This window comes from Nelumbo lutea, chromosome 2 (genome assembly GCF_056320005.1).
Source record: "Nelumbo lutea isolate HS-2025 chromosome 2, American lotus-T2T, whole genome shotgun sequence".
In the NCBI taxonomy this organism is placed as follows: domain Eukaryota; kingdom Viridiplantae; phylum Streptophyta; class Magnoliopsida; order Proteales; family Nelumbonaceae; genus Nelumbo; species Nelumbo lutea.
The window spans coordinates 65312910-65429751 of NC_142685.1; the positions used below are offsets into that span (position 1 = coordinate 65312910).

General features: G+C 37.3%; 3 protein-coding genes across 6 annotated transcripts; all 3 read right to left on the bottom strand.

The window, feature by feature from the left end:
- Positions 1–9317: 9317 nt before the first annotated feature.
- Positions 9318–11076, bottom strand: LOC148871255 (uncharacterized). The gene is made up of 2 exons (XM_088968056.1): positions 10851–11076; positions 9318–9900 (listed from the first exon to the last, which is right to left on the bottom strand). The coding sequence occupies exons 1-2, from the start codon at positions 10927–10929 to the stop codon at positions 9536–9538; spliced, it is 444 nt and encodes a 147-aa protein (XP_088824182.1). The 5' UTR covers positions 10930–11076; the 3' UTR covers positions 9318–9535.
- Positions 11077–19951: 8875 nt separating this feature from the next.
- Positions 19952–20877, bottom strand: LOC148871256 (uncharacterized). Its single transcript, XM_088967244.1, has 2 exons — positions 20735–20877; positions 19952–20438 (listed from the first exon to the last, which is right to left on the bottom strand). Exons 1-2 carry the CDS (start codon positions 20814–20816, stop codon positions 20047–20049), a joined length of 474 nt encoding a protein of 157 aa, XP_088823370.1. The 5' UTR covers positions 20817–20877; the 3' UTR covers positions 19952–20046.
- Positions 20878–36591: 15714 nt separating this feature from the next.
- Positions 36592–98455, bottom strand: LOC148871257 (uncharacterized). Of its 4 annotated transcripts, none has more exons than XM_088970329.1 (9): positions 97909–98455; positions 83381–83491; positions 81139–81386; positions 72294–72446; positions 71973–72129; positions 46873–47012; positions 46744–46779; positions 37325–38129; positions 36592–36980 (listed from the first exon to the last, which is right to left on the bottom strand). In XM_088970329.1, exons 2-9 carry the CDS (start codon positions 83454–83456, stop codon positions 36967–36969), a joined length of 1629 nt encoding a protein of 542 aa, XP_088826455.1. In that variant the 5' UTR covers positions 83457–83491; positions 97909–98455; the 3' UTR covers positions 36592–36966. The 4 variants fall into 4 exon arrangements, with proteins under 4 accessions (XP_088826455.1, XP_088826454.1, XP_088826453.1 ...); XM_088970328.1 differs by lacking the exon at positions 36592–36980 and adding an exon at positions 96282–96524 and having other exon boundaries at positions 37034–38129; positions 97909–98330; XM_088970327.1 differs by lacking the exon at positions 36592–36980 and having other exon boundaries at positions 37034–38129.
- Between the last annotated feature and the right edge of the window lie 18387 nt (positions 98456–116842).

A 116842-nucleotide genomic window follows, 5' to 3' on the forward strand; every position in this document is an offset into this window, starting at 1 on the left:
TTTTTGGCTGCTTTTTTATTTTTTAATTTGTGTTGGCAGAACGGACTATCCATTCAAACTAGATGGTCGAACCATTAACCAAAAAATTGATGGCTAGAACGGTTCATTTTTGGATCATTTTTTAAAACCAAGGTCAAACTCCTTGTCTAGTTCATCCAAAAAATGCTACCTCAAGAGTCTAGTATCCATGTGGGGTGGGTGTCGCGGAATTGAGCGATAGCGCCAAAGACCTGTAAAAGAAAAACAAAGCAGTATGATTGGAATGATTAGCCCAGAAAGGAAACAAGCACAACAGAAAACACCATAAAAGGATTGATTATATATTGGTTTTACTCAACTTTGGATGGATTCTGCCCATCTTCCCATGGCAATAAGTATTCCTAGTATAGATACCATTCGAAAGAAATAGCCTTGCTTCGTCTCAATCGGAAGAAGTATCCTCAGTGTTTGAACCTTGTTCTTGAGCAAAAATATCAGACTAAAAGGATTCTTTGAGAAAAGGGCAAAGGGAAAAGCTAGATAGCGAATGTCTGATAGTCTAGAACATTCCATTTCAAACAACTATAACAAATTCAAGAATTGTAGAAGTCTTCCAGCTAGCAATACATAGCCACATGTTTAATTTAGTTTCTCACTGTATCTATAAATATCGAACATTCCTAAATGAAATGTACTTTTCTCTTCTGCCATTCAGTTGTTCTTTTTGTTTACATGGTATCAGAGTGCAGGCTCTGTGTCCTTGTTCCTCCTTTCTCCTAAAAGGTATCGATCAGGGTGATGCAATCAAATTCACGTCTTTCGACTGCTGGAACTGGAACGGAGATAGATCCAAAATCGTCATTCTATCTTCATCCTTCAAAAAATCATGGTTCGATCCTTGTTTCATCTCCTCTCACTAGAGAAAATTTTCTGATGTGGCAAAGGGCCATGACAAATGCATTAATGGCAAAGAACAAGTACATCTTTGTTGATGGCTCTCTTCCACGACTAGCAAAGTCAACACTAGAAGAAAGAAATTGGTTTCAATTTAATGCAATGGCGATTTCTTGGTTGATTAACTCCATGACCAAGGAACTACATGAAAGCGTGGGATTTATTGAAACAACATCAGAAATCTGGCACGAATGGGAAGAACTCTATTCGCAAAATAACATCCCTCCCTTGCATCAATTGAAACAAGATCTAGCCATGCTCCAACAAAGTAATCTCTCTATAACTGGATATTTCACAAAGTTGAAGGCCCTGTGGGATGAACTTGGTTCTCTCACAACCCTTCCCAATTGGACTTGTGGCGGAGTCATGAAGCTTTTCATTGCTAGAAAGAGAAAAGGATAAGCTTCATCAGTTCTTGATGGGTCTCAACGACTCTTATAATGCCATAAGATCTTGTATTCTTGGTTCTGAACCACTCCCAAGTCTGAATAGAGCATTGCTTTGGTAACCCAAGAAGAATGTCATTTACTTAATGCTTCTCTTCGTGGGCCAATTGCACCAAAAGCAGCGGCATTGGCTACGGCATCAAAACCAACCACTACGCAATCAACAAATAGAAGTAAGTATTTTTGTGACCACTGAAAAAGCAAGGACACACTAGAGATCACTGTTATGAGTTGGTCGGCTACCCCAATATCAAAGATGAAACAAATTGTGGAATCAATCCAGATTTGGACAATATAATGGTCCACTACATGTGTGCAAATGCTGAATCACTAGCCACCACAAGCCCCTCACCAATTGCTGGTCTGAATTCTCATCAATACGCCCAGCTTCTTGCTCAACAAAGAATCAGACACATCCCCTACTGTGACCAATGTATCTGGTAAGCTATTTGGCTCACACCTTGATTGGATTATTGATAATGGAGCATTTGGTCATATGATCTCCACTCAGAATGCTTACAATAGCTCCTGTTCATTGGAAACCACTAAGTTAATTTACTTGCCAAATGGAACCATCACTTATGCAACTCAACATGGGACTGTGATTTTGGTCCTAAACTTCATATTCACAATGTGTTATATATGCCTCCCTTTCATTGCAACCTTATTTTAGTTAAAAGACTAACAAAAACAGCTCCAATGCACTGTTATTTTCTTTCCTTCCTTCTGTGTAATTCAGGACCCAGTCTCATGGACAATGATTGGGATGGGTTAGCTTGAAGGAGGTCTCTACCATATGAATTCTTTTACTACTACATGCACTGTTGCATCTACCATCTATTCAGAAATAGGGCGTAGGCGGCTTGGCCATGTGTCAAATAAGAGTTTAATACTCATTCCTGGTGCCCCCAAATACTGCTAGCTCCTTTTGTGATGCTTGTCATCAGGTGAAGCAAACTAGAATTCCCTTTCCCATCAGCACTATTCATGCTCAATTTCCCTTTCAACTAATTCACTATGACATCTGGGGAGGTTATCGTACACCTTTACATATAGAAGCTCACTAGTTTCTTACAATTGTCAATGATCATAGAAGATGTACATGAGTGTATTTTCTAAAATTCAAATTTGAAGCAATTTCTTCTTTGTTATCATTCTTTGCCATGGTTTCTTGTCAATATGGTTGCTATGTTCAGCAAATACGATCTGATAATGGTTTTGAATTTATTTGTGGAATACTCCAAGAATACTTCAACACTCAAGGGATCATCCATCAACGATCTTGTGTTGATACCCCCCAGCAAAATGGCATGGTTGAGCGAAAACATCACCATTTGTTAGAAGTTGCTCAAGCACTCAGATTTCAAGCCTCTCTTCCAGTTTCATTTTGGGGTGAATGTCTCCTCTCAGCAAATTACATCATCAACAGGCTTCCCACAGTAGTTCTCGATGGGAAAACCCCCCTCGAGGTACTATCAAAGACCCCACTATCATACAGTCATATGAGAGTATTTGGATATTTGTATTATGCCAAAATTCGACCTCAACCGCATGACAAATTTACAAGTCGAGTTGTCAAATGCGTATTTGTTAGGTACCCCCATGGACAAAAAGGTTATAGGGTATTTGATCTAGCCACCAGGGTTGTGTTTACTTCAAGGGATGTCATCTTCTATGAAGATCAATTCCCATATCAAAATATTTCTAACATCACTCTAGTCCTAGTTGTACCTATTCCAGCAATAGATACCATTACTGAACCCACAAATAATGCATCCATTGCAGTTGAAAATATTCTCCAGACAATCTCTCACAGTTCAGCCCTTGTAAATTTGCGGCTGCCCCCACCTCGACCGCAGCGCATTAGACAACAACTATCTGCTCTCCGAGATTATGAATGCCAACTTCCACCTTCTTTGTCCACCTAGGCCTCTACCACCTTACCCATGGAACCCACTTCTTACCATCAAGCTACCCTTGATCCCAAATGGCAACAAGCCATGAATGAAGAAATCAAAGCCTTAGAACGAAACAACACATGGTCTTTACTGCCACTGCTTGCTGGAAAAAGGGCCATAGGATTCAAATGGGTATACAAGATCAAACTTAAAGCTGATGGAACCATAGAACGCTACAAGGCCAAATTAGTAGCCAAAGGATATAACCAAGTCAAAGGGCAGGACTATCATGATACATTTTCTCTAGTAGCAAAACTAGTAATAATGTGTTGTTTACTTTCTGTTGTTGTTCTAAAGGTTAGGAATTACACCAACTTGATGTATATAATGCATTCATTCACCTGGATCTTTGTGAGGAGGTTTATATGCAAATACTTCAAGGCTTTGCAAAAGATGGTGATTCACGATTATGTTGACTACACAAATTATTATATGGCCTTAAACAAGCCTCTTGAATGTGGTTCGAGAATTTCAGCCAATCACTCACATATATTGGATTCATCCAATCTACAGCGGATTACTTTCTATTCCCTTGTGGAACAGACTCTTCCATTGTGGCGGCTGTTATTGTTTATATCAATGACCTAATCATCACTGGAAATGATCAAGTCAAAATATCTTCTCTTAAACAATATCTCAATGACCGCTTTCGTATTAAGGACCTTGGACATTTATCATATTTCTTGGGCATTGAGGTGATCATAACTAACTAGAATTTTTCTCAGTCAACACAAACATGCTCTTGACATCATCACAGAGACAAACATGTTGAATTGCAAGCCTTGTCTCTCCCCAATGGAGAAACAAAATCACCTTGTTGATGTATCCAACCCACTTTATTCTATCCAACTCAATATAGGCGGTTTGTGGGACGGCTGGTCTACTTAACTGACACTAGACTTGATTTGTGTTTTGTTGTTCATCGTCTCAACCAGTTCATGCAATCTCCATGTCAAGAACACTTTGAAGATGCCCTACAAGTTGTTCATTAGGATACTCCTCATTTTGGCATACTCCTTCCAGCCAAGAATGATTTCACGTTCAAATGCTTTTGTGGCTTAGATTGGGCTAGCTGTCCACTAACAAGAAGATCTACTTTTGGGTATATCACCTTGTTGGGCAGTTCTCCATTGTCATAGAAGACAAAGAAACAATCAACAATTTCTCAATCATCTACCGAAGCTGAATATTGAGTAATGACCGTCACCATTTCTGAATTACTGTGGCTTCAACAAGTTTTTTCAGACCTCTCTGTTCAGCTTTCCTCTCCCATACAACTACATTGTGACAGCAAGGCTGCCCTACACATTGCAGCGAATCCTGTTTTTCATGAGAGAACCAAGCATATCGACATTGATTGTCATTTCATAAGGGATGCATTCAATATTGGCACATTACCATGTTCCATATTCCCACTCATTCACAGCCTGCCAACATACTCACCAAGGCATTGAGTATCAAAAAAATTCAACAGCTAAAATCCAAGTTGGGCATCGTTTGTGTTGCTCAAGTGGGGGATGTTTGATAGTCTAGAACATCCCATTCCAAACGGCTGTAACAAATTCAAGAATTATAGAGGTCTAACTGTACACAGTCACATGTCGTGCTTAGAAGGACAGCATGATGTGAAGTGTTGCTTGATGACTGCTGAATTCCCTCAACTGAATTGCTTATGTTGATTATTGGTTAGTTCATCGAAACAAGAATTGCTTGATCAAACCCAACTCGTTTCTGCTATTTGGTGTGTTACTCTGTTCTTGTATATTAGTTGCTACATTCTCTCGTTATTAATTTAGTTGAGTTGATTTTACAAATAGTGCAGATATTGTTGTGAGAGATGCATCGCTTTTATTGTCGTTGGTAATGGCTCCAATTGTCGTTTGGATGATTCTAGATTTGAAGTTTGACTTCCTAGAGAGGATTGCACCCGATGTCTACAGAGTGGGAAGTAGTTACCGGTTCAATCGGTGAGGCGTGGAGTGCACTAGTGAAGGATTTTTTGGTGTTGAATTTGCTATTGGAAGAAGCAGCATCCGAACCTCTCCCTGGTCTCTTTAATACCCTTCATCCTCTCTTCCACCTGAAAATTCCTGAAGCCTTGTTCCCTTATCCGGCATTCCTCACGGACCCTAATAATCCTCCCTATCTGGAGCAGGATTTTCTGAGTTTATGGTCTGTAGCCACACCATCCCAATGGGCTGTTTTGTTTTCTTTACTTTGCTGAAAAACAATTTCGGTCCACAACAATACGCGTGCGGACCCATTTCTGTCCATATTGGCCACACAGTATGCATCCGTAGAGCTGCCTTTCCCCTCTTTGATGTTCATCGGCATCGGCATGAGCCCACCGGCCCCAGTATGCCACTTTCAGCTACATAATCTTTCTTTTCTATGAGAATGGATGCTTCAGCTGTCTGTGAGAACAGAGGCAGAGACTGAAAGGGAAAACGAAGAGGGAGCAGAGACGGGGATGGAAAACGGAGATGGAGGTGAAAACAGAGTACGAGATGGAAACGGAGACGGAGCAGCCATTTGCTTCCTATCTTTACCAGATTTCTCTGAGTTGGGTTTTATTTTGAAAAATCGAGCAACAGTTGAGGGCAAAGTTATCAACGGACAAAAATAGTAAGAATACTTTAAAAAGGTAGAGTTAAGTGGCGTTTGATAAATTATAAATCTGATGTTAAAAAGTTAAAAGGATTTTAAATTCCGAAAAGAGGCATAGATGATTTTTTATTTTTAGAGGATATAAATAGATAATGCTTGTATTGGATCAATTCTACACCATCTAAAATTGCTTTGTTTTATTATTTTAGCCATAGAACATGCTATTTTGTAATTGTGAATGCAATTAGCATTATTTTATATAAAATAACTTACCAAATTCAAAATAGTATTAAAATTATATAAAAATTTTAAAAAAGTAATTAATCACTAATAAAAAATATTAAAATGATTACAATTTAATAAAAACTAAAATAATCAATAAAAATTAATAATTAATAATTATAACTAACACAATAAAAAATAATTAAAATAATTAATCGCTAATAATAATAATTAATGTTTAATAAAAATATTTAAGATAATTAATAATTAATAATTAATAAAAATAATTTACAATTAATGATAATTATTATTAATACTGAATCGCCACTGTAGCAACTTGCAGTAGTAGAGAGAGAGAATGGATTCACGAGAGAGCGAAAAACACAAGTGCTATTCTTCCTTCCTGTCCCTAAGAGCGAAAACACAAGTGACTAGGTTTTATTTTGGGTTGGGGTTGAACAGGGGTAATTTCGATAATGCATCAGCTTTGAAACGTGTCTGAGTGCATTAAGAGTCGGCCCGTGCAATATGGTTTTCAGATCTAAAAATAAAATTTAGAATAGTTTTAAGAGGTGACACCAAATGGGTTTGAGGTCTGAAAACTTTTCAGACCTCAAAATGTCTGGAAAGTGCAATCAAATGTCACCTTAGTCAATTATTAACTAAGGGTAGTTTAAGATATTTAAACAAATATCTTCATCTACAAAATTGTCCTTTCAAGTAGGGGTGGCCACGAGCGGAGCTCTTCACAAGCTATTCGAACTTGACTCATTGAATAGCTACATAATAATAATAATAATAATAATTTATAGAAAATAATATATAATAATAACTAATTATTATAATTATTAATTTTTAAGTATCAAATAAACTTTTATATATATATTATTTTTATAAAACTTACAAGCTTTTAACTCGAGTCGAATTCAAGCTCAAAGTTCTAGCTATTCGAGCTCGGCTCAGTTCGAACCCACCCCTACTTTCAATGAATATAATAAGTCACTTCCACTTTTATTCCTCCATTTTGAAAAAAAATTGCCAATAGGGAAAAAGTGGCTTTTAAAAAGCTTATGCGATATGAAAATCTTCTGATCTATCACTAAAAATGACAGCATTTTAATGGAGTACTTAACCCAAACTAGAATTAATGAGTAATAAATAATACGTGAACCTGATCCCCCAACCAAAAAGAAAAGTATCAAATTTCCTCAATCAAATTCAAAATAATATTATATTTGAATTTAAATTTAAAGATAATGTCAGAAAGAAAGGTTTTAAAAATCCACCCTGAACTAAAACCGCTTTGGCCACGGTTTTCACGTAAGTGGTTTGACCATCCGGGTCTAATGGGTTGATGAATTAACTGTTTGGGATAATGGGTCGTTGACCAAATTATCAGTTTTTGATAGTTCTGTCATCAGATCGGATTCATCTAAATCCGAGTTAGATTCGACATGCTGACTCCGATCTGAAATCCGATTGGATTATGTGCAGGGAATCTGAGTTTGAAACTTGTCGAATTTTTTGGATTTCGGATTTTAATCCAATTCTAACTGAAGTCACCTATTTTAGCAGTTGAATGCACGGTTTTCAAAATTGTATCAGATTAGACGGTCGAACCAGAAAAACTGGGAATCGGTTAGGTGACTGGTTATGTTTTACCCTAAAATCGTTATTTTGCCAAAAACCGTTGATTTGGTCAATAAGCCGCTGACCCAAGTGGTCAACCGTTGAACTGTTCAATGGTTTTGGCCGCTTTTTTTATTTTTTATTTTTTATGGCAGAATGGGCCATCCGTTCAAACCAAATGGTTGGACCATTTGACCTGGGAACCAGACCCTTGATCGGTTTGTTGTTCGGTTCAGTTTTAAAAACTTTGGTTGAATGGTCACAATTGCTTAATGTAATATCATTAAAACAAAATCTATAATTAGTAATTTTTACACAAAAGTTTTGAAACAATTATTTAATCTGTAAAATTTAAATTTTTATTTCAAAAAATTTGAAAAAATTTATAATTTATTCAAAACAAATGAAAACCTATGGTCTAAAAGAAAATGGTACATGAAAGCTCTATGGTCGAGAAGAAAACCTAAGCAAGAAAAGAACGACGATGGTGAGAAAAGAATGGCAACGACAACTTGGTTGTTGTAGAGAGTAAGAGTTGAGAGAGAAGAGAATGGTAGCAACTTGGCAAATGGCAAGGCAAGTTAGGCGACGACAAGAGAGGAGAAGTGAGAAGAAAATGTCGATTGTTGAAGTATCGAGTGAGGGTTTAGGATTTTAGGGCTGGCCCACCGGGGGTTCGAGGAACAGATTTCCTCATTTACCCCTAAGAAATTTTATCTATTCCATTAACGTATAAAAGTATATATATAAAATATAATTATATTTATAAATATATTGGATTCGGATTTTTATCGGATCGGATGAGGATGAATCCGAGTTCGATCCGATTTTTAATCGGATTCTACTTCAGCCATCCGAATCCAATATTATCGGATCGAATTGCGGATTTACGGATATCATTGACAGGCTAGTTTTTGGCCAATGACCAGGTGAAGATGAAACAGAAGCGGTGTGAGCTGCTCGTCTAACTTCGATGGACAGACTGAATCAGGAATCTTCGTCTCCTCCCCACCACCACCAGACGAGTCCCTGAAAAGGTGGAGCTAAATTTGTTGGAGTCTGATCACCATCACAAGACAGCCTCCTCAACTCCCCCGAAGTCTCCCTGTTCTAAATCCATCGCCACCATCCTGAATCCTCGAGTCTATTACGTGTAAACAGGAACTTGGGTCCCTCAACAACTAATCTCTGATTAGAAACCCTTCCCCCCCAAAACTTCAATCATCAGTGATTTGGGAGTCTCAAACGGAGCGTGCTCCCAAACTATCAGCTGTAGAGACTCAACTTCTTTGTATAAGCTGCAATCTACAGAGGTTAAGAAATGTTTGAAGACAAAGTTCCCTTTAACGAATACTCCGAATAATAAATAATGAAGAAGTGTACATGGTGCAATCGAAAAGTAGAAAAAGTAGTTTTGTGTTTCTATAATTACTCTCTCTCTCATAAAGATATGCTTTTGGTTAATTTTATTATGTTTAATTTCTTCCTCTTCATATTCATAAATATAAAAATCTTGAACTTGTTTAAGGCAGAGAATACTTTATCAATTTCATTTAATAACAAGCAAATCATAAAATAAGAGGCTGTCAGCTGTTACAAACAGCCTCACAAGCAAGAAACTCTTAAGTACTCAGACACAAGTAGTAGTACAGCATAGTGAATTAAGTAATCCATCGCTGATAAGAGATGATGGACTACTCTCTTTGCTACAGTTGGTGTGTGTTGACAACTCGTAGATTTTTACATCTCACCGCCATGCAAATGTAAAAGAATTGAAGTGAATATGGCAGCAGCGCCCACTGTTGTTGAAAGCCCAATGTTGTGTCCATTAATGCGAGTAGCATCATTGTGATGGTTATTATTTCCATGGCGATTATTGTTGGCAGCTGCAGCACCAGAACCGGCTGCGGCTCCATACAACGGAATGAGTCCTGCGCCTGCTGGTAAGTCGTTTCCCCCATTTCCACTTCCCTCAGCCGCACCACCACCACTTCCTCCGCCAACCCCACGACCACCAGCACTTGCCAGTAAGAGGCGTGCATCATTTCCTTCCCAAGTTGACAACTTTCTGTGCAGACGTATATAATTGTCTTCCTGCCCATAAGCTACAAGAAAAACAAGGTTTCAATCCCAACCCAACAACAAAGAATTTCATTTGCCTTAGTAAAAAATGTAAATGTTTGGGACTTGGGAGAGTAAATGAAAATTGCACTCCCAAACTTTTTCACAAGTGCAATCAGGGCCCTACCAATGACGAACTCTATATATTCGAGGAAAAGCCTAACCGACCAACGAATCTTTCACCATGCTTGCACAGAGACTCCCCAAGTGTTACTTTTATCACCTCTGCTTAGTGTCTCCGAATCCTATAAAGCTAAGTAGCTAACCTCAAAATTTAATGTACTTGGCCAATTAGAAACAGTTACGTTAACTACCAGGCTAGTTGCTGATATGGTATACACGTGGTGTATTCCAGGAATCTTTTCCATCTTTTCCATCTTTTCGCAATGGCATAACTACAGTTTTTTGATGGGCCACTTTTCTATTCTTCCACGTAAGATACTGATCCTCTTAGCTTTTCTTTGCTTTGTCAAAGTGTAAAGTTAAGAAACCAGCATATGCCTAACGTTTGGAAGAGTACAAGCGAATGCAAAAGTGAAATGGTTGCAAAATTTTATCTGGTTCAGATTCCAACTGCAAGGAAAGAGACATATAGGGAGGGTTTTTGGCTGTTGCCTTTGTTGCTTGAGCTGATACATAGGCAGATTCATAAGTGTTCAATCTAAAAGCTTAAACTACTAAGTGAGGTCCTTGGTAAAAGAAATCATGATTTAATCTAAAAGCTTTTAGATGAGGTCTCAAAAAAGATTTTTATTCTAATAATAATTGTTCAAATTCATCACCAACTTAGCACATGGCTGTTGATGAATCAGAGGCTACAACTCAATTATCTTTAATTCATTAAGAACTTCACCTCTCTCAGATCTATCTCTTGGAACTTTAAACTTTGAACTCAAATGAAAGAGAAATTAAGAAAGGAAAATGATGAATATACCTGAAACCAATGTTGTGTGTAAAGAAGAGGGCATCATTAGACAAGAAACATATAGGCCGAGTATCAGTAACAATCCCATTTCTTTTGAGTTTTGCCTCTGCCCACACCTTGATTTGTTCACGCCGTTGTTACCAATATTTATACATGGTTTGTTGTTCCTCTGTCCCTTTCATCTCTCTCTCTACATCTTGGAATATGAAGTGGATTAATTGATTCTGCCAACCGCATCTGAGGAGTGTAACCATCTTTCGGTTAATGTCAAAAAAGTAAAGATGAGGATAAAAGTATCATTTGTTTGAGTAAGTTGCTGAAACCACCCCTCAAGTTTGATAATTGCAAATCACGTCTCTGGAATTTTTTTTTGACACAATTGTTTTAATTCTTTGTTAGAATTCTCTGATAAGAGACATAAAATGTTTAAAATATCTATGAAATTATTATTAAGGCTGGTTTCTGCTGAAAGAAAAAAAAATAAAAAAACATAAACTTTATGAACAACAAAAGAGAGGGTTTAAAATTATAATTTTACCTTTGAGCAATTGATATGAATACAAATTGGAAAATAAACATTTTAATAAAAAATAATTGCATGGGTATTTCAAATATTTTGTGCCTCTTGTTAAGTGATTCAAAGAGGAGGTTTAATTACAACTATTTCAGAAATGGTTAGAAACTTCAGGAAAGGTTTTAGAAATTTACCCTCTGTTTAATAATAATGGCCCACCCTTCGGGTGTGAAGTCTTTCAAATCCGGATACCACTTGGCTCCATCCTCAGTCTGGGTTCCATGTCTTTCAAATCAGGTTACCACTTGGCTTCATCCTCAGCTTGATCCAATACTTTAAGGACTTATCTCATTTTTGCAATTAAAAAATCAATGTTTATAAAGACATTATAACTGTAAAAACGAAATAAATCCTTAAAATAAAGAATGTCAAATGCAGCCTAAAAATTGTGTATATATGCTACACCAGTTCTGATTTTATCGATTAATCGGACAGTTAATCCATCTGACCCAAAAAATCCATTAGGCTCAGTTTGAAAGAAATACAAATACAAATATATACAATACAAATACATAAAAAATAATACAAAACACAAGATTTTGCACTCTGCATATTGGCATTTGTATACCTTTCAAATGGAGCCTTAAAACCGTTAGACCCAAAAAGGTCTCCAATCCAAACCTACTATTTAGAACTATCCAAGAAGAAAATCGGATTAATCTACTTAGGTACAGCAAAACCCTGGATCATTTCCTTTTATCTAAGGGGTAAAAAATTATCACCTTAATTTATTTATTAAGGTTTCTTTAAGGGATTCTCATTTGGCATGTGTGCAAACCAAAATTAGTTCGGCTCCAATTAACCTGGCCCAAATGCAATGCTATGTTTGTTGAGGGAATCGTAGTAAACAATAAGACTGCGTTTGGTTGCAGTGTAAATCTAAATTTACGAGGAGTTTTACATTGATTGACTTTTGAGAGTGTAAAAAGGAACCGGTATTTACATTCACCGTGTTTCTAATCGATGTAAAATATACGTTAGGACTTCTGCAAACGTTTGGAGAATACCCATCGATGTAAATCTCTACCCTTGCTTAAATAACAATGGTTGGGTTTGTTGGATCTGTATAGAGGATACAATGGAAAAACACTCTGCATTATCAAACTCTTATGTCTTCATACAACCTACAATAATTAAATTTGTAGATACCAAATCGAAACCCCACCAGGGAATTTAACCAAGAAGCCAACTAGCGTCGTCAATGAGACTATAGGCAACAAAATTTGCTATCAGAGAGGATACAGTCGATGGATAGGATTGAAACCCAAGTTAGGACTCATTTCAGCCCGGCCCGGTCAGGCCTGCACAAGCCTGGCCCGTGCTTGGGTATAAATATGCCATTGTTGGCTTTAAGATTTGAATCTGAAGGCACTCCACCATAGACCAAGACCTCGGCATATGGAGGACTCTTATTAGTGGCCAGCTTCAACGGGAGAAGCATCAAGGAACCCATGCTTGGGTAATTCCTAGAAAATCCATCAGGCCAGAGAAGAAGGGACGAAATGGTGAAGCAACAATGGAGAAGTAGTGACACCAGTGAAGTAGCTTCAATAGTGAGCTTCAGTGCACGATGGAGAAGCAACGATGCTGGCGAAGCAACTCCAACGGTGAGCTTTGATGCACGACAGAGAAGTAGCGACAGCGGCGAAGCAATGATGAAACTGTTGGATTTTAATCTCATAAGAGATTAAATCCAATGGGTTTGATTGGTCAATTACATGAGAAATTTCACCTGTACACTTGTTTAAAAATAAAATAAAATAAGTTTTTCTCTTACAAAAATCCAGTTTTGAACTTGTCCCACATTGGAAAATTCTAAGTTTTGTTTTCAATATTTCAATAGGAACTGATTTACACTCCTTAGAATTGGTAGAGGAGAGTATGGGGATTCGATACCACGCGCACGCATATGCGCACGTGTGTGTGGCGCAATGAAGCGCTTTAGAGGCGCACTTTGCTCGCACTTCGCACACACCGTGTGACTTGCGATGGGCGGCTCTGGTTTTGGTACGTTGATGACCGTTGATCACCATTGATTGTGACTTTTTAAACAGTCACAATGGTTGAAATTGTGACTGTTCAAGGTGCCTTCTCTAAACCAGCACCTACATTTTCCTCATACCTCTTCACAAGTTATTTAAGGAGCATGAATCAGACTCCAAAAACACAATTTCGAAATTCACCATCTCTCTCTCTCTCTCAGTCCGGTCTGCTATAGTCTCACAGAAGGTTTCTTTGGAGACTCTTCAACTTTGTTGGTTGCAGATTCTCGCCCAAGGCTCTGTTGTATCCTGGGAACGTATTTGCCTGTAACCCAACAACAAACTCAGTAAAACTGAGTGGGGGCAAATAACGTTCTAAAGACAGTGTCTTCAGACGCGCCTCAGAGCTTCTCCTCCTAAGTTGTAGTGACCCCATCTTCCCCAACAATTTTATAATGTTATTCTACAATGGAGGCGAAAGCAAGCATGATTTCGATCTAAATGATGAACCAAGATCTTGTTCGACTAGACCAGTTCGATGGAGCAAATTTCAGCCGATGGCAAGACAAGATGATCTTCTTTCTGACCACACTGAAGCTATACTATCTGTTGGACCCGAATCTGCAATCACTTCCTAAACCCACTGACAAAGACTCTGAGAAACTAAAGAAGGAAAGAACAAAACGGGAAGATGACTCACTTCTGTGCCGAGGACACATGCTGAATGCCTTATCAGACCGACTCTACAACTTCTACAAGGAACTTGCATCTCCAAAAAAAATCTGGAAGGCCCTGGAATTTAAATACAAGGTGCAAGAAGCAAGTACGAATAAGTATCTTATTGCAGAATACTTTGACTTTATCATGAACGACCATAAACCTATACTGGAGCAAGTTCATGAACTACAGGTGATAGTCAATAAAATTCGATCCCTTAACATCATCCTTCCTGAATCTTTCCAAGTGGGAGCAATCATTGCCAAACTTCCACCCTCCTGGAAGGATTACAGGAAGAAGCTTCTGCACAAGGCTAAAGAACTTACCTTGGAGCAAATTCAGCAACACCTTCGTATTGAAGAAGAGTCTCGAATTAGAGACAGTAGGGATAAGACCTTGACCGGTATGCTGAACTCTAAGGTAAATTTTGTAGAAAACGGATCGAAGAAGACTAACCCTGCATTACAAGTAAAGAAGAAGGATGGGAACTTCAAAAAGAGAAACAATAAGAAATGATCCTGCTATGTTTGTGGAAATAAGGGGCATTGTGCCCGAGTCTACCGATATTGGAAAGGCATAACCAAATCTACAAACATGGTAGAAGACAATCTCGTGGCCATGATTACTGAAGTCAACATGGCAGAATCGTCTTCTGGATGGTGGTTTGATTCAGGCGCCATAGTCCATGTTTGTAAGGACAAGTCCTTATTCAAGACATATGAAGAAGTGACTGATGGCCAGGAGGTACAGCTGGGAAACCAAACATGTGCCAAAGTTGCTGGAAGAGGCAATGTAGAGTTGAACTTCACCTCTTGAAAGACACTGACTCTCCTGAATGTTCTCCATATTCCTGACATTAGAAAGAATTTGGTCTTAGTAAATCTTGTTTGTAAGAGGGGATTCAAAGTTGTCTTTGAATCCGACAAACTTATCATATCCAAGAATGGGATGTTTGTTGGAAAGGGATATGGTTGTAATGAGATGTTCAAATTAAGTATTAATGAAGGAAAAGTTTCTGCTTATATTGTTGATTCTTTCTCTTTATGGCATGATAGATTAGCACACTTGAATTTTAAATCCATAAAGAACATGAGCAAACTAGGTATAATTGCTTACAGTAATGAATCAACTAGAAATGTGAAATATGTGTAAAATCTAAAATGGCTAAGAAACATTTCCTTAGTGTTGAGAGAAATTCTCAACTTCTAGAACTAATCCATTCTAACATCTGTGAACTCAATGGTGTATTAACTAGAGGAGGCAAGAAATACTTTATAACATTTATAGATGACTTTTCTAGGTACACCTATGTCTACCTTATGAGAACTAAGGATGAAGCCTTTGACATGTTTAAACTATATAAGACTGAAATTGAAAATCAATTAGAAAAGAAAATTAAAATCCTTAGAAGTGATAGGAGTGTTGAATACTTTAAAAATGAGTTTAATTCTTTCTGTGAAGAATTTGGAATAGTACATCAGTGTTCTGCTCCTTATACCCCTCAGCAGAATGGCCTGGATGAAAGAAAAAATAGAACACTTACAGAAATGATAAACTGCATATTATTAAAAGCTAATGCACCCTTAAACCTGTGGGGGGAAGCACTCCTAACAGCCTGCCATTTACATAACAGAATTGTTTATAGAATTAATAACAAATGCCCATATGAATTATGGATATGAAGAAAACCTACTTTAGCATATCTAAAAGTGTGGGGGTGCTTAGCATATTATAGAGTTCCAGATCCTAAAAGAACCAAATTAGGACTCAGAGCTAAGAAAAGTATGTTTGTTGGATATGCAGAACATAGAAAGGCCTATACGCTTCTAGACTTAGAGTCAAACATAATAATTGAAACTAGAGATGTTGAATTCTTTGAAAATAAACTGTGTTTTGAACCTGCAGAAAATGAATCCACAGAAAATGACAGAGAAACTCAGATCTCAATACATGTTGATAATAATGAGACTGAAAGAAGAAATGACACAACTATAACACCTACAATAGGACTTAGAAGAAGTCAAAGACAAAGAACAGAGAAACACTTAAGTTCAGATTTTATCTCTACTCAGTCAATTGTATTTTTGGTTGAGGCTGATAGAGAGAACATTTTAAATAAAATACCCATTGTCCTAAACATTGAAAATGATCCAAAAACCTATAGTGAGGCCATGACCTCTAGAGATGCTGCCTTTTGGAAGGAAGCTATAAATGATGAAATGGATTCAATAATGTCAAATAACACATGGGTACTAGTAGATCTGCCTCTAGGATCAAAACCAATAAAATGTAAATGGGTGTTTAGAAGAAAATACAACATTGATGGAACTGTGCAAACTTTTAAGGCTAGATTGGTAGCCAAAGGATTTAGTCAAAATGAAGGGATTAATTACTTTGACACCTATGCACCAGTGGCTAGAACAACTTCTATTAGAACACTTATAGCATTAGCATCCATTTATCACTTATCTGTTCACCAAATGGATGTTAAAACTGCTTTCTTAAATTGTGATTTAAATGAAGAGGTTTACATGGAACAACCAAAAGGATTTGTTCTTCTTGGAAACGAGAAGAAAGTCTGTAAACTGGTTAAATCACTATATGGATTAAAACAAACACCTAAACAGTGGCATGAGAAATTTGATTCTTGCATTCTAGCTTTTGGTTTTAAATATAATAGTGTTGATAGATGCATCTACTCAAAATTCACTAAAAATTATGGAGTAATTGTGTGTCTTTATGTGGATGATATGCTTATTGTGGGTACAAATATGGTTGGCATAAATGAAACTAAAAACTACTTATCCTCTATTTTCAAGATGAAAGATTTAGGAGAAGTAGATACCATCTTGGGAATAAAAGTTAAAAAGCATATTAGGGGCTATGCACTAAGCCAATCACATTATATTGAGAAAGTACTTGAGAAATTTAAGCATTTAGGTTTTAAAGAATATAGCACCCCATATGATTCTAGTATAAAACTAGTAGAAAATACTGGTAGAGCAATTGCACAACTTGAGTATGCTAGTGCAGTAGGGAGCTTGATGTATGCTATGCTTTGTATCAGACCTGATATTGCATTTGCAGTAAGTAAACTCAGTCGGTTTACAAGTAATCCCGGTGCAGAGCACTGGAAGGCAATTGGGAGAGTTCTTGGGTATCTCAAGAGAACCCTGGAACTTTGCTTGTTTTAGTGTGATTATCCAGTTGTACTAGAAGGGTACATTGATGCAAGTTGGATTACCGGTAATGGAGATAACAAGTCCACATCTGGATGGATTTTTGTCCTTGTTGGGGTGCGATCTCTTGGGCATCCAAGAGACAAACTTGTATATCTCACTCGACCGTGGAATCCGAATTCATAGCCTTAGCGGCTACTGGAAAAGAGGCTGAATGGATTAGGAATTTATTATTGGATATAAAACTTTGGCCTAGTCCTATGCCTCCAATTTTCATTTACTGTGATAGTGAGGCAACTCTGTCAAGGGCCTACAGTGGTACGTACAATGGTAAGTCCAGACATATAAGTCTGAGACATGAATTTGTTAGGCAACTGATTCAAGATGGAGTCATCACTATAACCTATGTGAGGTCAAGTAAAAACTTGGCTGATCCTCTTACCAAGGGTTTAGTCAGAGAATTGGTAAGAATGACAATCAAACAGATGGGATTAAAACCCTTTACTTAGTCACTTGTAATGGTAACCCAACCTGAATTGAAATGCCATCAGTATTGGGTTTAATGGGTAACAACAAGTTACAACAATGTGACTGTTAGCACTGACATTGAGAAATTTCCCATCACAACATAAACAGTGCTGTCCGTTATGATCAGAGGTTGAGATAAACTCTTAATGAAGTTCTGAAATGTGTCAAATAACGGAGCACATAGTGGAACTTCACCTATGTGAACATAGAAGTGGTACCGCTTCTCATGAGGGTTTGGGTTTGCTCTCGGGATTGTTCATGAAACCAGGAAAGAAACACATGGCCATAATAGTGTTGAGCAAAATTTGAAACTCTTGCAGAGACTGAACATTTTTATGTGTATAGGTGTCTCCGGTCTGTCTTGAGAGTAGTTGGTTTAAGGTCTTACCACCAATAATTTTGACAAAGCTCTGAGATAACTATACTAACAAAAGGTTTAAGTTGATAAACACCTTTTGTATGCATAACTGTGTCATAGTAGTTTGGATTGAGAGAGAACTATGTAATTGATCAATCAATGTGGGGGATTGTTGGATTTTAATCTCATAAGAGATTAAATCCAATGGGTTTGATTGGTCAATTACATGAGAAATTGCACCTGTACACTTTTAAAAAAAAAATAAAATAAGTTTTTCTCTTACAAAAACCTAGTTTTGAACTTGTCCCACATTGGAAAATTATAAGTTTTGTTTTCAATATTTCAATAGGAGCTGATTTACACTCCTTAGAATTAGTAGAGGAGAGTATGGGGATTCGATACCGCGCGCACGCATGTGTGCGCGTGTGTGTGGCGCAATGAGGCGCACTTTGCTCGCACTTCGCGCGCACCCGCGTGGCTTGCGATGGGCGACTCTGGTTTTGGTACGTTGATGACCGTTGATCACCATTGATGAGATCAACGGTCACGATTCGATCGGGTGTGATCAAGAGGCACCTACATCACTTGCTCACCACTCTCGAGGTCATGGCAGTCAAGGCCAAATGATGCAATGGGCTAAGACCTCGGCTTCAGCCAAAGAGAGTATTATAGTACCTTGTGGAGGCGTAGGATTGCGCCTTTGACAAAGGCCTCAGCTTTGGCCAAAGAGGGCGTCATACAGTGGCACGGAGGTGTCGACCTCGGCTGTTGAGAGCTTCCTTGGGTAACCTTATAGCGACTTTTTCCTCGTCGACTTTCTACCTCTTTGGAGAATCATGTTGAGCCAATAAAGGGGTGAGACCGTGCATGGCATGGTCTTTATTACTATTTTTACTAATTACTAAATATTTTTTTAATTATTTCATAGACTTTATTACTACTTTTATTATTATTTTAATTCTTCATAATTTATTTTTAATTTATAAATTTATACATACTTTCCAATTTTATTCTTATTTTAATAAATTATTTTTTTTATAAATTTTATTTGTTTTAATTATTAATTATTAAATATTTTAATAGTTTTAAGATATTAATTTGCTAATTATTAAATATTTTCTCATTGCTTCATGGACTTTATTACTATTTTCATTATTGTTTTAAATTTTAATTATTTATTTTTAATATATAAGTTTATATGAATTTTTCAATTTTATTCTTATTTTACTAAATTATTTTTTATTTTTATAATTTATTCATATTTTTAATATTATTTTTGAATTTAATAATTTAATTTTTATGAAATAGTGCAAATTGAAATCAAAATTAGTAAATAATTTGTTTTAGGGATAAAATAAAAAAATCAAGGCCCGAAGGTTCGATCCAATGCAAATAACCTTATCTATTCAGAAAAAAGCATTTTGCCTTCTAGACACTTTTAATATGTTTTTAACTTTCTAGGTTTTAGATTTTAGATTTATCAAGTATCATCTAAGTCTGTTTCTTCATCTTGATTTAAGCATCTCCATTCCAAGCTTCACGTTACCCCGTTCAGTTTGAGGAGCCTAATAGAGCTAGCTACTGCCATTGAAACTGACATGTACAAGATTAACTCTAGATAATATTCTGAGAATTATCTCTTTGTCATGTATCTTATCTAGAATTCTTCTTGTAACTTATCTTTGATATAACTCCTGTATATATTAAACACTGTACTCTCATAATTATCTTCAACTATTGCATTTTGTTCGATAGGGTATGAAGCAAAACTCTTAAGAAAAAGTGTGCGTACATCACCGTTATTAATTGGTCATTTTACATTTTTTGCATTCATATCTCCTGCTGCTTTGCTGACTCGATCAGATTTTCACATCCTGACACCATGTAAATGTAAAACAAGAGAGGCCGAGATTGCAGCCCCGAAAGCTGCAAGTCCGCAGTAGTTTTTATAGTTAGTAGCAGCTGAGATTTGACGGTTGCCATTCCGATTGCTGGCAGCTGTAACCCCCGCCGCTGCGTATAATGGAATTATTGCCGCCGTGGTTCCAGCTGCTGTGGAGCTGCTACCACCATTTGCCGTTGCAGCATATGATCCTCTCGCACTGCTACCTCCACCGGAACTACGACCGCGGCTGCCACTAGCACGAGCACCGGCAGAAGCTAGCCGATTGACCAACAAAAAACTGTAGCGTCCGTCTTCTTTTCCGGTTGGCATTCTTTCATTTACTTCATCCCCCTTGACGTGTTCCTGCAGAAGAGCTACAACATGCAAGAAAAAAAGGCTAGAGAGTGACTGGTAGAATCAAAAGTTGTTGCACCACCCATTGGCGGGTGTCGGCAGGAAAAAAAAAGCAAGAAAGAGTAAAGGAATTGATTGGTTTTCTTCGCTCTCTGTGTCTACAGAGATCGGCTCTACTCTAAGTCCAAGTAATTGGTGAAATAATTCACAGGAGAATCTCTAATGGCAACTTTAATTACCCAGTATTGATGCATCATGTCAAGGTTTGAAGTGTGAGCTTTCAACAAGCAAAAGAGAAAAGAATATCATCAGTTACCTGAAACTAGGGATCCTTCTGCTGGCAGACGTAGAAGGTTGAAGAAGAGCATCAGTAATAAGGCCATTTCTTTCCCTCCCATCTTCCTCAGTAAATTACTCCACGTCGTCTTTAATTTGTTGATATTTGTTTAGCACGTCTACCTATAGTAGAGAGAATCCAAATTCGCTAATGCTATGTTTGGTTTAAGAGAAATATAGAAAAGGAAGTAAGAAAATGAAAAAAACCTTTACAAACTTTATATTGGTTTATCTATTTTTTCCTTTCTTTTCCTACCTTTTCCTTCAAACCAAACATGACCTATTTATCTTTGAAAACGAAATCCAAATCCACGTGCTATACCGAAGGTATGTTGATGGCTTGAATGAGTTCAAATCAGGACACTGAATCCGGTCCGGATTTGAAATGAATACCATGGGCTGCCATCTTGAACATTTCTTGTCATACTAATGGGAATAAATTCCTCGTAATCTAGCCACTGGGCTCTTTCTACCTCACCAGCTCGATTTGCATCTTTGTTTCTGATGGCAAAAATTCTGAAAAACAGTTTTTGACAAACACCCTCCCAACACACCAATTTGTAAGGGTACAATCTTGGCGAAGTTTGAACAACAAAAAATACATGGAATGGCAAACATTTGGCCTGATGATACAAAACCATCTTTGGTTGTGCTCGTGTTTGATGTGGTTGTAGAACACAACCATCATTCTGTATATAACAAGGTTTTAAAAACCAACCTGCAATAGAAACCGTTCTGGTCTCACCAGTTTCCGGATTGACGGTTTGACCACCCAGTTTAAATGGATGGTTCATCTTAATATAAAAAATAAAAAATAAAGATGGTTCTCGGGCCCAGTGGTCTGACATCAGAGTCAACAAGGGTTCGTATGCAATTTTCATGTTATTCCTGGTTGTAAGTATGCAACATGGCAGCTATATGGTGTGTCTCAAACCAATATGACTTGCATCATTATGTCTGTGTTACTATATTATCAAATGTAGATAGTGAAAGTACATGTGCATATGAATCGTGCTCACGTATCATGGTTTCAAAAATGAACCACAAATAGACCAGTTTCTTTTGCATTGCGTGGTTCCAAAATAAAATTATCGTTTTTAAGAAAAAAGGAAAATAAAATTGATATGGTTCTAAAACATAATAGGCCTATTTTTTTAAGAAAAGGGAAATTGTCTAATACTCACCATAATTTTTTAACATTTCTCTTAAATTCATCATAACTTTTCAACTGAATAGAATAGATCAACGGTTCAACTACCAGATCAAACTGATCGCATGAACAATTCAAGGTGAAACGGAACTGATTGCCTGAATAGTTTTTAAGCCAAACGGTCCGACCATCCATATCGAAGATGATCCTAAAACCATGTAAAATAATATGAATTCATCGAGATTTTATGGTTTACTCAAACATAAACAATTCAAACCCTGGTCTTAGCTACAACCAACCAAAGACTTTTAGCAAGCTAATTGGCACCTGTCGACACATAAGACTTTCTTGCTGAATCATCACTTCATCAACCTTTCCTTTACATTTTCGCTTTTAATTATAGTAGGTTGTGTTCAGCTTGCTTACCGCTCCATCAACCTTTGACTTTTAACTTTTCTGCTCAAAGGATGATATAGAACAGCCTGAAATATTGACTAAGAATTCAATAAAGCAACCGTCGGAGATTTTGTCTAAACTAACTTTAGGGTTTTCATCATTATGCCTCTTCTTTCTTATTACTTGCAGTTAGATTAAATACTCTAATAGCATATGGTTTTATCGATCTATCACTGTGTCGTCGGATCAAAACATTTTTATTTAATTGATACGAAGTAAATTATTTTGCAAATTAAATGTATGATTAAAGCCCGTGATTATGTCCATTGGATATTGGATATTTGGATAATCTCACATGCTAGGATCCTGACTGTTCACTGGTTTTAACATACATTAAGAGGATCACCCTAGTTAAATGTGAATGATTTTGCTGATTGATGTATAAGTTTGTTTGTTTGTTTAGAAAGCAAAACCATGTTGCCAAATGCCTCCGAATTGAAAACATAAAGGAGACGTGCCGTCACTTCATAATTAATAAATCAAAGTCTTACACTCTTATCCCTTGCCATTCTTTACCTGCAATATGCTTTTATCATCCACCATGGAGCACCTTCTCAGGCAATCTTTTAAACGGTTGAATACACTGAATATGGACCAGTACTGTAAACAGTCATGGATTCGATACATATCTTTATGTCAACACTGAAGAGTCCAGTAACTAGCTCTCATGCATGGGTCCATCATCGTGTGTGTGGTGGGGTTGCAAAGGCAGATGATCAGTTCCTCTTAGCTTCGCTTCATTGGTTATTACTTTGTTTTTCATCTATCTTTCAACTTCGCTTTAATACATTGATTCCATTGGTCGTGAAGAGAAAGTAATCCTTTCTATATGATCTTCCGCCATTTCAGCAGCACCACTTTACAGAAATGTGCTGATCTGATCTCTGGTTTAAGTTGATAAACATCAAATTTGACGTTTTAGATAAAAATAATAATTTATATGGATCAACTCAAAATGTTTATTAAATATATCTAAGTGAAAAATCTCCTTAACTCGTAAATTTGTATTGATAATCTAACAGTACTACCAAACACCTGCACCACCAGTCCTAGCAGATATGCAGATTCGAATCCTATTATTACCACTTATCTCTATAAGTTGTTAAGGTGTACGTTTCTGCAGTTAGAGTGAGACTGCTCTGAACACCTGGATTACCTGTCTCTTATTGCTCTCGGCTTGTAGAGTGAGACAAGGCCCATCAATTCTGGGTCTTAGAAACAGGTATCCGACCTCTGTTCAAATGTTTCCTACTCGATTCACAAAACAATGAGTTCACTTTTGCTACATCAAGTCCTTTGAATTTATGTTGTGGCCTCACCAAGATGTCAGTTCATTTAATTTAATTCAAGGTGGGGCCACATCTGTAAATCAAAGGCTTTGACAGTGTCATAGAAAATGTGGTTTGCAATTGTAAACATGGATGGATCCAGTGGCCGATCCAAACTTCACTGAGCCTGCTCCATTTGTAGCCTAAAATTGGTTTGGGTTTATTTTCTACTACAACCATCCCTAACTAGTATTTTTTTCAACCATGACTGGAACTGGAAATGGCTAAGCAAAGCATGATATTCAGAAATTAAAAAAAGAAAAACGCCAATCTATCATCATATGCAGGATATATTTCGAAGCCTTTACACAAGTTGATCTCCATTTAGTTCTGGGTTGTTTCAGAAGCTATAATGAAATCATTAGTTTTCATCACATTTAATTTCATAAATCTATATAATATAGGATATATAGATTCATTTTAGGAACTCAAGAAATGAATTAATTCTTTAAGGTAATTAAATTACAGATACATTCTGTACTTAGAGGGTGGTAACACTTAATCCCCCAAACTTTGTTTTGTGAAAAAGACCCCCCCACCCACCCTTCCCTTGAACTTCAAATTCCAGCACTTCACCTCCGACTCACTAATGGGGTTGACAAAGAAAGAAAAATTGTTAAACTGTCAATTTGAGATTTTAAGGGCTGAAATTGATGAAACCAATGTGACATTCTCAAGACATCGATGAAACCAATCATTCTCCAGGTGTTCTCAAGATGAATTTTATTGAAGGAAAGTAAAGAGAAACATGTGACAGTTAGGATTTTAGAAAAACTAATTAAGTTAAAAAGATGCTTTCAAAAAATTAAGTTCAAATTAAAGACAAATGGTCTCATAAAATAAGGGTAGTTTGTGTTTTAGAAATACTTAACAGAATGGTAATGTGCTTGAATCCAAAAGTCCAGGGGGTCTTTTGGAAAGAGAGCAAATACAAACATGGACCACACAAATACAAGGATTAGAAATATTTGTATTTGCACTCTTCCCAAACTTAGCCTTTGGAAGAGTGCAAATTAATACAAACATGTTCAGTGCAAAACATTGGATACGGTATTTCTAAATGTAGATGCAAAACATTTCATTTTGTATTATTTTATATGTATTTGTACTGTATATTTTTGCATTTGTACTCCTTCCAAACTGAGCCTTAGGCTGTGTTTGGATGATGTGCAATTTTATTTGCACTAACAAATCCATGGGAGTGCAAATGTAGAAAATGCATATTCTTGTTTAATATTGTTTTGGATTTTATTTTATTCTGTTTCATGTCTTAATTTATTTCATTTGTGCTTTAATCAAACAAAATAAGCTAAAATTTGAAACAAAAATAGGTCAGATTTTATACTAGTATAAATTTCTCAAATCATTTGCTGCACTACAATAGTTTTGCATCAGTGGAAATTTATTTGCATTGCAACCAAACATAGCCTTAGGTGAAATTAGTTAACTACCTGTATCCTAGATTCCCAGTCGACCTAAATCCTGATCCACTTGGCTGTATAAAATTGGAGGATCTCAAGCTGAACCTTCTTGCCCATCTTTGTTCAGGTTTCACTGAAGCCATCCAACCTTAACGTTTTGGTGCCCATTTGGGAGGGCTTTCAGCCTTTCACGCAATGGCTTGTAGTTTTACAAGGTGGGCCTGCACAAAAAGCCTACAAGCTATGAAAATCCTCAAATATACTTTGATTAATTCAACCAGGAAATCGACTTTCCGATGAAGCTAGTTTTAGAGCTTCTTCAAGGCAGATCAGTGAAAATAGCATAATCAAAGCTGAAGCTCTCCCAAAAGGCCCTTGGTCTGATTTGAAAGCCGAAAGCCCATGCTCCAAGCATCCTAGCTGCTCAATGGAAGAACAGAGGCTAATTCCTCAAGAATACAATCTATTAGAGGTTTCATATATAAAGCCCTAACCCACCCACTATAGAACTCAATGATGAAGAAACCGAATCAATCAGACTGTGTGTTCGGAAACGATGCAAATGGAGTGTAAATCCCGGTTCAGGGTAAATTTGCACTCTGGTTCACTTTTGCCTGTGTTTGACAACATTACATTTATGCATTGACAAATGATAGATCAATGCATATTTACATTGATAATAAGATATAAAAGTGCATCAATAAAAAATAAGTAAATTTGCATTCAAGTGGGCTTTTGATAAAAAAAAAAAGCATAATCTTTATTGGAATTCATGTTTGCATCCATTACAGCTAAAAGCCTGTTTGGTAAGAAGGTAAATTTGTCAGTGCAAAACTAACCCAATTTTGCAATTTATATGAACCGTTTTACACTCTACATATTTGCATCATTTCCAAACGCAATCTCAATAAAAAATAGGGTAAATTACAAAGACCCCCCGGTCTGTGACAAAGACCCCTCGTACTTTGTTTTGCAACAAAGACCCCCTGTACTATGACCATGAGACATCGCTTGTTACAATATTTTTTAATCCCCATACTACCCTTATTAATTGTACAACATCGCTTGCTTCAGCTACAACGCTATCTTCCTCTCCAAAGCAGCTCGACAATCATCGCATTTAATATGTTCGTCATCCTGTAGATGAAGATGATCTCGAGAGTGACCTCGAGCTCCTTTCCTAGGTAGATTCATAATTATCTCTAGAAGCTCTCTCTGCTTCGCCTTAGAAGCAATGGATGTAGAGGATGGTTTCCTGTTGGAACGTTAAAGATGCATCGTCTGCAGAGATACTGCTCTGCGAGTCTGACGATGGTGGCACTATTGCCGAAATTGCAGGTAGTGTTGGACAAGCCATTCTTGAGGGCGTAGGAGGCCATAGACTGGATATCCTAGGGATTGTAACAGGGACCGCCTTGCTGTAGAGCCCTGCAACCGGTGCCTCCCGCTTTGCAAGCACAATCTAGCGCCATCTGCAAAGTTGAATCTTCGGCGTCGTTCTTCACTACGCGCCAGTACTTGGTTGCGCCAGAGCCACTACTGTCGGCCTTCGATTCGAAATTGGGGTTCGAAGGCGATGCGGACAAGAGGCACTGAAATGGGGTGGTAATGAGGATGAGGGAGATGAGAAGAGAAGTAGGAAATTGAAAGGCCGCAGCCATTGGAAGGGATCTTATGGCCAGCCAAAGAGTGTGGACTGTGAAGGAATAAAGGCATTTGACAAGGTTTTCTTCGATTTTTATATAAAGAGAGAGAGAGAGAGAGAGAGTGAGTAAATAGCCGGCCATTCGAAGAGTGACAGATCAGTTGAAGAAGCTCATGCCACGATTGAATCGATACTCAACTCTTCCTTCAACCAATGGCTAAGACTGAAGCCTTCTCAAACGGAGCTAGCCGCCAGCAACGATGGTTGGAGTGGAGGAAACAATACTGGCTCTTAGAAGTTTTCACACACTAAGAAAAAGGAACCCCAAAGACAGTGATCTCAGGTCTATCGTTGATGGAGATGCGTTTTTCTTTCTCTTGGTGGAATTGAAAATGATAATATTGAGATTTTCTTTTTATCTAATGGGGAAGGGGAAGGTGGCAGTTGGAGTCGCGGTGATTTGTGTTGTGACTATATGCGTAGCGGCAACGCTTATCGTGCGTCATCGGATGCGATGCTCAAGTCGTTGGGCCCGAGCGGTGGCCATAGTGAAGGAATTTGAAGAGAAGTGTGCAATGCCGATTGGGAAGCTCAGACAAGTGGCTGATGCCATGACCATTGAGATGCATGCTGGCCTTGCTTCTAAGGGAGGGAGCAAGCTCAAGATGCTTATCAGCTATGTCGACAATTTCCCTACAGGGTACAAAATCCCTCTTTTTTTGTTTTGTATTATTGATTTTGCTTCGTGGACTTAATTCTGGTTGTGTTGTGGTTTTGCATTTTCCAGTTATTGTTGTCGATCTTTTCTTTTCTACAAATTTTAATTAGTTTTGGAGACGTATTGATTAAAAGCGGTGAGTGCTTCTAAAGCAAACGATCTTCAATCGATCTTCCATTGTTTTAGTATGCTCAATATTTTCTGTTTGTAAGTCTATATAATGCCCAGTTTGGTTTTACTTTTTTTTTGGGGTAAATTACAAAACCCCCCCCTAGAATGTTCAAGGGTAGGCTTAATCACACTAAGCAAAGCGTCCATGTTGAGAGGGATGAGTAATTTCATCTTCGTCATGTACTCTTATGCTCTCGCCACTCTCCTCCTCCACCTTTTCCTACTTCCCCCATTTTCTTTTGCTTGGTAATTATGCGGCAGGGCAGAGAATTTAAAACCTACATTGTTTCAAAGTTAGGACCAAAATCAGATCTCTTACAACAAGAAAATCAGAAGAGAAGAGAAGAATGAGAGTTGGGTCTAACAGGTGACTTTCTAGGTCTGACGAGAGACTTTCTGGGTCTAGCAAGTGATTGTGCAGGGCAGAAAATTTAAATTGGTTTTCTCCATCCTTTCATTTCGGAGAGTTGGAAGAGAGAAAGAATGAGAGAAGACAGTGAGTCAGTGAGGGAGAGGAAAAGAAGAGAAAAGGGAAAATAATAGGTTAAATAGGTTTTAAGAGAAAAATGGCAAAAAAAAAAGAAAATAAAATAAGTTAAATGGGGTAATTTGGTAATTTAACACATTCCGTCATTTAACTTAACGGTCAAGAGGGGTATTTGTCTCATGGCCATAGGACAGGGGGTCTTTGTCGCAAAACAAAGTACAGAGGGGACTTTGTCACAGACCCCAATATATAGTACAGAGGGTCTTTATAATTTACCCTAAAAAATAATAAAAATGGCTACTTCTATCAACATGGGGGGTTGTTTCATTTTGGATAACCAACTTACAGATAGATTTAATCTATGAATCCACATGGCCCTCACTAAGAAATCAAGGCTATTGTGGAAAATGTGAAGGCACTTGCAGCAGCAATTGCACCGGCAATAGAAGTGCAGCCACTCGTACTCACATTGTTTGTTTTGTTGTTGTGGTGGAGATTTCTAAAGCCAACTACAGGAAGAAATCCCACGAACCCACCACGACCACCACCACTGCCACGGCCGCCGCCACCGGTGCTGCTCCCATGACTATTTCCACCACCATGAAGACGGCCTCCTAGCTTCTCTAGTAGCACTTCATTAATTTGAACAAACTACAGTCAGTACGTAGTGTTCAGATAACATTAATTAAAGACTCCAGAACAAGAAGGATATATACCTGAACCAGTCTTCTTGAGTGATGATTCAGATGTACAAGAAAGCAAGCATGACAAAAGCAGTAGAAGAACTGTTGCTGTCTTAATTCTCATTTCCCTTTCCAGAGGCTGCATATACATAAATGCTTGGTATAGATCAAATTCAATATTTTTTTTTATTGAAAAAAAAAAGAAAAAAAGATTTCTTCACATCAATATTTTTATTTGGTTCTGTATATATACTAATATTACAGTGTTGCGTTATATTTGGGAAGAGTGCAAATTCAAATATGTACAGTGCAAAACACTTCCCCAAACTGAGCCTCAAGTCCAAGGTTTCCCACAATATTTCATCAAAATATAATTAGAATTTATCTCTAAACCGGCATCATCATAATTAATATTAATATGCAAATCTGAACCAGGAATGTTCTAGTCTGAGTTAACCCGGAGAGTCGAACCATCCGAGTTGACTCATAAGAAGTACCAAGGTTTTCAGTACGTCGGAACATTTATGCGAATCCGGATTGATTCTTGATCACCACACTGCGCTTCAGAAGTACGTATCTGAATCGTTTTCGAATCGGCTTCTTCACCCGCATATGCAAAACGGGTTCTGTGCGACCCGAACATTTTAACAAAGAATGAAAGTTATTTATTGCCGGTTGGAAAATCATTAGAAGAAAACAAAAATGCAGATTATAAAATCGGATTATTATTGAGAATAATACGTGCAAAGTGATGTAGAAAAGGGGCTCTGCAGACAGAAGGCAGTCTAGTCTGCTGCACTCTGTCTCAATCAACAGAACAAAAAAAAAACCACGATCAAAGAGACTGAGACGTTCTATGATCTGGGTACAAAAAAAAAGATCAAAAGGAAATGCAAAGTAAAGGCTTTCTTACTCTATGAATCCAGGGACGTTCTATGCTCTGCAATGTACGAAGCGAGTTATTTTTTTCAATGAATCCAACTGAGTTGTTATATGGTGTGGGAAGATTGCACCTTCACCGGTTTTGTTAGAGCTATTTTCTCTCAAAAATAAATAAAAAAAATTAACAAAAATATCACAAAAAAATGAGGAAACTCACAACCTATTAAAAAGGCTTAAGAGCAGTTGCTATTTGGATTCGATTAGATTTAGATTAGATGGAATAGTCTCCTATCCCATTAGAAAGACTGATAGAACTAAACTTTACGTCTAAAGTCCAAACAGTTATGTTTCCCTAAAACTCTTTCACTCTTCTTCACTCTTCGGAGTTTTTTTTTTTTTTTTTTACTTAACAACTCACTCCCGAGACAAGTTTGAGGCGGGTTAACTTTGGCTGGTTGAGACAGTTTTCTGGGTTGGGCACGTTCTGGACAGTTCACCTATTCACGCCCATCTTTTGATTTTTAGTCAAAATAAATTAAGATATAATTACTAATTTACTCATTTTGGTGATAACGTGGCATTTACAGAAATCCTCTCAACAGCATAGGCTGCTGGCCCCCAACGGCTAATGTTTTTCCAGTTGAGGCCCTTTTTATGGTTTATTCAAAAGCTTTATTTTAGGGTGCAAGTCGGGCGGGCTGGGCTGGGTTTATAATCAACAGTCCCAAGTCCCAACCTAAGGCCCGAGCCTGAGGTCAAGCCCAATTGTCTCAACCCAGCTGACTAATTTGATAAATTCAGATTAGGCTCGGGTTGGTCAATAATCTTACTCTAAATTTTGACATATATAATACATGTTTGCATGTATATTTGATTATTGTTTTTAAAGGCTCAAATCTTGAGATGTATACTTTGAGGTGAGGTGCACAAATTTTGTCTCAAGTCTTAAGCCTTACAACTTTGGTTCGAGGCTTAAGCCTTTGTCAAAATAAGGTATAAGCATCAAGCCTCAAGGTGTGAAGTGTAACGAGGCATAAAAAAGTGCAATTCTCAAAGATCAACATTATTTAGTGATTTTATGCAAAAATGTGTTTTTTTATAGTTCAAAATATATAGAAAAATCACTTCAATAATTGTGGGTCAAAGAAAGAGAAAAAATTTAAAACCAATAGGGTAAATCAACTTCTATTAATTTCTCTTTTGTCTAACTGTTGCATGGCCATAAATCTAATGTCCATATGAACATTTTCATAAAATTACATTTTGAAACATAAAATGTAAAATGCTTATAATTGTTAGATGATTAATGTCTAATGCTTAAAAGTTAAAACTTATTGCATACAAATTTCTTTTTTTTTTTTTTTTGATATTTGTACCTTCCATCATTATAACTTGGTACATTGCATGTTATTTTTATCATTTATAAACTTTAATTAATTTTTCCTTAAATTTAGAGGCTTATGCCAACCTTTTTGGGCCATTATGCCTCAACTACACCTTTATTCTTTTAAAACCTTATATTTCACTAATATACCCCTATTTTCAATTCAGTTTCTCTATGATTGCTAGGAGTAGAAAATGTGATTTAAACTACTACTTGTAATCTCATTCAATTCTCTCTCATCAAGTCTTATATTTAAAAATATTAACTCCCATTATCTTTCATTGAATCATAATCTTAACTAAAACATGCATGTTTTTCCAGTTAGTCTCTCTCTCTAATTTTAAGGATAAAAAATGTAATTTGAAATACTACTTTTCACCTCATTCAATTTCCCTTTAGCAAATTTATCACATGCTTATATATAAGGCCATGTTCAGGTAAGAACTAGGCCCAGGCCCAACTGAAAATATAAAACAACCAAAATCTTAGGCCTAGGACAGGACCAAAAATTCAAGCCCAACCCATACAAAATTACAAGATGGGTCAATCTGACCTTGGGTTTTGAACCCGCCGAAGTTGCACCCCCACTTTGTGAATAGTGACCAGTGGATGCTGAACTTGAATATTAAGCCCAGTTGCCCTGCCCTTCTCGCCCTTCTCGCCCAGTGGCCTGTCCACCAGGACTAGGCGTAATCCGGGATTAGGTCCAACTCCATCAGCCACACTTGTTCAGGCCTAAAAGAGTTGCTGTATTCGTATTCGTATGCATTTGTACTGTTAATATTTGTATTCGTATGCATTTGTATTCGTATTCGTATTTATATTCGTATATAAATACAAATATATAGAGTACAAAATCAATTGTATGCCTTTGTACTGTTAATATTTGTATTTGTATTCTTTCCAAATTGAGCCTTACAGGCAAACAGATCACATATCTGTTTTACGTATTAGGAAATCTAATTCGAATTCAAATCTATTTTAATTGGAATATTTATAAATCTCTATAAAATTAACATAAATTTACAAAGTTATATATGAAATAACAAATATATACCACAAATTGAAAAAAAAAACCGCCACTTAATTCTAAAGAATTTTAATACCAAAAATTTGTCTTTTATGTATGTATATGTGTACAATCGGGCGGATTATGGTTAGATGGATGATTGAATCCAACTTAAGGTTAAGGGTATGTTTGATTTGAAGGAAAAGGTAAGGAAAGGTATCAAAACTTATACAAGGTTTGTAAAGGTTTCCTTATCTTTCCTTTCCTTTTACTACTTTTTCCTTTAAACCAAACATTGCCTAAATGAATTGGATTTGTAATTAGATCAGATTAAATCTGAACTAACTGCAGGCCTATAAACGACAATGATCCAGATCTGATTGGCTCAAATTCAAATATCAAGTATAATTTAAATGATATGCCATATTTGAATCCAAGAAATTGACCCAATTCAATCCAAGATCACAAGAAATTGTATCCACCCAACCCAGCCTCATGAATAGTACCCTATATTTAATATAGGCTATTCTAATGTTTTGTATTAATCATATTAAAGAAAAATAAGTGTGATATCATTGATGACAGAAATAAAATACAAAATTTAAAATTAGCTCAAAATTGATTTTTGTTTGGTGGTGGTTCAACGGTTCAATTTTTCAGGGCAAATGTATTAACCTTTAATGTGTTAATCATTGATGTCAAGATTAAATAATAAAAATAAAAAGTGATAAACACAAAAAATAAAAAAATTTTGTAAAAAATACTTGAATACATCACTAATATTACATATTCACCATATTAAACAAAAATAAGTGTGATAAATAAGAATTACTTTTAAGCACATGAAACATAACATATATATTGTTTGACTATAAGTTTTTCTGGTCTCATGTCTTTCGAGTATCATCGTCAAATCCTTATATTTTAAGGTATTAACTCCCATTGTTACTCATTGAATCCTATATTTAAGATTTTTTTTCTCACCAATAAATTCAACTATTTAGAGTTGTACCCAATACATTTAGCATAGAGGTGTAAATCGAGTCGTGCCGCCCGCGGCCCGAAACGAACTTGGACCGGCTTGACACAGCCCGACACAACGATCCGCAGGCTGTGCTAGGTCCGGCACATTCATGCAGGCCATGTTGGGCTTGGGGTTTTAGGTCCATGGGCCAGCACGGCACGACACATATATTATTTGTATATATTTTATATATATTTATATAATATTATATAAATTATAATTATATAATAATATATAATATATAATATATTAATAAAATAAATATATTTTTTTATTTTATTATACTAATCTATTTAATTATAGTATATATAAGTAGTTTTATACACAAAATTCATATAAAATTAAAATTTTAAGTCTTTTATCAATTTTTTAAATAAATAGCTTTGGCCTGACGCATGGCCCGACCTAGCCCAAGGATCGGCCCACGAGCCAGCCCAGCCTACAACACGACACAGAATGGCACGGGCCCACACAGGCTTGGGCTGTGGGCCATGCCGGGCCGACCCCCAAATTTTTCACCTGGGAGGGTGGCACGGCCTGTGACAGCCCGCGGTTCAGCACGACACGGTCGATAGTTTGCGCAGGCCGCCCACAGCCTGGCACGACCCACTTTACACCTCTAATTTAACAATATAAAACCAATGTTTCTTAAACCAAACCAAAAGTGGAACCATTATTCCTTCCAAGTGGCGGGTATGCAATTCAACCATTTAGGTCAAATGGATAAATCAATGGCATCACATTAAATATAAAATCATAAAATAGAGAAATGCAATATTAAAAATTAAAAAAAAAATTGAGTATATATATATATATCTTATATATATATATATATATATATATATATATATATATATATATATTAATCTTATTAAAGTTAATAGTGTGAGAAACAAGAAATAGTCTTTCATTGAATAATGGAAATTAAATACAAAATTTAAAACCAACACAAAAAATGAAATCATTTCTGGTTTGGTGGCAGGAAACAGTTCAACCTTTTAGGTTAAATGTGTTAAGCCTCAAGGTCATAATTAAATAATAAATTTTAAAATGACAAAACACAAAATATACAAAACATTGTAGACATCTCTAATATATTATATTAAGCACACTAAAGAAAAGTAAGTATATTAAACAATAATCATTTTTATTAATAATGGAAATGGAATGCAAAACTTAAAACCAACTCAAAAATGAAGTTTTCCTATTTGGTGATAGGGTCCGGGCCCAAAGTTTAACCTTTTGGGTTGAATGTGTCAACCCTTGATATCATAAATAAATAATAAAAATAAAAAGATAAAACATAAAAACAAAAATTTGTATGAGTGTAATGAATAAGAATTGTTTTTATACACAGAAATATAAGAATTGTAGAAAATTTTGAACACGTCATCTAAAATTGTCTCGTGCTAAGAACATGCATGTTTGCTAGTATTTAGGGTCTTTTCGGTTCAACGTGAAGATCAAAATCGGGCAGAGATTCTAGGCTAGTATTTAGGGCAGATTCTAGGCTTTGTTTGGCTAGGCAGAGATTTGGAAGAAGAAGGGAAGAAAGAAGAAAGGAGAGGGGAGGAAAAAGAGGATCTACTAATACCGACTGCTAATGATATTAGAATATAGGGGGCGGAAGAAGATAGAAGAGGTCAGAATGGTGGCCATTGGTGGCTAACTTAGATGGAAGAAGGCATGTGAAACAATGAGGACTTGAAGTCTAATAGGGCTTCTTCCCCTAAATGAGACAAAAAGATGGCCTCAATGGGTGTGTTATGAACAGGCAGGATATGTGTATTACTAGATTTCAATCTTAGGATACAAAAGAAAGAACTCCCCTTAATACTTAAGAGTCTTACTAAACAACATTTGTTTAATTTAGGAATACATCATCACTGTGTTCCTTGACGAGCCATAGCATACCTCTAATAGCTTGACAAGATTTCTTTTCTTCTTTAGATTTGAATTGCATTAGAAGTCATAGTCGTTCCCTTCCTTTGTCCATTTCATTTCTTCACTCAAAATAGAAAGAGAATCTTCTCTACATCAGTCCTGCTGGGTTGGTCTCTACATCTATATATAGACTCTTAACGTCAACACTTCTCCACAATCCACACACAACCAAACCCATCCACCCACCTTTCCTTCTAGCTTAAAAATCCATGTCTCAGGCTCACCTTCCTTTTGCTTTCCTCGAGTCTGGTCGCCTTTGTAATATGTGAATTCACTCAACTGTCTGCAGTAACTGGCGACGAGAACTTGATTCATTCCACCTGCAAGAAGACCGACAACTACAGTCTCTGCGTGTCACTGCTCGAATCTGATCCTCACGACAACTTGAAATCAAGTCTGGAAGGTATTCTCGAGATCTTCATCGACCAAGGGATTGTCATGGCCAACAAATTTTCCAACAATGGGACCAAGCAGTGTCTGAGTACCTGCTGTTGTCAGTACAGTGCTAGCATCTATTACTTCCAAGGATCCATTGAAGAGTTGAAGTCCAAGACCTATTGGCGGTTGAGGGAGTATATGTATATGGCCAAACAAGCCTCTGTAGTTTGCCAAGGGGCCAGCCCACTGATGTGACAACAATATGTAACAACCAGGAATCAAGACTTTGCGAAGCTTTGCCGAATTGCATTGGCAGTTGTAGAGCTTGTGGATCCAAAACCTAAACCACCAAAAGTCTAATGGAACGTGGGGTCATTGCTGCAGCTACTACAAGCTACTTCATTCTGCTACTATCCCTTCATTATGCTACTAGCACTTGATGCAAACAAGTGAGCAACACTATATTTTTTTTTTTTTTTTTTTTGTATTTTATGCTTAACCAAAGCCAATGCCCAGCTCTAGTTCATGTTTGGATCAGCTGGTAAGGTGTGCACGGGTTGGGCCAAGACCTGTGCTAGTAGCTGGTTTCAGACTTTGATCAGTTAACCATGGCTGGACGTCTCGACCCCTCCTCTTCAAGCCCATCATAGTTTTCATTAATTATTTATAAGTGGGAAGTGAAATTATTGCTTTTGTTTGTTTCAGACTTCTAGAGAAAGGTATTTAATTAATAGGATCCAATCAGATATATTGTGGATGAAATGATTATGATTTCATGCAGAAAACTTGACTATTGGTCAATATTAATAACACATTTACTTATTAGATGTCTATTTATTTATTCAAAATGCTTGGATAAATGGATGCCCAAAATCTCTGGAATTATTGAAATTATGTTGGTTCCACTCATCTCATAATTAACCATAAATTGTAAGTCCTTAGAACTTGAACCATGTCATGTCGTGTTTTATAACAAATTAAAGTACTTGGATTTGAATCATTTTTTACTTCAGACAATGATTTCTTAGGGTATTGTTTGAGTCTTTTACTCGCGTTGCACCAAGCTCCTCACTGGTGCAGTCTTTGATCAAAGAAAATGTCGGTTAACAACGATGGGGTGATGGTCCAACAGGTTCGACCATCCGGTCCAGCCTATATAACATAACTTCTAGCAGAATGACCTTATTGATCTGGCACTTCCAGTCCTCTTTGAGGCATAACACGGCATCCCATTTCCATGCACTAGGTTGGTGGAAAATAAACCAACATTTCCAAACAACCAGGTCTGTGAAAATGGCAAAAACAGCATTCCAAGATTCCCTTGGAAGAAATTACAAGGACAGATACAGTTTGGCTGCATTAAAACAAAGTATCATCTGAAAAATGGATTAACTATCCCTTCAAAACCAGCAAAGATAGTTCAGAGCTGTTTTCCCACGCCAATGACCAATCTAATTGTCCCGCCTATCCATCGTGCTACACTGCTACTTCCTTTCATCCAAGAATAGTTCCACGTATGCGTAGAAGGATGGTTAAATAGCGTTCTCTGCAAGAGATCCATTATAATAAAGATGGCGGAACTAAAGTACAAGACATTGATTTGGCTAAGGTAAATAACCAGCATTCTAATTTTGGCAGTAAAAGTATTTTCGGACAACCCCTGTTAGCCCAATATCTCATCTCATGCTCAGAGACTTCAAATCCAGGTCTCTGTCTGCTTTTGACTTAACAATTGCTTTTCCAATCCAGGGAGAGAAAATTAAGTTACAGAAGACCTACTAATATACAAACAACAAGACAAATTGTGTTCAGGGATGATGCCAATGGGAAATTATTGCCGAGGTAATGGTGGTGTTGTTGGTTGATGGCTTTGCCCATAAAACCCAATACCTGGTGGTTGAAAATATCCTCCACTGGCTGCCTGCAGCTGCTGCTGCTGCTGTTGCTGTTGTTGCTGCTGCTGTGTCTGAGTGCCAGGCCTTGCTAGTCCCATTACCACGTGTGTGGGTAGTGGAGGTGGAGGAGGTAGGCTACTAGCATTATACCCATATGGCATCACTCCAACCATCACACCAGTGGATTGTACATACTGATGTGCTGGTGGGGGTGGGGGTGGTAGAGGCGGTGGAGGTGGTGGAAATGGTGGCATTATCTGATTAGCCTGGGAAATGGGTTGCACACTTGTAGTTGTGGTCTGAGTAGGTGTGACAGGGGCATTGGTCAATGGTTGCTGTTGAACATGTCCAAAGTACGTTGTATTACCCATATCGGAAACTGTCATTGGTTTTTCAAGTTTGGGCCGTTTTTCTGGGGAGAAGATGGGTAAATTTGCTGCGAAACCACCAGATTTTGAACCACCATTCATGGAGGCAGCTTCTTCTGCAGCCAGGGATGACAGCACAGACGAAAGCATCTGTGCAGAGGATGTAGAGGCAGCAAGTTTGGCAGCAACAGCTGCAGCAGCTTTCTTATGATCTTCTTCTGTAGGTCTGGATGGTGCAAAGGAAGTCAAAGGTTGGGGAAGAGAAGGCGGAGGGGTGGCATTTGGTGGTTGAACTGGTAGTGAGTTAGGTTCTACCACATTTTCTGTCTCAGCTTTTGAGACTGCAGTTGTAGTAGGGCTTGGTCCAGGAACCAGGCCTGCAGTGATCCTCAGCCTCATATTGTTTGCCTGCTCTACCTGTGTATGAGCAACCTGAAACAAAAACAGCCTGCTCAGCCCAAACCATTAACTGAAATTTCAAATTAGACACTAACTGGAAAGAGAGAGAGAGAGAGAGGTAAAAAACAAACACCACTATAACATTTTCCAGTTCAATTCAATGTTCAAAATTATGACTCGCTGCTTTAAAATATGAGATCAGAAACACAGAAGCATTAGGATGGTGATATTCAGGTTATTTGATCAACGGTGATATCACTGGTTGACATTCATAGCCACACAATAAGTCCCTATATGTCACATATTTACAAGAAGAAATGATAGAATATTCCCCAAAAGCACCCATTAACAGTCCCTGTAGACCCATTAACGGCATGGATCATAATTGACTGAGACCATGCCAAAAAATTAGTCCCATCTAACTTTACTAAGGTTACTACCCCCAACAAAGTCTCCACAGACCCTCTAGACCCAAACCCAAAGTAATTAGGTTGTTTCATCTCACCTCTAGTTTGCTCCATTAGCCAAATGGAAACAAGCAAAAATAGAAATAAAGTGTTACTAGTCTAGTCAAGATTCACTGCCCTAAGGCCAAAACTTCTTTTTTAATCATCCAAAACAGGGATTTCATCGAACCCAACAACCTGGGAGAAAGGGAGTTAATCAAAATCCTCTCCAACTTGGATCAATCTTAAATATAATCGAAAAGGTTCTATTCTATCCCCAAGTGCCACTTCCAAACACCCTTTATACCCCTTAATCCAAAATCCCTCCAATTAGTTGGGACTTTCATGAAACTCTCCAAGAACCTGCCTCAGGCCTCAAACAAGCACCACAGTCTTCTCCAAAAAATTCCTCTAAATGGGCTGAATAATTTGTTAATCAGTCAACCAATCAGCTCTCCATACAACCTGTGTATGAAACTAAAGAAGAGAAAAAAGTGGAAGATGAGAACCTTGCTCTGATACCAAGTTGTAAATCTGACCTGTATAAATCCAAAAATAAAGTAGAAAAGAAAGGAAGATGGAAGTAGATGAAGAGAGAAGAAGAAGCAGAGAAAGGAAGACAAGTGAAGAAAGAAGAGAGTCGATCGAACCTCTCTATGGTTCCCCACAATGATCTTTTATAATTCTAATCGTTATGTGAATACAATTACATGAATGCCCTTAGTAGGGCGGCCAACACAAAAACAATAAGAATAAAAAGAAAGAAGGCCCAACACAAATACAATTACATGAAGGCACACTAATATCAAATATAAAACATAAGCATAACTAAATAAAAGAAAGGAAACTAAGGACCATTTGACCCATCTAAAAAATCTGAGGTTTATAGTGACTGGAGTGGTAGGAGACAGACTGGAGAGGATTCCACGAGTGGTAGATGTTCTGCACAATGGATGTTCAGAGTTTGCGCACTGCCAACAGCAGAATTGTACATGTGGAGGGAACGTCTCAAGGAGGAAGTTGATGATGTGGCTAGCTCATTGCCACATGCAATTCAATCTGTTGATAATTTCAAATTCCCTTACAATTTTCTTTCTAAGGAAGCAGAAGAGGCAGGAAATCCAAAGGTTTCTTGCCGGAGTGCTGCCATGTGGAAGACAAAAGATCAACTTTGGAAACAAGATCTTTTATTAAAAGAGATAGAATACTGAACTTTTCAAGAAAATTAGATGCAAGTGGGAACGATGCAAATGTTAGAAGGGTGGATGTGTCTTTGAGTATGTGTTTGTAGGCAAGAAGTCACATGGCAACTTAAGTAACAACATCACAAAGTGCCAACCGGCTGGTTGTAGCAGAGACTTGGGATCAAATCCCATCTGCACGTGGATTGGGGGAGTTATGGGTTTGGAGGATGGGCTACAACCCCCCCCTTCCCCCGGCAGTTGTGTAGCCCCTTGGAGCAAAATAATAATAACCTTAAGTAACAATGTCAAGAAGGGGCTAGTTGGGCATTAGTAGACAACAGCCATGATCTATCATCTTCTGTATCATTTAGGCATGAGAGGTCTGCTCCATTTCATAAAACAGGAGTCAGGTAAAAGTTGGACCAAGCATAGAAGGTTACGAGGGGAAGAAAGGAGCAATGAAAGGCAAACCACAGGGAAAACTCAAGGAAGTGAAAAAGAGAAACTTGATAAATAGGAATAGATGATCATAATTGTCAAGGCAATGACTAGGCAATAGGGCACTCATGAAGGGTCACCTTGCTTAATTGACATCACCTAGCCTTGCCTCAACACCTTGAAAACAGGATAACTTTGGCTGTTGGGGGTAAACAGCCTATGCTGTTGAGAGTGTTTTTGGGCTGGACACATTCACCAATTCACACCCATGTCCATCTTTCTGGTCAAAAGAAAATAGGGGGCAATTACTAATTTATCCCACTCTCATGGTAACGTGGAATTCCCAAGAATGTTTTCAACAGCATAGGCTGTTGGCCCCCACAGCCAAATTTTTTCCCTTGAAAACTATGCCTCTAGGGTCTACTCACTTTCACAATCAAGAAATACAAAGATAGATTAACACATGGAGCAACGAGTTCACATGGTCATAATACTTTCTTTTGATATTTCCGATAAAACACAACATGCAATCAACCAAATGAAAAATCAAATCACCTAATAAGTGCTTGCCTAGGTGATTTGGTTTCGATGTGCTCACATGTTCACAACACTTGCAATCCTTTAGTAAAACATAAACATGCTATTAATCAAATGAAAAACCAAATTATCCAGGGACACTATAACAACCCACTAACATTTGAAGAAATAGAGATTGCTTCTAGGGTCTACTACCTTACTATGGCAATTTAGAAATACCAAGGTAGCCTAACATGTTCAGCAATTAGTTTAAAGAACCATGACACTTTCACGCAACCCTCCAATAAAGCACAACCATGCTATCAATCAAATGAAAAACCAAATCACATATAAGTGCATGTTTCGATGAGCTCACATGGTTACACAACACTTTCTTGCAACCCTAAAATAAAACACGAAAATGCTAACAATCAAAGGAAAAATCAAATCACCCAGTGAGTACATGGCTTTTTTCTACCCAAAATGACACAAAAACAACCCACTAACATATGAAAATATAGCCTATATGTGTTGTAATGTATTCGCATGATCACAATACTTTCTTGTGACCAACCAATAAAACACAAACATTCTATCAATCAAATGAAATACCAAATCACCCAATGAGTGCATGCACATTGTTGCTACCCCAAGTGGTACATAAACTAACCGCTATCATATGGAAAAATAGACTTTCTAGGACCCACTACCTTACTAGGAATATCAAGAAATACAAAGGTAGCGTAATATGTGGAGCAACGAGTTCACATAGTCATAACACTTTCTTATGGCCTCCAAAAAAAGGAAAGCATGCTATAAATAAAAGGATAAACCAAATCACCAGTAAATGCATGCTTCAGTGATTTTCTCTTGATGAATTCACATAGTCATAACAATTTTTTGCAACCATCCAATAAAACATATACATGATAATATCAATCAAATGAAAATCCAAATAACCTAGTGAAGGTAGGTTTACTACTGTTACACCAAATGATACAAGAACAACCCATTATCATATGAAAAAGAAGAGACTACCTCAAGGATATACCTCGGTTTGCAAATTCAATATCAATAGACATTTCACCATATAGAATTGGAGAAATGTCAAAGAAATTTCACTAAATTCTCCAGGATATTTGGAAAATCTAAAAAAAAAAGGAAAGTTTTCTAGAAACATGGAAATAGTTGATAAACTTCCAAGAGATCATTAGAAAAAATACAATTGCAAATTTAAGGCTCAAAAGACCATAGCAAAGAATTGTATTAATGAAATAAGAGAAAACTAAGAGACTATAATAGATGTCTTTCTCTTTGTCTCCCTTTTGGTCTTTAGCCATCTTCTCTTCCTCAATTACTTGCCATTTTGACTTTTGTCTTTATTGTCACTATATGTTTTGATTTGATCGAGAATACACTTATGTTCTTATATTCATCAAAATAGTAAGCCAATTATCCAATCACCAATTCCCCGTTGGTTCTTTTAGGAAAATTAAAAAAAAAATTATGATTTAATGAAATATTAAAAAGTTTTAAATAATATTGTAAAATTTCAAACTTTAAATATATAGTCTATTAATGAAAATTGAAATACCACTGACGCATCAACAAAATATCATGGATATTGAGGGGAAAAATGATTCCTAGAAGGTTTCTTATTGCCATAGAAAAATGGGAAAATTTCACCAAATATCGTTGATATTGCAAACCATGGGTTAACTACCTAAGTATGACCAGTCATGGGTAAGCGGTTCGACCGTCCGGATCAAAAAGGCCAAATAGTTACATGTCAACACAATACATATGGATATACATGTATATGTATGTGAGTGTGTATATGTATGTATAGACATGTATTATATCAAGTAAATAAATGGTTAATTATATTCTACATGTAATATATGTAATATGTATATACATAGTCTATATTAGGTCTAATTTCTATTTTTATTACAGTTTTTTGTTTTATAAATAAAAAGATAAAAATTGAAAATTGAGGGCAAAAAAGGGTTTTTTTTTTTGCAAAAATAGTGGCCATAGCTCCTTTGGCCCCTTGGGAGCATGTACATCTCAAAAAGTTACCTAAAATCAAAAAAGAAAGATCACCTAAATCCAATAACTGAGAGCAAAGCTATGGCCTCCAGAAGTTTCAACACATTTTGCTTTGCAACCCTTAACCTGGTGACCAGGGTCGAACAAATCAACAATCCAATCGCCTACATGTGACTCTAACCAAGTCAATAGTTTTTGACTGATTTGCGGGTTTTAGGAAAACTGGACTGAAAAAAGGAGCCAAGTGACAATTTGAACAATTGCAACATCTGGGTCAATTTAAATTGGCAAATGCTATGGCTGATTCTTTGGATAAACAAGGGGTCTCAATTGTTGAATTGTTTTGGGCTACCTTACGATTCTACCCTATTAAAAGTATGGTTATGCTCCCATCTCTGAGGAGAGGTACCATCTCATGCCTCCTCTTATGGTGAATGTACACTTCCTTCTCTTATTAATAAAATCATTATTCATTTATCAGAAAAAATGTTTGGGTCAATGTAGAGTGATAATTAGATAACAACAAGGTAGCATAACATGTAGAGTGATAATTAGATAACACCAATGTGACTCACTAATCAAACACAAGCATGCTACCTATCAAATGAAAAATCAAACCACCCACTGAGCGCATGTTGATGTTATTACCTCTAATGATACAAGAAAAAACCTGATATCATATGAAAGAAGAGACTGCCTCTAGTCATAGTTGTCAAGGCAATGCCTAGGCGACAAGGCACTCATGGATGTACCACTTAACTGCTAAGATATTTTTTAAAGGATGCTCTTAGATACTTTCATATTCTTAACTTTTTTGAGATTATATATTAAAATAAACACTAATAAACTAAATTGTTCGAGTTGACTCTTGCTGGCACAACAAATAACACTTGTTGAGATCTCTTAAAGTCATTAAAGAAAACATCAAATTTCAAAGACCTTTCTTAGAGCTGAATAGTGTGCAAACAGCCTTGCAAAAGCTTTCGGTACATCCTTGCTTTAGTTTGAGTTAAAATACTAGTTTTTTTATTATTTTCTTATTTATTAGGGCTTAATCAGCATGTATAGTGTCTTGAACCCTCAAAGACTTTTCTTGGTAATAAAATAAAAAAGAAAAAGATACAAGAAAGGTGACCGAAAATCACCAAAAGATAAGAATAAACCCTGCCAAGTGCCCTCCTAAATAGAAGATTGCAACACAGTCCAAACAAACAACTTTTTATAAGAGAAAGAAAACCTCAAAAAAACACCATTCCCCCACTCCCTAAAACCCACCAGTATCTAAACCAAACTCAGATTGAAACACCAAGCCAAATGAATAAAGAAACGAAAATCTAACCCAAACAAACCCAAATTACAAAATGAACAAAATTGTCCAGCATAAAGTGAATCTCTACTTCTTTAATGTTTTCTTTGATTTCATCTTCTTGTTTGGCCCAATCCCAAATAGATCCCCTTTTTTTGGTATTTAATAGATCCCCTTTTAATCTTGCAAAAACTTTGGAGACCAAAGAAAACAGTGCATTCCTGAGTCCTGACACTCTTCAAATTAACAGAAATCTAATTAATCCCCCTCTCAAGTTCCAACACCCAAGGTTCCAAGGTTCAAAGTATCAATACACCCCTATAGAGGGTGTATCGGGGTTTTGGCCGGTTCAGGGGGTGGACAGACCTTAAACCAGCCCCTCTGAACCAGATTTGAAAAAAAAAAAAACTAAAAAAAAATACCGATACAGGCTTACCAACGTATCGGACATATCAATATTTTAAACCTTGCCAACACCACATTCTCCTGAAAAATCAGGCTTGCCAACTCCTCGCCGCCAACTACAACAACACTAGATCACCAGGAATAACACCAGCCTCCAAACAATTTCTTTTAGCTTACATAGGAAATGGATATTTTGCTTCCAGTTTCCTAAAAATCTTCCTTGCATATTTCTCACCCCTTATAAATCAAAGACCCAAAATCTTACTTTTACCCCCACATCTTTGTTCAACACCATTTCCAAATCAATTGAACTACCAACTTCATGAGCATCCAAAATAACCTTATCCTCACTTCAATCCAACCCCTAGTCACTTTCATTTCCCATGAAGAAGAAGAGGGGGAAGAGAGAAGAGAAGAGAGAGCAAGTCACAAAGAGAGGAGTATATTACTGTTCACACCCTCACAAAATATTTATACTATGAGGAGAAATTACAAGAAAGCCCTTACATGAGAACCCAAATACAAATAGATGAAAAAGACCAAAAAGCCCCAACAAAACAGATTTTCATCACTCCCCCTCAAGCTGAGAATAGATACATCTGTCATACCCAATTTTCCAAGATTCCTTTTTTGATAATTAAGAAATTTTATTAGATCATAACTTGAAACTGAGAACAACAGCACATGAAGAGGCACAAGCCGGAACCTCTCCCAACAGGTTACATAGAGGCTAAAAGCAAATTACAGTTGAACTCAACACAAAAATTCCATATTTGCCCCTTGCTTTGCTAAACAATTAGCCAAAGCATTTGCTGATCTCCCCACCCACTGTATTGTTACAGACATTTTTTGTCAACCACTTAAATTTCTTGATTTAATTCTTATAGAACCAAATAACAGTCTCAGGGTTCTTCAACCACCCTACCACCACCTTGGAATCCCCTTCAATTACAAGTTGCTCCACACCCATTTAATTTGCAAGCAGCATTCCTTGTAAGGTAGTGGAATGCATCACGTCATGTCCCTCCCTGCATAAACTTTGATTCATTTATATGCTTGTCCAATATAAAAATGAACTTCTTATGCACGTTCCTATACTTTCCTCAAATTAATTTGATGTTTTCTTACCTTACAATTGGCATATAATGAAAATCAAGACATGCAAAAACTCATTTGCAATTTGCATCTAAAACATGGTGTGGGAAGAAAGAAATGAATGCATCATTAATGAGTGATGCAAGGTTAATCATTGACAATATCTCCATCAAAGTGACACTTTAGTTAAAACTTCAGAGTTATTTGACTCATACAACTGATGATATTATAAGAAGTAGAAAGAGTTTGCCAAATCTACCCCAAGTAGGTCAATACTCAATGGTACAAGTGGACTGGTACCCACCGCAGACATTTCATTTTAAGCTGCAATTTGAGAGTAGCTGCTTGAGAAATATGGGTCCATCAGGTATACGAGTGATCAGAAATCATTTGAAGAACATATTCCTTCTCTACTCTAGTCTCTTATTGGTGTAGGTGACTCAAATAGAGAACTGAAGGCTGTCTTCACAAGGATGAGGAAGGCTAAAGCAATGAGGTTCAGCAACCTAATAATGGAAGGGGATTCAAAGATCATAACAGGTTGGCTACCAAGCAATGAAGAGGGACCATGAACATACAGATACAAAACCAGAGAAGCTAAAGGAACTATAAAGGAATTGGAAGATGGGTACCTAGGACTGTTGACGGTCTTAGAAGATGGGTTAGCAAAATAGGCTTACAAAACTCTGTATTGGGGACTTATGGATCAAGGAAAATTCTACTTGAGGCTTAGATCCTATGGATGGTTAGTTGAGGCTGACAATCCCGATGCTCTTCTTGTACTCTTTAAATCATACTAATCAATTAAATTTGCACTGTTACTGATCAAAAAATTGCATCTAAACATGTATATAATACTTGAGAAAAGAAAAGTAGCTGAACTCACATATTATAACTGATACACTTTGTTTAAAGAGTTCTAACGATTTGCTGGTGTTAAAGGACTATTCCAACTGAATTCTATAAAGGTAACAAGACACCCCAACTTTATGCCAGTTGAATTGTTTTAAGCTACAATGTCCGCAATTTTCAGACAAGAAACAGGGGTTAGGCAAAACAAAGATTTCCACTATTACACCATGTACTAGCAGAGGGCCCATATTTAAATCTGGAAAGTGTTTAGTCACTCAAGGTCAATTAATGACATTATCATTTTTATAAAAATAAGTACAAAAAAGAGCATTTTGTAATTATCTTATACTTACTTGCAATTGATTGCGAATAAGCTCCAGTTGTGATTCCTGAAAACAACATTTACAGTAAGAACTTCAAATGGTTCAAAATGTGGCTTGGATGTACATTGTCAACATCAAGGTCAGAACTAGACTGAAAACCTGATCCTGAAGCGCTTCTTTAAGAAGAGTGACCAATGCGGACCTTGATGCTTCAACACCTTCAAGTTGCTCAATAGATAGGCACAAAACATTTTCCTGCTCTTGTAGCTCATTGGCCAGTGTTGACCCCTGCTCAATTCCTGAAGAAAACACAAATAAATAAAAGTTAGATAAAGATGAATAAATTAATGAATGGAAATTTCATTTTAGGATCAATATGTCCATCTCAAAATTCAGATACAAGCATACACACACACACACACACTAAAAGAAGAAGTCTAGGAATTTTCTCCTTTTTTCTGACTATTTTATTTTTTATTCCATGTCATTTTTGAAACAACCAATGAGAGACACTCCTTTCTCCATAAAAATCTACCAAAAATCTCATACACGTTCCCAATAACCTAAATAATCTCCTCTCCTAAAAATTCTCCTAAACTACCTCCCCCACCTAAATAATTTCCTTTCTAGCAACCAATAGGAAAGAAAGAGGGATTTGCTTTTCTATTGTCTACCATGTGGCACCACTATGCCTCACTTTTTCCTAAGCTCTCTTTAATTCCCATTTATCTCCTAATTTATCTCTATTTCCTATTTATGCTCTCCCCCACTTTTTATCTATACCTATCTAAAGAAAGTTTGAACTAAAAAACTTAAGAATTATTTAAATACTTAAATTTTTTTATTAAAAACACAAAAAGTAGTTATTATAGATTTAAAAATATAACATTAATAGCAACTTCATATTTATACAAAATTCATTATGAAATTATGTACTACTAATATAAATTATAATTTAACGGATTATTCAATTTAAATGTTATTCAAATAATAAGAATCTAAAAATAAAAAATAACATATTATTTAAATGTTTCAATAACTAAATATCTTAAATAACAAAAATATTAAAAATAGCTAAATAATTATATAAAAAAATATTTAATAATACGTAATAACTTTAAAATAAATAAAACTAACATAAGGGAAATTTTTAAATAGTTTACATATTATTTAAATATTTTAAATAATGAAATATTTAACATAAGTAAATTTTAAATAATTAAAAAATGACGAAATCATGTAATAAATTTAATAATTTTATTAAAAGTAGAAAAAAAATTATAATAGATTTCATAATAATCAAATTTAGAATAATTTAATATTTTAAAAATTAAATAGGAAATTATGTAATAATAGTATAAATTATAATTAATATTTTAAATTTTTAAATAATGACATTATTTAAATAACTAAATAATATCGTAAATAACTAATTTCACTTATATCAATTAATATGTCTCGAAAATAACTTTCCAAAAAACTAATATTTACTAATAATAAATTTAGCATCTTAATCTATATTTATTATATATTTCTATACACTAAAATTACTCTTTATTGTATTTTCAGTAATTATTTGTTGTATTTTTGTGATAAATATATTTCCATTAATTATGTCAAAAAATATTTTTGTTTTGTTATTTAACAGAAAATTTTCAATAATTATTAGAGATTAAACTGCTCTTATTTAGCTTTTTAAATTTAATTTCCTCTACATATTGTATTTATTGTATTTTTTTATAGACTTATTTTTAATAAGAATGTATTTTTGTTATTATTTATTGTATTTAGTAATTATGATTTGTTGTATTTTCAGTATTTATTGTATTTTTTCATTATTGTAATTACTGTATTTATATTAGTTATTTGTTGTATTTTCATTATAAATTTATTTTCAATAATTGTGAATTTCCGCTATAAATTTTCAATAATTATTGGAGATTAAACTATAGTTATTTATTAGAAATTAAACTATTAATTTAGCTAAAATTGGAAGTTGGTCACCCGAAACTGACTGACAATTAGTGAAAACTGGCCAACCCAGGTTGAGTTGGATCGGGTTGGTCAGTTTCATCTTGATGAACAACCCTGGCTGAAATTAATTATTGTTATTTTATTGTAAAAATTATTAATAGTATATGAAATATAAATAATTATTAATTATTTAAAAAATTAAAATAAAAAAATGATTTTATACTCTTATGTGTTTCTATTGCTTAGCTTCCACTTAACAAAGCCCGTGCATCGCACAGGTCCCCGTTAGTAAGTCCAACTAAGATTCATCTTATTTTACTCATAATCTATTAGATAAGGTTATTGCTAATTCAATAAATCCTATTTTCCCACAAGGTGCCAACCAGCTGGTTGGTAAGGTCTCTTGCTAGTCGTATCGAAAACTTGGGATCAAATCGCCTACACTAGGGTCGAGCCAAGTGCGAGCTTGAGCCTTGTACTACCTTAGCGAGCCGAGCTCGAGCCTTGTACTATTCGGCTCAGCTTGGCTTGAATCAACCCCTAGCCTGCACATAGGTTAGGGCATGGGCTACCCCTTGTTGTGTAGCCCTTCAAAAAGAAATAAAAAAAAATCCCATTTTCCCTGACGAAAAAAGTGCATCATATAAGACACTAATCAGAGAATTTTGCAGCTTATGTAATATTGACTTGCCCACAACTCAGTTGCCTTCAGCCCACAAGGCAACTGAATAGCTAAAAGTCCCCCCAGCACCATCATATCCATGTCAAGTACCAACTCGTATTGAATTTACTATAACAGAGTATGGTCAGAAAATCTATAATCAGCAACTGGGGATCTGATGTAATACCAAGAATGAAAAACTGCTAGATGAATGAATATGGAGACTAGAGTAGAAGCTGAATGGTCTATAAGATGAATCATAGAAAGGATGGCATCTCCTATCTGGGATCGGAAGTCAGAAGGCTTTCTAGAAACTATGGAAAAAGCATTTATAAGTGAAATCAGTGAAAGGGAGTTTGGAGATTAAACTGGGAAGATCCAAAATTTTCATAAAACCTTATCTGTCCAAACGATCCATCTCTCTCCAAGAGATGTCTCCCTTGCACAGAAATAACTCCTACTAAAAACCCTTTAAGAATCTGATCAATTGATTTACAAAAAAAAAGTTATACCTGTGAGATGCAGGCATGCAGATTCCACAAATCCAGAAGCACTCTATGGTGTTCACACCCAAAATCCTACTGTATCCCTCAGTCAAGCCAAGCAGTAGTTTCCACAACCCTTCTTCGCTTCTAATCAGTTGCCCCTTTGTCCAGATCACTCTCAAAGCTCTGGGAGTTGAATTAAAATTCCTACTGTTAGGAACTAGGATTTCACTTAATTCAGATGCGAACCTCAATGGGTTGGTTAAAGCCTCAATTGATCTAATCAATAGAATCCTTACAGACCTTACCTAGAGAAAAGAGAAGCCCCATATTCTACTCAACAATAACATGCCAAGCAATAGAGATTGAACAGGACTATGGTTTCTCCCAATTCCTAGTTTAATTGTAATTGAGACCATAAGGTTCCTAGATCAGCTCCAATTCCACTTTGGAATGGTTAAAATATGCAAGAAAAAGGAAGGAGAGACAATATTGTGTGGTGTCTAAATTTTTCATCAACCATTGCTAGGTGGTGGAAAGTGTGTGCAGATGGCAAGTTCTCTCTAAAGAAAAGATAGGGAAAGGAAGGGAAAGGTAGGGGAACCTAACCAAGGGTATGGATTATGCAATTCCTACCAGGGTTGATGCATTTGCATGGTTGTTGTCTCTACACAGTATTTTAACTACTGATCATCCTAAGTTGAAGGGCTTTCAGATGACCAGCTTATGCTTCATGTACAGAAGGTTTTAAGAAATATTTGTCATCTAATTATTCATTGCAGGGTTAAACTATGACACCAGAAAATTTCAGTGGAGCTAGGCCAAAACTCTACCAGTATCATGTCTTTCCGGCATCATAAATTTCCCTTTATAAGGGTGTTGAATTCATTTAAGATATCATCACTTTTCAAGTGCCCAAGGTTTCAGGCTGATCTTCCAAATGAGATGTTTTTTTATCAAGGCAGAAGGGCTAAAACCCTATGGAGAATCATTCTCTGTGTGCTATGCAGTGTGTATACCAGGTATTATAATTATAGGTATGCTCTGTATTTTATTCCATGTGTGGTGTGCTAGGATATTTAGAAAGAACAAAACTATTGTTTCTTTGAAGGAAAATCTCAGCAAGTAAGAGAATTAGTAGATGATATTTGCTTAATACTTGAGGAGCACGTAGCAATAAAATTCTTTCATTACAGGAATAGGGCACACCAGGAATTTGAAGATTTTTCTGGAAATGTATTGGGGCTAGGTTATGGGAGACATTGGATATCATAGTATCTGAAAATTAGTCTCTGATGATTATTTGCACTGTGTTTTATTTTTTGGCTGTATTTGTGGCTAAAACCCTATGGAGAATCATTCTCTGTATTTGTATGAAGCACAATGTTAGGAAACCAAGAAACAAAATGTTCTTAACAATTTAAAAGTTAGAAAAATCATCGAGCTATCCAGGTTTTGAAGGTGTTCACAGGGTTGAAAAAGGGATCATTTGGAGTTGATCCTATTAAAAAGGTGAAAAAAAAAACTAAGTTCTTAAAAGAAGCAAGAGGTCCCCACTCAAGACACTGAATAAGACGTTAGTTGAGTAACGTTTTGGGTGGTATCAAGTTTGAATCCAGTGTTTATGTGTTGGAAGTTTTAAATGGTTGTAGGGGATTTGGTAAGTTGGTTGCTATGGTGTTTCTGTGGATTGTCAATTTAGGTTGGAATTGTTAGAGTTTTGGTAGCTTGAGATGTTTGTTTGGTTTGGCTGTGTGTCTTTTATTTTTCTTATGGTTTAGTGCCCTGCTTTTTGGAGTGGTTCCTTGTGGCCGGTGCTGACATTGATTTGAAGTTGGGTATTGGTTGTGTGAAGAGATGTTTCTTCTCTCAGATGACTTCTTGTCACCTTTCTTTTACTTTTTTTCAATAAAATTTTCATTTTACTACCAAAAAATAATGTTGCGATGGATGCCTAGGACTAGGAAAGATAGAATTAGGAGTGCATCTGCAGGGACCTAGGATGGCTACAATAGCTGGCAAGAAAGTGAAATAAAATGATTCCATAATATGAACAGAACACGGAATGCACCTGTGGGTACAATTATGATAGAGAAAAATGGTGAGACATAATGTGAACATTTGACACCAACACTGGAAGCCATTGAATAATAGACTAAGGCTGGAAGGACTAGATTGGCCCAGGCTGTCTGAAGAGCAAGCAACCTGGTTAGAGAGAAGTTTTGAAGAAGAGGAAATTAGGCTTGCAGTGTTTTCAATGGACAGATCCAAAGCCCCTGGGCCAGATGGCTTCACCATGGCTTTTTATCAAGACTGCTGGAATGTGGTAAGAGAAGACCTTTGTGCTGTGTTTAAGGAATTTGAGGATAATAACAAAGTAAGCCATGGAGTTAATGCTACTTTCGTAGCTCTAATCCCTAAGAAGAAAGAAGCAAAAAATTCTAAAGATTTTAGGCCGATCAGTTTGGTGACTAGCAATTACAAAATCCTGGCTAAAGTGTTATCATTGAGGATTAAAGTAGTGCTACCCTCATCATTAGTCAAGCCCAGGGAGCAGTCGTGCAAGGGAGACAAATAACAGATCAGATTCTAATAGCTAATGAATGTGTGGAGGATATGAGAAAGTCCGGAAAGCAAGGTTTTGTTTGTAAATTGGATTTAGAAAGGCCTATGATCTTGTGGATTGGAGTTTCTTATTAGAGGTCCTAGAGTGTTGTGGGTTTGGAGTTAGATGGTGTAATTGGATAAAGGGCTGCACAAGTTCTTGCCATTTTTTGGTCTTGGTTAATGGGATAGTCAAGGATTCCTTCACAACTTTTAGAGGGTTAAGGCATGGTGACCCCCTTTCCCCCTTCCTCTTTACCCTAGTTGCGAATAGATGTAAATCAGTCCTCTAATATCAAGATTAAACTTAGTGATTAGCAGAATAGAACAGATCTGAATAACTGTATAAGAGAGGAAGATGGCGAAGAGAAGAGGTAAGAGAAGAAGAAGCCGAATTAATCACCCTTCTCCTCTAACCCTATTTTATTAATCTCTAAAAAACTGATGATGACAAGTATACCCTTAAGTGGGCGGCCAGCTTGGCAGTTACATAAAGAAAATAAAATAAGAACAAATAACAGGCCCATTAAGTGAGGCCCATCAACATAAAATAAAAGATAAAATAAAGGATATCACACAAAAGGCTGTTAGGGCCCATTCGGCCCAGTCTCTTTACACCCCCCCTCAAGCTGAGCATACATGTCAATCATGCCCAGCTTGCTCATATAGTGTATCAATTTCCCCCTGGGAACTCCCTTGGTCAAGATATCAGCTAATTGCTCTTCTGATGTGATAAATAGTAAACAAACTTCTCCTGAAGAGACTCTTTCCCTTATGAAATGCCTATCAACCTCAATGTGCTTAGTTCTGTCATGTTGAACAGGATTATGTGCAATGTTGATAGCAACTTGGTTGTCACAATAGAGCATCATTGGTTTCTCGTAGTCCACCCCCAATTCCTCTAGAAGGGATCATAGCCATAGTAATTCTGACACACCATGAGCCATTGCCCTATATTCTGCTTCAGCTGAGGATCTAGCAACTACTAATTGTTTCTTACTCCTCCAAGACACAATATTCCTAGCAACCAGAGCACAATAACCAGAGGTGGACCTTCTGTCATCAATACATCCTGCCCAATCTGCACCAGTAAAGGCTTTCAGCTTCATGTGACCATGCTTAGCAAATAGAATACATTTCCCTAGAGTACCTTTCAAGTAGCACAAAACCCTTTCTACAGCAACTAGATGAGTATCTCTGGGAGAATGCATAAACCGACTGATAACACTAACTGCATAGGAAATTTCTGGTCGAGTCATGCAAAGGTATAACAGCTTCCCAAGCAGTCTCTGAAACACTTCCTTATCAGACAAAAGTTCACCATCTGTGGTAGAAAGCATATGATTAGGATCAATGGAAGTGGAGATGGGTTTAGCTCCAAGTTTACTAGTTTCAACAAGAAGATCAAGAACATATTTGCGTTGAGATATGAATATACCATCCTTAGAGCGAGCAACTTCAATTCCTAGGAAATACCGAAGATCTCCCAAATCTTTGATTTCAAATACAGAGTTGAGAAATGCTTTTAGTTTACTGGCCTCTTCAATGTCATTACCCGTGACCACAATATCATCAACATAAACAATCAAGAAGGTCACCAGAGAATCATTTCTCTTCAAGAACAGTGTATGATCAGATTGTGTTTGAATGTAGCCAAAAGAGACGAGAGCAGCCCGAAATCTCTCAAACCAAGCCCAAGGAGATTGTTTGAGTTTACACACCTTGCCTAAGATAAGTGTTTGGAGATACAATGGGTTTTACACTTCCGCTTGCCCTTGCGAAGAGCAACAGGAAAGTCAAGGTCTGGAACAGTCTGAGATGAGTTAGTAGAGGGTTGACCTGTTTCCTCAGGAATGATGGGAGTGGCAAGATGCTCTTCTGAAGGAGTGGAAACAACCTGCACATGTCTAAATCTTTGCATTTGGTACCACCTTTGGAGAGCAGGAGCAGAAGCAGTAGGGGGAGTAGGGACATCAGGGGTAGGTCCAATGGAAGAGGTGGACACCCCATGATCGGACTCACAAGGGATGGGAAGAGGAACAGCTAGAGACATAGCAAAGTACTCATCTGATTTCTCCCCCTTAGGAGGAATACTAAAGAAGGGAATCAACTCTGCAAAGGTGACATCCCGAGATACAAAGTGGGTGCAACGAACTGAATCAAAACAGCAATAACCCTTCTTCTGTGTGGAAGCATATCCCAGAAACACGCACTTATGAGCCTTAGGTTCAAACTTGTGCCTTTGGTGACTATGAATATGCACATTGCAAGTACACCCAAATACACAGAGAGGAAGAGAAAAGAGATCCTCATTCGGGAAGAGAAGACTAAAAGGGGTTTTAAAGCCAAGGACCCGGTAGGGCATACGGTTGATCAGAAAGGTAGCAGCAAGAACAACATCTCCCCAAAACTTCGTAGGAACATGGGATGCAAATAAGAGGGATCTGGCAACCTCAACCACATGCCTGTTCTTTCTTTCCGCCACCTCGTTTTGTTGTGGAGTGTAGGAACAAGAACTTTGATGAGTAACCCCAAAAGTTTCAAGATAGGTGGAAAGGGTTCTCTCAAAATACTCCTTAGCATTGTCAGAGCGGTATATTTTGATACGGGTATTAAACTGGGTGGGGATGAGTTCATGAAAATTTTTCACAATAGCCAGTACTTCATCCCTGGATCTCATGAGATAAATCCAAGTGTAACGTGAATAATCATCAATAAAAATGATAAAGTACCTGTAACCCCCCATGGTTGGCATGTGATATGGCCCCCACACATCAGAGTGAACAATATGGAAAGGAGAAAATGATCTTTTATTGCTAATTGAATAGGAATATCTACAATGCTTTGCCAGCTCACATGATTCACAATGAAGACTCGATAAAGACACTCCTTTAAACATATCTGGGAACAGATGACTCAAAGCAGAAAAGGACAAGTGACCAAATCGAAAATGACAATAAAATTTTGTTAACAAACTCTGACATGACTAACTCTAAGGCAACTCCATGAGGTGGTCCCAAAGCTTGATCTGGTGTGTCCAGCAAGTATATTTCGTTCGCCTCATGGCCACTCCCAATCATCCTCCGAGACTACAGGTCCTGAAAAACATAATGAGTGGGAAAGAAAGTTATGTTGCAATTCATGGACTTTGTTAAGCTACTAACAGATAAGAGGTTTGTGTTAAGCTTAGGGACATGAAGAACAAAAGATAAGAACATGGTGTCAGAGGTCTTTATATCACCTTTACCAGAGGTGGGGGCAAGGGACCCATCGGCAAGGGATATTTTCTCTTTCCCGGAGAGGAGGTGATATGAGCAAAACAGGTGTTAGATAGGTTGGCCATATGGTCTGATGCACCGGAATTAATAATCCAAGGGATTTTATGATTACCTAAAGCTGAAGCATGATTCGCAGAAGCACGAGTACCTGAGTGAGAAAAAGCCAATGAAGATGATGTACTGTTGGAAGGGTGAGTTGAAGAAACTGTAGCTTCTAGGTGATTTAGGAGCCTCCCATACTTCTCAAAATCCAGCTTCATTGCAGCCAACTGCTAAATAGTTGATTTTTCTTCACTTTCCTTACTTCCCCCTTCAAGCACTACAGTCTTGGATTTTCCCACCTAACTGCCCTTCTTAGGGTTATTATTGTTCTTAAACCTATCAGGAAGAAGCTCAGGATGAAACTTCCAGCAGGTGTCCTTTGTATGCCGTGGTTTCTTGCAATATTCACACACCTGCTCTCTTTTCTCAGTAGGGCCCTTCGGTTTCATTCCCGCATGTGCAAAATGTTCTGTAGATGGACTCTGCAACTACACCTGCCGCCTACTCTCCTCACTACTTATCATAGCATATGCCTGTGAAAGAGTAACCTCATCTCTGGCCAAAATGTTCTGTCTAATAATATCAAACTCAGGGTTGAGTCCAGTGAGAAACTCAAACACCCTATTTCTCTCCACTAGCTTTCTATACATTTCAGCATCATTTTTACTCTCCCACACCACTGTCTCCATAACATCAATTTCATGCCATAGGAATTTTAGTATAGAGTAGTAGATTGCCACACTCTTCTCCCCCTGTCTCAGGTTCTTCACATCACTTTTCAATTTGTATGCTCTGGCTACATTCAATTTCTATGAATAGGTCTCAGTTACACTGTCCCATATCTCCTTAACCGAAGACATCCAGAGATAGTGTTGGCTTATATGAAGTTGCATAGAGTTGACTAACCATCCTATAACAGTATAGTTCTCTTGCATCCATCTTTCAAATTCAGGGTCTGTCTCTTTAGGTTTCACCTTGTTGCCTGTGAGATACTCGAGTTTTCCTCTACTACAATCATAGATTTCTATAGATTGTGCCCAAGCAAGATAGTTCGTCCCATCTAGCTTAATTGTGGTAACACCAGTCAAAATAGAATCTACTGAAACAGGTCCAAAAACTAGCACCTGCTTGAACTCACTTCAGTATGCCTCCATTAATCAAACGAAAATCAAAGAACAGAAAATTTTGACTACGTAAACTTACTTGAAGTCAAACCAGAACTTGGGTGCTTGAAAAACTAGGGTTTTGCTCCGTCCAGTAGATGGGAGGAAGAGAGAAGACACTGCCGCACCCATCAGACTAACCCAAACTCTTCCAAACCTGAACCGCCCTCCTTTAGCAGCCACAAGACACTTTCCAAGCACAGAGCGCCACACCCAAGCTTCACCTTTCCTGGTAACCTTGAAAATCTCTAGTAGGGTTTTGGGCAGCAGCAAAACAGCATTGCTTCTTGGCAAAACCTGGCCAGAACTAAACTCTCCAAACCCTTCTACCAACTAGGCAAGTGATTCTCTATACTATAGAGAACCTATCTCTCCATACACTCTCTTGATTTTAGAGTGTATAGGAACAAAGAAAAAAGAAGGAAGAGGAACTGAACCTGCTCTGATACCAAGATGTAAATCAGTCCTCTAATATCAAGATTAAACTTAGTGATTAGCAGAATATAACAGATCTGAATAACTGTATAAGAGAGGAAGATGGCGAAGAGAAGAGGGAAGAGAAGAAGTCGAATTTATCACCCTTCTCCTCTAACCCCATTTTATTAATCTCTAAAAAATTGATGATGACAAGTATGCCCTTAAGTGGGCGGCCAGCTTGGCAGCTAATTAAAGAAAATAAAATAAGAACAAATAACGGGCCCATTAAGTGAGGCCCATCAACATAAAATAAAAGATAAAATAAAGGATATCACACGAAAGGCTGTTAGGGCCCATTCGGCCCAGTCTCTTTACACAGATGTTTTCCGTAGTTTGATCTCTAAGGCAGACATGGAAGGAGTAGTGAGAGGTTGGAGGATAGGAAGGAATAGGATTAGGATGTCCCACTTATAGTTTGTTGATGGCCTAATAAACATGGAAAAGAGTTGTGTGGTGAGTGGGAATCTAGATGAGAGGACTATTGAGTCTGTGGCTAAGGAGAGCACCTTTTGGCCCTTACAGTATTTAGGTCTACCTCTAGAAGCCAACCCTAATGAGAGAACCATTTGGGCCCCGGTTCTGGAAAAATTTGAGAAAAGGATAGCCTTGTGGAAAATGAACTATATTTCTTTAGGGGGTAGAGTAACATTACTGAAAGCTTCCTTAGCAAATCTGTCGATGTATTACTTCTTTATGTTTAGGATTCTTGTTAGGTAGGCCAAGAAGTTGGAGAAATTAATGAAATTTTCTTTCGGAGCCAAGGGAGGAAAAAAAGGATCACTTAATAAAAGGGGGAATAGTGTGTAGGAGGAAAGAGGAGGGTGGGTTGGGACTGGGGAACTTAGTTTTGAAGAATAAAGCACTCCTAGGAAAATGGTTGTGGAGATGACCCTTAGAACAGGAGAGACTATGGCATGAGGTGATAGATAGTATACATTGCAGTTAGGGAAATGGATGGGATGATGGTGTATCGCGTCGAGCCATGTTGGCAACTCCTTGGAAAGCAATTCAGAGTATTCTCCCTTTTTTTCTCAACTGTATCAGGTATGATGTCATTTCTGGTAATTCTGTTTTGTTCTACGAAGACATCTGGGTGTGCAATTCTGCCCTTAAGGATACTTTCCCTTCTCTCTATTCCCTTTCTCACTACAAGGGTAAAGCAATCAATCTCTCACTTTCTTCCAACATCTGTTTCTCCATCCTCTCTGAATTGAGACTTTGGGTTTCATGGGGGCTTGAGGGATCATGAACTCTCTTGTGTTTCAGACCTTCTGTCACTACTTGAAAGTGTTTTTTTGGACCCTTTAAGATCTGATGTGAGACTTTGGTCCCCTAATCCAAAAGGTTACTTCACGTGTGCCTCCTTCTTTAAGTCCCTTTGCTCTTCCTTGGGACAAGTGGGTTTCCCAGCTAGGGAGATTTGGTCTAAACCTGCACCTCTTAAAATTATTGTTTTCCATTGGGAGGTGTTCTATATGAAAATCAACACTTCAAACTTATTGCAGAAGAGAAGGCCTTCTATGTGTCTATCTCCTAATTGGTGTGTACCTTGCAAGGTTAATGGTGAGGATTGCTCTCACTTACTTTTAGCATGTTCTTTTTCTGATGCTATTTGGGGTTGGATCTTTTTCAGATCTTTGACCCTTCCTTCTTTGTGTGGCCCACAAAAATTGGTAAAACAATGTGGAGGTGCATTAGAGCTGCTGCTTTGGGGACAATTTGGGAAGAAAGAAATGCGAGGATTTTCCAAGAGAGAAATATTCAGAACGTAAAGGATTGTATTTTGACCAGGGCAATCCATTGGCTGAGCTCATTGGATTCCTTTAAAATATATTCCTTTGATGACATTTGGAGGAACTGGATTGCTGTGGCAAATAGCAGTAACAGGAAGAACAAGGTACCAGCTGTGTGGCTGCCTCCTTCAGAAGGCTGGACAAAGCTGAATTTTGATGGTAGCAACCAAGGAAATCCAGGTCCATCAGGGATAGGTGGGCTGCTGGGAGATAAAGATAGTAATATATTAGCTTTATCCTCAGGCTCCGTGGGTATTGGAGACTCTATTACAACTGAGCTTCTAGTAGCAGTACAAGGTATTCAGATTGCAGACCAGTTAGGAGTTCAGAATTTGCTTATTGAAGGAGACTCCAAAGTCGTGGGTTGGTTAAAAAATCCAGCTTCAGTTCTTTGGTGCTACAGGGATATTATGATGAAAGTTAATTGGTTTTCAGGGAACATGACTATTAATTATCAGTGGGTGGGTAGAACAGCTAATACCATAGCGGATGGGTTAGCTAAGCAAGGGGTATCAAGGGACCATTTATTCTGGGCATCTCTGTAAACTTTAATTTCCTAGTCTGATGTAGTACTTTGTTGTTGTGGAGAGGTACCAGCTCGTGCCTCTCCTTTGAGCAGGCTGTATTGTAATTTCATTCTGATTATCATGAATAGATTATCAATCATTTATCAAAAAAAATGTAAACATTTGACACAGTATTTACATTTTTTATAATACTCTTTAGTTCTTATGATGTAAAAAGACAAAAAAAAAACTTGAAATCATCTTTTCACATGTCAACCATCTTTTTTTCAATTTTTATGAAATTCCATTGGGTGCATGGTTCAAAGCGTCGATACACAATTTGTGTATCGAATGTTTCAGTTCACCAAAACTATTATTTTTTTATGTTTTGCTCTGACGTTTTGACAGGAAACCTTTCATATTACGTATTAAAGTTTCAAAAACTTGAAATCTTATAAATGTTTATATTGCTTATCAAAAAAACAAATCTTATAAATGTTTATATTAGGCGTATTGGTGGCCCTAAAAACCAATATGATATGCCTTGTATCAGGTGTATTTGCACCATGGTTGGGTGGTATAAATATCTCATAGATAGTAACCAGATTGACAACTCTTTATGAGTTAGTGGACAGGAGACTAGGCCAATTCATTTGATTACTACAAACCAAATCAAATGGGAATAAAGAAGTCTCCCTCCCTCCCCCTCTCTATGAGTTGGTTACTACAAACCAACTCAAACCAGATTGACAGCTCTCTCTAATTCCCCCTATTGATTTTTTTAGGCAGAATTAGATAATCAGATCATAATAGCCTAATAGACTCACGAATCTGCTAAGTATAGTGTGGTATCTATATTTTTATACTTAAAGTTCAATCTACTTTTAAATCCACCCTGATCATCAGCTTTAAATCTCCTATGACCTTTAAGTGTCAAACATCGAGGCAGAGTGCAGCTCGAAGTCTGGCAATGAATGCTTCATATTCAGTGATGTTGTTGGTCATAGGAAACCCTACCAGATATGCTTTTGGGCCCCTCTGGTGACATCAACACGATCCTAATGCCATTCCCTTTCAAATGCAGAACTCCTTCGAAGTATATGGTCCAGAAAGGATCCACTTGTCAATTCTTGGTGTAATACAAACTCATAAATGATTGGTGTAAGATTTTTTCACTGATAAGGTATGATTAGTCTCGTCCGGGTACGAATTAGGAATTCCTCTTCCAACTGGTCTGGAATGGAATGGATGTTATGGCAAAGAACAAGAAGAAAACAAATGGATGTTAGGGCATCCGACCCACCCCGGCCCTAATAGGACCCATTCATCAAAACCCTATAGGGTTCAGGATTTTACAATAAAACCCTATAGGTTTGGGATGGGTTTGAATTTTAACCTTAGGGTACCCGGAACCCAAACCCAATTATACTTAACATGGGTACCCGACAGTCGACACAGGTACCCGCTCCCAATACTAGATTAAAAACCATTCCATATATATAACTAACTATCTATTAAAACCCTATAGGGTTTGGGATGGATTTGGGTTTTGACCATAGGGTACTCAGTACCCAAACCCAATTATACTTAACATGGGTACCCAACATAGGTACTCGCTCCTGATACCCGATTATAAACCCATCCATCTATCCCATTATAGGCATCTTTAGCACTAGCATAGCACACTATTTATTTTAAGTGATGTAAAATTGGGTACAAGGTTCAAAGTATCAAAAAATGCAAAGAATATTGAAGATGCGATTAAAAGAAATCTGTTTGAATTTTGGATATGCTTTGGATATCTATAGATACAACGGAAAATTTAAGATACACAATGGAAATTCAAATATATATTAAAATATATGAAATTTATATAATCTACAGCTCTAACAACTCTATACAAAAGAAAAATGTATTTTACGAATCTATGACTTTATGTGAAGTCTAATTTCACCATAAAAATGGATGTATAAACCAAAGGAATGTCTCAGGAAACATAAATATACACATATATGCATAGCTTAACAAACTAATACAATAAATCTCGCTAATGATCATGTAAAAGGTTACATAATTTAAAATAGACAAAGCTTAATAAATAATGGTGTTATGTATAGTATAAAAAGTACATTCTGCTAAGAAATTAGTAATCGAAGAAAAGCCTCTTAAATGGATAATTGAGATTATAGAGGCAAAAGCATTCAGATATGGTTTGATTATGGGATTTATGGCTTGATACCTAGGAATTTGCAAATGAATAACTTTTTGTACTTTAATGCGTATGGATATAATATGGTTGCTTATCAATGCTAGTTTAACAAGATATCATGAAATGGCCTAGTGGTTAAAATACTTAAGTTTCAAGTAAGCAACCTAGGTTCATATCCTTATAATATCTCAATTTTATACAATATTGGTTTTAAATATACTTAAATGGAATTAATTGAATAAATTATGAGATGAAGATAATTAATGTAAGTGGTGTGTTAAATAAGGTAAGTTTTTTTAATCAGTAGAAAAATGATTTTATTAAAATTTTGGAAAGAAGAAATGATAAGTACAACTTTTTAGCCCACTTTGCTATTCCAAATTATAAGGATGCCCAAAACAGTCCTTGCCCCATAGCCCCTTGCTTAGCTAAGGTGTCAGCTAAGCCATTTGCACTCCTAACCCATTTAAATTCAACCACTATTCCTTTTGCAATTGTTTCCACTTCCCTTAGAATATACTTTAGGGATCAAGGAATATTCCTATTGGATTTAGCCCAGGATATGACTCCTTGTGAATCTCCTTCCATCTCAATCATCCTAAATCCCAACTACTTAGCTAATCTGAGGCCTTGTAATAAAGCCAACAGCTCAGCCTTCAAAGAATTTCCGAAGCCAATTGGTCCTGAGAAGATAGCCAATATCCTCCTCTCTGAATTTCTAATAACCACCCACCCCCCGCTATTCCAGCCACACCCGGGTTTCCAAGAGAGCATCCATCAAAATTTAGTTTTACCTTGTTGCCTTCTGGGGGTTTCCAATCCATCCTTATTCTACCCTTTGGTTCTTGATGACTGTGCTACTTCAGTCCAGGCTCGAAAGAAATCAGTTACTAAGAAGGTTTTGAAAATATCCAAAGTCTTCACCCAGAACACTACCTTTATTTTTATACAGTCTATCACCTCTTCGAAACTTCGGCTCTTTTCCAAGAAGATTCTACTATTTCTCTCTAACCATACCACCCAGTAGATTGCTGCCTTAGTGGCTGTCCAATGCACTTTCCCCCTTTTCTTTGGTTGCCTCGAGAAGTTAGGGTTGAAGAGACCTTCCACATCCTGAGGTGGGACCACCTGCAGCCAAAAAGAGAACAAAGAACTCCCAAATTCTCAGCACAAAAGGACAGGAGAAGTAAATGAGATAAAGTCTCGTCATTACCCTATAAAGGAAGCACAGGTGAGGAGAGAGGCAAACAAAAGGCCTTATTTTCTGCAGCAAGTCACAAGTATTTACCTTACCAAGAAAATTTTCCCAAAAGCAAGCTTGAATTTTGAGTAGGCTAGGCTTATTCCAGATTTCTTAAACTGGGAAGTCCACCCCTTGAGAACTTGATGGGATGACGGATTTAAAGAAAGATGTGCCAGTAAAGAGGCCATCAATAGAGGTCGACCAAATTCTAGAATCCTCAAGGGAAGAGTCCAAAGACACCTGCTTTAAGGTTTCAAGTAGGAGAATCAAGGATGAACATTCATTTTCCCTTAACCCCCTTCTGAGCCCCAAATTCCAGTTTAAACCAGTTGGAGAGGGGGTTCCCAACCTGGAGATGTTCTCTCCTTTGAGATGAGAAATGGAAAAGAGTTCAGGGAACAGGTCTTTAAGTGGACTTGGCCCCAACCAAAGGTCCTCCCATAAACAAATTTTGTCACCTCCCAGGGAATTGGGTAGACTTCACTAATTGCTTTCCACGGAGACAAAAAAGAGTGGGGAGCAAGTTTAACATCCCAGCCATTACCTTCCAGACCATGAATGCTTACTATAACCTTGTGCCACAATGTCTCTCCCACAACGATTTACCTAGCAAAGCCATGTTTTTTAGGATAATATTCCCTAAACCCCCCCCCCCTTCTTCCTTAGGTTTCATAACTTGTTCCCACTTTATCAATTTTTTTCTTCTCTCATTTCCCAAAGAAAACCCCCTCATATACTTCTCTAATTGCCCTACAATCCTAGTTTGGGAACTTGGGACATGGAAGGTGAAAGGAAATAAATAGGAAAGTTTGCTAGTGTAATTCTCATTAGAATAATTTTCCACCCAACAAAATGTAATTCCTCTTCCACAAGGCTAATTTCCTAGAGAACCTGTCCATCATTGGTTTCAAAACTCATCACTTCTATGATTTCCACCCAATGGAAGACCTATGTAAACTATTGACCAATCTCTAATCTCACAACCTAGAACCTCAACAAAATTCTGCATTTCCCTATCTTCTGTGTTGATTCCTATAATCCATAGTTGTCAAGGCGACTAAGCGGTTTTCCATGGTCGCCTTGCCCAAACGCCATTGGTTTTGCATACTAGGCCCACCCAGAGACTTAGGCAGGTGCCTTATACATCTACCAAACTATTTTTTTTTAATTTATTGTTTTGATATTTTTATTGGCAGTTTAATTCTTTTAAAATAGAACTGGTTACATGCTATCATTTTATTATTAAGACAATACATACTAATAAGTTTTCTTTTGTCTCAAGAGTTTTTGTTTGATTGGAGAGTGTAGAGAACACTGATGTGGGCCCCACAGCTGTGGTCCCACTCTGTCTGTAGGGTAGAATGTATCTAGTCATAGCTGATGGTCAATCTGTTATTCTGTTATTCTAGTTGTTATTTACTTTTCAGTTTTATATTGTTATGTGTTATGATGTAAACATCAAGGGCAGATGTGTCCTTTCATGTAACTAGCATAACATATAAATTTTAAATTGAAGTGGCGGCAGCAGAACATTGAGATTCTGTCCTTCCTTTCAAAGCCTGTGTTCAATTGCTCTCTCACTACTCTTTCTCCTCTTTCTTCTTCACTTTCTCTTCTTTTCGAACCTGAAGTTTCTTAGTGATCAAGACTGATAGCAGTCTTGAACACCTACAGAGAGGGAGGAGAAACGAAGCCTTCAAGCTCCAGAAGTTTGATTTTTTTTTTTTCGAAAAAACAGGGGTTCCGCCCCTATACTCCTTCCCCATGACTGTTCTCAGTTGACAGTCGGTCAACTCAGTTCTATTTTTTGCTTTTTTCTTTTGAAAAAACAGGGGGCCCGCCCCAATACTCCTCTCCTCCCTTCCTCCACTCATTGTTCTCAGTTTTTAACAGTCGAACCCCACTCTTCTACTCTTCCTCAGTTCTTCTTCCCTTTAATTATTCTTCTTCTTTTCTTCTTCTCATTGAATAAAATTAGTATGTTTTGTACTCTTTTATTTATTATCAGTTTTTTTTCAAATATTTTTTATATATCATTAATATATGTGGCTGAACTAAAAGTCTGAAACTTGATTGTATGGCTGAAATGAAAATCTGAGATTTGATTATATGGCTGAATTTTTTTATTTAATTTCTATTGGTATATTGCAATATTGCATTTGCTGATTAGCATTACTACTTGCTTGCTTACTTAGGAAATATATGAGTATTGCACTATTGAATGAAATCTGATTATATCATATAGCTGAAATTAGCTTGCTTCAAATTTTTATTTAATTTCTATTTCTAACTGAATAATTGAATTATTGATTAGATTAATTGATTTCTGATTTAACATTATTTTTTTTATGTACTAATCAAAAAAAATATTATTTGTTATTATTAATTTATTAATTATTGTCAATGCTGTTTGCCCTTGGTCTTAGTCGTTTTCTCTTAGACTCTTACTCATATTTCTCACTATTTAACTTAGGAATAAAATAGATTAACTATTTTCTAGTTTAACATTTTGTTTGTTTTCTAATTTGTTTTATTTGCTGATTGGGTTTTTTTTTCAATAGAAAAAGAGAATGACAACTAAAGAGGGAAGTGGCAGTGTTAGGCGTAAGGCTCAATCAAAGGACCTTGCATGGCAGTATGCATTTTGGCATGATTTGGAAGATAAAAATGCAATTTCATGCTCATTATGTGGTAAAGTTGTTAAAGGAGGAATAAAAAATATAAAACAGCATTTGATTGGGGGATATGGGGATGTTACTATTGATGTTATGGTTGAAGCAATTGCACAATTTGGGTCCAGATACAAGCCTCCGAGTTACCATGAGTTACGAGAGCCACTCTTGAAAGAGGAGGTTGAGAAAACAAAGCAAATGTACAAGGAGTATGAGGCTTCTTGGAAGACTTATGGTTGTACCATCATGTCTAATGGATGGATTGATAAAAGGCAAAGATTTTTGATCAATTTTTTGGTGAATTCTCCTGAAGAGACTTTTTTTCTAACATCAGCTGATGCATCAAATGAAGCCCATAATGCAACTTTTTTGTTTGAGTTGATTAATAAAGTTGTTGAGGAAATAGGGGGAGGAACATGCAGTGCAAGTGGTTACTGATAACCACTCTACTTATGTTGTTGTCGGTGATCTTTTAAGATTGAAGAAGAATAATTTATTTTGGACTCCTTGTGTTGCTCATTGTCTAGACCTTATGTTGGAAGACAATAGAGAATTGAGGTCTACTAAAAGTTGTATTGCCAGGGCAAGACAAGTAACTACTTTTATTTATAGGCATCCTCTTCTTGCACGCAAGAGGGAAAAAACAAATGGAAGAGATCTTGTATGATGTGCAGTTATAAGGTTTGCCACCTCTTTTCTAACTTTACAAAGTTTGTATACTTTCAAGGAGCCCTTGCGTGCTTTATTTGTTGGTGATGTGTGGAAAAAGAGTAAATGAGATAACAAATCAAATGGACTAAGAGTATCAAGCACTGTGCTTTTTGTTGGGTTTTGGAAAAATGTAAGAGTTGGACTAAAAGAAAATTGTGGAGGTTTTACAATTGGTTGATGGTGTTGAGAAACCCGCAATGGGCTATTTTTACTATGCAATGGAGTGACCAAGAGAGAAAATAAAAAAAAAAATTTAGTGGAAAAGAAAGGGAGTATAAGCCCATTTTAGACATTTTTGATAGGTGTTGGATTAATATGATGCAACATCCATTGCACCTTGCTAGTATTTTTCTCAATCCAGCCCTTTATTATAAGGCTAAAGCACAAGATGAAGCATCGATTGGAAAGTTTGAAATGGGCTTTCTAGATTGCATTGAAAGAATGGTCAGTGATATTGAAACTCAAAACAAGATCTCTCATCAATTGGAAGAGTATAAGCACACCTGTAGTGCTTTCTCTTAAGAATTGGCAATTAGGCAACGTGAAACAAAGCAACAAAGTAAAATAACCTCTCTTTTCTTGAAACTTATATTTATATTTTATTCTTGTTATTTTAAATTTATATTGTCTTAATTCTTTTTTTTTCTATTTTGTAGCTGATTGGTGGCATAGCTATGGACATTGCACCCCAGACCTTAGGCGTATTGCATTATGCATATTAGGTCTTACATGCGCTTCTTCTGCTTGTGAGCACAATTGGAGCACTTTTGAGCATGTAATTTCTAAGTAATGGACCTAATGGTTGGTTTTGTGAAAAATTATTTATGAAAGTTAAAATACTTATTTTTATAATTTTTCTTATTTTGTTGTGAATGTAGATTCATACAAAAAAAGAGGAATAGCCTTGACCAAAAGAGGCTCAATGATCTTGTATTTGTTCAATACAACCAATGCCTCCGAGAAAGATTTACAACAAGGAATGCAAATCCAAAGCAAATTGACCCTATCTACTTTGAGGATGTAGATGAAACTAGTGAATGGTTGACTACTTGATTGGGAAAGACCCCTCAAATGACTTGGTCTATGAAGGGTGTGATTTTACATGGACTCAACTTGATGAAGCATTAGGGGCATCTGAAATCCTTTAAGGGTAAAATAGGCCAAGGAGAAGTGGACGTGGACATGGAGATGGAAATGCAAGTGGGTAGAGGTACAGGTGGAGGTGGAGGTGGTCATGGGAGAGGCAAGTCTGGAAGACAAGATAAAGGCAAAAATGTTGTTCAAGAAGAAGAAGACTCGATGTGGGACAAAGATATGGAAGATAATGAAGATAAAGAAGAAGATATTGAAGTTTAAGATGATCATGATGATGATGATGATGATGATAGTGATGATGACGAGGATTAAGATGTTGATTATGGTGCTAATGATGTTGGTGCATTCAATGGAGGTGTTGATGGTTTTTACTTCTTAGACACTCCAATTAATTACAGAATAGAGAGTTTTCTTTAAAGATTGCCTATAACACATTTAAAGTTTTAAACTTCATATTTAATTTTTTGTGGATTTGTGGAAATGAATGATGATTTATACTTCATTATATGTTATTATGCTTTTTTATTTTTTAATGGTTTCATGACTTTCATCTTATTATTTCTTAATTGGCTACTTCCTAGTTCCTACATAAACTACCAAGCATCAACCAAGGTATGTATTTTAATCCTTAAAGGATTGATATTGCATTCTTATGAAATTTTTTATTTTTGTTGTAGTGCTTCTTCCATTTGTTAATGGCAAAATTGATATCTTATTGATTGATTAATTCTTTTAATTTGTTTTCTTATTGTAGGCAAAGTTGTAGAAAAAAGGATACTCAAAGTCAACACTCAATCATCCAAAAGGTATGGTTTTATGAAACTAAATTTTTAAATTATAAGTGTTTTTACTTTTTTAGTGTTGCCATGTTAGACTTGTTACTCTCACTTCACTTGCTTGATTGCTTAATTTTTTGATCAGCCACTTGTTTGATTGCTTATTTCTTTTAATTCAAATGTTCAACTTTTATGTTTTCACATGAAAATTGCACTTACATGAAAGATTTTATTGATTATGCTTAGTGTAATGTGTAGTTAGTAAGTAAATATAACTTACAAAATAGTTTAGGTCCTTTAGGAAGTGTAAAAATCTATAAATTTTATATGTATAGATTCCTTCGCCTAGGCGCCCTATGGTTGCCTAGCCTCGCCTATTCGTCTTGACAACAATGCTAAAATCCCACTTTTGCCCAAATTGATTTTCAAGCTTGTCAGTCCCACAACATCATCAACCAACAACTTCAAATTTCTCATTGTTTCCACATCTACACCCTTATAGAAAAAAAAAATGTATCATCAACAAATTGGAGGTGGGAGACTACCGCTTGATTTCTTCCAGTTCTCCACCCCCAATTCAAACCCTGTAGGTTTACTTTTATCACCAATCTACTTAGAACCTCTACCAGTATAGTGAAAAGAAAAGGGGGCAGTGGATCTCCTTGTCTTAAACCACATTTGGCTAGGAAGAAATCTTTTGCCACTCCATTAATAAGAATTGAGTAATGAACTAAGCTAACACACCCCTTGATCCACTTTCTCCACTTTGGCCCAAACCCGAATTTCTCTAGGGCTTCCAACAACACTTACCAAACCACTAGGTCATAGGCTTTCTCTAAATCCACCTTGCAAACCAGACATTTCTCTCTACTTTTCCTCTCTTTTCACCACGCATTCATTAGCCACCAAAATTTGATCAACAATCTATCTTCCACAAAAGCCCCTTGAAAAGGAGAGATCACCGAGGAAGGACCATTTTCAACCTCTCAGACAAGACCTTTGAGATGATTTTATAAAAAATTCCAATTAGGCTTATTGGCCTATAGTCTTTTGGGGTTTTTGCCCCATTCTTTTTTGGGATCAAGGCAATAAAAGTGGCATTTACCCCAAGGGGGATCCCCCCCCTTTGTGGAAAAATTCATTAAAGAAGAGATTTGTTTTCAAAAAATCCCAAAATTCCTGGTAGAAAGCCCCATTGAATAACCATATGAGCCTAGGGCTTTTGATCTCTCCATCGAGAAAAATGGTTCCTTAATCTCTTCCAATGAAAATCTCCTAACCCTCCACCTTCACACTGTGAATGGTATTTTTCTTTCTTCTGCCATTTTCCAGAGATAATGAGTATTAATTAAGGTAATTAAATTTGGATTTTAAATTTGAAAAATGATAACAATAATAGGATATGCCAAATAATAATCAAGTGGGACGAGTCGGGACGGGTTAAAAGGGTTTGGGAGGGAGTGGGTTTGGGCAATTGGAAGGAAAAGCTAAATGGGTTTGGGATCAAGGGTACCTAAACAGGGCTTAGTCAAGTCAAGCAGCGAGCTCCGCTTTTAGAGTGAAGTGAGCCGCATTGGCCTATTACATTTTTCAGCAGCAAGTATTGGGTGACGCCTACGTGCGCTTGCATTCTAGATTGTGTGGTGCCTATGCACACAGTGAACTGTAATTGTGAAAAGATTGGAAAATCTGGCCAAATAAGGTGATGGTCCTGTAGAGGAGCAACAACAATCTTGTAGGAGGAGGAGGAGCTAATTCGGACAGAATCGAAGCGAGGAAGTTCTGAGTTCATGCCACAATGATCTATATGCAAGGGGGCTGGGCTGGCTGCTCTGTTATATGCATAGTGATGTATAGTGCTGTATCTATATTTTAATACTTAAAAGTTCAAATCTACTTTTAAACCCATGCTCATGCCTCTTCTAGGACCTGCCTAGGGGATGCAGTGCCTAGTTGACTTTGTTAAATTTTTTAAATTGTTATTCTTCCTTCTTTAATCAATATTTGCAGGAAATTGTGGCTAACCTTTTGTGTTTACTTGATAATGTCTGCTTGGACTCTCCTAAGCAGGACAGAAGAGTTTGGTTTCCACATCCCAAATGTGTTTTTTCTTTCTTTTTTTTTTTTTGTTCAATAACTGAAAATCAAATTACAACAGAAAACCACAAACAACCAAATAAGAAGGAAAACAAAAACAAGAGACAGAACTCAGAAACAAAATTACAAATTACAACTGCCCACCCGGCCCAGGGCATCCCCAAACTAGACTTTCCCTACCTACAACCTGCTCTTGCCAAAAAAGTCAGCCAGCCTATTGGAGCTTCTTGGTGTGCACCTGAATGAGGCATTCTTTATTTGGGAGGCACCTAAAGATTGAACTTGCCTTACTGATAAAAAAAAAAGATTGAACTTGCCTTACTAAAGTCCTGACTTTCCAAGGAATCTGAACAGTTGCTTTCTTTATTTGGGTGCAGGTGGACCTTGCCAACAAAGGTAAATCATTTCTTTGATCCTTCTACCTTTTTTATGGCCGAAGAAACGAGGAAGAACTATGTGGAGATGTATAAGAGTAGCTTCAGTTTGGACCATTAGGAAGAAAGAAATTCTAGAACTTTCCTAGAAAAGGAAATAAGTTTGGAAATGGTAAAAGAATGCATTTTAACAAGAGAATCCATTGGTTAAAAACCTTGAATAATTTCTCATTGTTTCTTTCTTTTTTTTTTTTTTGATAGACAGAATAACTTCTCATTGTTCTCCTTTGATGACTTTGGAGGAACTGGATTTAGGTGCAAGAGTTCCCTTAGGAAGGAAAAAGCAGTTATAGATTGGAAGCCCCATCCAGATGCTTTTGTAAAACTTAATTTTGTTGGAAGCAGTCAAGGCAATTCAGGCCCTTAAAGAGTTTGGGGGGGTTATAAGGGATAAGGAAGGACATATCCTTGCCCTTTTCTCAGGACAAGTGGAAAAGGGGAACTCAACTAGAGCTAAACTGTTAGCAGCTTTGCAAGAATTGAAATCGCCAACGAGCTGAACATGGATAATTTGATGACTGAAGGTGATACTACGGTGGTAGTGAGGTAGTTAAGAGATCCAGAACCTATGACTTGGAGCTACAGAAATGAAATTAGAAAATTCAAATGGCTAACAAGAAACATGATTTTGAGAATAAATTGGGTGAGGACTGCTAATGCATTAGTGAATACCTTAGCTAAGCAAGGGGTCAATAGGGATATGTTGTATTGGGCTCATTTGTAAGCTGATTTTGTTATTATTATGAGGGGAGAGGTCACATCTCATGTCTCTCCCAGTGATGTTTGTACAGGATAATATTTTGATTAATAAATCTCATTTTATCTATCAAAAAAAAATCATTTCCATGAAGCTAATTCACAAGTGTTTCTTAATTATGCACAAAACAGAGTTTCCTTCAAGACTTCAACCATAGACTCTTGTTAAAATGGAAAACTTAATCCAAGAACATGATTTCTCATCACAGGTTGCCATTATAAAATGGCAGTAAAAGATACATTTCACAGAAACCACATAAATAACATACATGCACAATTCTACCTTGAGTAGAAGCATGTTCAACATCCTTCTCCATTTTCCCCACACGGTGAATAGCAGCCTTACATTTGTTCAAAGCAGTATCTTCCTTGAAATGTTCATCATGTACAGATTGAAATGCAGTAACTATTTTTTCAGGCATACCTCCAACAGCCAATTTCTGTATTCAGGAAGGCCACACATTAGATACATCAAACTTTCCCAATTGAAAACAAACAAAATAAAGATGTCAATTAAAAATCAAAACAAAATATATGTTGATTAAATGAAAATGCAAAAACAAGTAAATTATAAGAAATCAAATTCAAATGAGAAAATTCTTACTATTCTGACTGAGTGGGCATCCTTCCTCACTATCTTGATGGGATTCGAGCTTTTTCCATTGTTGTCAAATAGAGGAGGGTTTTTACCCAACATTTCATCTTTAAGATTTCGACCACGAGATCCAAAAACTTTCCTTTCTTCCCATATGTCTACCTGGAATTTTGGCCCAACAAATAAGTTTAACTAGCATACAAATCTAATAATGCATTCCATCTTTTAAATTGAAAAGTAAGATTCACAAGCCTAGTACCACGCCTTGCTTAAAGCATGTTTCTGTTTACTGGATAGTAACTAGTAAGGCAAAAGATATCAAATAGAAAAAAGAATATACAATTCATGAATGTACCCACCCCACAACAAAATGGGGTAGCTAAGAGAATGAATTGTCACCTTTTGGAAACTGCTCGATCCCTTATGCACCATGTGAATGTACCCAAACCTTTTTGGAGTGATGTTGCGCTTACATCTTGCTTTCTAATTAACCGGATGCCCACGTCCATCCTTGATGATCATTCTCCTTTCACCACTTTGTTTCCTACCTTGTCTCCGTTTCCCCTTTCTCCTCAGGTTTTTGGGTGTGTTTGTTTTGTTCATAATCTAGGACTAGGAAGGCACAAGTTAGATGTCCGATCCATTAAGTGTATCTTCCTTGGCTATTCCCGGACCCAGAAAGGGTATAAGTGTTATAATCCTAGTTCTCGGCGTTCCTTTGTGTGTGTTGATGTTACTTTCTTTAAGTCCGCTCCGTTTTTCTCGGGGTCAAGTGATGTTTCTTCTTCCCCACCTCCTCCTCTTCCAAATCTAGTTGCGGATCCCATTCCACTTGTTCCAGCTGTGACCAAGTCTTTGCCTCTAGTGCCACCTCCTGTTGAACCGCCACCTATTCGTCAAGTGTATACACATCGCCAACATGTACCGGCTCCTCCAACTCCATCATCGTCGACAGGTCCAGCAATTGTTCCCACACCAGCCCCAACCCCTGTTTCTGAACTTGATCTTCCCATTACCTTGCGGAAAGGTAAACGTAGTTGCACCCTTCATCCTATTCCTAATTATGCTTCTCTCATTCACCTTTCTACTTCCCATCGCTAGTTTATCTCCTTGTTATCCTCTATTGTTGTTCCTACGGATGTCTAGGAAGCTCTTGCCTCTCCAGGGTGGCGCCATGCAATGGAAGAACTCTCTACTCTAGCTCATAATCATACATGGGACCTCATCACACTTCCTCCTGGTAAGCAGGTTGTTGGTTGTAAGTGGGTATACATTGTTAAGTATTTACCTGATGGTAGTGTAGAGCGGTTAAAAGTTAGACTGGTTGCCAAAGGGCACTCCCAAACATATGGTATTGACTACACGGAGACCTTCTCTCCGGTTGCTAAGATTGGTTCAGTTCGTGTTATGATAGCTCTAGCTGCTATGTATGATTGGCCTCTCTTTCAGCTTGACATCAAAAATGCTTTCTTACATGGTGATCTACTTGAGGAAGCCTATATGGAGCAACCACTGGGGCTTGTTGCTCAAGAGGAGGATAGTAAGGTGTGCAGACTAAAGAAGTCCATTTATGGACTTAAAGAGTCTCCCCGTGCGTGGTTTGGTAGGTTCAGTGAGATGGTAAAGAAGTTTGGTATGAAACAGTGCCAAGTTGATCACTCAGTCTTCAGTCATGACCCTCAGGCTGGAAAGGTCCTATTGGTGGTATATGTAGATGATATTGTCAGTACTGGGAATGATAGATTGGGAATTGATAGGTTGAAGATCTTTCTGTAGGAACACTTTCAGACAAAGGACCTTAGTAAACTAAAGTATTTCTTGGGGATAGAAGTAGCAAGGTCTAAGCATGGTATTAATTCGTACTAGAGGAAATATGTTCTTGATTTGTTGGAAGAAACGGGATTGTTAGGCACCAAACCAGCTGAAACACCTATGGAATCAAATACTAAGTTGAGCAATGATATGGGTGAAGAGTTTGAAGATCCTAGAAGGTACAGGCGATTGGTGGGTAAACTAAACTGTCTAACCATTACTAGGCCAGATATTTCATTTGTGGTTAGTGTGGTAAGTCAATTCATGCAGAAACCTTGGATTCCGCATTGGGATGCAAGTCTAAGGATTGTAAGGTATTTAAAGAGGGCTCCTGGTCGTGGCTTGATATATAGAAGTGGAGGAAAACTTGAAATAGAAGGATATACTGATGCTGATTGGGTTGGTTCTATATCTAACAAGAGATCCACTACAGGCTATTATACTTTCCTTGGGGTAATCTGGTGACATGGAAAAGTAAGAAACAGACAATTGTGGCAAGAACCAGTGCAGAGGCTGAATACAGATCTATGGCACATACTACTTGTGAATTAGTGTGGTTGAGAATCTTTTACAGGAGATTGGTATCAAAAAAAAAAAAAATCTTCTACAGGAGATGGGATATCTATTGACACTCCAATGAAGCTCTATTGTGACAATCAGGTTGCAATCCATATCTCTTCAAATCCAGTGTTTCATGACAGAACCAAGCATATAGAAGTTGATTGTCACTTTGTGAGAGAGAAGGTGTTGAGTGGAGTGATAGATACTGCATATGTTAACACAGGAAACCAATGGGCAGACCTGTTCACCAAAGGGTTGAGTCGGGGGAGAGTGGACTACATATGTAACAAGATGGGACTATATAATATATACTCACCAGCTTGAAGGGGAGTGTTAATGTCGATTGTGTAGGGGTATTTTAGTCTTTATATTTATGTTTAAGTTGCTGATGTGTAATGTTCTATTAGTAATTGTGTCCCTTACTTAAGTAGGGACAAAGGAGTCTTTTTGTTCTTGAATAGAAACATATAAATTAAACCCGGCCGACTAGAGAGATGTATTATTCTCTCTTGTTCGAACTAGAATTCTCCTCTATTTTCTTATCTTCTCATCTATTAGATTATAATAGCATATTTCTATTTCCTAGATAGTAACTAGTAAGGCAAAAAGTATCAAATAGAAAAAAGAACATACAATTCACAAACAGGTTTTGTGGCCCAAGCAATAGACTGGAACACACATTCCATCTGTTAAATTGAAAAGTAAGAATCACAAGCCTAGTACCGCTCATTGTTCAAAGCATGTTTCTGTTTCCTAGACAGTAACTAGTAAGGCAAAAAGTATCAAATAGAAAAAAGAATATACAATTCATAAACAGGCTTTGTGGCCCAAGCAATAGACTGGAGAAAAAAAAAAGATATGGAGAAACAACTGGCAAAACAAAAAGGAACCACACCCTGCCAACCCCCATGCTCCATACAAGTTGCATACAATCATCAATAAAGGCATCTCCTTACCAAACAAACTAACCTGAACAACCCCCATCCATCAATCAACTCGTTCCTTGGAAAGAAAAAGAAAGTTAAATTACATCGACCCCCAATGTACATTAGGGGGTCTGACAGTCCCCTGTACTATTCTTTGCAACACTCAGCTACTTATACCTTCTTATCACAACAAATAACCCCTTCCATCACTATTCTGTCAAAGGAGCTAACAGTATTACCCATTTGCATCTCATGTGCATTTTCGGATGTTTTTAAAATCTTAAAATGCCCTTATATTACATTAGAGCAAAATTTTTCTTTTTACCCATTTCATATTACTGAAAGAGATATTTCTAATAAAGATTTTCTAACTAAAGATCTAGACCATTTGACTCATGCTCAAGATCAATCAACTGATATTGAAAATCTGAGTGATGATGTTAATGCGTAATCTAGGCCATAGAAGTGGTATAGTAAATGACATATAAAACTATCAAATTTTCAAAAAATACAAGCCATGTAAATGGTGTAGAAAATTAACCCAAGGATTCAGGCTAACAAAGTGGTCTATTAAGATCAGTGATTCAGTGCACTAACCTCAAACCATCCAAATGATCTACTAAGGTTCAGCAACTCTAGGGCATCGTAAATGTACCAGATCAACACAAAAATATAGGCTATCAAAATGTCTCCTAAGAGCTAAGAATTAATCTAGGCCATCCAAGCGATATACCAAGATTTCAACTACTCTTGGCCATTCAAGCAACGCACCAAATTTTCTATAAAAAAACTGTCAAATAAAATGATATACCAAGCAACACCCAAAAGCCGGGTCATCAAAATGACACCCCACGATCAATCAACTAATCCCAACCATCCAAATGTTGATAGATAGATAAATAATGATGTACAAAGTAACCCAAACATCCAGCCAACTAAACATATATTCCATGGTTAGCAATTTTGATATCAACAGACATTTCACCAAACAGAGATGGGGGAATTTTGAGGATATTTCACTAATTTCTCTGCCCACTCACGAAGATTTACTGAAAAAAAACTCATTTTCTGAGTCAATTCTTGGACGTTAGCTACTAAGCAATTCAGAGGCATCTTGTTAGGAGATTTAGAGAGAAACTTAGGGCAGGTTATGGGTCCTTCAAATGGCTACACTTAACAATGTTAACCTGGGCCCAAGAGCCCCTTTGGAGAACATTCTTCAGTTTGATGGCAGTTGTGTTTGTGTTAGTCAGTCTGTCAAGTCACGGGTCAGGCAAATGATTCTAATAGATCAACCCAATAATTTATTATACAACAAAAACCAAGAACAGCCTCATGTTTGAAAAGAATTTCGAGCATGCTCAAAGTGGTAATCATGTCCATTAGGTGGGCAATAACATTGCAGCAATATTTTGTCAATCGCAGCAATATTTTGTGTTGGTACCCATGGAAATGGAAATGGAAATGTGTCGTGAAAATATCAGGAAATATTTGGACATTTGAAATCACGATTGTTAAAAGAAGTACAATTGCACATTTAAGGCTCAAAAAACCATAGAAAATAATGGTATAAATCATATAACAGAAGATTAAGACACTTACATAGGTACCTTGCTCTCTCTTTTAGCCTTTTAGCCATCTTCTCTACATTATTTGTGTCATTTACTTGCCATTTTGACCTTTGTCTTTATACATTTTTATTGGATTGAGAATCCACTTTTTTTATTTATAGTCATTTGCCTTTTTTATTTTTCTTTTGAAGTATGGTAACTTAATATGTGAATCATAACAAAGTAGTAAGCCAATTATCAAATCACTAAATCCCTATTTGTTCTTTTAGAAAAAAGATTTTCAGAAAACTATGATATTTTTAATGAAATATCAAAAAGTTTCTAATAATATTATAAAACGTAAAACCTTAAATGTATTAGTCTATCAGTGAAATCTGAAACAATGCCAACATATTGGAAAAAGATCAAAGATATTAGGAATAAAAGATTCTTGGAAAATTTCATATCGCCACCTAGAAAAATGGAGAAACTTCACCAAATCTTGCAGATATTGCAAATCATGATCATATACATCCAAAGTATGCACCAAGCTTTCAACTAATTTATCCCATCCAGATGAGGAACCAAATCAATACATCTAGACATTAAAGCAGTCTCCTAAGATTAATAGATCCATCTCAACCACCCAAATAACACCAAGAATTCAATCAGTCTAGGGTGTCCAAATAATGTACCAAATCAACCCAAAAAATCAAGGCCATCAAAGTGATCTCCTGGATAAATTGTTTGGTCTCACCCACCCAAGTGAAGTACCAAATTAAATTAAAGATCTGGCTAGCCAAAGTGGAAGACAAAAATAAATCAATAGATTTGAGCCATCTAAATAACCCCACTGGTGTTGTCATACACTGCCAGTCCCAAGCTTGGATAAAGGAGCGTTGTGATTGTGACAGGTTGGCAGACAGCATTTACAACTTTTGCTGAACTCTTAGCAAACCAGGATTTATGTACCTGATCCCATATGGTTGGAACAAGGCTTAGATGATGATGATGATGATTTGAGTCATCTAAATGGCGTATAAGAGTTTTCCTTTGTAAGAATATATGATGCCTTTCATTAACCAACATCAAACATTACCCAGTCTCCATTTTTTCCTTTAAAAGCATACAAAAGTCATAAGGGAAATTATGTAATTCCACAATTACTTTTAACACAATCACAGAGTTTGAAATTTTACAAAAATACAAGGGGCTAAGTGTCACAAAAAATAAATAAAATAAAATATAGGCAGCTAAGTATCACAACCCCAAAATACAAGGGGATTCCCGATAATTTACCCAAAAATGAAAAGCATAATTGGACCAAAAGCATACTCAACACCCTAATCCCAACCCAAAAGACTATAACTTCCAACACCACTTATTTACAGCATATGTTATTACATGCAGCTTAGGGTTGCATTAGAATTATTGTCCTAATAATGACATTCTCAAATTATATATAAATGCAAGGAACACATTTGAGATGACTGTTTTGTGTACTCTCTTAAATGGACATGTTCATGCCAGACATATATTTAAGTCCAAGACTCCGTAGATTTCTAATTTTTTTTTTTTTTTGTTGATCAGTAACTCAGAAAAAAGAGTAATTCATCAGATATTAAAAGAGGGCAATACAACAAGGAGTTGTGAAAAAAATAGAAAACCTAAAACAATCAAAAACCACCCAAAAGATTACAATAGTGCCCAATACATAAGCTGTCCCTAAACCCCTTGCTTGGCTAGGCCATCTGCCAAACTATTTGCAGACCTTCTAACCCAATTAATTTGAATAATCATATCTTCCAAGAGCCATTTGAAGCATCTGAAATCATTCCTTAGGTGCCAAATCACCCCTCCCCCCTTTTGCAACCATCCCACAACTACTTTCAAGTCAACTTCATTGATCAATCTTCCAATGCCCATTTCATTGCACTTTCAACCCCAAAAACTACTGCTAAGAATTCTGCTATAACTGCATCAACTTGATCAATTGGGCCTGAATACAGTGCATGCATATTACCTTGCTCATCCCTAATTACCCTCAATTCCTGAGAGAGTCGGATGACCCACACTACTGCCATCAAAATTCAACTTCATCTAGCCACTAGTTGGGGGTGACCAATCCACATTGAATTTTTGTCTTCTAGAGGAAGACCCAGCTATTGCTCCCCAAAATCTGAAGAAGCCTTCTACATTAAAGTCCGTTAAGAGTTTCAAGGTCATACCCAAATATGCCACTCTTATGGTTATGAATTGAAAATGGAGCAATGCATGCAATGTTCGCAGGGCCGGTGGGTGAAGGAAACTCAATGAGGGCAGAGTTGATGACTGCACCATGGGATAAAGAAGGCTATGAAAATAGGGGTGGAAATTTTGAAATTGAAGGAGATTCATAAGTGGTAATAAGCTGGCTGTTGAGGAAGGGTAAGGTATTCTGGGTCTACAAGAATGAAATAAAGAAATTCAAGTGGTTCACAATGAATATGCAAGTAACTATACAATGGCTGCAGTCTTCAGCAAATACTTTGGCTGATCATCTTGCAAAACAACCGGATAGTAGAAATAACTTTTTTTAAATTTATTAGGAAAAGAGCAAGCGGGATACAAATGCAGGTGATGATCAATCACCTTAAAGAAGCAAAAAATTACAAAACCTTCCCACCCCCCAAATCCCAAAAAACAAGAAGAAGCCTTCACAAGAGAGCCTTTCCTTACAAAACAAGAGTGAGAAAAATAAAATGGCCAAAACAACAACCTTCCAACCTAAAAGCCATCCAACAGCCAGCGAAAACCTTAACCTCAAGTTTTAGAACCCCTACCACCCCAACTAAAACCACACCTTAAACAAAAGCCTCCCACCTCACTGCCAAAAGAAAACTGATTAATTTTTCTCACCCATTCCACCTCCATAAAAACTTTTCTAGAAAAGTCTTCTACTCCCAAAAAGTGGAAGCCCAGAATTTTGCTAACCTGCACTTCTGTCTCAACAATTTTAACCAGATTCAATATTTTCTTAACTAGCCTCATTTGATCTAAACAGTTGTTCATCCTCTCCCTCCCCTACCTCTGAAATAATGTAATGGGGAAGATTATGAGCTGTATAGTTTCCCTTTGTGATGCACATTCTTACTTTAATTAATTAATGTAAGTTTTCAGTTGCTCATCAAAATAAAATTATATCACTACTAATTTTAGCCCATCAAATATCTAATTTGTAGGACTTTCTCCTTTCATCCTACATTATTTTGTCAGAAACAAATATTTCTAAGATGGCAAAGCTAACTACATTTTTTAATTTTTAATACACAACTAAGGAGTTACACAAAAAGGTTATATACAAGTCTGTGCAACTATTGAGAATTGGAAGCAAGAGTGTTTGCAACCCTTGTCGACCCAGTCGGTCAGTCCAACCTATTTTTTAATGGTTCAAGGAAAATAAATTAATTACATTATACTATTGAGAATTGGAAGCAAGAGACAGATTGCCACAACACAAAGAATGACAGAGAGGGAATCTGGAGGGATTCAGCTTTAAAGAATGAGAGAGAGATCTAGAAGAATCCATTGATCAAGAGAGAGAATACTGGCAGTAGTGGCAGTGGTGGTAGTGTCCCTCCTCTTCCTCCTTCCTCTCAATTAGTTTCTATAAAGGCTCAGATAAAATGATACAGAGGCTAGACCTCGCATTGGTGGAGCCTTGTTCACTAGGCCGCCCTTTTTTAGTTGAACCAGTGAGCTGTCACCCAGTCAGAAAACCAGATTCACCTCCAGGTCAGGTTTTAAAACATTGATGTATTCAGTCATATCCACACCCAAGACTCATTATGCAACTAAGAAATTTTACACACATACAGTAGTCATTTGAAAACTCCAATGGAAGGAAAATAAAATGATCAGAATAACTACAAATGGTACAATTACTCTTGTCCTCTTTATACACAATTATACATTGCAATCCAAAGAAAAATGAATTACACCCCTGCCAATGACAAAAATACTTACCAGCCTAGAAACAGCTTTTTTCCCATAGTCATCACCATTCTCATAAACATCCTTGAGAGCAGCAGGAAGGACTTTCCAGAATTCATTCACAAACTCACTTCCTTTTCTTCTACTATTCTGTAGGATATCGTTTGCCAAATACAGAAAAGAAACACGTTGCTCTTTTTGAGCAGACTTGAAAAATTTATCCCATGTCTCAACAACCTGTTTGGCTTTCTTCCGGTGAAAAATACACCAATGTGATAATGCTGGTGTAATGTTAAGAAAAAGGCATACAACAAAATACACCTTGTGGTGCAGTGTTAAGAAAAATGAATTCAACAAAACGCACCTTGTATCAAAGAGCGATTCAGAAAAAGCAGACATATAATACCTCAAAACTGCTTTATCAAACCCAGGCATTTTGAAAACATGACAATTGTTTAAAGAAAAGTTACTAAAAGGCCACTACCCAATCTTGGTCCCAGCTATCTAGGGGTCTTGGGAGGGGTAGATTAGATATGGTTCTAACCTTTCAACAATAAACAATAAACAACTATACACAAGCAAATAAATAAAAAGCAATAGGTAGCAACAGGCAGCTGAGACATATAATGACTGGAAGATAAATAAATCAAGTTTCACATTTAAATATACTAGGATTGTTGGTTGGGTTATTTGGTGAAGGAGTACAAAATAACTACAAAAAATCTACAATAGCAATATGGTTGAGGACCCAAAAGGTGCCATGTATACCTCTTGCAGGATTCCACTTAGAAACTACCAAGATTCCCAGAAAAGGAAACCAACTAAATAGAAATTTCGAACATAGAAACTCTTATAAAAAGTGGCTGCCTAATAGTTTCCTAAATGATATAGAAAGCTGCTATACTATGCAACTACTAATAGAAACCTTCTAGTTGGCATAAAAGGAAACAATTGTAAAGAAAATGTCAGCTTCCAAAGTTTTCTGTAGCTATTGATTCTTCCTCCTTTCATATGCTTTCGCAATTTTGGAATGCTCAAATTTCTCAGAAACCGTTATTCTGAATCTTCTACCGTTGTGGAGGTTGAACTACATCACCACCCCAAAAGACTCCTGTACTTACACTACTCTAGCTGCTTTCATAGAAGAACCCCCACACTATCCTACAACTACTCCCAAAACATAATTTAAATCAACTGAAAATAGTCTAAATCCTGATTATAAACTCAGGAATTCTATCATAAACAAACTGCAATAGCATACAATGTAATCCTCTAAGTATCCATAGCTTGTTTAACCATTAGTACATCGGAGGCTGGATGAAACCAACATCTCATTCAGTAAATCATAATACTAATTATATCCCTTTGGGAAGGCTTCAATTATCCTAGAAGTACAATAGCACAATACCTTTCTATCTCGAAACTTGGACCTGTAAGAAATGAAATAAGCCCTTTTGAAGCAAGTAAACTTTTCAATGGAAAACTGAGGAAGAACATAGATGTTATATTGACTCAACAAGAGAAAATAGCCATGAGCATTGCCCTTAACAAGATAAAAAAAATACAGATCTTCAGCATTCAATTTTAACCTGCATAAGATGAGAGTAAAAATTCAAAAAACATGTGGACTAAAAATGCATTTTTTTTATCAGTAACGGCAGAATTTATTAAGAATAAGAAACTTTAATTACAAGAGAGGGGGGAGGTAAACTTTCTTAACTCCCCCATTAGAGAAAAACAAAGGATACAAAATTAGAAATGAGCCCAAAAGAAAGATCCCCTATTCACCCCTTGCTTGGCTAACCCATCAGCAAGTGAGTTAGCAGTTGTCTTTACCCAACTGTGTTTCACCTCAATGTCCCTAGTCAGCCACTTAAAGCTTTTTCTTTTCATACTAAAAATGCAATTATATGTGCAATTTATATGCATCTGGAATAAATAGCTCATTTAAAAGTTTAAAATATTAATAAGATATTATGTAGGAAATGGTAAATTATGAAGTGGCTAGAGGAATAAATGCACATGTAAAACAGCAATGATATGTGCAGTAGTTTTTTTTATTTGTGGTTAACCAGTAACTTCCATTTCCTCAGTTCCACTACCAGCATATTAAATTTTAGAGAATGATTTCTTCATCAATATCTAACTACATCAGAGTTGGAATTTTACTCTAATTAAAGAGAACATCCACAAATGGAACTAACAACTCTCGTAAAGTCCACTGTGGCTCTAAATAACAAAAAAAAAAAAAAATCTTGCTATGAATAAAGGATACTTTCAATGCTTTGTTGTGAATTGTTGAGTTTAGAAAGCTTCTCAGTCAATATCTGTCCATCAAATGCGTCATTCATCCTGCCTTGCGGGAAGTCTTCATGCAAAGCAATGGCTGTTGCAACATTGTTAATTGGAAACACATTAGTGTCCAGGATCTATAGAAACAATTCTGAAATTAAATGGAAAACCAGACATCAAAATTTTGTATTCAAACCATCAAACACAATGTAACTACTGATATACAAAAAAACATAGTCCAAGACCTGAAGAACACAATCTCTTGTTCAAATGGTAAAAACATTATAAAAATATGATATCCAAAGATCAAAGGTGGGGAAGGAGGAACTCTCAAACTCCCCTATGAGAAAATTGATGGCTGCAAAGATAACTTGGTAAGGAAAAGATTCCCAAGGAGCAAATATGGTGTGAATTTAAGGTGCAAGATCCCATCATAAAGGGTGTTAAAGTAGTTTTATTGTTTTTCCTATTGTTTCTACTATTGCTTGTCAACTGTTAGTGTCAACAGTTGACCAGTATTGTTAACAATCAACCAGTTGTAACTTTTTACAGTAATGAATAGAAGTATATAAAGGGCTGGCTGTCAAGAGAGATAGATCATTCTCTTGACTTCTCCTCCCTTTCTTCCTATCTCTTCTCTCCTTTTCTCCCAATTCCTTTCCTTACATGTTGAACATGGTATCAGAACCAATTGCTCATTAAAACAGTTGACTGCTACTGTTAACAGTCAACTGCTACTGCTAACAGTCGACTGCTATTAACACCCTTCACTGTGAGCTAGAAAGTAGAATACGTCCTCTACTATTTATAGGTGGAAGAAGGGGCCAAGAAGGACTGATTGCCCATCTGGAAAAGAGGGCTTTGAAGATGTCATAGGTGCAGCCGTGTTTAGTCTTCAATGTGGTGGAGTGAGTAATAGACTGTGGTGTGTTGGTGGACTATTGGTAAGTGTGTGAAGCTCCCTTTGTGTTCAAGAAAAGAGTAGTGATCCTTTTTTTCACTTTCCCATGGCCTCATCAAGTGACAATCCTAAACCAGCAGTGGGGGTGCAATCAGACCTAATGAATTCACAGTTGACCACAGTAAAACTCAATGGTACCAACTATAGACCATGGGCTAAGTCAGTTGAGGTATCTCTTATTAGAAGAGGTAAGTTGAAGTACATTAAGGAGAGTCCGTTGAAGAATGGACCAGAAGGATATAATGAATGGCTACAAGAGAATGACCAACCCTAAATCATGACTTATGGAATGGAATAACATGGAGAACCACATCAGCATGAATCTTATGTTCCTTGATACAGCTAAGGAGATTTGGGACCATGCTAAGAAATTATACTCTAGGCAAGATAATGTCACAAGAATATATCAACCGTACCAAGATTATTTTTCTCTCCAACAAGGGGATAAAAGTGTTGAGTATTATGCTTCATTGAAGAACTTGAGATATGAGCTTAATGTCTATCAGCCCCTGTCCATTGACTTGAAGGTGCAACAAGAACAGAGAGAGCACCTTGATGTAGCAAGATTTCTATCATGTTTGAGGTCTACGTTTGAACCAGTGAGGGCTCAAATTTTGGGCAATAGTGACCTCCCCTCCTTATCTTAGGTTTTCTCCCATATAAGGAGAGCTTCAACTTCTCATGGCAACCATGTTCCTACCTCGGAGGGTAAAATTAATAAACAAAGCACTTCTAGAGAAATGGCTGTGGAGGCTTGGGCAAGGGAGAGAGAGGGAAGCTCTATGGAGGAGGGTGGTGGGTGGGACATATGGTGTGATAAGATTCAGGTGGGAATCAAGGGAAGTAAGAAGTTCCTATGGGGTGAGTGTTAGGAAAGGAATCATGAACTTCAATCAAGAATTCAGAAATTTAGTCAAGTTCAAAGTGGTGGAAGGCTCTAGAGTGAGGTTTTGGGAAGATGAGTGGCTTGAGATAGGGAAGTTAAGTGAGGTGTGCCCAAGATTAAAAAAGTTAACAGAACAAGTTTCAATAGCCCAATGCTATGAGTGGAGGGGAGCAACTGATCTGGAATCCAAAATTCAGAAGGCCTCTATTAGACCAAGAAGCGGAAGAGTGTATTATGCTTCTGGAAAAAATAGAAGGAACCAGCATTTCTAGATATACAAAAGATAGTCTCTGATAGAAAGAATGTAAGGAAGGCATATTCACAGTTAAGTCACTATACAAAGCACTAGTAAGAGAAGAAATGAGTACAGACCAGATAAAAGGAGTATGGGGTAACCCAGTTCCCCAAGGGTTGAAGCTTTCGCCTGGCTGGTGGCACATGACAGCATTCTCACCTCTGATCACCTGAAATCTAGGGGATTTCATCTGACCAGCTGGTAGTATTTATGTAATCAGGAGGAAGAAACAGTACTCCATTTGTTCATAGCAAGCTTCATATGGAAGTTCTTTTCCTACCTATTTGGGATGAGCGCCTTCCAACCAATAAATCCAGTAGAGATTTTCTCATTGTAGCCAAAGCTCAGAGGCAGTAAGAAAGCCAGGATTATTTGGAGTTGTGTCCCATTTGCAGTAAGTTGGTCTATTTGGAGGGAGAGAAACAGAAGAGTTTTTGAGAACAGGTCAAAAAGTATAGAATACATGGTAGCTGCAGTAAGCAATCTGATCTCAGAATGGGTCCTCGGTCTCCAAAGCTGATTTGCTGGAGAACTTTTGGAATACCCTTGACTTACAGCCTTGTAATGAAGAATCCTTTTCAATTTGAAGTTTTGAGAATGTATCTGGTGTGTCATCTAGACAACCAATGGTGTTAGGATGTAACCCTTTTTCTGTTTTAATGAAATTTCTTATTGATTCTTCAAAAAAAAAAAAAAACCGCTCCTACCTCAGAGAGATCAATCTTAGTAATTTCCAGAGGTTTTGCAGGCTGAGGAATTAGGGGGCTAGGGGCCAAAATAGAGGTGCTACAAGAGGTACTGATCATGGGCCTAGAGGTGGTCATAGTGGGGAAAGAGAAGTAGGAGGTATAAGGGGTGGTGGGCGTGGATCTGTTCCTGAATGCCCACATTGTGGTAAAGAAGGTTACACAATTAACTTCTGCTATGACTTATATGGCCCAACATCCACTTGTGCTAGAGGTGGGGTGGTGCTAGAGGTGGTGGTGGACGTGGATCTGTTCGTGAATGCTCAAATGTCTGCTCTCAGTATTGACAAGGACAAAGAGACAACCTCCACCACACGAGAAGAATATGAGAGGCTTTGCCAATCTACTTCTGGTACTACCACTGCCACCCTTGCAAAATTAGGTACAGCTTGCCTTGCCTCCAATTCAGACCATATGACTGGCTCCTCAGACTTGTTTGTGCCTATGTCTCCACTCTCCACATCCCAGACCGTTACTTTTGGCTAACAGCTCTTCTTCCTCCATTACTGGTAATGGTAATGTGTCTCTTGGTTCTGACCTTAGTTTACACTTTGTCTTCTATATACCTAAGTTTCTCTTTGGTCTCTTATCTAATAGTAAACTTACACAAGCTCTTCATTGCTCAGTTACCTTCTACCCCTCTTATTGTGTGTTTCAGGATCTCAAGACAAGGAAAATGATTGGTGGCAGTCATGAAGTAGGAGGACTATTCGGAAGATCATGGTCCATAAAAGGCTCTCCATACTTCCCTTACCTTACACCAGTGGTACTATCGTCTTGACCATCCTTCTTTGCCGCTTTTTAAGTTGTTGGTTTCTACCTTAGAGTTTGTGACAGTTGGAGTAGGAATCATGTCAACTCACTAAACATCATTGAGTATCTTTCTTTCCTAGAGAAGACGAAGAGAGTCTCAAGTCCTTTTGCTTCAATTCATTCAAATGTTTGAGGTTCAAGTTGTGTGTTTTCTTATAATGGGTTCAAATATTTTGTAACCTTTATTGATGATTATTCTAGAAAGACAAGGATTTAATTAATGAAAGAATGTTCAGAATTGTTCTCTATATTTCTATATTTGATGTTGAGATAAGAAATCAATTTGGTGTATGCATCAAAGAGTTTCAATCAAATAGTGCAATAGAATATTTTCATAATCAATTTCAGTCTTACTTTGATTTTCCTAGTATTATTATACATCAGTCCTCTTGCTCACACACACCACAGTAGAATGGGGTAATAGAGAGGAAGAATCGCCATGTGATTGAAACTGTTCGTGCCTTTTTTTTTGTGATAAATGAGGAAATTTTATTAGAGAATATGGATAATAACAGATGACAATTACAACAGACCCATGGAGAGATTACAAATCTGCCCAAAACAACTGTTCCCTAGTTGCCCCTTGCTTGGCTAAACAACCAGCCATAGCATTAGCCTGTCTAAGAGACCACACTCCCTGGTTTCCAGCTTGGATCCACCCTATTACCAGCTTGGAATCTCCTTCCACTTCTAATTGCTGCATTCCCCATTGTTTCACCAATTTCAAACCTTGGAGTAAGGCCATTACTTCTGCCCTTAATGTATCTCCCACCCCAATTGGGCCTGAGTAAAGGGCCAAAACTTTTCCTTCCTCATTTCTATACACACCCCCAACTCCCGACTGACCTAGATTACCCAAGGAGCTTCCATCAAAGTTTAGCTTTGCCCTAAACTGAGGCGGTGGTACCCAACATTCTTGTACCACAAGGGAGGAAGGAGAGGATACAGCTATAGAACTCCGATTTCTAATTAAGTCAGCTGAGGATAAGTCCTTGAAGAGATGATGTACTTTCAGCCAGTGCATAACCTTGATGGTGACAACCTCCACAAGTGCTTCCTTGGATTTTTCTTGCCCTAGGAAGATCCTATTGTTTCTCTCTTCCCAAATAGACCATAGGATGGTTGCTCTTGTTATTCTCCACATGACCCTACCCCTTTTCCTTGGTTGTCGAAAGCAGCTAGAGTCAAAAAGGTTCAGCACACCAGAGGGGGTTCCACCTGTAACCAAACAAAGGAGAACCAATCCCACAAATAATAAGCAAAAGGACAAGAAATCAAAAGATGAGTCGTTGTCTCACCATTTCTTAAGCAAAGGTAATAGATATGTGGGGAAACGCTCCAATTTGGCCCTTTTCTTTAGTACATCAATAGTATTGATCTTTTGAACAGCCACTTCCCAGCAAAAAGCCCCAACCTTTGGCGGCACAGGAGAATACCATAATTCTTTAAAAGGAAAAAAGACAGACACAAAAGAAGACTGAACTAAGGCGTTGAAAAAAGATGAACAAGAGAAAGTCCCTAAAGAGGACTCTTTCCCAATTCTACTATTTGGGCAAGAAAGATCTAGGAAAACTAAATTCAACATAGTGAACAATCTCCTCTTCCCCTTTAGTTTAGCTCTAGTGATATTTTTATTCCTTTGCCCACTGTTGAGGAGATGCTTCGACCATCAATTTACAAAGTGTAATCTCAATGTGATCGCCAGTTAGAGCTTCCATCAACAATGATTTCGACTCAGGCTATTAACCATCCACCTAAGTCTTCACTGCCAACAAATCCACCACCGTCAGATCTTGATCTCCCTATTGCTCTTGGTAGGGTAAGTGTGCTTGCGCAAATCATCCCCTTTCTCGTATCTCCTTCACATCAGCGATTTGTTTCCCTTTTATCCTTTGTGTCCTTGTCATGTTTTGTCTAGAGGATCATCTTGGTAAGGATACCTCCTCTGAGAAGATCATCTTAGCAACTTATGTTGATAAACATTGTTCTTAATAGAAGTGATGCACATGGCATCAATGAACTGAAGCAATTCCTACAACAACAATTTCAAACCAAAGTCCTAGGGCCATTGAAGTATTTCTTATGCATAGAGGTTGCCCAATCAAAGTGGGGAGATGTAAAACTGTCCTTCAAATTTGATAATTAAACCTAATAACAGCAATAAAAAGAAAAAGGAAAAGAGGTGATTACAACAGAAGGAAGAAGAAGAGAAAGGAGAAAAGTGTTTGATGGTTTCCTCCTCTCTTGGAATATTTTGATCTGAGTGTTAAGTGGGTAAGAATGAGTTCATGAAACTTTTGCACAACAGTTGATACTACATCCCGGGATCTCATGAGGTAAATCCAAGTATAACGAGAGGAATCATCAATAAAGAGGATAAAATACTTGCAACCCCCCATAGTAGGTAAATGATATTGGCCCCCCACACATCAGAGTGCACAGTATGGAAAGCAAAAACAGATATTTTATTACTCATTGGATAAGATTGTCTACATTTCGCAAGTTCACAGGACTCACAATGAAGACTTGAAATAGATATTCCCTTAAACATGTCGGGAAACAAATGACTCAAAGTAGAAAAATATAAATGACCAAAACGTAAATGACATAACATGACTCGATCAATAGACTGACAAAACAAACTCTAAAGCAACTCCATTAGGTGGTCCAAGACTTATATCAGGTGTGTCCCGCAAGTATATTCCATTCGCCTCATGGCCCTCCCAATCATCCTCTAAGATTTCATGTCTTGAAAAACATAATGAGTAGGAAAAAAGGTTATGCTTCAATTCATGGATTTAGTCAAGCTACTGATAGATAACAGGTTGATATTAAGCTTGGGGACATGGAGAACAAAGGATAAAACAAGAGTGTCAGAGGCTTTGATATCTCCTTTGCCAAATATGGGAGCAATAGACCCACAGTTAGGGATATCTTCTCTCTACCAGAGAGGAGTTGATATGAACAAAAGATGTTAGGTATACTAGGCATATGGTCTGATGCACCATAATCAATAACCCAAGTGATTTTATGATTACCTAAAACAATAGCATGATTTGCGGAAGCACGAGTACCTGAGTGAGCAAATGTGGATGACAAGGTGTTGCCTGAAGGGTTGGATGCTGCAACAATGGTCTCCAAGTGATTAAGTAACCTCCCATACCTTTCAAACTATGCCTTTACTGCTGTCAACTGCCCCATAGCCGATTTTTCTTCACTTTCTCTATTTCCACCTTCAAGCATTGTTGCAACATTTGCATTTTTAGGCTTCCCTATCTGACCACTCTTCTTGAAATTGTTGTTACTGTTGTTCTGAAACTTGTCCAGGAGAAGTTTTGGATGGAGTTTCCAACAAGTGTCCTTAGTATGCTTCGGTTTCTTGCAATATTCACATATTACTTCCTTCTTCTCAGTCGGCCTTTCGACTTTATCCCAACATTTGCAAAGGGTTCTGAAGGTGGTCCCTATAACTGTACTTGTTGCCTACTCTCTTCACTACTCACCATAAAATATGCTTGATCAAGGGTGACTTCATCCATGGCCACAATATTCTGCCTAGTAATGTCGAACTCAAGGTTAAGTCCTATAAGAAACTCAAACACCCTATTTCGTTCTACCAATTTTCTAAATGTCTCTACACCCTTCGTGCTCTCCCATAACTGTCTCCATAACATCAATCTCATGCCACAATGATTTCAACATGAAGTAAACTGCTACACTCTTCTCCCCTGTATCAGATTGTTCACATCACTCTTCAACTTATAGGCTCTCGCAACATTCAACTTCTATGTATATGTTTCAGTGACAATGTCTCAAATCTCCTTGGCAGAAGTCATCCAGAGGTAATGTTGGCTTATGTGGGGCTGCATAGAGTTGACTAACCACCCAATCACTAGGTAGTTCTCCTGCATCCATTTCTCATACGTAGGGTCCGCCCGTGCAAGTTTCTCCTTACTACCTATGAGATACCCCAGTTTACCTCTACTACAAACATAAATCCGTATATATTGTGCCTAGGCTAGACAATTGGTTCCATCTAGTTTAATTGTAGTCACTCCACTCAAAAAGGAATCTATCAGTCCAACCCCGAATACCGAAATCTGCTTCGTTTCACTTCCGGATTGCTTCATTAATCAAACAAAAATTGAAAAACTGGTTTTTCGTTCTTTATGGACCTAACTAAAGTCAGCTGAAAACCAAAAAGTTCAAAAACTAAGGTTTCACTGCACCCGACTCAATGGATGAAAAAGAGAAAACGAGGTCACTCCTACTAGAGCTTCCCAACCTTCTTCAAACCTCAACCGCCCCCTTCAAGGGATTAAAAGAGACCTCCCAAGCCCTAAGTGCCATATCCGATCCTTCTCCTTATCCTGTAACTTGGAATCTCTCTAGTCAGCTAGGGTTTTGGACAGAAAAATAACAGCTCCACTTCTTGACACTATTCGGCCAGACTTTAATTCTCCAAACCCTCGACCAACTAGGCAAAACACTCTTCTAATTGAAGGGTGTATGGGAAAAGAAAAGAAAAAAAAAAGGAAGAGGGAAAAAACTGCTCTAATACCAAGATGTAAAACGGTCCTTCAAATCTGATAATTTAACCTGATTATAGCAATAAAAAGAGGTGATTACAGTAGAAGGAAAAATAAGATGGAGAAGAACAAGATAAAGGAGAACTGGGGAAGAGAGTTTGATGGTTTCCTCCTCTCTCTCTCTCTTTCTTAATCTTTAATTAAACTCACTTAACTATGACTAATTACACCTCTACCCTTAAGTGGGTGGCCAACACTTAAATAACTTAAAAGAAACACAAAACAAGTTAACAGGCCTATTAACATATAAAATGTAAACATGATGCTACTTTAAACATAAACAAGTACTATGGCCCATTTGGCCCAGTCTCTCTACATGGGGAATCTCCCTCTCAAAGAAAATATGTTCTAGATATGATAAAGGAAGCTAGGTTGTTGGGATTCAAACTAGTGGAAAGTCCTATGGATCCCAACATGAAGATGATTGATAGTCAGGGGAAGCCATTAGATGATCCAGCAAAGTATAGGAGACTTGTAGCCTTGTGGGTAAGCTAATATACCTTACTATCACTAGACACGACATCACATTCAGTGTTGCAATTCTCAGTCAAATCATGCAAAATCCCACAACTACTCATTGGGATGGTGTTGTAAGAGTGAGATATTTAAAGGGTGCTCCGGGTCATAAGTTATTGTATAAGAAAGGGGGAGACTTATCTCCAGAGGGATATTCAGATGCTAATTGGGTAGTGTCCCCAATGGACAGAAAATCTACTACGGACCATTGTACTTTCTTGTATAGGAACCTTGTCACTTGGAAAAGTAAGAAGCAAAGTGTGGTTGCTAAGAGTAGTGCCGAAGCTGAGTATAGGGCAATGGCCCATGCTACCTATGAATTGATCCGATTAAAGCATTTCCTTTTTTTATCAATAACTCAACATTTTATTAATTAAGAAAGAAGGATGGTACAATACATTAAATGCAAACAGGTTGTAAGAGATAAAACCTCTTATCTATCCCCAAATATAGCCAGATCCCTTACAATTGTGCCAAGAATAATGAGTCTCTCTCCACCCCTTGTTTGGCTAAGGCATCTACTACAAAATTAGCAGATCCCTTAACCCACCCAGCAATCATTTCCAAATCTCTGGTTAGCCGCCCGATCTTCTTCCTTTCATTGTTAAAAAGCCACAATTCAAACCCCCATCTTGTAACCTACTAATCACCAGTTTAGAGTCTCCTTCAACAAATAGCTTTTGAATGTTCATTAGCTTTGCCCTTTGAATGCCTTCCACTACTACTAACACTTCTGCTCTCAAGGAGTCTCCTTCTCCAACTGGCCCTGAGAACAAAGCAATGAATGCACCACTTTAATCTTGGTTGTTTCAAAGATATCACTTTTATCCCTTTCTTTCTCTGAGAAGATTCTTGCATTTATTTCTTCCCAAACAGTCTAGATAACAGCAGCTCTAATGCAACTCCACATTAACCTCCCTCTCTTTGTTGGTCATCCAAAGGTATTTGTGTCAAATAAGCTTTGAACATCCACCGGAGGATTCCACTAGCACCCAAAAAGAGAAAGGCACCAATCCCAAATAGAAGTAGTGAAGGAACAAGAGTTAAAAAGGTGAAAGCAACTCTCACCATCAGCCTTACATAATACACACCAATGAGGAGATAAACACCAATTTGGCCGCTTTCTTTCTTCTTTCCATGGGCAACTTCCCAACGAAAGGCAACAATCGTAGGTGAAATAGCTTAGCACCACACATCTTTCGCTGGAAAAGGAAGCAGACCACTATAGGATGTTTGTAGCAAAGTTTTAAAGAAAGAGGCACATGAAAAGGACCCCAATGGGGTACAAGGCCAAACTCAGCTATCAGGCCTTGAAGGTTAAATGAAAACTCCTTCCAACAACTGTAAGAGGCTAAGAAGACACTGAAGTTCTAAGTCTCAAATACCCCTCCAAAAACCCAAGTCCCAAATCCCAATTAACCCCATTAAGTGAAGGTGCAGATTGGACAAGAAACTTAGAGACAGACTCATTTTTAAAGCTTGAGAGGGCAAAGAAAGAGGGAAATTAGTCCTTCAAAGGGGAGTCTCCCAGCCAAATGTGTTCCCAAAATTTAACATTGTTACCGCTACAAAGGTTGTATCTAATGGAAGGAAGGAACAAAGGTAAAATTGCACTAATGGCCTTCCCAAACCCCCTACATTCTTATCCCTGCACACTATTTCCCAATTCATCCTATGTTCTCTCTTTTCCTCCCCTGCATTCCAATTAGCAAACTCATCCAACTATTTTGTGACAACCAAGTCGCTACACATATTGCTTCAAATCCAGTGTTTCATGAAAAAGAACAAAACATATTAAAGTTGACTGTCATTTTGCGAGAAAAGAAGTAACAAGTGGGGATATTGTCACACCATATATCAAATCAGAAGACCAAGTTGCTAATATCTTCACCAAAAGCCTAGGTCAGTCAAGGATGGACTCTTTTTGTAACAAGCTAGAACCATATGATATATATGCTCCAACTTGAGGGGGAGACCAACTGGAAGAGCAACTACCTAGTAGTTAATATCTTCACTAAAAGACCAACTAGATTTTCTTGGTCACTACTTGGTTGATAGATTCTTAGGTATTGTTCCAGGCAAATAGTGGGTTCCTTATTGGACTTCACATGTGCAAAGGCTAGGCTATCAAGCTAGTTTTAAGTCATTTGGCCCCTATTTGCCTCGACAATTATGCCTTTATGCCTTTACCTTAAGCCTATATATACAACAATAGAACCAACCATGCCTTATTGGTTTTATTTGAAAAGACTTTCTTTCTAAAAATATGAAATAGTTCCACAAATAAGTCTTTTTCATGAGGTACAACTAGCAATTCCTATTTATCAGTTACAGAATTGGCCATTGATCAATTCCCCCTTTATTTAGGGGTATTTAATACACCTATCACTCGAAGCTTCATGTTACTCCTCCCAAGAAACATGTCAAAGGCAAGGTATCCCACTCGAATACCCAGAAGTACAAAGAGCCAAGCATGGTCTCTAAATCTACAATAAAAGCATACAATATAACAATCATCCCAAAGAGTACTACCCCAATGATTTTGAGTGTGGTTGCATTTGAATCCCAAAAACACATTCCAACCCTCTACCAACTTCATCTAACACTGCACATCTCCCCATGAGACAGAGACCCGCCATATATGAGATGTGTGGTATAAGGTCACGTTGGTAGAGGATTGGAACATGTTTTGTTGGCAGGTGATCCGGACTCCCAAAAAACACCCCCACTTAGGAGATCCTCTTTGTAGGTGTTTGGCATCAGTGCTGGGAAAATCGCACCATTTTCTGAGAAAAACGGTGCTGGGCATGTGGAGATGTAAGAGAAAACGGTGCTTACTTTTTGTTTGAAACCGGTGCTGCCACATAGACTATTTTCTGAGAAAACAGAACTGGTTTTGTTTGGTACCAGTGCTGGCAGCAACGTTTTCAACATGGTCTATATTATCCAACATCCAAGATGATGCCATATTGATGCCACATCATTGCACCGCTGGCAGCAATGCACCATTTTCTCATAAAACATTGAATTTGGTGTGGCTCCAAACCACACTTTCCCGACTTCCAAGGCATGGTTTGGAGCAATGTTTTTTCTAGAAAAATGGTACCAAACAAGATGATGTCATTTGAAGCACTGCTTTCTCTGATGTGGCGCCTACATGGCACCATTTTCTCAGAAAATGGCATCAATGCCAAACACTCTTTATTAATAACCTCTCAGTTCAAGCAAACACCACCACCACAGCCAACTGGTTTTGAAATGATCTATTGTACATTCTCTCCAAATACCCGAGCAGGTAGCAAGAGGGACCATTTTCCATAAAAATTTATCTAACTTGATGAAGGCCTTCAACTTCCAAGAAGAAAATAATCCTTGAATATCAGCAAAGAAAGCCCTTCAACAACCAAAAAATCCAAGCATATGGGACCAAACTTTGTATGAGAAGCAGCAATGAGCGAGCAAATGCTGAATGGACTCCTCTGCATCTCAACACAGATAGCATCTACTTATAATGATCATCCCTTTGGATCTAAGGACATCAATCATCAATAATTTACCTTTGATTGCCAACCAAAGAAAGAAGATAACCTCTAACAGAGTAGGCTTAACTCACACTAGAAATTATTCAAGAAAAGGCAAAACAAAAGAAGAAAGGAAGAAAAACTAAGACTAGAATTGAAGAGGAAGAAAAGAGAAGAAAGAAATTGCACAATCAGATTGCGAGGCTCTAAAACTCCCCCATTATCATTTATATTAAGAGAGCAATAAAAAGGTCAATTACACCTATGCCCTTAAGGAGGAGGCAACTAATAATATGATATTGACCCATGCACCCCATAACACATTAGCCCATAAATAACAAAAAATAAATAAAGAATAAAAGAAGCCTAGCCCATCATCACTCTCCCTCAAATTAGGAATAGAATGAATAGATGTCAAGTATTCCCTACTTACAATGCAGTCTACAACTTCAACCAAGGAACCCACCTTGGTAAATATACTAATTGCTGATCAGTTTGCAAATAGAGTAGGCAAACATCTCCTAACAACACACCTCACTAACAAAATGATAACCCACCTCAACATGCTTGGTGTGTTCATGCTAAACCGTATATCAAGGGTGATGTTAATAGCTGCCTTGTTACAATATAGTATTAATGACATCTCCCACTAATTTCCCAACTCTCCAAGTAAGGGCCTTAGACAAAGAGACTACTCTGAGAGCCCACATGTCATGGACTTGCATTCTGCCTCTGCACTTGAACAAGCAACAACCGACTGCGCAACTGCTTCTTGCTTTTCCAAGACATCATATTCCCTCCTACAAATGCACAAAAATCCAAGGTAAATCTCCTATCATCAAGAAAGCCTGTCTAGTTTGCATTACTAAGCACTTCTATCTTCAACTAATCATGCTTAGAGAGCATAGTTGTCAAGGCGACACCTAGGTGACTAAGCGCTTTTTATTGCTCACCTCGCCTAAACTCCAAGCAATTTGTGCACAAATCCACTTTGACCACCTTCCCCTAAAACCTTCAACTCCATTACTCCTTCCAGAATGCTTTGATCATGGCAGGAGCTCATTCATGACAAAGCAACCACGCCGTGGAGGAACACAGTAGGTTGTAGCCTTGGAGGTCATGAGAGAAGTAGGCTTTCTATTCCATTGGGTTTCCATTCTCAATGAGTTTAAAATGTAAGTCATTATTTTTCCTCTCTCAAAGGAGGAACCAACTGTCCATAGTAGAACCTTTTGCTATCAGCAATCTAAACCTGAAATTAGATAAGCCGAAGCATGGTTTGAATTGAATGATAGGTACCCCTGTGAGTTTTTTTATTGAAGGACTTGAGTCACCTGACAGAGATTCACGTCAGTCCAGTTGAATCACAATAAAGGTGGAATTCATGTGATTGAACTGGGGTTAAAACAAAACAATCAACTCATTCTACTTAGAGTTTGCACTAAGTTCATGCAATTCATTTTACTTCCATTCTGTTTATTTTACTTCCTAAACATAAAATGGGAGAGAATCCCTCTGTCTAAATTGTTTTATTTGGACTCTAAACACCAAATCAATAGGTTTGTGCCTTTTTTTTCCTTTTTATCTCGAGAATCAACTTCTCTCCTTCAATAACAAATTAACATAATCATCATGAAATTTTGAAAACAAAAAATAAATAATGTAGATTAAAGTCCTAAAGAAAATAGTGATATGCATCTGTAACAAAAAAAACAGAAAAAAAAAATCTAATCTCAGTTACGAGAAAAAAGAAAAGGTTCCCTTGGTTATAGGACTTTGGGTGAAACAAAAAAAAAAAAGGAAAAAATCAAATCCCCGAACCCACCCCCCCGTCCCCCAAAACCCGCGCAAGACCACCACAAAAAAGAAAACAAAAAACAAAATTAAAAATTAAAAATCCAAAACTCCAAAGTCAGGACAATTGTTTAAATAAAAGAATAATCTAAATTACAAGGTTGAAAATAAAAAACCTAATTAGCTTGATTAGAATGAAGCAAAACACTGAGTACAACAGTGGAAACTAGTGGGAAACTAGAAGAAGAAAGAAAAAGAAGCAACCCAGAATCCTAAAATTGATTTACAACAAATAAAAATCACGAGTTGCCACTGCGAACTCGTGAATTAGTATAGAAAACCCAATTTCAACGAAAAAACAAACAAATAGAAGGTTTAAAATTTACAGACCCCTTTTTATATGGATTCGTTATAGATTACGCCAAATTGAGCAGGCAAGCCATCCCCACAGATCAGCAACATCTCCGAAAGCTATTGTCTGCCGTTACCACTGAGATCCTGGCGAGTACCGGAATATGAGTACCAGGGTTAAGCGTACGCGCGTTTGTGCTTATAAGAAAGAGACCCTTCTGTGTTCTGGGTTTCTTCCGAATTTCTGCAAACGGTAGAAGACGCTGCTTATCCTTCAAACAGCGAGTGCTGAATCTATTCCACAGCCAGGAAGAGGAACCCTCTGTGCCTGTTTCCCGTGGTCAACTTGTTTGGTCCGCACCGGTAAATCCCTGGCCTGGACCCTATTATATGCTCGAGACTTCTCTTGAGTCTTGAGGCAAGATTAATGCGTGCAAGTCCGGGCCCCGAAACATGATCTTGGATTCAGACTCTAGTTATTTTATTTTTAAAAGGGGAGTTATAAAGGATGCAACGCTTTTGGACAACTCTCAGTCTCTCACTTCATCCATGTACCCTAAAATCTCCATGTTCACCTAGATGCCCTAAAATCTCCACCCATTGTTCATTTATATACCCTAAAATCTTCATCCAATTTTTGGATAATTAATGCCAAAATAGACTTTTGGATAATTAAAATGTTTTAATGACCAAAATATTTTATTTTTGAAAGAGGGGTGCTAGGATGTAACGCTTTTATGTAAGTCTATGTTCATCCATATACCCTAAAATCTCCACCCAAATATCCAAGTTTTGGATAATTGGAATAATTTAATTATCAAGATATTTTTGTTTTTGAGAGAGGGGAATTTTGATACAACACTTTTATGGCAACTCTATGCCCATCTATATACCCCAAAATCACCATCCAATTTTGGGATAATTGGAATGTTTTAATTATCCAAAATGCCCCTGAATGAAGGTTGTTTTGTAAATGACCAAAACACCCTCAAATGTTGGGCGTTTACACTAGGCTTGTAAGTAAAGCCAATTCGAATTGAACCATGTCATATCTGAATTCAAATTTGATTATAGAAGTGGTGATTTGGATTCAATTCAATAGTTGATATATATTCAAAATTAAAAACTAAATTTGAATTCGATTAGATAATCAAATAATTCATTAATTTGAATTCAACCGATTATACCCTAAATCGTGAAATCAAACCAAACAATGAGCCCTCTTGTTCCCTTTGAACTACGAATATGGTCATGTTTATGTAAACAACAAAGAAAGACAAAGAATATGGGGAAAATAAAAACAAATGACCTAATAAAATCTAGAACAAACAAACAAACAACTAAGTTTTTTTTGTCACTAGCTGCTAGTAATGTAGAGAGAGAGAGAGAGATTTCTACAAATGCCTTCGATTACCATAAAACCAATGGACGATAGTTCCAACTAACATAAGTCGAACTGTGAAGCGCTCTTGTTTTACCAATACATAATCTTCTTCACCTTTTCTTTGTGCTATTCATTTTTTTGGAACTGTTATAAAAATCAGTAGTTGTAGACAGTATAGGGAAGGTGATCAGTAAAAGAAAAGAGAGAATGAAAGATAGAGAGAGGGAGGGAAATGAGGGAGATGAGATTGAGCAAGGTTATTAATAATAGGGTTTTTAACCAAAGAAATTCGGCTCCTCCCATTATTATGGAGAGAGTGTGAAATTCCTGGGCTGAGATCCAAGTTAGTGAGGAAAGGGATGTGATCAATCAGAGGATAAGAGAAATTATTCCTATTAGATGGTCAAGTCCTGGATTAGATGTCATTAAAGTCAACTTTGATGCCTCTTGTATTAATGGTAGTTGTTCGATAGTTTGTATAGCTAGAGACCATATGGGCCGAATATTGGACTTCAAGGCTTATAAATTAGGCATTTCTACTATCAATGTGGCAGGACCTAGGCTGCATGGGAAGCCCACAGTATTGCTCTTAATTTTCCTAACAGGTCCATTATCATTGAAGGTGATTCTAAGCTGGTGATCGACTGTCTGAAGAAAGCTACTAACCCCATGTGGAGAGTGAAGCTGATTATTGAAAGCTGTAGGGTGCTATTTGAGAGGCTTGAGGGAAAGGTGAATTATCGCCATGTCTTCAGAGAGAGGAATATGGCTGCAAATTGGCTTATTAATCATGCGCATTTTAATGAAGTCTGCAATAGTTCCACTCCTAAGGATTTAATTGTTATTTGTTGTTTTGATTTTTGGGGACGTCTTTAGTTTTTTTATAATAAACAAAAGTCTATTAAGATACATATCTTTCTTTTATAAAAATATTAAGACATTTGTAAATAATATATATAATATTATATTATTTTCATTATAATAATCGAATTATGTTTATCATCGAATCAAATCAATACATATTCGAATTCCATTCAATTACATTAGATATCAAATTCGAAATCAGATATTTGAATTCCGTTTGACACCCCTACTTGACATTAAACGGATGTACATTGATCAATATTTAGATTTTTTATACTATATAAACAATTTAGGTTGAAATTTTGATTTTAGCATAATGGGCAGCTAGATCAGTGTATTTGCTTGCTTCCTTAATCAACAAAAATAGATCAAATAGTAGCAACACAGTCCAATCCAAGTTTTAAACTTTTATATTAGGCTTTGTAGGGTAGTAGGTGATTTGAGTGATTAAATACAAAGAAGTAAACAGTCTATTCACCAAAGAACGAACAAGAGATTAAAAAGAAAATAAAGAATTCTGGCTATTAGAGTGTACAACTCGATAGATTGGCTAGAAGAATAAATGAGAGAAAAGGGGGGGAATACTTATTATAGCTAAAATTTACTAAAGCAAACTTTTATTCATCATATCAGCTTGAGGATCTCAAGATAGCAGAAGCCCATGCATTTTTCGAGGGTCTCAAGATGGCTCATGAGCTTCAGATTTCACACATGATAATTGAAGGTGATGCAAAAATTATTGTTGAGCTTCTGTTGGTGGCTAATTCTGAACCACTAATAAGCATCCACAACAACTGTGTGATTTGTTAAAATCCTAGGAATTGCAATATTGTATCTTTTTCTCGTTGATGATTGAATGAATCTTGGCCTTTGGGCTTCTAAAAAAATCAGCGCTCCTTTTTTTCAATTATAATGATTTCATTTATAGAGCTGACTGCAATTTGGACAAAACAACTAACCCAACACAACTCCTAATTACTTTAGAACTAAGATAAAACCTATAAATAATTCATAAGTTACTCAAATTAGGAGTATAGGCTAGGAAAGGTTAGTTTGGGTTTAAGTCAACCTTGACCAACTGAGTTGTTGAACTCCCAAGACTAGCCCTTTCTAACCCAAATTGATGAGATTGGGATGGAATGGGGTTGATTCCGGCTAGTTTCGAGTTTTCTTCGCCCTTTTTATTTTTTGCTTTAAAGAAAATATGTCCCCTCTTCTTTAACTGGACTTTGATTAGTCAATTAGAGTAAACTAGCTTTTAGCATTAATTTACATTGGTTGAGTTACATAAGCAAATAGACGAAAATATGTAAAATAAGGGCCTATTTGGCACGTCTTTCCACATGGTCTTTCAGCTGTTTATAAGTCGGGAAGACTGGTTTTTGGTCTATTCCCGTTTGGCTCGTGGAAGATCTAGCCGCCAAAAGACAATGCGCCAAAAAGACGTGAGAAGCCCGCGTCTTTTGCGTTTTAATCTTGTGTGAAAAGACATGGGCAGATGCATGTCTGCCAAATTGTTTTTGGGCTGCATAAATCTTATGTCAAAAGCTCAATGCGTCTTTTGCCTGTCAAAGCTACAAGATCTTTTAAAAAAAAAAGCGCCAAATGGGCCCTAAATTTTTCACATGGTGGTCTAGATGTGAAGCCAAGGCAACCATCTGCATTATATAGTTAAAATATTATGGGAACAAAGTTAAGGTACTAAAGGAATATCAAGCTTATATTACACTAAAAATATCCAATCAATTTAATTTTAAAGTTATTAACATAGTATATATGAATATCTGCAAATATGAATAGAAAGACCTATTGGGTTTCAAAGCCATAACCTTACCTTACCCAAAGTAAGTTTTAGGGGCGTTCTTTTTTTGGATTTGGAGAGGGGGGGGGGGGGAGTTGGTTAATGGGATTTTGGTTCCCATTGACCAAGAATCTCATGTTCTTTTTTTAGCTTTATGTGGGGACCAGGGAAAGTTTATTTTCCTAAGTATCACTAACCTAAAAAAAGTGATACCCATCTCCTAGGTGGGTAAATAACTTTCCCATATAGGGGAAAGTTGCCAACACTTTGAATGGACAAAAATGCCCTTTTTAATAATGGATTTCTATGGATAAAATGGTCATTGTCTTATTTACCTAGGATATAAAAGAACATGGGTAAATGCACTTACCTGGATAAGTGTTTCCCAGGAAAGACTTACCCAGGTAATTGCATTTACCTGGGTAAATAACTTACCGAAAAGTGAATGATGCCTTAATTGCTCCCTTAACTAAAATAATGACTCTTAATTACTAAGCAACTCTAATAGCATTTTATTAATCCTACTAAAATTGATTTAATGCAAAGAAGCTAGAAATTACTAAAATGGAACACCATGATTTGAGTTATTGGAATCACTACAAATGGCATGTCCAAAGTTGATTATTTTATTTGTTGATGGGGATATATTTTTCTTTATAGTACATTTTTTAAGCATGATTTTTGTTGATGTCAAATGAGGAGCTGAGGGTAATAATGTAAATTTAGTGTCTGAGGCTGATGGGTCCAACTTGCTAAGAGAAAGAAGACATTAGAGGCCCTGGGAGTTATCCCAAGGGCGAAGACTCTGACGGTCAAGTTAGCTGATAGTTGTGAGGGGTCGGACCAAGCAAGTGAGGAAACTTAGAACTTAAGTCTTTGTGTCTACCTAAATGTAGGAGCCCATTTCATAGCTAGAGTTGCCTTAGAAGAGGGGTAGTTGGGAGCAGGTGGCAATGGTTGGTAGTGGTTGATGATGGATGGTCAGGATGCATTCGGTCGACGCCACATGTCAAGATTCACAGGTTGGCCAAATACCCCTACATTATTTGCCCCCACTCTCGTGGTCGTAGTGACTGAGGTTAGTTAGCGAGTTGTGTCGAGGCACTGGCTTCGACTGAAGATAGTATAGTAGATTCGCGTGGAGGCATAGACCTCGACTATGGAACTTTCCTCAGTGGCTCTATGACGCTTGCTCCTCCATTCATCCTTTGGGTTAATAAAGGATCACCACGGGCTGAGGGTGTGTGACCGTGGCCCATATGGGTGTAGGCTACCCGCGTGCATTGCCCGTGCCCCGTATGGATGCTGATGTCATCCTTCGTAGGTCCATACACAGGATGAGTGCCATGGCCGACTAATTAAGGTTGTGCACGAGACGATGCGGGGGGTTCAGTTCAGCGCATCTATGAGCCAAAGTTGATGGGTGAATCATCCCCATCTCTTGGTGTCATTTCGTCTCCCAAGGTCGGTGCCATGTGAAGCCCATCGGTTCGGGATGTTAGGTCGGTCGATCTGTGGCCGTTGGATCAATTGAATGTGGGACATACATTTTCCTTTAAATAGGGAGACTGATTGAGCAAGACTTCACCATTTTCTCAAAACCTTCAGTCTTGGAGCTACTAAGTACACCTCAATTTTCCACAACCAATTCCTTAGACTTCTTTTCACAAACAGCTCTTAGGTAAAGAACCTCTTTCCTCAAAATGTCGGCCTCGGATTCAAGTCCTGAAGTTTACGAACTTCCTGACTAGAGTGCTCCTAGCAACACTCCCAATAATGATGAGAGCGATAGTAATGACTTCGAGAGCTCTTCTTAGACGTCCAACATCCAGGTGTTGAGGGAGAGGGCCACGTCTCATGGGACCGAGCGTGACTAATAGAGTGCGGACTATGCAAATGAGTATATTGGCTCCACGCGGCTGAGGGCCAATGCCATAGGGAATGCTCTAGTGTTTATTGATGTAGTAGACATGGAAGAGACTGAGGGACCCACGGCCGAAGCTAAGTGTCGAGGGGTGACGTTGGGGCATTATCCTCACTCTGGCCTAGATAGCATTCTCGACAAGGAGAAAGTTAGGGCTTTAGTCGAGAAGTACTACATTCTGGGGGGCTATAGGATTAGAGTCCTCTACGTTGGTGACTGGTTGTGGCTTGCTCCTAAAGAGGAGGTGTGCGTCGACGAGCATTTCCTTCACTATGGGTTGTGTTTTCCCCTGCACCCTCTGATCCTCAAGATCTTGAACCACTACAACCTCAACCTCAGCCAATTCACTCACAATGCCATTAGGATAATAGTGGTTGTGTTGGTGATGGCCCATCTTCGAGGTGTGTTTGTGACTCTAGACATATATTGGAGTTTGTTCGTGCTGAGAAAGCACCCCGATGAGGAAGGCTTGTGGAATTTTCAAGGCCGATGGGGAAAGGTGGTGGACAACCCATCATTTATCCATAATTGGAAGAAGAAATTGAAATTCTTCTTTATAAGTTGCCCATAGGGCTGGTCCTTTTGGTCTGGTTGGGGGAACCTAGATACTCTGGCTGAGAGGATCGTGCCCTGCAACAACAATGAGGAGAAGGCCGCGATGGATCGACTTCAACTGGACGGGATGATTCATGCTAGACCCTTGGTGAAAGAGGAGGAGGTCTTGGTGATGGCCTGCCTTAGTTCTACCCCCATCCCTTGGTATGGACACTCCCACTATCTACTAGTTGCGTCATTACTTAGATTTCATTGTTGTTCTTCTAACTTGTTTCTTTCTCTTATTGGTAGAAGTATACGTCATTAAAAAGGTGAAGCTATTGGAGGCCATGGCATCGAAGAGAGCTTCCACTAAAGAGCTTTTGGGTGCATGCCTCAGCATCCGCCGAAAGAGGCGGTTGCCAAACAACGGACCGAGGTTGAAGCGGTCCATATGAAGATGTTGACGAAGAAGCACCTTGCAGAAGTGACCCAAGACCCTCGGGCAAACAAGATTTAGCTACACAAATTGTACCGGGATGAGGGGATAAGGTGGAAGATCCTCTTTTATTAATGGTTGTTTTGTAGTCGTACTAAAACCTTTCCTAAGTCTTTAAACTCTAGTTGAACTTCTTTCCCTAATAGTACTTTGGGCCCTTCCTAACGGTGAAAGTATGTTTTGTTTATTTTTGAGAAAGAGGATGTTTGCCTACCACAAAAAAATCTCCTTGTTAAATGAGATGTTGTTGGTAAATACATGTGAGGGATTTGATACTAACATATGCCCTTCCAATCCTACACGCATCTTAATTAAGTGTTTTAGGGTGGGTAAAGGCAAAGTTATAATAATTTTTGTTATCAATTTTGTTTGCCTTGGATCATAGTCATGCATGGCTAGGTATCTGATTGCACCTGGGCATGGTTTGCCTTAGTGTCCCTGGTCCTAACTCCTAAAGGGTGTTCTTGCGGGTTTGCTCTTACACTTTGTTTTCTACATCTAAAACAAAAGAGTAAAGTCATGTCTATGGTTATTGATAGCTAGTCAAAAAATGAAAAACCAAATCAAGACTACTGTGCGAATGGGGAATTGTTGGTCATGTTTTCTTGAAGTGCAACCCAAAAGGGGGTGATATGGGTTTCTTGAATTTTTTGATGATCTCCCGTAACCGATTCTACTGAATGGATATCATTCGATATGCAACAAGTGAAACAGTGTGAAAAAAATTAAAATTAAACGCAATAAATATAGATTAATTATAAATGTATCTTCAATCATGCAATAAATGAAAGCAATAGTATCACTAGCTCCAAGTACAAAATAGTGTGTTCAACTCAAGTCACACAACTATACTTAAGTTCAAAAATTAGGGATATGGTTATGAAATTAATAGTACAAAAATACATGTATATTGCAATAAATAAGAGTAATAGTAAACAAAATAAGGTGAAAGATAGTGAACTATATAGGGGTTCAACATTTCCCTACCTACATCTTTCCCTAATGCTATGTTTGGAAAAGGTAGGGAAAGGAAAGGAAACCCTTACAATTCTATAGGTTTCCTTACCTTTCCTACTTTTTCCTTCAAACTAAACAGAGTGTAAGGTTATGTTTGGTTTGAAGGAAAAGGTAAGGAAAGGAAGGGAAATGTACAAGGTTTGTAAAGGTTTTCCTACTTTTTCCTTCAAACCAAGCACAACCTAAAGAACACCACCTCAAGAGTTTTAATTCACTATTTCACCAAATAGTACAACAAGTAGTTGATATGGTGCTAATCATGGTTTTAAAAAATGACCAAGAAATGGAACCATTTTGGCCACCGATTTCTAAGTCGACAATCAGACCATCCTGTTCGAACAGATGACCCATTTTGGCAAAAAAATAAAAATAATTAAAAATAAAAAATGACCAAAAACCATTGAACAGATCGACGGTTCGACCACTCGAATCAACAGGTTGTTGACTTTTTCAATGGTTTTTGGCTAGGGATCGAGTTTGGGATAAAACATAACCGATTGCCTGAACAGTTCCTGGGCCAAATGGTTTGACCATCTGGGTCAATGGCGGTTCAAACCATGATGCTAATTACACCTCTTACAAAATACAACACCAAACCAATTGATGCAATGTGGGTTATACCACTATTTCACTCCAAGAAACAACCAAGACCTCAGCTAGTTGATATAGAAAAACTTTAGCTGTTGGGGGCCAACAATCTACGATGTTGTGAGAATTTCTGAAAATGCCATGTTACCACAAGAATGTGTAAATTAGTAATTACATCTTAAAAGCATGGGAATGAATAGGTAAACTGCCCAGGACATGTCCAACTCAAAAATAATCTCAACAGCCTATGCTGTTGGGCCCAATAGCCAAAGTTAACCCGTTGATATAGCGCCAACACACTCAACGAGCTTACCAGCCCGTAGCAAACTCCACAGTGATCCATTTCATGTTTATAGAAAACGATCAAATGAAAATCCCTTTTGAATTGATGTACCAATACAGCTGAAACTAATAAGCTTAGATTCAAAGGACTAGGGTTTCAAGTTTATTATTTATTGGAATGGTTCAACAATTTTGGCTCCAACTTGATTTTTTTTTTCAATCTTCCCTCTACTTTTTTCTTTTTATTTATAAATTTTAAGCTCAAAAGAGTCTCTCTAATTTTGTTCAACTGGGCTTTTATAAGAATTACCTAAAAATATGAACGCTTGGATTGAGATTAAAGCATTAAATTCTAGTTTGACCATTTAAAACATGAAATTTAATGTGGGTCAAGAAAACATATTATAAGCCTGGAGTTGACTCATCAACTTGTCACAACCTAAAAATTTTAAATTTTTGCCCTAATTTCTGCACTCAAGGAATGACTCCTCATTAGTTAAGGGTGAGCCCCTCATATCCAAAGATTTTTTAGGACGATATGTGATTCCCGGGGTCATCCCCTTAGTTTATGAGGCCAACTCCTGGGAACATTACTGAATCTGAATTATTGTCAGTCACTGAAGCATAACACCCAAGAATTGAAAAGTGAAATTTTCTCCAATTAAAAACATTTTAAATCAATTCTAAGCTTAATCTATCTTCCTTCTAAGGTCAATGGATATTAGGGAACCAATGTAAAGTCTAATATGAAAAAAGCATAGCTTCCTTGAGCCCTTGTTTCAGGCACATGAGTTTATTTACATGAAATGACTATATCAAGCCTAATTTGACACTGCTTAAGGCAATCTTGGTATGTCATCTTGCTCCTTTCTTGAACAGCAATTTACCTTCTTCACTTACAAGTTTCTTGAATAAAAACATTGAAGCACTTGAACAATAATTTATGCCACTTGATTAACTTATTGCTATAAGTGGGACTGCAACTCGGCCGGGTTGGATTGAGTTGAAGGTCAACTTCGGCCTAACCCAAGGTTAAGTCCAATTTTATCATCCTAGGTCCAAACCAAGCTTAATCCAATATAATTAAAATTGGGCTCAGGCTTGGGCCATGCCTTGTTGGGTTAGTCAGGCTTGAGTGGACTGATTCGATTTAAAGGAATTTATATGTATATTCTTATATATCCATCTTTCATTAGCCTTTATGGCCCAATTGAAGCCTTAAGAGTAGAATTACTTGAAAATATATATACAAATTTCCTGGCAAAGAAAATTTGAGTTTGCAAAATGAAAATCTTATAGGTCCCTAGCTATCTTTACAATTACGCTAACCACATCAAAACAAGCTCCTTCAAAGCACACTTTGTTCCTTAGAATCCAAATATTCCAGATGATGTAGCCAATCTTTTCCCCTAATGCTTTTGCATTTGTGTACCCCTCTACCCTTTTGAACCTGCTAGTGATGTCTTCACGTTAAGTGGGCTCAAGGGGAATTTGGTCCACAAGTTGCTAGACTTGTTTGACCATTCTACACTAAATGAAGAGTTATAAGGTGTCTTCTTCCACTAAGTTACAGAGAGGGCAAGTATGATCCATGTTAGTGTGTGATACCCGCCTTGTATTGGCATGCGTCAAGGTTCAAAATTTCAATACGTATTGGTGGCTTTCCAATATGCCCCTATAGGGGTGTTTCATGGTCTAAACTGGTTCAGGGAGTAGACGGGCCTTAAACCGATCCCTACTGGCATATCGGCCTATATCAATATAATTGTCCCACTAAATGACCTCAATTGTCCTAAGTGAGGGGCTGAGGCTTCTCCATTACCATAAGTTTTCACACACTAATGCTTATCTTTAATGTGAAAGTTTGAATAAATATAATGTCTTGATTCATAAGTTAAGGTCTTTAGACTGTGTTTGGTTGCAGTGCAATTTTATTTGCATTAGTATAAAATGCATGGGAGTGCAAATGTAAAAAATACAAATTCTTGTTTAATTTTGTTTTGGATTTTACTTTGTTCTGCTTTATGTATTAATTTACTTCATTTATAATGCAATCAAACAAAACAAGATAAAATTTGAAATAAAATAGGTCAGAATTTACACTCAAATCATTTGCACTGCCATGATTTTGCATCAGTGAAAATTTATTTGCATTTTAACCAAACACAGCCTAAGGAATTAGTACAAGAGTGCAAACCTTCTTTTTGATGGTTTTTTTTTTTGCAATATGTTGATATGAGATAAATTTGGCAATTTCTATCAAAAGTCTTGCACTCTCATCCTCATGTTTGCTATAAAATAAAATAAAACTAATGTGACAATGGGGGAGCCTTGTTTTAGAGCCTCTCTATGAGGAAGACGTATTGGTTCCAAAAACATATGTTGCTAACAAGTTCTTAACATCTTCAATGGGGTCATCCTATGGGAACAAATCCAATGTAAGGGTTAATTATGAGCACTTGGCTTATTAGAGCTTTGGGGGGAAGTTATACCTGTGAGAGGAGTTGCTTCATCAGTTCTAAGATGGGTTTATTAATTATGAACTCTACTTATTTGTCAAAAACAGTAACAGCCTGAGAAGCAGTTAGCTCTATTATTGTATGGAGACTTTGTACTTAAATAATGTGTACATTGTTAGCAAAATTAAGAGTGAAAGATGTGAAAATGATTAACAATGTGCATTTTGTATTGTATACCTGCTAATGGTGTTGATGTTATCATTCCTGCAAATGAAGCAATAGGAATTTTCATCATGTTTATTTTCCTTTTACATTTGAGACATGTTTGATATCGGGGGCCTATGATGAATATCTATATTACCGTTATACGTGCAAAGACACAATAATGAACTGCTTGTGAAAATGGGTAATGGCTATGTAAGCAAGCATATTGTAATGCAAGTATAAGCCCCTATCCTTCTTTTAATTAAGGGGGCCTTCTTTTTTTTTTTTTTGAGAGGGGGGAAAGTTGGTCAATGGGATTTTGATTCCCATTGATCAAGAATTTTATGTTCTTTTTTCATATTTATGTGGGGACCAATGAAAGTTTATTTTCCTGTGTATCATTTACCTTAAGTGATATCCATCTTCTAGGTGGGTAAATAATTTTTCCACATTGGGGGAAAGTTGCCAACACTCGAATGGGACAAAAATGCTTCTTGTAATGGATTTTTATGGCTAAAATGGTCATTATCTTGTTTGCATGGGAAATAAAAGAACATAGGTAAATGCACTTACCCAAGTAAGTCTTTCATGAGAAACACTTACCTGGGTAAGTGCATTTACCCAGGTAAGGTGGCATTTGATAAATCTGAAAATTTAGATCTAAAAAGTTAAAAAGATATTAAAAGTGCCTGAAATCTGAAAAGAGGCATAGATGCTTTTCTACTTTTTAGAGGCTTTGAATTCATAAGTTTGTTTGTGTTAGATCAACCCTTTACCATTTGAAATTTATCGATTTTACTATTTTACCCTTAGAACATATTATTTGTAAATGTTGAGCTCAATTTGCATTATCTCATAAAAAATAATTTTTAGCCTCAAAATAACATTGAAACAATACAAATAAAAAATAATAAAATAATAATTAATAAATGAAACGATTAAAATTAAAAAATAATTAATGATTATATAAATATTAAAATAATTAATAATTTAAACAAATAAAAATAAAATAAATTTTAAAAATTAGTGAAATAATTAAAAAGTTACTATATAATAAAATAATTAATAATTAATAATGTTTAATAAAAATAATTATTAAATGTTAATAATTAATAAAAATATTAAAATAATTAATAATTAATAATTAATAAAAATAATTTATAATTAATAATAATATTATTATTTCTACTCATCGAATCGCCGTTGCAACTTGTAATGATGATGGCTAGGGGTGACAATTTTTCACCCAACCCGCTGAACCCACCCAACCCACCTAGTATCTAACCCGCCCAACCCGCCCATTTACTTGGCGGGTTGTGTGATCAACCCGTCACCCAACCCGCCCATTTAAATGGGTTGGGTTGTGGATAACCGTTGGGTTAACCATTACAGACATTAGTATTAATTCCTTAGCCTTTTTTTTTTTATTTTCTTCATTTGAGTTAAATAATTTATAATTAATGCATTAATTTTCTATTAATTATTGACTAAATTTAGTTTTGTCTTGAATCAACACACTTCACCCAACATAAATCCAAATCAATTTGACCCAAGTCCGGACCAGTTCAACGCGGTCTAACTCGATCCAACATATACCAATCCGGGTCGACTTGAAACCGAAATAGACCTTGGATGGGATGGCTCAGTACTGCTTGCTTTGCCCAGTTTGGGTTATCCGGTCCACCCATTATTCACATAGCCCGACTCGACCCGGTACAAGCTGATCCGGGTTGACCTGAATCCGAGGGTCAGACCGGGTGGGGTCCGAACCCTAAACCATCTCGCTTGCTTTGCCCGGTTTGGATCATATAGTTTGGTTCATATCCGTACAACCTGACCCGAATCCGGCCCAGTTCGATTTACTTCTTTTGACCCGCTTTGGGCCAATCCATTCAGCCCCAAACCCGTGCAAAAACCTGATATGAACTAACCCAAGTCAATCCACCAATTGGCTGAACTGGTATGGTCTGGTCCGACCGGATTGAACCAACCCGATCGAGATCTAGCCTGACCGAATTGAACCAGTCCAGCTTGGTCATGGTCTAGTTCAAGTGGGGTCTAGTCTGATCGGACTGATTTGAATCTAAATAGTTCGACGACTCTTGAACTTGATGTGATTACCTCGAAGACAATGCAATTAGATAGTTCAAGTTGGTTCGACTGGTTTGAACTTATGTGGTTCGTCAAATCCAAAACCGGAACATAGTTAAATGGCTTTGCTGCTTATATAAAAATAGCATGCATGTATTGTGATTTGAACCTTCACCACTTGTATAAATATCAACTACTATTACCACTAAGCTATGACTAACTTATTTATTAGAAAAGAGTTAGTTTTTTTGTTTTAAATACATAAATATAAGATTAATGGGTTTGGGCGGGTTGGATTGGGTTAAAGCGGGTTTGGGTTAAACCCAACCCATTTAATTTTATATAATTGGGTCATTAGCAGGTTGGCGGGTTAAATGGTTTGGGTTGAAACTAAACCCAAACCAAACCCAACCCAACCCGCCCAATTGCCACCACTAGCGGTGGCGGTGGCAAGAAGATAGGAGAGAGAGAGAGAGAGCGAGAGAGCGAGAAGAGAGAGAGAGAGCGAGAGAGCGAGAAGAGAGAGAGTGAGAGCGAGAGAGAGTAGCAGAACCGCCACTGCTGTAGTTGCAGCGGCGGTGGCGGTGGCGAGAAGATAGGAGAGAGAGAGAGAGAGAGAGAGAGAGAGAGAGCGAGAAGAGAGAGAATGAGAGTGAGAGAGAGTCAAGGAACTGTCGTCGCTACAACTGTGGCGAGAAGACAAGGGAGAGGGAGAGAGAGAAGGAACTGTAGTCATTGCAACTTGCAGCGGCGATGGTGGGAAGACATGGGGGGAGAGGGAGAGGGAGAGGGAGAGAGAGAGAGTGAGAAGGAGAGGGAGAGAGAGAGAGTGAGAGAGAGAAGGAACTTCCACCGTTGCAACTTGTAGCGGTGGCAACGGGAAGACAAGGGAGAGAGCGGTGGCAAAAATATAGGAGAGAGAGAGAAACAGAGAGAGTGCAGCGACGGTGGTAGCGGTGGAGCTTTGTAGGTCGGAGTGAAGGTTTGATTCGAGTTCCATGAAGGACAAAAACATGTAATATAGGGCATTTATGTCTTTTACGCACCTCTCAATTATGTCTGAACACATAAGTGCCTGGCTATTAACTTAAAATTTCAAATCTGAAAAAAGATTTCGGATCGATTTTCAGATGCAACACCAAACGAGTTTGGTGTCTGAAAAGCAAAATTTTCAGACACTAGACCTTTGAGAAGTGTTATTAAACGAGGCCTAAGTAACTTACCAAAAAGCGAATGGGCGTAAGTGTATTTGAAGAGTGCACTCTTTCCAAGGTTTTTATTCATACTTGAGGTACAACTTGTCATGGAAATGAGTTATAGTCTCATAAAAACGAATCACTTTTGATGCTCTGCTACAACTTGGTAAGAGAAATGACAAATGTTCTAAAAGTATCTAACCTTCTTTTGAATTTTTTGGTAGCTATTGTTTGGGTCATGGTTGAGCTGGCCCTGTGTGCCATGTGGCAGCCTCCATGGCCATCTTATCTCCTTAGCCACGTCGACACCACATAGGATGGAAAAGCATAACCAAGAAGAAGAGCCTCGTACAGATGAGGACAACTTTGTCGGGGATTAGGACTCTTGAAGACCTCAGTGGATAATCTCATCCCGACAACTCTGAAAGCCTCATCCGAATCGGACACAGATCTTTGGCTATAAATAGATAACCTCCGCTAAAGGTAAGGGACTTTTTTATTCTTCAAACTCCATATTGTTACTTTGCTTCTACTCAGACCGACATTATTCTCAATTGCTCGGTCCGATTACCCATTTCTTCCATTACTGGCTTGAGCGTCAAAATGCCTACCCGGAGAATAACTCCTCGGGCCTCTAATCTTCTTTCTTGATTCCAGATCTTGATCTTGGTGTATTGCTTTGTCCTTCCACCTCGGATTCACCAGTTGGTAGGACAAACTCGCAGCTCTCCCCCTTATATTATAAAATCAAAAAATTGATATATACGATACTAACTCTTTGGTTGGATCGGACAGGGACTTCTATAAAGATCTTTCCACTCATTCATCATACTATAAGTCGAAGTCACGGCATGGGGGGCTCGGAATAAGAACGAGAATCGGTGTCGTGGTGGTGCTACGAGATGGCCATTTATCGTATAGAAGAATAGATCCGCGGACCTATTGATTGACCATAGATGCGAACCGATCGACCGCTATCTAAGAGAAGATAAGTAGTTCTTCTATCGTTCAAGGGCAAGGGGAGAACATGTAGCGGCTTGCCTAAATCTCGTATTTCCCACGTAGTCCGTCGGTCAAACCAACGATTCTCTTCTCAAAGTAATAGAGAGAGTCTTTTTCTTTTTCCGGTATGTAGCTCCGCGAGCTAGGAGCACTTGGGCCTGGAAAAAGGATCTCAAATAGCCTTTCTTTTGTAGTAAGCCCCTGAAGACGCTCGTCCCGCTCCTCTAGTTCAAGTAGAAAGAGAGTTAAGCTAGCTTAGTGAATCGATTTCTTTTGACAAATCCTCCCCTTCATCCCTTGCTTCTTTGAAAGTGCTTTCCTTTGAGTGAAGGCAGCATAAGTGCATTGGTCACATAGGCTTGAAAGTACCCGCTCGTGTCCTATTCAGAAAATTCCTTGTATAGTCTAAATGTAAAAGTATCGCGGATTGGCCCTGCTAGTGTGCGAATCCCTTCGCCTCTTCTGTCCATTCCTAGAGAGTCTTATGTGGCCTGGCTTCTTTCAGTTTGTGAGAAAGAAAAGATATAATTCAGAGAAAAATCATTAGAAATCAGAAATAAGGATCACATTGTATCCAACATTACACTCTTAAGCAGAAGATTGTTAAAGACAACAATCTTTATTCTGATCGAATCGGTCATCAAACCTCTGAAGTCTGAAAATGTTGCTTTTTAGACGCCACCTATGTTTGAGTTGAGTTTGAAAATTTAGATATGAAATGCATTTTTAAATCTGATTTTGTAAGAGGTAGGCGAGTGACTTAATGCACTCAGACGTTTTTTCAGACTGTGTTAAAAGACAAAAATTCCCATCCTCAATTTCCCTCACCTTCTCCCTTTCTCTCCTCTTGTCTATAGCCATTGTTGCTGCAACTCTTAGTAGTGGTGTTTCCCTCTCCCTCCCCCCCCTCTTTCTCTCCCTCTCTCTCTCTCTCTCTCTCTCTCTCTCTCCCCTATATTCTTGCCACCACCATTGCAAAGAGTTGCAGCGACGTTTGAATTCCTACAAACCCTCCTCTCTCTCTCTCTCCCTGTCTTTTCGCCCCCGCCGTTGCAAAGAGTTGTAGCGGCATTCGATTTCCCTCACCCTCTCTCTCTCTCTCTCTCTCCCCTTGTCTTCCCATCATTGTCGCTACAACTCTCAGCAACATTGTTTGAGTTCCTTCTCCTTATCCCTTTCTCTCTCCCCCTGTCTTCCCACCACCGTCGCTACATCTCTCAGTAGTGGCGTTCAAATTTTATTCTTAATAATTTATTATTATTTTAATTCTTAATAATTTATTTTTAATTTAAACATATTTCCAATTTTATTTTTATTTTAATAAATTTTATTTGTATTAATTATTAATTATTTGAATTTTTAATTATTAAATAGTTTAATAGGTTTAATTTAATAATTTGATAATTATTAAATATTTTTTCATTGATTCATGGACTTTATTACTATTTTCGTTATTATTTTAACTTTTAATAATTTATTTTTAATTTATAAATATATATATATATTTTTAAAATTTATTCTTATTCTAATAATTTTTTAATTTTTATAGTTTATCATAATTTGTTCATATTTTTCAATATTATTTTGAATTTAATAAATTATATTTTATGAAATAGTACAAATTGAACTCAAAATTGTCAAGTAGTATATTCTAGGGGTAAAATAATAAAACTAGGGAATTTCAGATGCTGAAGGTTTGATCCAACACAAACAACCTTCTTTATTCAGAGCCTCTAAAAAGTCAAAAAGCATCTATGTCTCTTTTCAGATTTCAAATTCCATTAATATTTTTTTTTAGTTTTTTAGATTTCAGATTTGCTCTCTTAACCACTTAAAGTGGGGCATGGCATAGTGTAGCACAAAGAAAACTGAAATGCTAGATTCCTATTAGGCTTTCCGATCTGCATAAAATTGACTCGAGACTAGGCATGTAAATGGATCGAATTCAAACTGAATCAAGCCTTATATATTCAAATTCAAATTCAATCAAGACATATATATATATATATATATATTCAAATTCAAATGGTGGTTCAAGTTCGATTCGATATTTGATGGATATCTGAAACTCATTACCAACTTCGAATTTGATTATTTAACCAAAAATTCGAAAAGATTTGAATTAGTTAGACATGTTAATAAATAAATGTTTGTTGATATTGAAGGGAATCAAGTTAAAATCAACTCGAACTATTACTATAAGAAAATTGAATAATAACAAAAAATATCCAGAACAATGATACTATGATCTTCTCTGGCAGGTTAGTGGCTTCTATTGAGGTTTGAAATGCTAGTACTCTGTATATCCATTGCTCCTTCTTACTTCAACAATAAGGTCGTCGTTAGAGCAATCGATTCCTATTCTTTATCTCTGATTCAGCTCTGAGTCTTTCAACAACTACGACGTTGAAAGAAAAGAAAAAAAAGAGATGGAAGAGAGTGAGATTTTACCAGAACTGCGGAACAAGGTGGTAAAGAAGAATGGTAAAGATGGGAGGGAAGAAAGAGACGATAGTGGGTTCATCAAGAAATGAAAAGAGGAAAGTGTAGTTGGGATTTGTTTAGATTTGAAACTTGAGACTCGAGAGATAAAAGGGATGGGTGATTGTCGAGGGATGAAATGATGCTTCTTATAAGAAAAGAGGGAGGGTCTATAGGCAGTTATTACTTTTTATTGGTTAAAACTCTTTCCATACCATATCTTTCCAGCATCATAGATTTTTCCTTTAATAATATTCTATTCGAGTTTAATTATTTACCCAATCAAGTGAAATTCAAAATCAATTTGAAATTGGATTTTTGAATACTGTTTGCACTCCTGCCTGAGACACTGCCCATTGAATAAACACAATGTGAGAATCCTAATTGAGCTTGAACTAACAATTTTCAGAGAATTTTTTCTTAACTTATAAGTCAACACAGCATGTGTACATGTATATATAACATGCCAAGAACCCCCAATGTCTCTTTATGCAATAAATGCTAATGGGAACGTTGGGAGAGGACCCTTTGTTGACCAAACCAAAGCTCTTTGGATTGAGATAAGTGTCTCACTAATTAAAGATTTCTATCACTTGATCACCCAGCCTATATTTAGAGGTGTAAATCGGGCTGTGTTGTTCGTGGCC

What these genes read in the sequence shown, in the direction of transcription:
- LOC148871255 (XM_088968056.1), bottom strand. Translation starts at nt 10,929, where the DNA reads ATGGGATTGTTACTGATACTCGGCCTATATGTTTCTTGTCTAATGATG. An exon ending in ACACACAACATTGGTTTCAG is followed by an intron (nt 9,901 to 10,850) that starts GTATATTCATCA and finishes TTTTTCTTGTAG; the next exon opens with CTTATGGGCAGGAAGACAAT.
- LOC148871256 (XM_088967244.1), bottom strand. Translation starts at nt 20,816, where the DNA reads ATGGGAGGGAAAGAAATGGCCTTATTACTGATGCTCTTCTTCAACCTT. An exon ending in AGAAGGATCCCTAGTTTCAG is followed by an intron (nt 20,439 to 20,734) that starts GTAACTGATGAT and finishes TGCATGTTGTAG; the next exon opens with CTCTTCTGCAGGAACACGTC.
- LOC148871257 (XM_088970327.1), bottom strand. Translation starts at nt 83,456, where the DNA reads ATGAATGACGCATTTGATGGACAGATATTGACTGAGAAGCTTTCTAAA. An exon ending in AAGAAGCGCTTCAGGATCAG is followed by an intron (nt 46,780 to 46,872) that starts GTTTTCAGTCTA and finishes TGTTGTTTTCAG; the next exon opens with GAATCACAACTGGAGCTTAT. An exon ending in TTATTCGCAATCAATTGCAA is followed by an intron (nt 38,130 to 46,743) that starts GTAAGTATAAGA and finishes TTTTTGTTTCAG; the next exon opens with GTTGCTCATACACAGGTAGA.